Below are 108,660 nucleotides of genomic sequence, written 5' to 3'. Positions count from 1 at the left end.
ACCCTGACCAACGAGTTGATGTCAGTATCTCGCCTCACCAACTTAAAACAAGCCAAAGCAGAAGCATCGATTTTAATGTGTTCAGAGATGTATTTGACAATTTTCTCCTCTGTAACTGAAGGCTTGAATGAAGATAAATGAATCCACTTGTATGGTACAAAGACATCTAACTCTGCATTATTGTTATTGCCACTAACTACTGATGAATACCCTACAAAAAACGCTGATAGTTTTACTAATATACTCACACTTGTAATTGACAATGCTGATCCTGCGATGACGTAAACATTGATACTCAAATTTACATATGTTCCTTTGATCGCTCACGCATGTCCGCGTGTTCCCAACGACAGCCTATAATCATGAAAAAGGACTCAAACTGGGAAAGCTTCGGACACCTGGTACAGAACAAAAGAACATACAGCAGAACCAGTATGCATGTGAGACAGATACATAATTCTCAACGGAGTTTTATGTATGCGAGAACAGTTTATCCGATTTAATCATGTTGTCACTACTGACTGTCATATGACAATCAAATGATTATCACGGTTGTTTTGTTATTTTTTAAATTCCGCCATTTTCAACCGACGAAAACCATATAAAAAATAAGTTTAAAAAATGAAAAAGAGAGCATTTCAAAGCCCCATGCTAAAAGAAAAAAAATCGAAATAATATTAAAAAATACCAAAAGCTGTCGGAATGTATGGGGCTCACGCAAAAAATTGATACGCGAAAAATAATAGTGGTTAGTGGTGATTCATTTTTAAATGTGTTTCCGCATGAGAAACCCGCTATTCTGTTGTTTTGTTATTTTCTGAATTTAAATTGAACATTCTGAACTCGAATTCTTATAAAACTATTTATTTTAAACAAATAAGAAACGCGTATGCTTTTATCACGTACAAAATTAAAAACGTAGTAAAATAAAGTAAATAAAAAGCAAAAAGCATTGTTTAATTTTTGGCGGAATATAACAATTGTCATTTATGAGAGTATAACAGTCAAACCTGATATCTTCAGTAAACTATCATTTATGACACTTTTTGATAGTTAGAGTGTCAGCACTGATCCAGGAAAAGGAATGAGAGTGAGCAGTACGGCTATATACTTAATTAGTAGGCGATGTTGGTGTATAAGAAGGAGACAAAAACTCACACGTGCACAGTTGTTTACATCACATTTGCGCAAGTCCCCTTAAGTTAGTGATAGAAAGTTTGTATGAGGCACTGATCGTTAGGTTGACATTGCTGACAATCAGATGATAGTCATATGATAGTCAGTATTCTTGTAGGGTACACGACTTTTTCTTTTGGTGTATTTATGCTAGGCTTCACTGTAATGTGGGCATTTGTTGGCAGAGGTGATTTATTAAGAGCGCTGGCAGGAGCATTACGTATGATGCAGCGGAAGAAGAGGACAGAGTGCTAGTATTTGATAACTCACTGTTAGTGGCAGTCATCGGATTGCTCGAATTTTTCATATTTCTTCTCTGCTTGGAGTTGGCAGTAGACTTTACCTTAAGTGACAAATACACGACACAAACATTTCCGCAATCTTGTTCGCAGCTTTGGCCATACACCATACGAACTTTTGGCCGAACATTAGTTCTCTTTCAGACAGCGATGAATACGGACAACAATTGTGCTGCAGCAATATTGCTCGCTGTGGCAATTAAGCGTAAAAAAAGAGAGGAGATCGAAAAAAAAGAATTTGGTGCAAAGAATGGTTTAAAAAACGAGCAGTTCTTGGACAAAGTGAGCTTATTAAAGAACTGAAATCCACGTCACAAAATGATTTTAAAAATTACGTTCGTATGAGCAAGGCAACATTTGACCAACTTTAAAAAAAATTTTGCCACTCATAACGAAACGGGATACAATAATGAGATACTACTTGTTTTTTTTATAACTGTATCCTTTGTGGCATCAGGATCTACTTCTTTTAATTTTTCGATTAAAGTCGCATAATCATTATTCTTTTTAATTCTATTACAATAATCTTTGCTTTTTACTTCCCACAATGAAGGCAAAGATTTATACATTTCAATAAAGTCACTCATACATTTTTTATTGTCCATTTTACTTTTCCGCGCACGTCTGTTCCGTTCAGAAATTACTACGATTATGAGCTATTTCGCCATACACGCACGATCAGTTTGCGCAAATATTCGCCAAAAATTAAAATATTTTAATTTTTGGCGAACATTTGCGCGAACTGGCAAACACCACCATACACGACAGCGGGTTAGGGGGGGTCAGAATATACCCGCGGTAGGTATGCCTGTCGTAAGAGGCGACTAAAATACCAGATTCAAGATGCTGTGTAGCGCAACCCTGCAGGTTGCCAGCGCAACATATAGCTTCTCCAAACCCAATTGTCAACCTCACCTATCCGCGGCGAATCCTGTTTCACTAACAGACGAGGCTCTGGCGACCCCAAGCTCCTTATGGAACTTGGGGTTGGGGAGGGAGGGGATGGCCTGAAGGTTTAATGTGGCCACATAAATCGTTCCCGAGATGGTGGGGCCAGCACCTTAATGGTGCTGTGGTACCGGAGCGTGCCGGATCTGTATCCGGCAAAGGACTATCACATCGATAACACTCCCCAAAGCCTTCGGGGAGCAACCTTATCGCTACAACAACAACAACAACAGAAAAGGTCGCAGAAACATGACATAACGGGAATGTTCGCGGAAATGTTCGTATCGTGTATTTGGCGCTTTAGTTGCTGCTGATGTATTTGTAGGAGTATTATCGTTATAAACAGTGAGAGTATTTGACACGAGTGGTTGCGTATTAAATGCAAGTGTAGAAGTAGAAATTGTAGAAGCCAATGTACAGGTAGAAGTAGAAATGTTATTAGTGAGAGACTTTGATGATTGTGTTTGTTCGTTTGTATGTGTAGGAGTGGATGGATGTTGAGAGATTAAAGCTGGAGTCATTGGTGCCGTATGTCGTATCGCTGTATCCGTATCCCTAACGTAATCAGCTGTTTATCGTTACGACGGTAAACCAAACCCCAATTGGTTGGCTACGATACGGTTACCACCTAAGCGGCACCAATAATCGATTGCATTGATTCTCATAAGGTTGGTCGAATCAGCTGTTAAAAGGTTACCGATACGGTTACCGATAAAGCACCAATGTCTCCAGCTTAAAACAGTAGATTGATTATTTGAGAAAGTGTTTAGCATATCTGATTCGTTAGAATAAGTAGATGTAGACGAAGAAGAAAATGTAAGCAGAGCACGACCATTGTTGGAAGAAAGACCGTTTGGTATTTGCAGAGGATTTGATTGCAAACTGGCGACACATGAGTTGTTGTTGTGTATGATAGGACTAGACGGGGAGGTTGACGCATTGTTTTTGTTGTTGACATTCGGAGAACTTTCAGCAACATTCAGATTGTTGTTGCATGATTGCAACGAGTTCATTAACAATTCTTTGAGATAATCAAATTGTTTTGAAAAATTAAAAAATTTGTTATCAATAGCACTTGAGATTAGCAAGCGACCCCGGCTATAAATTATTACCCCGCTGTGTTGTGATTTACAAATTATGTAGATCTCTCGGGCCGCTTGCTATAGGAATCCATCCCTCGGTCGTGCCGCTGTCGCATCATGTCGCGCGCCTTCAAATATGCATGTACCTTTAATGGAAATGACAATTTGTGAGTATAAATCATTGTAAATTTTACCAAGTAGCGCAACAAACAGCTGATTGGTGACAATTCGCACATTCACACGCACAGTTCTCGACTAAGTTTCAAAATAAACTTTAGATTATTTAAATCAAATTTTAAAGTGAGATATTCCTTACAAATTTATGCATACAGAATATACATGGCATTTTTGTTGTTATTAAAACAATAGTTTTATTTATATTAAAGCTTTTAAAATTTTTTTTTTTAACTTTGAAAAATCACCGAACACCATTCCTTCATTATATGACATTCGACTGCCTAGTCCACTGCCTTCCACCCTATTCGCTACATAACCTCTACTTAAGCTGCCAAACTATATAGTAAACAATGGTATAAATTAATCTATTTTGTCAAATAATCATATTTCATTTTTTGTTTTCCTTGAATTGGTATTGCAATTTTTCGGCATAAAAACGATTCCTTTAATTTATAGAAGTGGACGAGACAAAGATATTAGTTAGGCTGCTAAAATGGATATAAGTAAGCAATATTTTGATTGCATGTGCCGCACTTGCATGATTAAGGTTGAAGGGACCTCCTCCGGTGGTTACACTGAACCACTACAACAATGGCAATCTATTTTCAACAAAATTGAAGAATGTGACTCTTTGCGAATCGCTGAACTGATAACCAATGCTGTACCGCAAGTAGAAATACAGCTTAGTGACGGGTTGCCAACAAAAATTTGCTGTAAATGCCTGCAGCAATTGGTGAGTGTATATCGGTTCCAACAAATGTGCGTACAATCCGATGAACAAATGCGCGAACTGTTATCTAAAGAACATACGGATTTAAATATGACTATAAAGCCAGCGATCAAACACCAAGCAGGAGCAAACGGTGAAGGTTCTCTCTCGTTGGCAAGTTTTCGCATCAACCGCAATGTTCAAAATGTACACCTTTCCACACAAGAAGCACTTATAAAAACCACAGAGCAGGTTGTTAAGCAAAAGGAAGCACAATCACGAGTTGCTGAACATTTACAAACCTTAGATCATATACTGGATCACTGTAAAGATACACAAGGCGATTTTTGCGAATATATTAAAAGTGAACCTCTGGAAGATGATATGAAAGACAAAAAAACGAAGGAGCAACAACTAAATGTGAGGTAAGTACGATGTTGGCAATAACACCTACTAGACATGTAGCCACATATTCAACACGAATTATAATGTTAATAGCCTAGCCAGTAGTTATGGTGGTAGTACTTCAGCAGCTCGAAGCTTATCATCGACTACAGCCAACAAACCGATTGTACAGTCAGTTTACAGCCAAAGTGGCACACCCCTACAACTGCCTGTACATGCTTCAGGAAGTGGATCTAGTAATAATTCTTCAGGTAATACAGGTTCACATGGAAGTGGGGGTGGAAATAATGGAGGCGTCGGGGTTGTTAATAGCTCGAGTCTTGTTAACACAATCAACGAAAACGGTGGCAATCAGGTAGCAAAACGTAAACGTTCTACAAACCCTCAAGGTAGTGAAAATTTCATAAACGCTTTAGAGGCCGTACGCTCTGGTGGTATTGGCTTTTGCAAGGCTGCACGGATATATGGTGTTAATAATCGTACTTTATGGTTAGAGTACAAAAAGCGTGGCTATCCAGTTTCTCGCCGCAGCATTAAAGAACAACTTGTTCAGCAAGAGCCAAATATGTCATCATCACCAACAACATCAAATGCAGTTAACGCTGATACGACTGATGACAAGTCTGAACTTATAACAGGAGCTGTGACAACTCCAGTAGAAAGCCAGTCTGCATTAAATGTGCAAATCCAAGCTACCGCGAATACATCTGTTATGTGTGCACCACATCATGTAACCACAGCTGTTGGTGCAGTTGGAGCAAATTCAGCTTTGGGGGCTATGAACTTTTCCGATGCTCGAAATATGGATTTTTCACAGGCTGGTCTGCACACATTCTCTGCACAGCGCTATATAGATGCGACTGGTATTGGGACAACGGCTAGTGCTGGAACGACTAATGTTAGTGAAGCAGCTGCAATGAATTTACAAAGTATTAACTTTAATTCAATGTAGAAGTCACCTTTGAGCTCAAGCAGTACGTCGACAATTTGGATGCATATTGCTCAACTGCATCATTAACAACCACCGCATTAAAATACAGCTGCATTAGCGACTACCACTTACACACATCCATAACACAAACAACAAAACAGGCCAAGCATCAAACAATTGGTCATTTGAAACCACTGGCCCTTACCTAAGATTATGCGCCGGATGATACAGAGTTAATTATAACACGAACCTAAAGTAGATATGAGATACACAAATTGGCCAAGAAACTTTAACGCATTCACATAGACAATGAAATGGATATGCAAGACATCTAATTCAACTGATTCAAATAGTAATAAAAATCATAAATATGGACGTACGTAGGTGGGGTCTAAGTATGCAATAGGAGCATGGATACAATAAAAAAACACAATACATTCAATACGAGTATTCGAACTTTTTTGCAGCAATAAAACGCTTCCACATTAAAATATGTACAACATACAATGCGTATTTATTAGTACTTAATTAAAAATACACAATGTACATTTTGACACAGCGGTAAATCAGGGACCGTATTACGTGTTACGATCCGTGATCCAAACTAATTTTTTAAATCACAATAGCTCTGAAATCGCGGATCCGATTAATGGCATATGCGAACTAGCGACAAATAGTACTTGTTAGATCCATAACTTATAATAATTTTTAGATATAGTTTGACAGTTGAATAGTTGTCGCTTGATTGAAAATGGTTTTCAGTCACTGATCGTAACACGTAATACAGGCCCAGGAGTCGGTTGGTAACATCCGTGATGGTAAAACTACCCCATGAAACATAGTTTTCGGATTAAAAGATACGTAATCGTACTACTTGCATCGACATGATGGTATACGTGAACAAGTAACTGAACGCAAGCATTGGGTTAACCAATTATAATAGATATTTTTACTTTCATTTGTACTGTGACTAACACATGATTCAAATTATTTATGAACCTAAAAACTATTATCGATTAAAAATAAATCGCGTTTTGTTCGCTCTGTTGTTTTTGTAGCGATAAGGTTGCTCCTCGAAGGCTTTGGGGAGTGTTATCGATGTGATGGCCCTTTGCCGGATACAAATCCGGTACGCTCCGGTACCATAGCACCATTAAGGTGCTAGCCCGACCATCTTGGGAACGATTTATGTGGCCACATTAAATCTTCAGGCCATTCCCTCCCTCCCTACCCCCAAGTTCCATGAGGAGCTTGGGGTCGCCAGAGCCTCGTCTGTTAGTGAAACAGGATTCGCCGCGGATAGGTGAGGTTGACAATTGGGTTTGGAGAAGGTATATATTGCGCTGGCAACCTGAAAGGTTGCGCTACACAGCCCCTTGAATCTGGTATTTTAGTCGCCTCTTACGACAGGCATACCTACCGCGGGTATATTCTGATCCTCTAACCCGCTGTTCGCTCTCGTATATTATAATTCTCATCGTTTATTAGGTTTCGACTCCAATAATAATTATATTAATAACTTGGCGCGATATACCTTCGATGACATTTAGGTGAGCTTCTTTTCTAATTTGACTTAAGCAACTTTTTAATTATTTCCTATGCTGATTTCGAACGGCAGCAGCAAATTTACTTTGTTTTACAACCTTCATCTGTAGCATTTTCTGATAAAATGTAGAAGTGTTTCGTTCATCCAAATTGTCGTCAATAACTTCCAATGGAAGTCCAAGGAAACTTGCAGGCTGAGTAGGGTTGGACCAAAGAGACATGGGTTCCACATTACAATTGAAAAGATGGTTGGTGTCACGAGGGGAAACTTTGCATTGATTATGTCGGGATTGATTTTGGGTAAGCAGGAGTGTATCCTATTACCGTATTAAGTCCGCTTTCCTCTACTATGGGTAGTTATCCGGTATTGGACTCTGAGAGCAGGGTTCGGCGGGCATTCACCGACTTTGCATAATCTTTGTGGTGAACCTCAGAGGCTGTTTATGCCCGTTTCGTTCAAACGGCTGATTTCTCCTACGCTGCCTCAATATGAATGCCATAGCATTTTGGTAGAAATATAGTATCGGTATTATTAAATCAGTACTTATCCACGTCGGGTACCTCATCTCTCCACCAACATCAGTATTTGGTGACACAGTTTGTTTTCTGACATAAAACCAACACCAAGACTGTATTTCGATTTTCTTTCTGCTGCCTATATAGCAGAAGTCCCATGGCTCAATTGTCTGCATGATCTGCCCCGTTCATTTCATTTCCCCTGCAGTCTAAGTACATTACAAACCAAAACCAAACGTCACAAAAAAGGGAGTTAACATCCGGAGCTCGTAGCACCTAGTTATTTTTCATTGCATGTGGTTTTTACGTGGTGGGTTTCAAGCTCAGCGCACAAGTCCACGAGACTAATATCGAACTACACCTTTTCCTATTTAAGTTCAGAAATTTACAATTCAAGTTCAGAAATTTACAATTCAAGTTCAGAACTTTCAATTCAAGTTCAGAAAATTACAATTCAAGTTCAGAAATTGCAATTTAAATTCACAAATTTCCAATTCAAGTTCAGAAAATTTGTCGGGTATTTTTTTTTTCATCCAATGGAAATAAATGTATGTAAGATGGTATCTATGTGTTAAGAAAGCATTGGTCATCTTAACTCGTTTAAATCAATTTTGCGAGATAGCGAAGAAAAAAACTCTCGCTCATAAGTAGCAATTGCAATGCCATCCAGCTATATTCTTAGCCCTACAAGCATTGATCTGCACTGAGTATGACAGCAGTGATGACGCAGATATGACCACTTAAACAGTCAACGGAACGTCCACACTCCCGGAAGTAACGTATATGTACTGTCTGCATAGACCTTGGCGCCATATGTCAAAATATCTCAACTTATCCGCCATCATCGTCATTCATCATGAATTGGCTCTTAATCGCGATTTTGGCAGTTTTGTAACAAACCATGCCAGCTTTCCCTATTTCGCGTTAGCTGACGGCGATTGGGAGCACAATATCAACGAAGCATCAACACTTCCGCAAGTAACTTATAAGTATAAAATTAATTAAATAAAATAACTTTTGAAAATTAACACCCTACTTATAAATTTCTGAGTTCGAACTGTAATTTTCTGAACTTGAAATGTAATTTTCTGAACTTGAATTGTAATTTTCTGAACTTGAAATGAAAATTCTGAACTTGAATTGTAATTTTCTGAACTTGAATTGTAGTTTTCTGAATTTAAATTGGAATTTTTGAACTTGAATTGTAAATTTCTGAACTTGAATTGTAAATTTCTGAACTTGAATTGTAAATTTCTGAATTTAAATTGGAAATTCTGAACTTCAATTTAATTTTCTGAACTTGAATTGTAAATTTCTGAACTTCAACTCGAAAAGGTGTAGACAGAGCCAGTGTGCCCACAATACGAGTTATCCCTGAGGCTACTATATTAGTATTGTTCTAACTGCGAAAATAGCCCGAAGATTTAAATACATGGTAGCATGTGGCCAGGCCCTTGTGGGATACAGATTAGGTACGATGATCCCCAAAACCTTTGGGGAGTGTCCATCATTTTAGCAACATCATTTCGGAGCTGTTCGGAAGTAAAAGAAAGTTTTCGATCATGGATCAGTTTTTCTGTGGCTATCGACACTCGATGACAAAGTAAGATTGAATGGTTGTGATTTTAGATGGCAGCAGATAATGAAACCACACTATAACACAGTCGAGCGAGACATATTTCTTTTGTAGTTAAAAATTTTATTAAAAACCTTTGAAACTTTACTTTCAATAAAGACGTTTTACTTATAGCCTAACTACTACTTTAAAGATACAATTTTTATAATAATGAAAGCAATATCTTAAACTTTATTTAGAAATTGGCGGGACAAATTCATATTACATTTAAATAGTGTATGTATGCATAAACCGGTGGTTTGTGTTTAATAATACAACGTATGTATGTACTTAAAAATATTGACAAATATGTAGCCTATTGTTAAAAACTCTCTTATCTATAAACATTGTCATTTAACGTGATGAGTTAGGGAATTAAAATAAATAAACACAAAATAAGCTTACAAATAAAAATAAGTATAAGCAAAATCTACCACTTGCACTACTTAACCACGTATTGTTTGTTTTTGTTGCTGTAGAACCTCAAAAAATATCTATTTTGAGTTTGTTCTAATATTGCATTACTACAAAGTCGGACAAAACCCACGACACCTCTTAAGATTTTTCATATAAAATAGTTAATACAAAATATTTTTCAAAATTTTTTTTACAATATATTGCTTTTTCATTGGTCGTGGTATTTATTTTGTAGTATTCTTTTAAGGAAATACACATCTCTTATTTCTTTTATTAATTCCTTAATTGAACATATTTTGTGGATTATCCAAATCTTCGTCGTTGTCGTATGGATGCTCTGCTTTGCCAACTTTTACATCCTGAGAAGCTGAAGCTGTTTGTTTTGCTTTAATATACTCATCTCTATTGAATGAATTTTCTTCGCCAATGCGTAAACGTTGATAAACGAGTATATTTTTGCCTATTCTATTATTTACATTCTTCATCAGCGTGTGCACATCAACTTCTTTTTCTTTAAGAATTCTTGACCATTCCTGCATCAGCAATTGGGGTGAAACATTTTCGTTAACGTTTGCATTGACAACTCGATGTATAACTTTATAATTAACTAAAAATTCATTTATTACTGGAGCCAAAGGTTCAAACAGTACAATATGCGAGGGCATTGCAGAGCGTGGATGTGAAGGAATATGTGAGCGTAACCAATGTACTGGCGACTTATAAAACTGATCGGCCTCATCAACATAATCGGGTACGTTTTGTAAATTAGGCTCGCATCTGAGGAAGCGCATTGTCACATTTTCATGAACGTGGCTGTAATAAAACAAGATTTTATAGAAATTAAGGAAGCAACTCTTATACAGCAGTAAAATTACATTGTGCAGCAATTTAATGACAACTATAGATACGTAGGCGGAATAATAAAACATTCATAAATACAAGTAAGGAAGTCTAAGTTCGGGTGAAACCGAACATTACATACCCAGCTGTACACTTGAAATGCTGTTGTTGTTTGTTTTGTGTGCTTAACAGTGTTACAAGGCTGCGCAATAATACATATACATATGGTTCTATTCTGAACAAATTTTTCTTCGAGTTATGGCTCCCGAAGCATAGAAAATTGCTTAGTCATAAAAGGGGCGTGACCACCTGAAGGTTTAATGTGGCCATATAAATCGTTCCCGAGATGGTCGGGCCACCACCTTAATGGTGCTGTGTTACCGGAGCGTATCGGATCTGTATCCGACAAAGGACCATCACATCGATAACACTCCCCAAAGCCTTCGGGGAGTAACCTAATCGCTACAACAACAACAAAAACATGCAAGGATATAGCTTATTTTATTCGTCCACGACCCTTTTAAAAATCTTTTATATAAAAGTGGGCGTGGTTCGTAACCGATTTCTTACATTTTTCTTCAAAGCATTCCTTATAGTAAAGGCACACTCTCTGCCGAATTTTGTTACGATAGGTTTAACTGTTTTTGATTTATGATTAATAATATTTGTAAAATTGATTTTATCACAAGTGGGCCGTGCCACGCCCATTTTAAAAAAATATTTTCAAATTTTTCTCAAGAGTCAATATCAGTCCACACGTCAGATTTCAACATTCTAGGTGTATTATTTACTAAATAATCAGGTTTTTTGTTTTCCAAAACGTTATATATGTAAAAAGTGGGCGTGGTTATCATCCGATTTCGCTCATTTTCAATACCAATCTATTCTGTGTCCAGATAAGCTCGTGTACCAAATTTGGTGAAGATATCTCAATATTTACTCAAGTTATCGTGTTAACGGACAGACGGACGGATGGACATGGCTCTGTTTTGGATACTGATGATTTTGATATATGGAAGTCTATATCTATCTCATTTCCTTTATACCTATACAACCAGCCGTTATCCAATCAAAGTTACAGGCACTGAACGTCATGCTGAACATATATCCAGTAGATATTGCGGGAAAGGCGGCCGCGGCAAGGTCGTTGGTCAGGTTTCGTGATATGGGCTATGGGCTTTCTGACTTCCGACACTCTAGCCTTCTTACTAGTTTCGGCTTTATCCCGGACAGAACGGACTATTGTATGCCGATAACTGCTCCCTATACAACCTTTACCCCAGTCATTCCACCAAGAGAGGAGTGGGGAAGGGGAAATATCTGGGGTATGGGACCGGTTAACTTCTTCACGGATGGGTCGAAGCTGGACGGAAAGGTTGGTGAGGGGATCTTTTGTCAAGAGCTAAATGTAAGCCGCAAGTTTAAGTTGGCTGATCACTGCAGTGTATTCCAAGCGGAAGTTGCTGCGATTAAGGATGCGGTGGATGAAATGCTATCCAGTGCTACTACGGTTAGGGAATTTAACATCTACTCTGATAACCAAACGGCTATCAAGGCCTTGAGCTCAACTACAGTGCGATCGAGGGTGGTCTGGGAGTGCTTGACCTCGCTTGCGATTGCAACGGATTATTTTACAATTAAGATTATCTGGGTCCCCGGCCATAGTGATATCCCGGTTAACTGTCAAGTGGATCGCTTAGCCCGCATCGGTACAACTGAACCGGATGAAGATGGCTGTAGGGATTTCGGGATTCCGCTGGCCACCTGTGGATTGCTTCTCCATAGCTGGGCCTCGAGTCAGTTCAGCAAACGTTGGGTGGGCACCACGTCTTGCAGGGTAGCAAGATCTTTCTGGCCGAAAGTGGATGGCAGGAGGTCTGCTGAAATAATTGGGTTCACTAAGGCTCACCTATCAATGGTCATTGGGGTTTTGACAGGGCACTGTCCCATGGGTATCCATGCGGTACGTCTCAATATACTGGAAACTCCATTCTGCTGCAGCTGTATGGAGGATGAGGAGGTGGAATCACGAAATCACTTTATGCTTGATTGCCCAGCTTTTGCCAGAACTAGGCGAAAGTACTTCGGCCGCGACTCACTTAGATCTCCCGAGGATTTATCTAAAGTTGAGATCGGTATCATTCGGAGCTTCATCGTTGCTACCCAACAATTCTCTAAGTAGCTAGATCTAAGTTACCGTTACCTAACTTGCAGTGTACAAGTACAGCTAGGTGTAACAAGCATATTAGACAAATTTGAAGTTAAGAACGCAATATGTTAACTTTTTACTTCGCATTACGTTCCACAAACTCTCTGTAGGAAGACTGCAACTGAATCATACATTGAAGTCTTGCGTCAAAGTGAGGTGCATCCGGTCTTTAAAAATATCAACAGTAGCCTATTAAGAAGTTAAGGCAAAATCTTTTCTTTCATGCTTGACTCCTAAAGCTAGACTCAGTAAGTGTGAGGTTTAAAAATTTACACTTTTCTTACTACACTGGACTAGAATTAACTAACATCGAAAAGGATTGCTGCTCTGTATTTTACTAAAAAACAAACCTGTAATATGGTGTTGAATGGCAAGGCATTAAAAAATGTATACTAGCGCGATGTTCATTTTCATCACGATAATCTCGGGCAATCTGTTGTATATGATTCATTACATCTAGTGGTCCTCTCTGATGAACTGTACTTAAATACCATGCGGGCGTTATATTTCCAAAGAATATTACTAGAGAAGTAAACCAAAGTAAAGACCTAAAAGATAAAAATTTAAAAACATGTAAATTAGTTATTTTTCATTTAATAGTAAAATGTATGAATACTAATTTACTTGGAAGCATTATAACTCCAACGAGCTAATGTATCTGCGGTAATGTAAAGACATAACGGTAACAACGATGTTACGAAGCGAAATTCTTTGTGCTCTATAGTGCTTAGTACAACTAATGACAGCAAAATCAGGATCAGTAATTGTTTGCGTACAGGATAATTTCTCTTAGAACGCACAGTGTCAATTATACCGAAAATAAACGGTAACGTATTGATTCCTAAAACGGTTGGTAACCCAACTGTGAAGTACCAATGCCTAAAACAATATAATAATAGTAAAAGTAATATATTGGAATAATTTAATTTAATTCAATATTATATAATACCATGGATGGGAGCCATAAAAACTACCAATATTATGTAGAATGTTGTATTTGAAGAACTCGTAAGATGTAACGATTAATCTACCATATAAGTATGAATCAATACATACACCAATTCCGCCAACTAAGAATCTATTAAAAATGAAAATAAGTAAATAATTCCGTGCATTATTCATTGCATTGGCCATCATTTCAACTAACCCAATTAATAAAATCTGTTTGAAAATAAGTTCATTTGCAGGCAAACGACTTTTACGTAAATGATAAATACATAATGGTATCCAAATAACTGCCGCTGTTGGCCTCAAAAAACAACAAACAGCTGCAAACCATAAATAAGTTGACCCCTCTCCAACCCAAGGAAAGTAACTCAAGGCAATTGTATTCAAAGATGTTTCAAGGGTGTTCGATAAAGTACGCGAGCCCGTATAGAACCAAAACCACGGTACAAGTATAAGAAAGACTGCCCATTTCCTTTTGCCAGACCACACAAAAAATCGATAGTCGGAATATGTTGTTAATGTGGCTTGCAATATGCGCGGTAAAATTATCTGCAATATACAAATCAAAAAGTAACATTTTTTTTAATTTCTTCAAATTTCTCACCAATAACTGCACATTATCCAAATTCAGTAAAGCGAGTGCTTTATAAAACACTGCAATAATTAATGGATAGATATAACTTCGAATTCCTTGTCTCCATTCCCATGTCAAGTAGCCGTAGCTGTAGAAAAGAGAAAAGGAGTATAAAGTTTAAATTTATAAAATATAAAAATTTGAATATATAAAAGTAAATATTTTAAGCCTGAGACTTAATATTATTTATCAACGAAAAGAGAGCAAAAGGAATCATTGAAATACGGGTTTCAAGTGGTTACCAGCGGTATTCAAGCGGTTGATAAGCGCAATTCACAGCTTTCGCAACCCAATTGTTAATCTCACCTACCCGAGGCGAATCCTGTTACAAATATGAATGTATTTTACACATATTTAGCGGGCGAGGTTCTGGCGACCCTGGGTTTCTCATTGAATTAGAAGTTTCAATGTGGTGATATTAAATCATTCCCGAGATGGTTGGGATTGTTCCTTAATGGTGGATCGAACGTACCGGATCTATATCCGGCAAAGGACCCTAAACATCGATAACACTCCCCAAAACCAACGGGGAGTGTCTTTATCACTGCAACAAGAACAGTGGTTACCAGCATAACTTAAGCTTCTCCAACTCAATTGACAATCGCACCTATCCGTTGCGAATCTTCTTTATTTAGCAGGCGAGGCTCTGGAAAGGAAGTTTAGCACGAAAAGCGCAAATAGTCAAGGCACGATATATCCAAGGGGAGATCTAGCATCGTGCTATTTTTGGTTGTCTCCTTATGAATTTTCGTTGATAGGCTTTTCATAGCAGTAGCACACTTGGAGTGTTTGCCAAATCACTGTCGAGGAGCGACCTTAGCTTGGAGAAATGTTTTTAAATTGAAACAACTTTTTTCTAAAAATTTTGTTTGTTGCTTTTCCCGGTTGTTTAACCGATGCGGAAGAAAACGTTGGAGACATTAGTTACTTAATTGGCGCTTAACCGTTTAAACGGTTATGGCCTTCCAACAAGGCGCGCCAGTCGCTTCTTCTCTCTGCCAACCGGAGCCAATTGGTCACACCAAGTGAGTTTAAATAATTTTCCACCTCATCCTTACAGCGGAGCTGGGGCCGCCTTCTACCTCTTTTTCCATAGGCGGATTCCGATAGAAACACTTTCTTGGCCGGAGCGTCATCTTTCATTCGCATAACATGACCTAGCCAGCGCAGCCACTGCGTTTTAATTAGCTGTACTATGTTTATGTCTGCGTAAAGCTCGTACAGCTTATGGTTAAATCTTCTTCGGTACTCGCCATCGCCAACGCGTAGAGGTCCTTAAATCTTTCGAAGAACTTTTCTCTCGAAGACTCCCAAAGCAGCTTCATCTGATGTTGTTGTTGTTGTGGCGATAAGGAGACTCCCGGAAGGCCTTGGGGAGTGTTATCTATGTTGATGGTCCTTTGCCAGATGCAGATCCGGTACGTTCCGGTACCAAGCCCTAGCATCTCGGGAACGATTTGTTATGACCACATGCGTCCTTCTAGGCCATCCCGCTATCCCACCTTCTAGATCCATGAGAAGGGGTCCCCATAGCCTCGGCTGTTAATGAAACAGGATTCGCCACGGATAGGTGAGGTTGACAATTGGGTTTGGAGAAGCTATATATTTCTATGGCAACCTGAAAGGGCTGCGCTACACAACCCCTTGAATCTGGTATTTTAGTCGCCTCTTACGATAGGCATACCTACCGCGGATATATTCTAACCCCCAAACCATCTGATGTGGTCATGGTCCATGCTTCAGCACCATATACCAGGATTTCGTGTGCCGAGAGGACTTTACTTTTCAATTGCCTACATAGTCCAAAGTAGAATTTATTTATTAGGCCTACAATAAAATAACGCCTGCCTGAAATGAGGAGAATCGTTTCCTAATGTCGGTAAATTTTTAATAAATTAAATTGTTTTACCTCTTATGAGCCATAGTTAGTGCGAACAACGAAAAATAAAATTTAGGTTCTATACATAATGCATGGTGCAACTACTTTTATCTGATCTGCGTCCTGCGAAGGACCATTAACATCGATAACAATGCCCAAGGCTTTCGGGGAGTGTCCTTATCGCTACAACAACAATCGAGAGCACCAAGATACATAAAGCCGCTTCCGACATGTCACTGCGCTATGCTCGTATCTGCGTAATCTTCGTACAACTCATCATTAAAATTTATATACAGGCCGATTGTATCACCACCGTGGTGTGATGGTAGCGTGCTCCGCCTACCACGCCGAAGATTCTGGATTCACGCCCCGGGAAATGCAACCTCAAAATTTTAGAAACAAGGTTTTTCGATTGGAAGAAAATTTTTCTAAGCGGGGTCGCCCCTCGGCAGTGTTTGGCAAGCACTCCGAGTGTATTTCTGCCAATGTTGTTGTTGTTGTAGCAATGCTCGCCCCACCTAATAGCCGCGACCGATCACAAATTGTCATCAATATCCTCTAACGGGAGTCTAAGGAAACTTGCCGTTTCAACAGGGGTGGACCATAAGGAAAGGGGATTTAGAGGCGTTGGTTCCACATTACAATTAAAGAGATGGTTGGTGTCATGTGGGACACATTGCAAGCGGGGCATACATTTTGTATGTCGCGGTTGATTCTGGATAGGTAAGAGTTTAACCTGTTACAGTATCCAGAACGAAGTTGAGCAAGAGTGACACGCGTTTCCCTGGGGAGTATGCGTTCCTCTTCAATATTCTCTAACGGGAGTCTAAGGATTCTGGATAGGTAAGAGTTTAACCTGTTACAGTATCCAGAACGAAGTTGAGCAAGAGTGACACGCGTTTCCCTGGGGAGTATGCGTTCCTCTTCCGCGAGTTCTGGATATTTTTCTTCAAGTACTGGATTCACCGGGCAATTCCCGACATAAAGGTCCGACGCCTGTCTATGGAGTTCACCAAGGACCTGCTTGTGTTTTTTCGCTTCATACGGCTGGGTTCTCAGGTGTCGTATGTCCTCAAAATGTTTACGGAGATGACTCCTTAGGCCCCTAGGCGGTGCTGGTTCGTCAATCAGATGTCTGTTGGGATGCCCAGGTTTCTGGGTATTCAACAGAAACTGTTTGGTCAGCATCTCATTTCTCTCCCTGATGGGGAGTATTCTCGCCTCATTATGCAGATGGTGTTCTGGGGACATAAGAAGACAGCCCGTGGCGATTCTAAGAGCAGTATTTTGGCAGGCCTGTAGTTTCTTCCAGTGGGTAGTTTTTAGGCTTGGCGACCATATGGGTGACGCGTAGCACGTAATCGGCTGGCTAATTGCTTTGTATGTGGTCATGAGCGTTTCTTTATCTTTTCCCCAGGTACTACCAGCAAGGGATTTGAGGATTTTATTACGGCTCTGAATTCTCGGAACAATTGCGGTTGCGTGCGCACCAAAATGTAGATCCTGATCAAACGACACACCCAAGATTTTGGGGTGTAGGACAGTCGGTAGCGTAGTGCCATCGACGTGGATGTTCAATACGGTCGACATTTGGGGCGTCCATGTTGTAAATAAGGTCGCGGAAGATTTAGTCGGTGACAATGCCAGGTTTCGCGAGGCGAAAAAACTGGAGAGATCAGGGAGATAGCCGTTTATTTTATTGCATAGCTCATCGATCTCTGGGCCTGGGCCTGTGGCCTATTGTGCAGTCATCGGCGTAGGAAACGATTGTGACTCCTTCCGGTGGTGAAGGTAGCTTAGATATGTAGAAATTAAACAAAAGTGGGGGTAGGACACCACCCTGTGGCACCCCTTGATTAATTCTCCTTGGTTTTGATGTTTCGTTTCTGAATTGCACCGATGCCTGCCGACCACCCAGATAATTTGCGGTCCACCTTTTAAGACATGGGGGAAGGGTAGACCCTTCCAGGTCTTGCAGTAACGAGCCATGGTTGACCGTATCAAAGGCTTTTGATAGGACTAGCGCTACGAGTACTGTTCTATGGTGGGGGTATTGATTCAAACCGCAATTTATCTGGGTGCTAATGACATTTAGCGCGGAGGTAGTGCTATGGAGTTTTCTGAAGCCATGCTGATGAGGGGCTAGCTGCAAATGAGCTTGGAAATAAGGGAGCAAAATGGCTTCCAGCGTCTTTGCCACTGGCGATAGGAGAGATATCAGACGATATGACTCACCTATGTTAGCTGGTTTCCCAGGCTTTAGTAGCGGGACCACCTTGGCCATTTTCCATTTCTCGGGTATGACAAAGGTGGAAAGAGACAGGTTGAAGACATGCGCTAAATATTTGAAACCCTCTTTCCCTAGGTTTTTAAGCATCGGCATGGCTATGCCGTCTGGGCCCACTGCTTTGGATGGTTTAGCGCGACCAATGGCGTCCTCAACCTCTCTAGCGGTGATGGTGATTGGTGACGCGCTGAATTTGTGTTTATGTGCGTGTCTATTGGCTCTCCGTCTATCTTTGTCGACCGTAGGATGCATTATATATTGTCGGCAGAAAGCGCTCGCGCATTTTTTCGCATCCGACAGCACCTTATCGCCAAAGGCGATGGAAACTTTGTCTTTGTGCTTAGTTGGATTCGATAGGGACTTTACGGTGGACCAAAGTTTACCTACACCGGTAGAGAGGTTGCAACCTCTTAGGTGCTCTTCCCATTTCGCCCGCTTGTGTTCGTCCACAAGCAATCTGATGCGTTGGTTTATATCCCTTATTTGGGGGTCGCCTGGATCAAGCTGTCTTATAAGGTCGCGTTCCCTCGCTAAGCTCGCGGCCTCCGCCGGGAAGTGGGGCCGGATTTCGGGAATTCTCCCGGCGGGAATGAAATGTGCCGAGGCGGATTCAATGACCTTACGGAAGGCACGCTACCCTTGGCGGGCATCAGTCGGGATAGGGAGGGCAGCAAAGCTGCTGTCTGTTGCAGATTTATATTCTTCCCACTTTCCTTTTTTAAAGTTTATGAAAGTGCGTTTTTCGGTGACGATGAAGTCGGCGGTACGCTCGAACGAAATAAATATGGGCAGGTGGTCGGATGCCAATGTTACCATCGGCTGCCAGTTGACGCAGTTTACGAGTTCTGCGCTCACGATTGAGATATCTGGCGAGCTGTGACAGCTTCCTACCATACGTGTGGGGGCGTCTCCGTTTATTGTGCAGAACGTCGTTTCTTCTATTTGATCCGCCAACATCTCACCCCTACCGTCCGCCCGCAAGTTTGAATGCCATAGGTCGTGATGGGCATTGAAATCGCCTAAGATAATGCGATTGTTGCCAGTGAGTAAGGCCTCGATATTGGGGCGGTATCCACTGGGGCAACAGGTGACAGGAGGGATGTAGATGTTGATGATTTCTAGATTTGCATCGCCTGACCGGACAGATAGGCCTTGACGTTCTAAGAGATTGTCCCTGCGGTCGATGCCAGGATCAAATATATAATATTGCACAGAGTGGTGTATAATAAACGCGAGGCCGCCTCCATTTCCGCTCTCGCGGTCTTTCCTGTGGACATTATACCCAGAGCAGGTCTGCAATGCAGATCTTGCTGAGTTTAGTCTCTTGAATCGCAGCAATGCGGATGTTGTGTCGCTTCATGAAATCGACTATCTCCGTAATCTTCCCAGTTGGTCCATTACAGTTTAACTGCAGAATTCTGAAGTGCATGAGGGGTGACGCCGCCACTCTAGGGGTAAGTGACGGGTGACTTGGGTGTGGCCTTGGGACTGGGCGCTCTTGGGCAAGCATTGGGGTACCCGGATGATTTGGGTTTGCGACCTGGCAACATGGCGCGATAAAACCCGTCGAGGGGTTGCCGTCGCGGAGACCAGAACACCTAGGAAAGTGGCACCACCCAAGGCAGGAGCTGCATTGAGCGGATGTCGCAAACCTATATATTCTGTGCAGGCAGACGGTGCAAACGGAGGTAGGGACTAAGAGTCTGTTTCCCTGACCTGCACGATTGCTGCCAGAAAAGAGCGGGGGAGAAGAAGACGGGGGCAGGGGCTGATGCTCAGCATTGCTACCAGCTCTACTACGAAGGTAGTAGTTATGAGTGGTATCAGCTGTTTGAGTTGTTGGCGCCGTGGGGCGCGAGCAGCAGCGGGTACTTGTTGTGGCTTGCTGAGCAGCGAGGCTGCTGGAAAGTAGTGGGGGGACACTTAGGCGTAGACTACGGGACGCCCTTGGGCGTGAGCAGCAAGGAGCCACAAAAGATTTATAAAAGTTACGTGGACGTCGGGTTTTGGGATCAAGCCCAGAACAACCTGTCCGATGCAACCATCCCTTGCACGAGACACACTGAACAGAGTATGACCGTCCTAAAAAGATTACTTTCTGGCAAATGCAGCAAAACCATTTCTCAGGACCGCGGTCAGGAGACGGACCCGGATTGGGTTCGATACCTTCCCGGAGTAAGAGAATATGTAGCAGTCCTGCTGCAAGGAGCTGCTGGGAGGATGACAATTTGTGGAAGGGACGAAACAAATTAAATGGGGTCACACTGAAATGACAGTCCTTGGTCGGGAAAAATCCCGAGTCGCTCCGGTACATAGAATCGACTGCCTTTTTTCTGCCAATAAAAGCTCTCAGTGAAAACTAATCTGCCTTGCAGATGCCGTTCGGAGTCGGCATGAAATGAGTAGGTCCCGTCCCTCCAATTTGTAGGAAAAATTAATAAGGAGCACGATGCAAATTGGAAGAGCTCAGCCTAAAATCTTTTCGGAGGTTATCGCGCCTTACATTTATTTATTTATTTATGGCATCACGAACTAAGCCAAAAACTTCCGGATTACTTATATCTTTTACTTCCATCCTCTATCTACTGTTCCCTGATTCTAAGTCCTATATCAGGAAAGGTAAGATGAGAGGCTTAAAATGCGAGATTTTCCAGCGAGGGTGAACTTCACTTGTCCAATTCCTTTCTCAGTTCAAAATACGACTTGCTGCCAAAAGGGATTGAGAAGTGTGACCATTTGAAATCTTCATTTTCACAAACTCCGAAGTAAAAATGAGAACATGTAAGTACATACATACATAAATAGGTACTTACCCAAACGTTAGCTTATGTGCAACTTCCAAACTCTGCCAGTATTCATCGGGTACATAGTATGTTTGTACAATAAATACTGATAAAATCCTCACCGCAAAAATTAACAAAACTACGAATAGCAGATTCATTTCAATTCAAAGAGGCAGTAATATTTATTAGGCATTAACTTGCAGCCTGTGAATAGTACTGAAATTTTACAAAATAACAAATATTTAACACAAGAAATATATCAGTAGTTTATTATAAAATGGTAATCTATATATATAAAAATGAATCGTGGTGAGTGTTGTAGGGTTATATTTATATTCAACTTTAAATGTACCTACTTTAAATAAATTGAATTTTTTTGTTCTTGTTAATTTTTATTTTTCAATTGTAAAATATTGTCTTTCAAAAATTTTCATTCGGTTGAAATATTTAAAAACGTTTTGTAACATACTTTTAGGAGCGGTTAAATAAAAATATTTTATAAAAATAAATAGTGCTTATTATTAAATAGTGATTTATATATTAAATACCACATTGGCGATCTAGCCAGCCAAACATTAAAACCGTCCTTCAAAAACAACGAATCAAATTTTAATTCTTGTATGCTGTATGAAATAATAACGCCACCAGTTGATGTTCAGCAAAAATCGATTTATTCTCTTCCTAGTTATATATTATGCGAGTGGAAACCATATTGACTTCCGAAAACGATACCATAGTTCTGTTTACTATATCCAACTTATTACGTTTTTATCAGCAAATTCTTAAAAAAATTTTTAAAGGTGGTGCACTTGAACAAACTTTAATTGATTTACAAAAGACCAGCGAAGAGATTTATTTAAATTCATTTTCAAATAAAGTGCGTAACATCTTGCAACGTCCAGCTCTAACTCGTTAAAAGTTTTGTAATTCGTACCTTTAAACTAGTGTGAAGTGTCCTCACTACTCGAAGAATTATCTGAAAAACAAGTTGAAAATATATACCAAATATATCGTGAACATCACAAGAGCCCTCTCTAACGCGTATTTGACGTAGACGTGGTGGTCCAAAAACTAGATTCACTTCTATAAAATTAGTTTATTTTCAACTGCACGACGTCGTCTTCGTCGTATTTTTGGATTGTCATTATTTCAGGCGTTACCGCTGCATCATTAACATCAACCTTTCAATCAAACATTGCAAGAGCAACAACAACAAAAGCTACAAATACAAAACAATTAAAGCCATTGCACAATACATTGTCCAATTTCATCAATCAATTTTAAAGTCATTGCACAATACATTGTCTAAATTCATCAATCAATTTTAAAACCATTGCGACAAATATTTGGTGAGCTGTATCTAGTATTAATATTATTTATATGTATCTGTATATGTATCAAAATAGATTAATAATTTGGGTTTTGCAAACGCTCCTTTCCGGACATTTTTATTTCTTCCTATAATATAATTTTTGTAGTTATTTCTATTAACAATGTTTCATTCACCATCAAATAATATACGTATATCTACACCACGAAATCAAGTAAACGATTCACTTATTGATTTGGATAATGAAAATTATCAAAATGATTTACCAAATCCATATGTGAATCAAAATAATGAAATTTTTGCTAAATCGGTAAAACTTCCCCAATTTTGGACTAATTGCCCTGAAGCATGGTTCATCCATGCTGAAATGCAATTTAGTCGAAAGAACATTACTCAGGAAGGGACAAAATATGAATATGTCATAACTGCACTTCCACAGGATGTAATTATGACAATTCTTGATTTTATTCAAAATCCTCCTGAAAATGACAAATTTTCTGCATTAAAGAAAATTTTAATTGAACGGCACTCATTAAGTGAGAATGCCAAATTAGATCGAGTGTTATCTGATTCAGAAATGGGAGATCGTAAACCTTCTGAGTTTTATCGGTCTCTAGTGCTACTCTCTGGAAACAATTTTAGCAAAGAAATTCTTAAAAACTTTGGATAAGGAAGTTGCCCAAAAATTTAAGTATTATTCTTACTAGTTCGAATTTGAGTGAAATAAGTGAGTTAGTTAAATTAGCCGATAATATTTGGGAAGTTTATAATAAAAATGAAATAGCCTCAGTTAGTAATTTTCCAAATTCTAAAAGCGAAAATGCAATTATTTCAAATTTGGTTCAAACAACTAACATGATGTGCAAAAATTTTGAAAAATTGTCATTAGAGATCAGTGAAATTAAAAATCAGATGACTCAAAATTATTCAAGGTCCCGATCTTTTAGTAGGAATCGTTTTAGAAGTCCTTCTAGATATCGATCAAAGTCTCGTGACAACCCAAATTGGCTCTGTAGGTATCATTATAAGTTTGGTAATCAGGCTTTGAAGTGCGAACAACCATGCGCTTTTAAAAATAATAGTTCGTCAAACTAAAGTTATCCGTTGTTACGGCGACAAACAACGGACATTTAGACACCTTTACACGTCGCTTATTTATTTTTGATAAAACAAACAAACTTAATTTTTTAATAGATAGTGGAGCAGAAATTTCAGTACTTCCGGTTTCAAAATCTTCAAGTTCGAAAAAGTCATCAGATATTATTTTAACTGCAGCTAATGGTTCAACGATTTCGACATACGGTAAAAAACTTTTAAATATTAATTTAGGACTGCGTCGCGAATTTCCGTTCACGTTTTTAATAGCGGATATAGCTAAACCAATTATCGGTGCTGATTTTTTGTGTAAATATGGTCTCTTAGTTGATGTTAAACGCAAATGCTTAGTAGATCCGATAACAAGTCTTTCAGTTAACACAATTTCATGTGTTTGTAATGTTTCGCTACCAAAAGTTTTCGCTGTTGATAACAAATTTACAAAGTTACTAAAATAATTTCCTTCTTTATTTTCTGAACCAGATTATTCACAACCAGTTAGACATACAACAGTTCACAGATTAGTCACTGAAGGAAATTTGCCATTTTCTAAACCAAGACGTTTAGACCCCATTAAATTCAATGTAGCTAAAACTGAATTCGATTTTTTAGTAAAGACAGGGATATGTAGACCTTCTAATTCAGCAGTAGCATCTCCTTTACATCTTGTACCCAAGAAGGAGTTAAATGACTGGCGTCCTTGTGGAGATTTTAGAAGATTAAATGTCGTAACAGTTCCTGATCGTTATCCTTTGCCCCATGTTCATGACTTCAACATGAATCTAAGAAATAAGAAAATATTTTCAAAATTAGATTTGGTAAGAGCTTATCACCAAATTCCAATGGCAGAAGAGGATATCTATAAAACTGCAATCACTACGCCTTTTGGCATGTTTGAATTTGTACGAATGCCTTTCGGGCTTAGGAATTCCGCGCAAACTTTTCAACGATTTATTAATGAAGTAGTTAATGATTTAGACTTTGTTTTTACATATATTGATGATCTCTTAGTGGCAAGCGAAAATGAGGAACAACATTTCAAAGATCTTCGCGTACTATTTCAGCGCCTAACGGAGTACGGTTTAAATATAAAACCAAGTAAATGTACTTTTGGCGTAACAAATGTTGACTTTTTAGGACATAATATTTCTGAAACGGGAATTAGACCCTCAGAAGAAAAAGTTTTAGTCATTCGAAATTTTGATCGTCCAAAATCTATTAAGCAGGCACAAAAATTTATTGGTATGGTTAATTATTACCATCGATATATACCAAAATTAGCAGAGTTTACGACAGTTATCTATGATTTAATTAATAGAACAAATAAGAAGCGAGACAATATTTTAATTTGGGACGATACATCTAATAAAGCTTTCGAATGCATTAAAGAAAAGTTTGCATCTGCGATATTGTTAAATCATTTTAACAAAGATGCAAAACTTTCTTTAAATGTAGATGCATCCAATACGGCAATAGGTGGTGTCATACATCAAACGTTTAATAATAAGTCAGAACCACTTGCATTCTTTTCAAAGAAATTGTCTCCATCCGAAATTAAATATAGTGCATTTGATAGGGAACTATTAGCTATTTATTTGAAAATTAAACATTTTCGTTACCTTCTAGAAGGACGTGAATTTACAGTTTTCACAGATCACACGCCTCTTGTATTTGCTTTAAATTCGAAAACAGAATGCGGTCTAAGACAGACTAGGCATATGGAATACATTGCTCAGTTTACGAATGACATTAGGTATATTAAAGGACAAAAAAATTTTGTAGCTGATACATTATCTCGTGCGTTTGAAGTAGAAGCGATTAATAATTCGGACATTAATTTAAATATTTTACAAAGTGAACAACAACAAGACAGTGAATTAAGCAAACTTACCTCAGAGCAAACATTTTTAAATTTCAAACTAATAAAAATTCTCGTTCTTAACTTTAATATATGGTGCGAAGTGTCAGGAGAAAATCCTAGGCCTTTCATTCCAAACAATTTGAGAAAAATAATATTTGATATGTTACATGGGATTTCACATCCTGGTAGTAGAGCTACACGTCGTTTGATAGTTAATAAATATTTTTGGCCTAAAATGAATAAAGATATTAATACTTGGTCTAAAGAATGTATAAGTTGTCAAAAATCGAAAGTACATCGTCATACAAAATCTCCAGTTATGAAAATTCCAATTCCAAAATCTAGATTTGAACACATTCACTTAGATATTGTTGGACCCTTACCTGTTTCAAAAGGATATCGTTACATATTAACTATAATTGATAAATTTACACGTTGGCCAGAGGCATTCGCACTAAGAGATATTTCTGCAATTACGGTTGTAAATAAATTTTTTAAAGAATATATTTCACGTTTTGGAGTTCCATTAGAAATAAAAACAGATCAGGGATCTCAATTTACTTCAAACTTGTTTTCAGAATTAACGAAACTTCTTGGAAGTCATCAATAAACAACTTGGACCCGGGTACCACTAGAATGTGTTTATACAATATGGATATCAAATGAAAGCTGTTGATAAGGGCATTCGTAAAGAGTATTTTTTAAACCCTGGGTGACTAACAAGAAGGTTCAAAACATGCTATCAAGCAATATTTCATGCCATTACTTCGCGGGATTAACCATGCTATTTTATATGAGAAAAATTTCTTTCCACATGGTGAATCCCATGCTCGCGTATTACGCACAGTGTTGAATAGCAGCAACTCTCGATTACAGATGTCGCCCGCTCATGCTATAATATTCGTAGGTGGCATTATATGACTAGCAAGAACTTTCGACTACCGAATGACAGATGTCGCCCGCTCATAACGCTTTTTATTACCAGTCATAGGTGGCGTCACAGCAGTGTTATTGGCGGCATTGGGGTGAAGTTTTGACTAACAGCAAATTCCGATTACCGAATTACAGATCTTGCCTGATCATAATACAGGTACTAAGTACTAAGTAAATTGGCAGGAGAGTTATTGGCGTTACTGGCGGCATTGAGTTGAAGTGTTGAGAATTGATGTTATGTCGAAATTAAGTCTGTAGTGGTACTGCAGTTAGTGGCGTCATTGCGTCACGGTATAACGAAACAGTGTGTTAGCTTCAATGACATCAGCCCCCAGACTCCAACTTTCGCTAAGCTAAAATTCCATCGCCAAAAATCTTTAAAAGAAAATTAAGTGTGCAGAAAAGTGTGCAGCATTTAGTACAGCATATAGTAAAGGCAATAGTGCAGTTTACGGTACCCACCGAAATTTCCAGTGAGGTATCAAAAGACGCGTATTCACGTCTAGATCAAGAATCCGAAAGCGGAAGTTAATTTGTTTCATCCGTTCAAAAGATATAACCGAAAAAAGACCCGCGGGTCCCTCCGAAACCGGGGGTGGGATCCATAGTATTTTTGCGCAGAACACCTTTCTGCGTTGGCGGCCTTCGGCCGCGCTTATAAAAAATAACCCTGGGCTACGCCATGCCAAGTCCGCCAACTTCAACTGCAAATATCTCCGGACAGCGATACATTTTTTCTTTTCCGCCTTCAGATTATTCTTCTCGAGATTAATACGCGACTTTTGATACCTCACTCGAAAATCTTGGCCCAACTTCAAGGTGGGTAGCGTAAACTGCACTACTACCCTTTTTCCAAACTATTCGCTTTTCTAAATTAATTCCGCAGACGCCATTCGTAACATTTCCGTTATTCTACATGTTAAATTTTTTATTTAATAGATGCATATTCCACTACCGCCAAAATCACATAACCTTAAAAAATATTTGAAGACCAATTAGTGTACAAATCTTACTTGTGTTTACGTGTATAAATCGATTAGTTCTTGAAACAGATTATTTGCTTCGGCTTCTTTTTATAATTTTAGTTGTTTTAATACATTCAGTTTAGTAAAATTGTTTAAAAAAACATCTTCATTTTGCTCATGTTAATAAACTTTGATCATCATATAACTAAAAATAACACAACAAACCCCGCAGCGAATTTGATACCAAAATAGAATGCAGCAAACGGTTGCTAAGCACGCTGTGACTTCATCAAATGTAGAGTTGCATTTGTCATTGAAAAATTGAAAATCACTAGTGCGCCGGTATCACTGTGTCGCTGTTCCAATGCTGTCATTTCTTCCTATCAATTTACTTATGGTAACGTTTCAATATAAAGGGCCAATTAATGGTGCTTATCCATAACGCGATAAAACAGCTGATCGAACCTACCTTATGGAAATCAATGTAATCGATTAACCTTCTTATACTCGCGCCAATTATTGTAACATCTATACTCGCGCACGGTCTCACAGTCCGATAGTTCATACAATATAGTTTTTTACATACTTTTGTTTTTAATATTATTTTAAAATTTAGGGCATTATAAAACAAAATATTGTGCATAGTACTTCACTTATTAATTATTTTAGGCAAGGTGCACACGAGGCTACGCGTCATAGACGCGTACAAGATATTTCATATAGCTACAATTTCTCTACGCCTCAAGATCTGCACACGAAGCTACTTTCGAGCGTTGCTACAAGAAGCACACAATTATTGAAAAAAATAAAAAATTAAATTTCTTCAGCTATATCCGTCCCCGAAACCAAAGGAAAATAGGTATTAAATGTTTGCATCCCCGTGCCTTTGTAAATTATGAAGGGCAATATTAAACCACCGCGGACTAGAGAAAAGGGTGATTTCTAGTTTCCAACACTTTTTAGCCTTTTAAACGCTTCAACAATGTCTAACCAAGCTGTTGTGGTGTTTAATACTCTTTTTCGCTTTGGTAATAGACCTTTAACGCACTCTTATTAACTAAAGTAACATTTTTTAACTAATTACACAAATTTGCATACAAAAAAATGTAAACAAAAATCTTGTTCTTCCTTTTTTTCAAGCATACCTACGCTCAGCGACCAACATTGCTGTACGCTTAGCTACACGAAAATTTCATGCTTTGTCGCTTCCATGCAGCTGACGCCTCGTATCAGCTCTCCATTCAAATACATGTGTTCGGCGTACAAATTTCGCCTGCAGCGTCTATCACGCGTAGCCTCGTTTGCACCTTGCCTTACGGACTTTCAGTCTACCACAAATCAGTCTTCAAATTTGAGATATTTTTCTTATGTAATAGGAAAACAAAAATAAAATCTGAACTTCTTAGAAACAAAATAAATTTATTAATAGTAATAAAATACATATTAAAGAATATCGTTAGCTTAATGTGAAAATGTGCTAAGTGACTTTTTTTGAAAAATTGTATTTTAATGCAGTTTTAAATCTGAATTCAAAATACATCGATCGCAAAAAAAAAAAAAAAATTAAAATTTTTCATTTTTACGTGCTAAGTCGTCAGCTATTAAAAAAAATGTGCTAAGTCAACCTGTCAATAATATCAATCTGAATTACTAGTCATTTCTTTGTGTGCGCATTTTATTTATTTAATTCATTCAGTCTAAAAGTACATGCTTGTTTGTTGTTGCTGTATTAACGATAAAGACACTCCCCGAAGGCTTTGGGGAGTGTTACCGATGTTGATGGCCCTTTGCCGGATATAGATCCGGTACGTTCCGGTAACAAAGCACTATTAAGGTACTACTAGTTCGACCATCTCAGGAACGATTTATATGACCACATTAAACCTTCTAGGCCATCCCGCCCTCCTCACCCCCTAGTTCCATTCAGTGCCGGACTTGAAATTCATGCGATTTTCGTTGGGCGTGCCGATAATATACAACATCTCTAAAATGTAGCGTTTATTGTAATGTGATTCCTCTTGTAAAATTTTTACATCATCAAACTCTGGAGAGTGTCCCAAAGTTTTACAATGCTGGGAAAGAGCTGTTTGGTTGTCATTATAGTGATCGCGATTTTTAATATTGGATTTGTGCGCGGAAATCCTCGTTTTTAGTCTGGATTTAGTGGTCCCAATATATACCTTAGGGCAAGGTACCTGGGATCCGTCACCGTTGCATTTAATTTTGTATATAACGTCGGATTTGTCGTATTTCCCGATCTTACTCTCGTTTAAGATTGTTAAAATTATTTCAATTCAAAGGCCGAAAAAACAACTAAAACAATATCAGCAAAGCAATTTTGAAAAAAATTTTGGAACTTTCTCAATTTTATAGGAGTTAGATTCATAGAAAGGATTCCACATTTTTGAGCAATATTCAATACCACTTCTGACCAAGGATATATAAAGTGCCTTCAACGTCATAGGGTCCTTAAAGTCACTTGTGTTACGTCTACTGAACCCAAACATTGCAACAAATTTTGAAACAATGAAGTCAATTTGACTAGAAAAAGAGAGTTTGGAGTCAAAAATTACACCCAAGTCTTTACTCTCTTGACAACGATTAAGAGATTTAGCATTTAGTTTGTAGATAAAGTATGTGGCAGTAGTCTTTTTGGAAAAAGACTCAACACAGCCTTTGTTTGAATTTAAAAATATATTATTGTCTGCGCACCATCCGGCAAAGGAGTCCAGATCAGAACCGTTAGAAATAGTTTGACAAATAAATAGTATTTTTTGTGAAATATATAGTAGATGTATTTCGTTGCAAACTATTACAATTAAAACACTAGCTAGCTTACCGAATTGCATGGAAAGCAACAATAAAAAGTAATCGAGTTGAGTTGGCTAAGCGGTTTTATATGAGTTCCATCGACGCAGCCAATAACTCCTGGAAAGCCAGTTTTTTTTCGAAAAAATACTCCTTACATTCTGTGTATTCAGCCTCTGTCATATGAAATTTTATCCAAAGAGGACATATAACAGATTCCAAAACGTAGAGTGTTTCAGAAAGTACAGCACTAATGGAAGGCTGGGAAAGTCCAAGATGGAAATCATTTCCCACACTTAGTTGATAGGAACCTTGCCCCAAAAATCACCACGTTGCTGCCAATTTTATGGTTTTTGAAATCGCCGTTGTCCTGATTTCGTTTTTCATGTGCGGCTGAATCGTTTCCAGAACATATCTGAAGGCAGTTTTACTGAGACGAAAAGAGTCTTCAAATCTGAAATAAAGTAAAATATTTCCAGCTGAAACATTAATACATTCTAACACCCCCGAAAGTAGTTATACATACTTGTTGTCTGGCAAACGAAATACATCGGAGCTATTCCTTATTTTGGTTCTATATAGTCTAAGCTCCTCTTTAGTTGAAACCGCTTAGGTAATTGTCGACCTGATTGATAGTGTTGTATAGTATTGCATATTCAAAAACAGGGCACTATTGTGAACGAGCGAATGAAATGAACATATGAGTGTGCAGATAAACAAAAATAACAAAATAACAGCGTGGCGGCAGGGGTACATACATACAAACAAACACACGCATTTCATGTATTTTGTTTTTGTAATTCTCTCGTTGAGTGTCAAAAACATACTGCGCTAGAAGTAGAAATGTCATAGCAGCGAAAAAAAGTAACAATTAGCTGATAAACCTGCACCATCTGTGCGGTTTTGGCATAATGAAACTGTTTAGCTAGTTGAAGCGTTTTCTTCAAGTTCGCTTGCAAAAAAATACACCTAGCGTGGCGGCAGGGTGACATACATACAAACAAATACACGCATTTCATGTATTTTGCTTTTCTAATTCTCTGGTTGAGTGTCAAAAACATACTGCGCTAGAAGTAGAAATGTCATAGCAGCGAAAAAAAGTAACAATTAGCTGATAAACCTCCACCATCTGTATGGTTTTGGCATAATGAAACTGTTTAGCTAGTTGAAGCATTTTCTTCAAGCTCGCTTGAAAAAAAATACACCTAGTGTTGCATATTCAAAAATAGGGCACTATTGTGAACGAGCGAATGAAATGAACATATGAATGTGCAGATAAAAAAAATAACAAAATAACAGCGTGGCGGCAGGGTGACATACATACAAACAAACACACGCATTTCATGTATTTTGTTTTTGTAATTCTCTGGTTGAGTGTCAAAAACATACTGCGCTAGAAGTAGAAATGTCAAAGCAGCTAAAAAAAGTAACCATCTGTATGGTTTTGCCATAATGAAACTGTTTAGCTAGTTGAAGCGTTTTTTAAAGCTCGCTTGAAAAAAAAACACCTAGTTTTAGTGTTATCTTTCAATCATTAAAGGGGAGGAGTGATGGGGAAACATATTGAGTAAAAAGTGCTAAGTCAGGAGAAAACATTTTTTTTGAGTGAAGAAATTGTGCTAAGTCATAAAATAGCTGCTGGGTTAGCATACATGATTTTTATTTATCTTTTTCAAAGCTTCTGCACTCAAAAGTATTGCAACTAAGGTATCCTCATTCACAGTTTTGAAAAAAAGGGTTATTTCAAAAATTATTCAGTTTTTTTCGTCTCCTATAAAATTCGTAAAAAGTGACTTAGCATATTTTCACATTAAGCTAACGATATATTTATCTATGTTTGGCTTAGTTTTGAGCCTCACCATAACAATCAGGGCCTACTCGCGTCGGTCTTACGGACCAATTGGCGCCAAATGCTACAACACATACGCTTCGCACGAACGGACAGCGTGCACTATAACGAAGTAAAGCCGGAGTCATTGGTGCCGTATGTCGTATCGCTGTATCCGTATCCCTAACGTAATCAGCTGTTTATCGTTACGACGGTCAACCAAATCCCAATTGGTTGGCTACGATACGGTTCGACCTTAGCGGCACCAATAATCGATTGCATTGATTCTCATAAGGTTGGTCGAATCAGCTGTTATAAGGTTACCGATACGGTTACCGATAAAGCACCAATGTCTCCAGCTTAAGCCACAAATCCGACACTTAGCATAGAGCTCGGCTTCTCCAGATGTTCGTGCATAAAAATAATTACGAAAATGTGTTTCGTCGGTCTCAGAGACCAATGCGCGAGTATAGGAAGGTTAACGGTGCCATACCATAACGCTAAACCCATAACCATATTATAGCCAACCAGTTGGTTTTTGGTTTTTCCGCCATATCCATAACCTAAAAATATTTGGTTGGTGAATTTATTAATTTTTTGTATATTTTATTTATTGTTTTGGATACGTTATAACTAACAGACATTTTTTGTGGAATATGTTTGTAATTTTTTGCGTTTTCCTGCTTTTTATGAAAATGTCAGCTATTTAAAGTTATAGCACCATTAATTGATCACAATGGAGATGGTTATGGATATGGGTGTGGTTACGACTATGGCGTTAGGGTTAAGGAAGTTTAACTGGCCCTTAAAATAGCCTTTGATATTTTAGCAGCCCTGCAAAAATTGTTGGATTACGTGTTCCATTTTCTTCATGTTGGAGTACTCTAACAATACTCCTTTGCAATGCGTTTGCGGACCACCATCAGCCGATCATTGCTCGTTTTTTAACGACAGTGAACGCGACACGATGACGATCGAACAGAGTTACCAAAAGAAAATATTGCATGCAAATAACTAATAATAAAATTTTACTTTGGCAACTCTGATAAAATGCAACAGCGCACTGGTTTTATGTATACATATTATATTAGTTTCTTTATTCACGTACATTGTAAAGGTCTACAAGTAGGATATGTAGAAGCACGCACATACACAGCCACGCTCACCTGATAAAATGCTTGTTCTTATTCGTTTTTTGTGTGGATGCTATTTTGCACTGTTGTACTTCTTAGGTCCAAGAAAAGTGTAGTAGCTGCTAACGAAAACTGCGTAAAATTTTTATTGTAAAATTACAAAGAAATATCCTTATTTACTTTCGAACGAGCGCTTAATTACTTCTCTCTTTAAAATACATATGTTTTGGACAATTTTAATTAACAAATTGTGATACTTTATTACCGGGGACGATTGCCAAAATACGACCAAAACCGTCGGGGGAGGTATTAATAGACGCGTTTTTGCCTCGCCTCCAATAATTCGAATACTTTTCCGCTTTTGGACTATTGATAACAGGACAAAACGCGTCTTTTCATTTTTCTTTTCGCTTTTTTGGACGGGTTATTGCAGTCGACCTCGGTTTCAAACTGTTTTTCGCGGAGAACTTTTGAACTTCGTTCAGTGTCAAAACTCATGTTCCACGCAGGTTCCACTGGGTTCCACGCTAGTTTGACACTGACCGAAATGTCAAACTGCCGTGTGTTAGAAAGGGAAAGAAATTGTTTCCCTCTCATACATATCATACTTGTAAACCTGTACAATGTTCACGTATGCGTATGCGTATTATATTAGATTCTTTATTCACGCAAATGCTAAATAATATAAGAATATTCGCAGTATAAAATATAAAAGGTGTATTGCCCCTCTTCATTTACTTTCATTTTAAATTAAATTCACTTCGATAATTCTTTTCGACACAATTCCTCTTTAGTACTTTGGCATATGATCCTCTGTGGGTGCTCCATGGAGTACTACAGTGAAAGTACTCTAACGTATGTACTCTATGGATTACTCACAAACAAAGCGAGAGTGGGATCACCTACTCCTCTCCTAGGACATCACAATGTTAATTGGAGCACATTTTTTGTATGAATACAGATTAGATTTGGAGCAGTCCTATACTCCCAAAGGAGTATTCCTTACATTATTTATAGAGTACTCGCGTTTTTTGAAGGGAGTGCTTCGCCCCATCCAATAAGTGCGACCACTCACAAATTGTCATCAATACCCTCTAACGGGACTCGGCGGAAACTGATAAGAAATACGTTTCCATGTATGTAATGTTATATATACATATATATGCATGTGCACTTATCTACAATAAACCCTCAATTGTTAATCTACGCGTTTACATACATCCCATCCCTTGGAACTAAGGCATCCGGCCCGAAGATCTTTTGCAGTCCCGGGATTTCGAGATTTGAAAATGACAACCACGGGATACCGGGACCTTTCCGAATCACCCAGAGACTGTTACTTTTGAATTTTTGTTCAAAAATAACTATGTATTATAAAACAATAAACAATAAACTATAAAACAAATTATTTGTGATGTAGACTTTAACACATGTGTTACACATGAACGTTCAGCCAATACTACCATTTTTCACATAAAAAATATATACGTAGCTTTTCTTGAGTGTTTTCGTATGATGCCGCACATTTTATTGTACACTGATGCAAATCAGAATTTCGTTTCTGAAGTTGAGTTCCAATATATAGAATACTCCAAGAAAAAAAAATGAACGGGATAGCTGTCCTTTAATTTCTGTTTTAGAGTGGAGCTGTATCAAAAAATTAAACATTGTTTGCGTTTTACCAAAAAATTTGAATTTTTTATTATTCTGTGAATCCATACCAGGTGGTGGCAAAGCGATTTCAACCAATTCGCCGTGCAGAAGAATGTCAAGTCAAAAGAAAATTTCAACTGATTTCGGTTAACTGACATATTGTTGTACCAAGGCGAATTCAGTACCAGGTGTTGTTATCCAAACAGCTTATTGCTTCTTCTTGATAATTTGCCATACAAAGCCTTGTACAACAAAATTTCAGTTAATCGAAATCAATTGAAATTTTCTTTTGACTTGACATTCTTCTGCACGGCGAATTGGTTGAATTCGTTTTGCCACCACCGGGCAAGGCGAATCCATACCAGTTCAACCAATTCGCCGTGCATAAGAATGCCAAGTCAAAAGAAAATTTTCATTGATTTCGATTAATTGACATCTTGTTGTACAAGGCTTTGTATGGAAAATTATCAAGAAGAAGCAATCAACTGTTGGGATAACACCACCTCTACTGAATTCGCCTTGCCACCGGGTATGGATTCACCTTGTTGTTGTACAAGGCGTTGTATGGAAAATAATCAAGAATAAGCAATCAGCTGTTGGGATAACAGCACCTGCAAGGCGAATCTATAATAGGTGCTGGCAAAGCGAACTCAATCAATTCGCCGTGCAGAAGAATGTCAAATCAAAAGAAAATGTTCATTGATTTCGATTAACTGACATCTTGTTGTACAAGGCTATGTATGGAAAATTATCAAGAAGAAGCAATCAGCTGGTACTCAATTCGCCTTGGTTAAAGGTGAGTAAATTTGAAATTTTTAATTGAAAAAGAATAAATATTAGCTCAACTTAACTTCTAATTTTTATATCGTATAAAGCAAAGAAAAAGGGTTGGCTATCCTTGACCTCTGTGAGGAGCGGGTAGAGGAGCTTCAAGGTTTCAGCAAAAATGGGTGTATATGCGGAATTTCCGTAGAGCTGACTAAATTTGGCTTCCCCCGCAGCTCAGGACCAATCCTAGTGAATCTGAAAATTTTTAGGCAACGATACAGGTACTAATGTGCAATAAATCGAATTAAATAAAATGTGGTAATTCTTTACTTTAGGGTACAACTGCTAAAACTCGTCCAAAGTATTGGGAGAGGTGTCAAAAGACGCATTTGGAGAGTTCATATTTTATTTCTGTCAAAAGATATTTCCAAAAAAGCGCTCTGAAACCGGGGGTGGGATCCATAGTATTTTTGCGCAGAAAACCTTTCTGCATTGGCGGCCTTCGGCCGCGCTTATAAGAAATTACACTGGGTGGGTCCAACACCGGGTTGGCGACCAAATCTATATCTGCGCAAAACACTTTTACCGACAGTTTTTCTTGTGGGTACACTAAAATCATCAAAATTCCAACAACCACATGAAAATTTCCAAATTTGTTTGCAAATATCTCCGAAAAGAAATAAAATTTGGAATTTCCGCTTTTGGACTCGTGATCCTGGGTCCAAAGCGCGTCTTTTGACACCTCTCCCGATATTTTTGGACGAGTTTTAGCAGTTGTACCCTAAAGTAAAGAATTACCCGCCTTGCACATGGCCACACTATGAGAGAGTGCACCAGACAATTGGAGGGTTCAAAGCCATTATATATAAAGAGATATAATAAGATATTATTTATGGTGCGATTTGCTTGGTTAATAATTGGCTTTTAGGCTAGGATGAGCAAAAAAAAACAAATGCGCCTTGTTTTAATACGTTTCACCCTAGTGAGATAACGTATGTTGGTGAGACGTACGTCGTTTTAGTTTTGCTCTCAGTCTTCCACAATCGTAAAGAGAGAACATCCTCATTTTCAGTTTTCTCAGCACCCATTACCAGCTTGTCAGTGGGGGTGCTTTTCAGTAGTAACTTTTTTGTTTGCTGAAATATAAATATACGATTGTTTTTTAAAAAAACGTCTAAGAGACGTGTCGTTATCTTTTACGTGACTACAAGTTTTATATGAAATTTTTGCCTAAAATGGTAATTTTAGCTAATATTTTTTTAAGTATAGTTTAAAACAATTAATTCATTCAATTGAAGTACAAAAAATGTACTTTATTTAAATTTTTTTGTTATAAACTGAGTCCTTCGAAAAGGACTGATTTTTGTAAGGGCAAGCCCAAGACAAGTCAAACTTATTTCTTAATATATTAAAAAAACAATATTTTTCTTAAAAAAACATTTAAAAGAAGTGTATATATGTCACCCGTTCTATGAAAAGGTGGCTTATGACTAAAAAAAAAACATCTGTTAACAGCTGTTTCTCGCAATTTCTTTTTTGAGTCATAAGCCACCTTTTCATAGACCGGGTCACATATATAAAATAAATGATTAAAAAAAAAAAAACAAAAAAATGTAAGTTTTCTTATATCTTTAGGGTCCTTAAACTTGAACACGTCCCTCAGACGTTCTAGGGTAAAAAAATAACGTTATATTTCTAGGGTTAAATATGTGATTTGGAATCACGCATTTGGCCTTTGAGTACAAAAACAAATCTACAATGCATTAGGCATCAGTATAAATGTGATATAACTAAATTAAGAAGTAATTTCCTTAAAATTTGAGAATAGTTTTTTCTTCAGGAAGGACGCCGTTTACAAAACAAATTTTGTATCTCTGAACTGACGGAAAAATGTTGTTAACATACTGTGACGAATATTAGTGACACTAAGTGATACTCACATCACTAATCTGAAACTAAGTAAATAAAGCCACAACCACAATAAAGCAAGCTGCCACACTTGTATGTGCGTAATCAAATTAATCATTATGTCTACACATATGTCCATACAAGCAGCGGAGAGAAACGCACAAACACATGCATATATCTGAGATACAAAAACCAAGTCGTTGGCATATTTTATAAGCCGATTGAGAATTGCGGAAAACAGTAGTCCGAGAATATTTGATGGGAGTGGGACTTTATGTTTTGGTGTTTTTATGTACGGGTCCCTTTTTCGCTCTTATTTGGAATCCAAATCTATAAATACAGTTTTGGTTGTAAAGATGGAGATTCGGGCTATTAGCGAGCTTTGTGAAATTTTGGACATAGTGCTTTTGTTTCGCTATATTTTATGAAAATAATTTGTTAAAAAGAAAGGATTGTGAGCACACAAAGAAATCTATTTGTTCCATGGCACTGTAAGTTTTAATTGATCGATAGAACAGCTGATTTGTTGATATTTGATAAGAGACGTTTATATTGGTTGCGCAAGATGCGCACGGGTCCGGCTCGTTACATATTGTAACGAATTTACTTGCAAATCCTCTTATTTGCAATCCTCTGCTAAGTTCGAATCACTAAACTGTTGAATAAATAACTCCAATTTGTAATAATGCAAAATGGCCTTTATTAAAGTACTTCACAATACACTCAACTATGCAACGAATAGCTTGCTTAATAACCACACTGATTGATAGCTCAATGAAACTCTACTATTCAAAATAATACTGCTATTGCTCGCTAGATATCGTCTTAATCGCAACTGCTTGACAACTCAAATCAAACTGAATTACTTCTTACTCGCTGGCGCCGCTTTTATAGTTTACGCTGCATACTTCTAGGCTCTTCGATTTCCAGAACTTACTAGTTGTTTCGGCTACAAAATCGCCAGCCACAATTACGTGCACAAATTATTGCTCACTCTTGTGACAACTCAGATAAGATATATGCATGTGTTTGTGCATTGCCGCTCCGCTGCTCGTATACGTACATATGTGTAGACGCAATTATTTATTCGTTTATGTAGATACATAAAGATTGAATTATTGATGTGAATGTTTGTAGTTTGCAGTCTCTCGCGCGCACATAGGCATATAAGTAAATGCATCTGTGTGTGACATCTCTCTGGGCTGCCTTATATATGTGTATACTTGATTTGATTATTAACGTAAATACTGCTTGGCATGGCCTTAGCATCGCATTAGTGATGGGATAATTTAGTGATGCTAATATCCGTGACACTGCCCTCCACCTAAGTCTGATCGTCCCGATCAGACAAATCTCTCGATCTAAACGTTGCTAGCCTTTCCAAATGGACCACCTTCATTTTGGTTCGTGGTTTACCGATGGTTTGTATGCGGTACACTACATCGTTGATCCGTTTTACAACTTTGTATGGACCTTCCCAGTTACACTGCAATTTTGGGGACAAACCTTTTTTTTCGTTGTGGGTTGTATAGCAGCACCAAATCTCCTTCCTGAAACCCTTCCGAATTAATTGCTTTATCGTACCTTGCTTTCATCTTGTCACTCATAATCTTTGCTCGTTGCCTTACCAGATCGTGTATCTCTCTCAGCTCTTCTTCTAAGACATCAGTGGATTTCTTGACATTCCTCTCCGCATCGGCATCTATCCCATACTTCAAATCAGCTGGCAGTCGAAGGTCATTGCCAAAAATTACCTTTGCGGGAGTTTGGCCCGTTGTGTCATGTACTGCCGATCGGTAGGCCATCAAGAATAATGATATGTGTGTATCCCAGTCCTTATGGTACTTGTTGACTACTTTCCTTAAATGCTCCTCCAATGTTCTATTGAAACGTTCCACCATACCATCGGACTGAGGATGCAATGCAGTTGTCCGTGTTTTTCGAATGCCCAACTTCGTGCACAGTTCTTGGAACACAGCTGATTCAAAATTCCTGCCTTGGTCAGAATGTAACTCCATTGGTACACCATACCTTGCAACCCATTCGTTTTTTACCACTTCTGCTACTGTTTCTGCTTCTTGGTTTGGGATTGGGTATTCCTCTGGCCATTTACTGAAATAATCCATAACCACCAGTACGTATTTGTTTCCGCGGTTGCTAGTAGGAAATGGACCTGCGACATCCATGGCGATCCTTTCAAATGGTGCACCTGAAATATACTGCTTCATCTGGCCACGACTTCGGGTTTTGGGCCCTTTCGCTCTGTTGCATACCTCGCAATTGGCAATCCACTCGGTGACCGACTGACGGCAACCAACCCAATAGAATCTTTGCTTAATTTTCTCGAGTGTCTTCGTGATTCCAAGATGGCCTCCACTTGGACCATTGTGCAACTCGCTGAGCACGTCAGGAATCCTCTTTCTGGGAACAACTATAAGTTTCTTCTTGCATTGACCATCCTCACTCTCCCATACTCGATGCAAGCAACCGGATATCAATTCCAAACTGTTCCACTGTGCCCAATATGACTTCGCAATGGGACTCTCTGCTGACATATCCTCTCTGCTTGGTCTTTCGTTTCGTTCGAGCCCTTGCATAACATGTGACAGATCTGTATCTTCTAGCTGACACTTTCTTAGTTGTTCCTTGTCCCATTCATCCGTACACGTTATAGTCATTAGCCGAACATCTATAATGTCTTCTTTAGCCTCGGCCTTTGAACAGTGCTTGCATTCCAAACTACATGGCCTTCGTGACATTGCATCGGCATTTCCATGGGTACTACTTTTTCGATGCTCAATGGAAAAGTCATAGCTTTGAAGTCGCTCGATCCACCGTGCCAATTGTCCTTCCGGATTACGGAACTGCAGAAGCCATTTCAATGCTGCGTGATCTGTCCTGACATGGAATCGCTGGCCGTAGAGGTATTTGTGAAAATGTTTAATGCACTCTACCAATGCCAACAGCTCTCTCCGCGTAACACAGTAGTTCCTCTCTGGTTTTCCAATCGAACGGCTGTAATATGCAACTACCTTCTCCTGTCCATCGACCAGTTGTGATAAAACGCCTCCTATAGCATATCCACTTGCATCTGTATCTAGAATAAATGTTGCTCCTGGAATCGGATATGCTAACATTGGGGCAGTGCACAAACGCTCCTTCAATGTTTGGAAAGCCACTTCTTGCTCCTTCTTCCATTCAAAAGCTTTGTTTTTTCTTGTAAGCTCATGGAGGCTATGGGCTACGCTGGAAAAATTTGGTACAAATCGGCGGTAATATGTGCACAGCCCAAGAAAACTTCTCAATTCATGTAGGTTCTGTGGTCTTGGCCAATCCTGTACAGCCTCTATTTTTTCGTTCGCAGTGCAGATGCCCTCTGTCGTTACCTTGTGACCCAAATAATTGACTTCCTTTTTAAACAGCGCACACTTTTTGGGACTTAACTTCAGACCAGCGCCAGCTATTCTCTGGAAAACTTCCTCCAAGTTCTTAAGATGTTCATCAAAGTTCTTGCCCAATACGATGATGTCGTCCAGGTACACCAAGCATGTTTTCCAATGTAGTCCTTTCAGTACCTGGTCCATGAGTCTCTCAAAAGTAGCTGGTGCATTACAAAGTCCAAAAGGCATCACTGTAAATTGCCAAAGACCATCACCGACACTGAAGGCTGTTTTCTCTTTATCTTCCTCCTTCACCTCCACTTGCCAGTAGCCGCTTTTCAAGTCCAGCGTGGAAAACCATTTCGTACCAGATAGCGAGTCCAGAGTGTCGTCAATTCTTGGCAATGGGTAGCTATCCTTTTTCGTTACGTCATTCAACTTCCGGTAGTCCACGCAAAACCTCATTTTTCCATCCTTCTTTTTTACAAGTACTACCGGTGAGCTCCATGGACTAGCTGATGGTTCGATGACGCCGCTGTCGTTCATTTCTTGAATGATTTGACTCACAACTTCCCGCTTCGCCAGTGGAACACTACGTGGAGCTTGACGGATCGGTCTCGCATCTCCAGTGTCAATTTGATGTTTCACAACGTTGGTGCGGCTTGGTTTAGAATCATCCTGGTCAAATATGTTCGCGTACTTTAGGAGCAGTTGTTTTGCCTTACTCTGATATGCTTCCTCTAGCCCCTGCATCCATGCCGTGATGTCATTTGAAAGATCAGTATTACTAGCTGAAACGTGTTCCTGGAGCTGTTCACAGTTAATAACCACTTCAGCCTCTTGGCATCTTCCCAAAATAGCTCCTTTAGTCAGTTTGAGTGGTGACTTGAACTCATTGAGTACTCTTACCGGAATACGTCCATCTTGTTTTGTCATAGCCAGGGTTTTTCCTACAAGTATGTTTAGTGCTGATTTGTTTGCTGCTTCGACAACCCACAATTTGTTTGTCCCACAATCTCCATCAACCTTTGCCCAGATGACTGCTTCGGATTTTGGTGGTATTTGCTGACTCTCTTCCACCAGCACTCGTTTACTGCTGTAGCCTCTCTCGTAGCCGAAATTAAGTGGTACATCCATGTTTTTATATCGCATCGTCTTGCTTTGCATGTCGATCTTGATGCCTTGGTCGATTAAGAAGTCCACTCCAATTATGATTTCATCAACAATTTCTGCCACTATAAAATTGTGTACTACCATGACGTTCCCAATTGCGACTTCACATTCTACTTCTCCAATTACCTGCGTGTCCTCTCCCGTGGCTGTACGTAATCTTGCTCCAAGCAATGGTCTTATCTTTTTGTTGACTAAATCCGCTCGAATGATGGAATGAGATGCACCCGTATCTACAGTCAATAACCGTTCCTTTCCGTCCACATGTCCTTCAACAGTAAGGTTGCTCGATCTTCTTCCAATCTGCGAGATAGAGATTATGGGGCATTCAATTGCGGGAGCCAGCTGTCGCCCCTTGCGGCTGACTCGATTTAGTTTAACGATTGAGTGGTCTTGGATATTTGCTCATCACCTTCTGCTCTGCGTTTACGACCACCCACATTGTTGGAGCTATTGGGACCGCTGCTGCAATGTCGTGCAATATGACCTGGGTTGCCGCACTTGAAACATTTAATAACTCCGGCATTTTTCTGTTGTGATCCCTTCAGTGCTTCCAAAATAGTGTCTACCCAATCTGGTCTTTCCACTTCTACACGATGAGCTTTGTATGCTGGTTTACTCAATAGTGAGGCCGTTTCCTGAGTCAATGCATGTGATACCGTTTCAGAAAATGTCAGCTTTGGGTTTGCGTATGTAGCTCGCTTCGTTTCCACGTCCCATATGCCATTTATGAAACTCTGGATTTTTACCCTTTCAGTGTATTCCACGGGTGCGTCCGCATTTGCAAGATGAGCCAATCTTTCAATATCTGAAGCAAACTCCTGCAATGTCTCATTTGCTTTTTGGTAGCGGTTTTGCAACTCAATTTGGAATATCTGTTTCCTATGCTCGCTTCCATAACGTCGTTCTACAGCAGCCATCAATGCTTCATAATTGTTCCGCTCTCCTTCGGGAATCGTCTGTAGAATTTCCGCTGCTGGCCCCTTCAATGCCACGAATAGTGCAGCAACTTTATCTTCCACATTCCAGTTGTTCACTGCTGCGGTCTTCTCAAACTGTAGCTTGAAAACCTGGAAAGGAACAGAACCGTCAAAGGATGGTGTTTTTACCTTTGGATTACTCGCTGAAACTGCTGGGCGATTCATTTGCAACTCCTGTATACGACCTCTCAAAGCTTCTATCTCGGCATCAATTTTGTCCTCGAGCTGCACAATTTTTGTATCCTGTGCTTCCAGCTTTGATGTTACCCTTATCTCCTGTGCCTCCAGCTGCGAGGATATGCGGGCCTCCTGTGCTTTCAACTGCTCAGCGAACTGAGATGTCATATATGTCTTTTGCTCTTCCAGTTGAGTTTCCATCTTGGATGTAATCTGTGTCGACATTTCTGACATGCGTGCCTCCTGTGCTTCCATCTTGGATGTTACTGTCGATGTTTGAGCAGTTATTGCAGCCAATATCATGTTCAAGTCTGTGCTCGTAACTGTCTGGGATGTTTCGTTTTTCTCTTCAATTTTTGTTGTTGTCTCGTCCCCATCAGAATAAAAGACAAACTCGTCCACATCAATTCCTTGCGATTCCATTACCTCTCGTAGCCGTGCTTGAAGTTCGATCTTATTGCCAGTTGTATTTAATCCACGGTTCTCCAACTCCTTTTTCAGTTGCTGGATCTTCAATTCACTGAAATTTGCCATGTCCTTGTTGTCTGCTGGAATTTATTCAACAATTCCTCTTCTGACACCAATTGTAACGAATTTACTTGCAAATCCTCTTATTTGCAATCCTCTGCTAAGTTCGAATCACTAAACTGTTGAATAAATAACTCCAATTTGTAATAATGCAAAATGGCCTTTATTAAAGTACTTCACAATACACTCAACTATGCAACGAATAGCTTGCTTAATAACCACACTGATTGATAGCTCAATGAAACTCTACTATTCAAAATAATACTGCTATTGCTCGCTAGATATCGTCTTAATCGCAACTGCTTGACAACTCAAATCAAACTGAATTACTTCTTACTCGCTGGCGCCGCTTTTATAGTTTACGCTGCATACTTCTAGGCTCTTCGATTTCCAGAACTTACTAGTTGTTTCGGCTACAAAATCGCCAGCCACAACTACGTGCACAAATTATTGCTCACTCTTGTGACAACTCAGATAAGATATATGCATGCGTTTGTGCATTGCCGCTCCGCTGCTCGTATACGTACATATGTGTAGACGCAATTATTTATTCGTTTATGTAGATACATAAAGATTGAATTATTGATGTGAATGTTTGTAGTTTGCAGTCTCTCGCGCGCACATAGGCATATAAGTAAATGCATCTGTGTGTGACATCTCTCTGGGCTGCCTTATATATGTGTATACTTGATTTTTTATTTTTTTTTTTTTTTTTTTTATTTATTTATTTAAAGTCGACGCAAACACAAAGCGGTCGACTAATTATTGTAATAGACAGATATATATGTAAAATACAGAGCCATTCTTAAAATTAAAAAATTCAAAAAAGGTAAATAGAAAATTTGTATGTTATAGACATTTGACATCGCATTGTATAAGAAAAAATAAAATTAAAATATCAGGCTAAACATAAGAGTATAGCAGTATGTAAAGCAGCAAACGAACATTCAAAGCCAATGCAGTTATACAAATCATTGTACCGCGAGCACCAATGGCGCAGGGGACTGTTTCTAGCAAAATTTTGCCGGCATAGAGGTAAATGAAAAGGCACAAAATGCCTGGACGCCCTAGCAGGAACCGCAAAATTTAGTTGACTGATTAGGTCAGGGGAGTCAATCACACCAATGATGAGCTTGTGAATGAACATAACGCCAAGTAATACTCTACGATTCTCTAGAGATGGCAAATTAATTAGAAGAAGTCTATTCCTGTATGGTGGAAGATGAGTACTTGATTCCCAGTTGAGACCTCGTAATGCAAAAATTAAAAACCGTCGCTGGACCGACTCAATCCGATCAACATGGATTTGATAGATCGGAGACCAGACACATGAACAGTACTCGATAATAGGACGTACCAGCGAGGTATAAAGGATCTTTGTGAAATAAGGGTCATCAAACTCTTTAGCCCAACGTTTGATAAAACCTAATACACCAGTTGCTTTGATTATTAACGTAAATACGGCTTGGCATGGCCTTAGCATCGCATTAGTGATGGGATAATTTAGTGATGCTAATATCCGTGACAATATATTTATATAATAATTAAGTATGTAACAGAACTTCGATTCCAATTCCGGAACATCGGAATTGCCGCCTATTCAGTTTGGTAGGGCGGATATATTTCATTTCATTGAACTCAACCGTCAGGTGCAGCAACGCAACAAAGCGTTTTATTAATTCGGCTATCGAAAGTTATAATAGCAGTCTTAAGGGCTGATTCAAGTTTTTCAATTATTTTTATAATTTAGCGACTTATCCGCTTTGACTTTTGTTTTTATGCTGGCTAATTTTTAAAATCTGGCCGCCACCGTGGTGTGATGGTAGCGTACTCCGCCTACCACACCGTATGCCCTGGGTTCACACCACGGGCAAAGCAACATCAAAATTTTAGAAATAAGGGTTTTCAATTAGAAGAAAATTTTTCATGAAAAGCCCTCAGTGAAAACTCATATGCCTTGCAGATGCCGTTAGGAGTCGGCATAAAACATGTAGGTCCCGTCCGGCCAATTTGTAGGGAAAATCAAGAGAATACGACGCAAATTGGAAGAGTAGCTCGGCCTAAAATCTCTTCGGAGGTTATCGCGCCTTACATTTATTTATTTTTAGTTTTTAAAATCTATTTTATGTAACATTTTACAAGACGGTGCACCACCAAATTTTTATCAAAAATTATCAAAGGTGGTATCAAAAGACGCGTCTCGACCTCCGGTTTTAGAATCCGAAACCGAAAATTTAAATTTTTATTTCTGTCAAAAGATATAAGCAAAAAATCGGTTCAAATTTTCAAGTGGTTGTTGTTTTTGTTTTGTGGGTGACACACACTAATGCAGAAAGGTGTTCTGCGCGCATTTAGTTTTGATCCCGGGTGTCGGACCCAGCCAGGGTCATTTTTTATAAGAGCGGCCGAAGGCCGCCAACGCAAGAAGGTGAACTATGCAAAACAACTATGGATCGGGCCTCATACTTCGGACCCTGTCGGGGTCAATTTACGGTTTTTTGTAAATAACTTTCGACAAAAATAAAATTTGTACTTTCCGCTTTCGGATTCTTAAAACGGAGGTCTAGACGCGTCTTTTGACACCACGTTTGATAATTCTTGATACAAATTAGGTGGTGCACCGTCTTGTAAAACGTTACCCTATTTTATTGTCCCTGTTCATAAAAAAATTCATAGTCTTCTGATTACTTTGCTTGGTCGCCCTCTCGTCTTGCAATCGGCAAAAAACCAAGTTGTTGCCGAGATTGAGTTTTCTTGTATGGACACTGTTTTTAATTTAAAAGCCGTTATTATTTCTTTGTTTTATTTTATTAATCTTCCTCTTGAATTTACGACAAATGCATCCCTTAAAATGCACAAAAAAAATCGCACACAAGATTGATGGTATTTTTCATTGATTTCGTTTCCAATAATGCAAACTCGCATGTTCCGATTCCTATTCCTATTCCGGTTCCGGTAAACTCAATTTCATTACATCCCTTATACAAATACTTAGATGTATTACTTTTGTGTATAATATATAAATTAATTGATATTTAAAATTTATTTCTAATTAATCGCAGCTCGTAGATTCACATGCTTCTTGTGTTGTTGCAAATATTCAAAAACAAAAGCACGAAATATTTTGTTGAAGTTCCGAATAGATGGCCAATGCAAATTTGCTGCATTATCATTCGAAGTGTGCCACTGTGGTGGAAATGGTGTGGGTATAAGATGTAATATCGGCACATCTGTTTGACCAAAAGTAAATATTAAAATTAATTATTAGTAAATTATATCGATCTGTCCTAATAGAAAGGTTCATTTCTTAAAAGTTTTGTTAAGAAGGAAGTATCCCAGACATTCTGTAATAAGGCCGTGTATAAGCAAAAAAACTACTATTTTTTGTCAAAAAAGCTTCGAATTTAACGTAACAAATTTCCTATTCACAATTCGCTAGATATAAATTGGTAAACCAGAATATAGATTCATTTATAGTATGCTTTAGCATTTTAAATGGTTAACGAATTCTGAAAAGAAATTAAACTAAATTTAGTTCAATGTCTTCTGTCTTTTTATTTCAACTTCAACCTTTTTAACCACCCTCCGGGGATACGAGTTTAATATCCACTTAGTTGAAATCAGGGATGCACCTTAACGTTAAGCTAATCGTTTATCAAAAAATTTCCACCGTTTCCGTTGAAACACTTCGAAATATTATCGATAAAGAAATTATCAAGATAAATTGTATCTCGTTTTTTACCGAAACGAAAAGCTTTCGTTAACGTTAAAAACGTTAACGAAAACGTGATACTTTATGTTTGAATTATGCTGGCAATGCTATAGCCATGGTGAAGCCGTAAGGTGGCAACAACGAGCGCACATACACACACAAACTCTATGTAATTTGTTTGTGTAATTCGTTGGTGGTAATGTCAAAAATACTCTGAGAAATGTTCGTACTGTCAAAATTCATGAGAAAAGTTGCAATCGGCTTGGATAATGCTTTCACCTTTAATGACTCCGCCATCAATCAGCTTTGCCAGCATAGTTTGAAATTAATAATCAACATAAACGATTTGATTTCGTTTTGATATGGCAGAAAACGAAACGAAATCATTTCGTTAATTTGACGATCTTAACGTTAATAAACGAAACGAAATGACTTCGTTTCGTTTATTAACGTTGATTATCGTAACGAAATGATATCGTTTCGTTGGTTAAGCATGCCTGGTTGAAATACGGCGTTATTAACAGAATGACTGAATGGCCAATTAAAGGGCGAATTAATTAATGATGACTTATAACCATAAAGCCATAACCAGATAAAACATCTGATCGAACCTACCTTATGGAAATCAATGTAATCGATTAAAGGTGCCATACCATAACGCTAACTCGATTACATTGATTTCCAAAAGGTAGGTGTGATCAGCTGTTTTATCTGGTTATGGCTTTATGGTAATAAGACACCATTAATTCGCCCTTAAACTTCCTTAACTCTACCGCCATAGTCGTAACCATATTTTTACTTATCCATATCAAATTGGCATAAGTTATTGGTGCCTTAACCTAAAAATCGTGAAAATTTCATAAAAATGAAGAAAACGCAAAAAATTACAAACATATTCCACAAAAAATAAGTCTCTTAGTCATAACGGATCTAAAACAGGCATGCTTAACCAACGAAACGATATCATTTCGTTACGATAATCAACGTTAATAAACGAAACGAAGTCATTTCGTTTCGTTTATTAACGTTAAGATCGTCAAATTAACGAAATGATTTCGTTTCGTTTTCTGCTATATCAAAACGAAATCAAATCGTTTATGTTGATTATTAATTTCAAACTATGCTGGCAAAGCTGATTGATGGCGGAGTCATTAAAGGTGAAAGCAATAGCCAAGCTGATTGCAACTTTTCTCATGAATTTTGACAGTACGAACATTTCTCAGAGTATTTTTGACATTACCACCAACGAATTACACAAACAAATTACATAGAGTTTGTGTGTGTATGTGCGCTCGTTGTTGCCACCTTACGGCTTCACCATGGCTATAGCATTGCCAGCATAATTCAAACATAAAGTATCACGTTTTCGTTAACGTTTTTAACGTTAACGAAAGCTTTTCGTTTCGGTAAAAAACGAGATACAATTTATCTTGATAATTTCTTTATCGATAATATTTCGAAGTGTTTCAACGGAAACGGTGGAAATTTTTTGATAAACGATTAGCTTAACGTTAAGGTGCATCCCTGATCTAAAACAATGAATAAAATCTACAAAAAGTTATTAAATTCACCAACTCAAATATTTTTAGGTTATGGATATGGCGAGAAGCCAGAAACCAATTGGTTGGCTATGGTATGGTTATGGCGTTAGCGTTTTGGTATGGCACCATTAATCGATTACATTGATTTCCATAAGGTAAGTTCGACCAGCTGTTTTATTTGGTTATGGTTTTATTTTTATAAGTCAACATTAATTGGCCCTTAAGATGCGTCTGTTTAACGAAACTTTTAAGTTACGACCTTTAGTCGACGATAAGTCGATGGATTTTAGAAGTAATAGAGATTTAGAAATAATCACGAAAAAAGTTTGTTTCGAAAAGTTATTTTAGCTCAGGTTGAACTGTCGAGTCGATAAAGACCTCACATAGACTGAATGTATCCATAGTTTTACCAGAATTTGTTGGAAGACCAAACGGGAAACACCCCAATTAGGCACCAGGACTTATGTTAAACGCGGTATCCAGATCACAAGAAAACGCTCAAAATTTTGTTTTAATTATCCTCTTGTAAGCCAAACTTGAAAATTTTCTTGGACCTTTGAAGAAATGCTCAAAAAAAGCCCAAGAAATCCTTGTATGTTTCAATTAATCAGGGTTGCGCGGTGATTTTTATTTGAATGAATCACGAATCCAAAAATAAAATGTATTTGAAAATTTTTTCAAATCAAAGACACTTTTTATTTTTTATTTGATTCCGCATTCAAATAAATGCTACTTTTCATTTGTGATTTGATTCTTCAGCCAAATCAAAGATACTTTTTATTTTTTATTTGATTCGACATCTAAATAAAAAATACTTTTTACCTGTTATTTGTTTTTTTTTAGGGAAATCAAAAACAATTTTTATTTCCGATTTGTCCATCCTTAAAGGATTAACGGATTTCGATCAAATTTTGTAATGATGGAACTGTATTATATATTCCTGTAGCTTTTTTGGACTACTTCGGCACCGTTTCGATACCACATCAGAACCAATTCGGAACAACTTTAAGATCGCTTCTGGATTATTTTAGGAATTATTTATTAGGGACGATTAGGGACCACTTCAGAATCATTTGGTATCCTTACTTACTTACTTAATTGGCGCTTAACGGGTCTAAACGTTTATGGCCGTCCAACAAGGCGCGGCAGTCGCTCCTTCGCTCCGCCAACCGGCGCCAATTGGCACACCAAGTGAGTTTAAATCGTTTTCCACCTGGTCCTTCCAACGGAGTGGGGGCCGCCCTCTACCTCTGCTTCCATAGGCGGGTTCCGATAGAAACACTTTCTTGGCCGGAGTATCATCTTTCATTCGCATAACATGGCCTAGCCAGCGCAGCCGCTGCATTTTAATTCGCTGGACTATGTGGATGTCTGCGTATAGCTCGTACAGCTCATCATTAAATCTTCTTCGATACTCGCCATCGCAAAGCCGCTTCATCTGCTGTTGTCATGGTCCATGCTTCAGCCCCATATAGCAGGACGGGTACGATAAGTGACTTGTAGAGTATGATTTTCGTTCGGCGAGAGAGGACTTTACTTTTCAATTGCCTACCATTTATTGGCAAGATTGATTCTTCGCTGGATTTCAGTGCTGATGTTGTTGCAAGTGTTGATGCTGGTTCCCAAATAAAGGAAGTCTTTTACTATTTCAAAATTATGGCTGCCAACAGTAGCGTGGTTGCCAAGGCGCGTATGCGCTGACTCTTTGCTCGATGACAGCAGGTACTTCGTTTTGTCCTCATTCACCATCAAATCCATCTTTACCGCTTCTTTTTCCAATTTGGAGTAAGCAGAACTAACAGCGCGGGTGTTTAGGCCGATGATATCAATGTCATCAGCATATGCCAGTAATTGCACGCTTTTATAGAATATTGTTCCAGTGCGGTTAAGTTCTGCAGCTAGAATAATTTTCTCCAGCATATAGGCAGCTCCTTTTCGTGCTGTCGAAGGTGGCTTTAAAATCGACGAAGAGGTGATGTGTGTCGATTCTCTTTTCACGGGTTTTTTTCCAAGATTTGGCGCATTGTGAAAATCTGGTCGATGGTAGATTTACCAGGTCTGAAGCCGCACTGATAAGGTCCAATCAGCCGGTTCACGGTGGGCTTCAGTCTTTCGCATAATACACTTGAAAGGACCTTATATGCGATATTAAGAAGGCTGATTCCACGATAGTTGGTGCATTTTGCAGTATCCCCCTACTTGTGGACTGGGCAAAGAACAATTAGATTCCAATCGTCGGGCATGCACTCGTCCGCCCATATTTTGCGAAGAAGCTGCTGCATGCGCCTTAACAGCTCCTCGCCTCCGTACTTGAATAGGTCCGCAGGCAATCCATCAGCGCCCACGGCCTTGTTTTTCAATCTGGTTATTGCTATTCTAACTTCGGCATAATCGGGCGGGGGGCATATATTCCATCATCATTGATTGCGGGATCGAGTTCGTCATCTCTGAGCGGTGAATCGCTGCCTCCATTTAGGAGAGCAGAGAAGTGTTCCTTCCATAATATAAGCACTCTCTGGACATCAGTTACAAGGTCGCCGTTTTCGTTCCTACAGGAGTTTGGTATCCTCTTAGTAGAAATGAGGGCACTTCAACTGGGTATACGAACAAAATTTTGTTCCTTTCGGCAGTCCCCTACTGCGCCATATGACGTATATGAATTGAAAATTTTGTTCTATAGAGTACGTGTAAAATGGGAAGTTTTCAGTTTATGTTGCTTTTCCATCAGAAAGAGTTCTACGTAACCTGCTGGAGGCAGATTGAGGTAAAGAATCAAGAGTTTACAACTCAATCCCAGGCTATGTATAGCAAACATCCAGTCTGCCAATTTTTGGAAAATGAACAACTTCAGTCTTGATTTCTTTTAAGCTCCATATAAAAGCAGGAGATTTTTTGCGTTGTGCAAAAATTGCGTATTCTTGTATTTTGAAGGCCGATAACCTCGCAAAATCTCAGGCCCAATAGAATTTTTCTGATTTTTATCTAGGCCTGATCAGCCTAGCCAAGCTGTAGAGCATAATCGGCTCGTGAGCGCCTAAAGCTTCTTTTGACTAGGGGGATCAGAGGCCAAAGAACCCGTTCATGGTTAAATACATTGCGATCATTATCATGATAATTTCCGTATGTTTATCGGTGGGTCTATCTCTTCTCTTTTAAGGACTTTCTATTTTGAGAGTCGGACCAAACTTAATGTACCACGCCATTCGAATGAAAGGTGTAAAAAGTATCTTTGATTTGGCTGAGAAACCAAATCACAAATAAAAATAATCTTTGATTCGCCTGAAGAATCAAATAACAAATAAAAAATATCTTTGATTTGAAGTTGGATTTTAAATCAAAAAGGATTTAGAATCACGCAATCCTGCAATTAATGCATAAAGACCCGAAGCGCCTGATCCATCAGAGAGCTGATTGAAACAAATATTTTGATATATGTAGATATGCCTTTATATAGATTTTATCTTAAGCTTCGTTTATATAGGCTCTTTCCAATACTGAGATAAAATATTGTATAACAAAAGTTAGTAAACCTAAGTCCAGCAGTGGTGATATTCTCTAACGTTTTCAGTGCAATATAATCCTTAGATCTAGGCGAAAAATTTTTTCCTCTCAAACTTTCTCAAAACCTTGGGCCTCATGCTCATTGCATAAAAAGCGAGGATTTACCCATACTGGATTTTTTGAGTATAGTAAAAATTCCCTGCAGGGAAGATTGGGTGGAGCCGGGAAGGTTTCTGGATACCACAGGCAGCATTTCCATATTCACCGACGGTTCTATGCTGGACGGTAGGGTTGGAGGGGGCGTCTTTTCAAAGGACCAGATCTCCAAATTTCTTTCAGACTACCTGATCATTGCAGCGTCTTCAAAGCAGAAGTAGCAGCTATCATGGAAGCCGCGACTCAAATAGGCACAGAAAATACCGGCAAGGAAATTTTTATTTTCAGCAATAGCCAAGCGGCAATAAAATCCCTTGGTTCCTATTCATTCAACTCCGAATTGACACTAAACTGTCGCCGATCTCTTCAGGCGATGGCCCAACAGAACCGTGTATACCTCACATGGGTCGCGGGACACAGGGATATATAGGTAAACTGCGCTGCAGACGAACTTGCTAGGCAGGGTACGACCAGACAGATTCTTCCTGACAAAGAACGCCTAGGTATTCCTTTTGCCACTTGTAAGCTAATGCTAAAAGAGTATACATACAGTCAAGCCAACGAAAGATGGCTACTAACCCCTAACACCCTAAGCAGGGACAAAATCTCCTCACTTGTATGAGTTCTGACTGGGCACTGCCTCATCGGACGGCATGTGGAAAGGCTAGGAGCGCCCTTTCGACGATGCTGCAGAAGTTGTAAAGAAGACGAGGAAGAGGAAACGATGATGCATCTCTCCCGCAACTGCTCGGCGTTAAGTGGCCCCAGACAACGCTGTCTGGGAGCTCCCTTCCTGAGCAATCTCCGCCCGGTCTGGGAGCATGATATAAGGGACTTGGTAGCTTTTATCAGGTCCTCGAAATGGTTCGAAGAGGAGGGCTAATGGTGTCTTTCTGTGGTAACACAACGGGCCAACTGATACTGGCCTATGTGTGCCCAACCTAACCTAACCTTTTGAGTAAGAGAGTGGTATTTTGTAGGTATAGCAAACAAAAATCCGTAACCAAGATTGCTAGTATTTCTCGTTGGAAGTACTTCTTTCATGTGACAGGTTCGAAACCCAGTGCACGATATTTGAACATTTCTATAATGAGCCGCTTGATCCATGGCTTGTCGCTTGCTATGGCAGCTCTTAGTTAACACACGCTGTATAAATTAGTGAGCCCTTGAGCCGATTGCCAAGCCGAGGCTACTGGTTGGCTACTGCATCTAGCTCGCATTGCACCAAATTTAACTTTCAGAAATCGAAGTTTTCACTAGAGCAGAGCCTTCTTTCCTTTTATCTGCTTAAACACTTGACGATGTAGTCCATATATAGAATTCGCAGAAATATACATAGACGGACGGGCATAGATAGCTTAGTAGATTAATATCTACCCCGTACAAGTTTATTGCTTTTTACACACCACCATTTATTGGCACAGGTATAATGTAAAAAACTAGTGTAACATTGTTAATACTCACTCAGTTGCAAAAACGGTTTGTGATCGTCATCCACAAATCCGGACGATGGTCTTCTCATAAACATTAAGTTACGACCTTCAAGTTTACCAGATGCTGAGAGAGACATTTCGATATCGGATAAACTACGGTGTAGACCATGGGTATTCGGATAAAAACTATAGAATTTAGGATTTGAAGCCCCAATTAAATCGAGTAGTACTAACACCTCCTGAAATAAGAACAAACATGTTTTTTATTAGGTATAGAACTTCACAATTACATTTCGATGCATCCTAAAAAAGGTGATAACTTGAAAGATTTGTTGAAAATTACATATCTCAGACATTCTGTTAAAATTAGCGTCTCTCAGCTAAAGACCAGGCTTTCGTTAGTTGGTTAAGCCAAGCTTAAACTAAGTTTGATTAAACTTTAGTAAAATGTATCTAGATAATTTGTCTGTATCTAGATAATTTGTAGAAAACGTAGCAGCTTATAAAGGGCCTGGCAAAGTTGACATAGTCATAACGCCATTATCGTAACCATATTTATACTCAGCTGAGCAGAGCCCACAGAGTATATTAACTTTGTTCCCATAACGGTACCCCGTAACGGCATAAACTAATCGAGATAGATATAGACTTCTATATATCAAAATGATCTGGGCGAAAAAGGAAATTCATTTAGCCATGCCCGTCCGTCCGTCCGTCCGCCGACCGTCTGCCCGTAAACACGATAACTTGAGTAAAGTTTGAGGTATCTTAATGAAATTTGGTATGTAAGTTCCTGGGCACTCATCTCAGATCGCTATTTAAAATGGACGAAATCGGACTATAACCACGCCCACTTTTTCGATATCGAAAATTTCGAAAAACCGAAAAAGTGCGATAAATCAGTACCAAAGATGGATAAAGCGGTGAAACTTGGTAGGCGGGTTTACCTTATAACGCAGAATAGAAAATTTGTAAGAGTTTGGACAATGGGCGTGGCACCGCCCACTTTTAAAAGAAGGTAATTTAAAAGTTTTGCAAGCTGTAATTTGGCAGTCGTTGAGGATATCATGATGAAATTTGGCAGGAACGTTACTCCTATTACTATATGTGCGCTAAATAAAAATTTCTAAAATCGGATGACGAACACGCCCACTTTTTAAAAAAAAAGGTTTTAAAAGTCAAATATTAACAAAAAAATTGAATATCTTTACAGTATATAAGTAGATTATGTCAACATTCATCTCCAGTAATGGTATGGTGCAACAAAATACAAAAATAAAAGAAAATTTCAAAATTGGCGTGGCTCCGCCCTCCGCGGCGTTTAACGCCATAAGTCGAACAAACATTTAACCATCCTTGTGAACTTTGGTAAGGGCAAAGCTTTTATGACAACAACTGTTTTCTGTGAAAATGGGTGAAATCGGTTGAAGCCACGCCCAGTTTTTATACACAGTCGACCGTCTGTCCTTCCGCTCGGCCGTTAACACGATAACTTGAGCAAAAATCGATATATCTTTACTAAACTTAGTTGACGTACTTAACTGTACTCACATTATCTTGGTAATAAAAGTAGGCGAAATCCGAATATGACCACGCCCACTTTTTCGATATCGAAAATTTCGAAAAATGGAAAATTGCCATAATTCTATACCAAATAGGAAAAAAGGGATGAAAAATGGTGATTGGATAGGTTTTTTGACGCAAAATATAACTTTAGAAAAAAACTTAGTAAAATGGGTGCGACACCTACTATATTAAGTAGAAGAAAATGAAAAAGTTCTGCAGGGCGAAATCAAAAGCCCTTGGAATCATGGCAGGAATACTGTTCGTGGTATTATATAAAATAAATTAGCGGTACCCGACAGATGATGTTCTGGGTCACCCTGGTCCACATTTTGGAGGATACCTCGAAAACGCCTTCACATATACAACTAAGGGCCACTCCCTTTTAAAACCCTCATTAGTACCTTTAATTTGTTAACCATATCGTACAAACACATTCTAGAGTCACCCCTGGTCCACCTTTATGGCGATATCTCGAACTAAGGCCCACTCCCTTTTAAAATACTCATTAACACCTTTCGTTTGATACACATATCGTACAAACACATTCTAGAGTCACCCCTGGTCCACCTTTATGGCGATTTCTCGAAAAAGCGTCCACCTATATAACTAAGACCCACTCCCTTTTAAAATGCTCATTAACACCTTTCATTTGATACCCATATCGTACAAACACATTCTAGAGTCACCCCTGGTCCACCTTTATGGCGATATCTCGAAAGGGCGTCCACCTATATAACTAGGGCCCACTCCCTTTTAAAATACTCATTAACACCTTTCATTTGATACCCATATCGTACAAACACATTCTAGAGTCACCCCTGGCCACCTTTATGGCGATATAGCATTTTCAGGTCAAATGAAACTTTTCATTTCAAATGAACCTTTTTTCATTTTAAATGAAACTTTTTTCATTTCAAATGAAACCATACTACTAAGGTAATTGTCAATATATTTATATCGTACTTTATAACTCTAAGTATTTATCAAATCTTTCTTTAAGACATCTATTTCTAATTAGCCACATTTAAGGCAAAATTTTTGCATAAATTTTCTTTCTGAATTTAAGCTTCAGTTAAGGTCGGCTTAGTTTAGCCTTGCCTTTTGATCGTTTCAATTTTTAATAGATAAAGTAGCAGGGTTATACGCTAGGCAACTTATATACCACAGTTTAAACACCCACTTAAAATAAGCACCTATATTTTTTACTTGTATCTACTCCTCTTATATATAAAGCACATTCTTCTTCTACATATACTTCGTTAATAACGTAGGAATAAAGCAACGTAGAGAACAAATAGAAGGAACCAAAGAGCATGATGTGAACGTATTTCCTATTCACTGTCTGACACCAACTAACACATCGGTTGAATCCTCTGTATTATGCTTTTCTCCTTGAACAACGTCTTACCAAACAACATAGAACGATATCAAGGTATTGAGAGAAATATTAATTTTACCAACTATATAATAGAGCATGTGGACTGTGGAGAAATCTTTTTTAACTATGCTGAAAAATATAACGGTAAAAAGTGATTTTTTCTACTCTATGGCGTAGTTACATTGCACTTCACTCGTTTGGGCCTTTGAAAACATATATATTTGTTTTTATTCCATTATTTTTCATTGTATATTGTATTCAAATGTAATACTTATAATATATATATTAGAATGGGTCGATTTATTAACCGATATCCCGCCATCGATTTTTCGATAGGATTTGGGTCAGGAAAAAAAGTTTCACTACGCATACCCAAACAAATAATTTTCGAGCCTGCGAAATTTCATTTTTTTTACTTTGATTTTTAAGGGTTTTTTCATGACCTACTAAAAAAAAGTTCATACGTCCGACCCAAAAGCGTCCGCTAAAAACGTTGGTATACATAAAAATTTTACAATCAAATGAAAATTTTATAGTGTTCATAGTGTTTAATGTGACAAAGTGTACCACAAATTGATGGTACCGATTTTCTATGTAATTAATGGTGTATTTTTGTAAATTTTATTTATTTTTCATTTGTAATTTTCTCAACCGCCACATCTAAAAATATTACGGCCCTGATGATGCCAAGGAAATTTGGCGAAACGTTGGGCCGTAAGGTGGAATAAACTTTGTTTTTACTCGCACTACAACGAAATAGATCAGAATAGTTTAAAGGAAACTTAATCTCTGAAAATTGTTTTAGTAGGTCATGAAAAAACCCTTAAAAATCAAAGTAAAAAAAAAAAAATGAAATTTCGCAGGCTCGAAAATTATTTGTTTGGGTATGCGTAGTGAAACTTTTTTTCCTGACCCCAAATCCTATCGAAAAATCGATGGCGGGATATCGGTTAATAAATCGACCCATTCTAATATATATATTCTAAGTATTACATTTAAATACAATGTACAATGAAAAATAATGGAATAAAAACAAATATATATGTTTTCAAAGGCCCAAACGAGTGAAGTGCAATGTAACTACGCGGTAGAGTAGAAAAGATCACTTTTTACCGTTATGTTTTTCAGAATAGTTAAAAAAGATCTCTCCATAGTCCACATGCTCTATTATATAGTTGGTAAAATTAATGTTTCTCTCAATACCTTGCTATCGTTCTATGTTGTTTGGTAAGACGTTGGTCAAAGAGAAAAGCATAATACAGAGGATTCAACCGATGTGTCAGTTGGTGTCAGACAGTGAATAGGAAATACGTTCACATCATGCTCTTTGGTTCCTTCTATTTGTTCTCTACGTTGCTTTATTCCTACGTTATTAACGAAGTATATGTAGAAGAAGAATGTGCTTTATATATAAGAGGAGTAGATACCAGTAAAAAATATAGGTGCTTATTTTAAGTGGGTGTTTAAACTGTGGTATATAAGTTGCCTAGCGTATAACCCTGCTACTTTATCTATTAAAAATTGAAACGATCAAAAGGCAAGGCTAAACTAAGCCGACCTTAACTGAAGCTTAAATTCAGAAAGAAAATTTATGCAAATATTTTGCCTTAAATGTGGCTAATTAGAAATAGATGTCTTAAAGAAAGATTTGATAAATACTTAGAGTTATAAAGTACGATATAAATATATTGACAATTACCTTAGTAGTATGGTTTCATTTGACTTGAAAAAAGTTTCATTTGAAATGAAAAAAGTTTCATTTAAAATGAAAAAAGTTTCATGTAAAATGAAAAAAGGTTCATTTGAAATGAAAAAAGTTTCATTTGACTTGAAAAAAGTTTCATTTGACCTGAAAATGCTATATGTCGAAAGGGCGTCCACAAATAAATAACTAAGGCCCACTTCCTTTTAAAATACTCATTAACACCTTTCATTTGATACCCATATCGTACAAACACATGCTAGAGTCACCCTTGGTCCGCCTTTATGGCGATATCTCCAAAAGGCGTCCACCTATAGAACTAAGACCCACTCCCTTCTAAAATACTCATTAACACCTTTCATTTGATACCCATATCGTCCAAACACATGCTAGAGTCACCCTTGGTCCACCTTTATTACGATATCTCGAAAGGGCGTCCACCTATAGAACTCCCTTTTAAAATACTCATTAACATCTTTCAGTTGATACCCATATCGTACAAACACATTCTAGAGTCACCCTAGGTTAATTTTCCTACATGACGATTTTCCTTATTTTGTCTCCAAAGCACTCAGCTGAGTATGTAATGTTCGGGTACACCCGAACTTAGCCTTCCTTTCTTGTTTTACTTAATCGTATCTATTGGCATCAGTTAATACTGCCTTAACCTTAAATCCGTGACATGTTTACAAAAAAGAAGAAAACGTAAAAAATTTCAAGCAGATTACACAAATAATAAGTCTCTTAGTCAAAACGAACTCTTCTACGGTATAGTTTACCAATTTAAATCCTCATCATATCAGTATTTTTTAAGTTACAATCTTTAGCCTTACAACTGATACGAAGAGATACGGCCATTTTAACAGAATGTATGAGAACCCCCTTGTTCACATAACAAAACAAAAAGTTGAGATCTTTCTATGAGGATGTGCCGATTTGAATTTATATGGTAGATTCAAATTTGTTTTTACTTCACTTACTATTTGATCAATGCCACGTCCCAAACCAATTGAAGATCGTGTACTTGATAACTTAGCTGCCAAGTGACGAGCGCCATATAAAGAATCGTTATCTGTCCAGTCCTTAATTGCTTCTTCTCCATCGAAAAATATATACTAAAATGTATGTGAATTATTATTTTGTTGTATTATAAGTAACGATCAATTGCAATCTTTTAACATTACCATCAATCCAAGATCTTGGCGGCCTTTAAAGTTTCCCTGAAGATACACCGATAAAGTCTTAGCTGTATTTAGCATAATAGCGCATGGTACCGCTGAATCGGTGGCTGCTACAAAGCCAGGATCATCTTTGAAATATTTGCTGTCATAATGACAGGCTAGCGCCAAGAAATCATGAGCGTTGGGGTTCAATATGCCGATAATATTGCTAAATGTAATGTTGCCCAATATGGGAACTGTTTGAGCGAATTGATCAACATCCGTGCTAAATCCTAACGTGCTGAGTTCTCTTTAAAAGAAAATATGCAATTATAAATTAGTTTTAAAAACTTGCCTAATATGAGAAAATGAGTATGGAGTAATTGACAAAACTGTTCAAGACCTCAAGGGTAGTGTCCCGACTTGTTTCAAGGTTTAGAATATTCTTACGGTAAGGTACGCCTACCGTAAAAGGTAATTAAAATCCACCACAAAAAATATGACCGGCAAGGATTTCTTTTATCCGTTACAGTGCCCTAAACTTCGGGGCCCTTTCTCAAGGGTCGCAAAATAAATTCAACGTTATATGAAACACATATACAGATATACATGTTTAGTAGGTATTCCAAATATAAACTGTTCTATGAGAAAGATAAATTTAACTTCCATGTGTGAAAGTTGTTTGCGCGAGAGAGTTTAGGATAAATGTTGTTGTTACTGTGGTAGTATTACGCTCATAAAGCCGTACAATGAAGATAATGCTTAAAACAGTATTTGAGTGAACTCGATGGCACAGCGAGAAAGTTCTTGTCAACGAACTACCTCCGACCTGATTTCACTATCTCACGGCCCCATGCAAAGCCATCGGTCCCCCGGCGACTTTAAATCCCGTTCGTTTGACAATCCTAAATGCATGTCTGTATTGTACATAGTTCTCAGCCAGCATTTTTTGAAACTTTTGATCAAAAAATATTTAAATATCATACCCCAAGATGATTAAAAACGTTGAAATTTAAAAGCATTTTCTGTTCGAAAATTAATGTATCGTCGGGAGAAAAATGTACCTTAAATGTGATTATTCTTGAATAATCATTTATTATTCCTATTTCGAAAAGCTTTTTATTCATATTTGATATCATTGTAAAATTGAGCTTTAATTGTTTTAGAGTAATATTTGACTGTTTTTCACAGTCGTTTTCTGATCATATTCGTGATCATATTTCAATCGTTTTGGTTGAGATTTTTCAATCATTTTTGAATGCGATTATGATGCATTTATTCTTCATATCTCATTCAAAATAAGATACTACATAGTAATCTTATTTCATCAGGGGAAGAAAGCATGCGGAAGTGAGCTATTTGAACTACAGGTCACTCGCAAACAAACTTGACCGATATACACCTGCGACTACAACATCCAACATCAGTTATGATCGTCAATATCTTAAAAAACGATACGGTACGGGATGTTGAAGACATATCCAGGTACATACATACATATGTCAAGAGAGTTTCACTTACCTGGGGTTCAAATAGCTCACAACCTTTCCGTGAAGCCGACTGTGGAGAAATAGTTGGGGAAATCTTCGGTCGAGCAGCATTAGCACTATATTGCCTTGAAGAATAACTTAATAATACGACTTTTATATATGTACATATTTTTTCTGAACTTCATGATTGAAAAAATGTGTGTATGTGAAAAAATAAGGTTTTCAATGAAAAGTAGAATTTTAACAAGTATACAATTTATTGTTCAATCAGCAAAGACAGTCGGAAAAGATTCAGAAGGCTAAATTAAAAATGATTATAAATTTTTGATCACTTAAAATAAACACATATGATTCCCAAATGTGATTGAAAAACTATATTCAGGTTTTGATCATCAAAGGTAAGCATATTTAAATATTCTTTTTGTTGGTTTTTATGAAATATTAAAATTTAATCATCAAATCACTTCAAAAATGATTCCAAATAGTGATCGAAAAATGCTTTTCAGTTTTTGATCATCAAAAGTATTCATATTTGATTATTTCTTTTGTTCATTTGTATGATAACTCATTATTTAGTCAGAAAGAGTAATCAAATTTATATGTAGGGAAATTCAAAACTGAATCATCTAAATGCTGAGTGGGTTATCTCCATTCCCCCTCGATAGGCTCACTAATTACACACTTTTTCCGCTCTTTGATAAACGAAAATGATTCGACTCGTGTTTTATACCAGCCAGAATGTCTTGAAAATTTTGATCAAAAAATATTTAAATATCATACCCCAAGATGATTAAAAACGTTCAAATTTAAAAGCATTTTCTGTTCGAAAATTAATGTATCGTCGGGACAAAAATGTACCTTAAATGTGATTATTCTTGAATAATCATTTATGATTCCTATTGCGAAACGCTTTGTATTCATATTTGATATCATTGTAAAATTGAGCTTTAATTGTTTTAGCCTAATATTTGACTGCTTTTCACTGCATTTCACATCATATTCGTGAACATATTTCAATCGTTTTGGTTGAGATTTTTGAATAATTTTTGAATGCGATTATGATGCATTTATTCTTCATATCTCATTCAAAATAAGATACTACTACATAATAATATATTATAATATATAATAATAATTTATTTCATCAGGGAAAGAAAGCATGCGGAAGTGAGCTATTTGAACCACAGGTCACTCGCAAACAAACTTGACCGATATACACCTGCGACTACAATATCCAGCATCAGAGCATCCAGCTTTGATCGTCAATATCTTAAAATACAATACGGTACGGGATGTTGAAGACATATCCAGGTACATATGTCAAGAGAGTTTCACTTACCTGGGGTTCAAATGGCTCACAACCTTTGTATTGTCCAAAGTATTTTCTGGGAAGCCGAAGGTGGAGAAATGGTTGGGGAAATCTTTGATCACGAGCAGCATTTGCATTATATTGTCTTGGATAATATTTTAATAATAAAATTTTTATATACATATTTTTTCTGAACTTCATGATTGAACAAATGTGTGTATGTGAAAAAAAAAAGATTTTCAATGAAAAGTAAAATTTTAACAAGTATAAAATTCATTATTCAGTCAACAGATATAGTTAGAAAAGATTCAGAAAGCTGAATTAAAATTGATTATAAATTTTTGATCACCTAAAGTAACACATTTGATTCAAATATGATTCCAAAATGTGATTGAAAAACTATATTCAGTTTTTAATCATCAAAGGTAAGCATATTTGATTATTCTTTTTGTTGGTTTTTATGAAATATTAAAAATCAATCATCAAAGGAATTCAAAAATGATGCCAAAAAGTGATCGAAAAATGCTTTTGAGCTTTTCATCATAAAAAGTATTCATATTTGATTATTTCTTTTGTTCAATTGTATGATAACTCATTATTTAGTCAGAAATAGTAATCAAATTGTATTTATATGTAAGGAAATTCAAAATTTAATAATCTAAATGCTGATACCGGTAATTTGAAGACAATCACACTCAAATACATATCTACTGGTTAGAATGAAAATGTCTAATTGTCACTTAATCACCTTTTTATAAAATTTTCCACTTCTGTATGGCCAGGTGTACCAACAACCCTGGGACGCATTATGCCGGCCAATGTACGATTGAAATGGTCATTGTCATCTGGAAACTGCACAAAACATTTATACATTTAACCTTTACGATATGGATATTAATTAAAGTGGTCCTTATAAATCAAATAAACGATTCTAATCATTTAGTCCAAATTCCTTCAAACGGTAACAGCATAATCAAAAATTTAACATGTAAATTTTGGTTGAAGCTGCAGACGATTACCACAGTAGCTAAATTTTTTGTTTTTTTGTATCCTATACTTAAATCGATTATGCTATAATAGATGCTATCACTGATAATTTTTTTATTCAGATCATCTCATGAAGATTCAATATAGTAAAATCTTAACTCTAATCACTTGTTGCTGTTGTAGCAGTCCTTCGCCCCATCCAATAGGTGTGACCGATCACAAATTGTCATCAATATCGTCTAACGGGAGTCCAATGAAACTTGCTGTTTCAACAGTGGTGGACCATAATGAGAGGGGTGTTAGAGGCGTTAGTTCCACATTACAATTGAAGAGATGGTTGGTGTTATGTAGGGACACATTGCAAGCAGGGCATACATTTTGTATGTCGGGGTTGATTCTGGATAGGTAAGAGTTTAACCTGTTACCTGTTGAGTGACACGCGTTACCCTAGGCAGTGTGCGTTCCTCCTCTGCAAGTTTGGGGTATTGTTCTTTGAGTACAGGATTCACCGAGCAATTCCTGGCATAGAGGTCCGACGCCTGTTTGTGGAGTTCACTGAGGACCTGCTTGTGATTTTTGGCTTCATACGGCTATGTTTCCAGGTGCCGTATTTCCTCATAATGTTTACGGAGATGACTCCTTAAGCCTCTGGACGGTGTTGTCTCATCAATCAGATGTCTGTTGGGATGCCCAGGTTTCTGCGTATTCAACAGGAACTGTTTGGATAGCATTTCATTTCCCTCCCTGATGGGGAGTATTCTCGTCTCATTATGTAGATGGTGTTCTGGGGGCATAAGAAGACAACCCGTGGCGGTTCTGAGGGCAGTATTTTGGCAGGCCTGTAGCTTCTTCCAGTGTGGGGCACCGCTTCCGATCGGGACAAAAATTTATATGCGATATCATGACATTAAATCAAAGGTGCACATCGTCAGCGGAACTTGGAATACAAACAATTTTTTTCCATAGTAGTATGTGTGTACAAGGAGATTACTTGAGCATAGAATCGACGCTTGAGATGTTTACAGCTTGAAACATATATGAATAGATTAGTTCTCTCTCAATTAAAAAATCAAATAAATAAATATTTGCGATAACCTCCGAAAAGATTTAAGGCCGAGCTTTTTTTCCAATTTGCGTCGTGCTCCTTTAAATTTTCCTACAAATTGGCGGGACGGGATCTACATGTTTTACGCCGACTCCAAATGACCCCTGTAACGCACGGTGGGGTATTTGATCAATCTAGCTGGCCAAAATTAAAACAGCAATTATTTCTTTTCAAAAAGTGGTTGTCTCACCTCATTGTTATAAAAGGAAATATTTTACTATAATTTAAATATTTTACTGTAAATTCACGGTATTCCGCGCAGAATTTTACTCCGCATTCCTATTAACATTTTTAAGAAGGGTTGCCACTTAGGGTTGCCACCTCACTTTCTTTTTTATATTCTTTTGTACATCCACTATCATCTCGGAAATGGCTTAACCGATTTGAATCAAATTTGGTACATCGATATAGTATTAAATTTTAAGACTTTTCACCTTGGTGTTGCCACTGAGGATGTTTTCACAAGGTTGCTACCTTTAGCCAATAGGGGTATCAGACTCTTACAAAATTGATCACCACTCAAAAAATCGCAGGTATGCGCAGCCGGTTTTGTTATTAAACTGTGAAACAAACCCAAGCTTATGTATTGCCAAAAAATTACTGAAATGATATGCCATGAAAAAAAGATATATATTTTTGTTTGCAAGGTTTTTGAAAAATTTAATATTGAAAAGAAATAGCAATACAAGTAGAATAACTCAGTTAAAGCATACGGTGTAAAAAATGTAACATATGAATTAATAAAACAATTAAACAATTTTTTTTTACATTAAACGGTTTTATTGAAAACAATACTTAAATGAAATAATAATAATATTAAAAGCTACAAAATATTTATGTAGGTCCTAGGTACTAGTCATCACACTCCTCATTAATCTAGGGCATTGATCAGACGATTAAATAAAAGCGTTGGACGCGTCAAATTTCTGTTGATAGTCATAAGTAAGACCAACTGAATCTTAATCAGGTTATGCTACGCGTCAAATTTTTAAAAATTTCACGCGCCCAATGCTTTTATTTAATTGTCTGATCAACGCCCTAGATTGATGAGGCGTGTGATGACTAGTACCTAGGACCTACCTAATTATTTTCTAGCTTTTAATATTATTATTATTTCATTTAAGTATTGTTTTCAATAAAACCGTTTAACTCAAAACTTTTTATAATTATTTTATATTGCTGATTTTTGATAGCCTTGTAAGTACTTATTATTGTTAGTTAAATAAAACACAATATTTAAAGTTGTGTTTTAGTTTTACTTCGTCGATATTTCGATTTCAGTCTGAAATCATCTTCAGGACTGTCAAACACAAATAGAAAAAAGGGACTATTAGAATAATATTCTATTTTGCATATAGGTATGTATATAATAAAGGAACTTACACATATGACTATGTTTGATCGACTGATCAGATGTTCAAAAATTAAGTATAATAAAGCATAAAGGCTCCATTAGTGATACTTAGCATAGACTTGACTTGGCTTGCGAACTGTCACTTACAGTTCTGTTAAATGAACATTGCATGTTACTGATTACTCAAAACTTAACTTGACTTAGAAGTCTGTTGAATTTTGATGTTCTATGTAAGTTCTAAGTGACGTTTACATTTTGAGATGCCATTTGTTTGTTTCCATTTCATTTTGACATTTTGTCATACAAATTGACATTTATTTAAAAATAAATTTCAACGCTGATTATGATGCCAGATTTTATGCGCCAAGTGGAGTATAATCGTGGCTAAGTTGCCAAGTTTACGCCAAGTCAAGTCAAGTCTATGCTAAGTATCAGTAATGGGGGCTTAAGAACGAAAGTAATAACAATAATACATAGGGCAAAGAACAATAAGACAGAAAAAATGCATGAGCCATAACTATGGTGTTTAGTTGTTGTCATTGGATAGATTTTTAGCGGTATGTTGGCTGGACGCTGTTAGAATTTGCTGAGCACCGTGAAGCTTGCACTGCATGTTGTTGTTGTTTCAGCAGTAGATGTCGATATGCATATGCACATTGGTCGGTGTCGCTTTTAAAATTCATTCTCTTATCATTAGGTGTGCTCATAATATGGAGCATTTCCAAAGTAATACGCTTATTATAATGTTTCTCAATATCCAAAATAGAAACATTTTTGAAGTCAGGATAGTGACCAGTTTCCTTACAATGCGCTGTCAAGGCCGTCTTATTGTCCGAAGCATTGTTTCTAAGCTTTATATTGGACTTATGACCGGAAATCCTTGTCTTTAGCTTTAATTTGGTTGTCCCCACATATACCTTATCGCATAAGTGGGACCCGTCACCGTTGCATGGAATTTTATAAATGATGTTGGATTTCTCATCTTTCGAGATTCTATCCTTAGTATTGCTGTAAACCTGTCGTAACGTATTGTTATATGTGAACGCTAGTGTAATTTTCTCTTTATCATATAATTGCGATGTCTTTATTCTCTCCGATATTCCTGGAACATATAATATAGACTTGTATATTTTACTTTTCGTTTCACATGTTACCTCATCATTAGAAGTTCTTATTTTGAAATTTCGTATGAGTTTGCTGATGAGATTACTGGGGAATTCATTTTCTTCTAGATTTTTCTTTATAATCGCAATATTCTTTCCGTGGTATATTCTGTCGCTAATAGTGAGTACCCTACTGATGAAGTTTTTGGCTGTATTTAAAATTGTTTTCCTTTCATGGTGTGAGTTGTAGTTGATTAATCTTCCCGAAGCTGTGGGTTTTTTGTACCAGTCAAAATATATTTTATTGTTGTGCGTGTTTATTAGCGTGTCAAGGTATGGTAGTTGACCGTCTTTTTCGACCTCCACTGTAAATCTGATGTTCTTGTTGTAGCTGTTGAGTTCCTTCAGCATATTCCCTACTTCATCCGTTTTGACAATCGCAAATAAATCATCTACATATTTAGTTAGTAGGCGTGGTTTACATTTGGCTTCCATCTCAAATCTTGTTAGCAGCTCTTCCATGACGATGTCTGCTATGACCGGGGAGGCTGGGGAACCCATGGGCATTCCTGTCCGTTGTTCATATATCTTTTCATTGTATTTGAAATATCTATTCTCCTTTATACAAAATTTGACAATCGTTAAAAAAGTTCCCTTGTTAACGTTGTGTACTCTTTTATTTCATCCCACTTTGAAGAAATGATTTCCAAGGCCACATCAACTGGAATGCTTGGGAACAGCGAGACTACGTCGAAGGACACCTAGCATTCATCATCATATATGTACGTGCCCCCCACTTTGTTTTTAAATTCTGCCGAGTCCTTAACATTATACTTGGACGACATAGTAGCTTTTTTGGTAATCCGTAAATTCTCGGTGTGTTTGCGTTTTTACATAGTAGAAATTTCTTTTCTTGGGCATCTATATTGCCATTGTTGAACATTCGTTGTACTAATTCATTGTTTTTCTCCTGTAATTTGTTAGTCGGATCGCGTTTTAAAACCCTGTAGGTAGAGATGTCGTTGACTACCGTCTGTATTTTTGAGTCGTATTCTTTTTTGTCCATGACAACCGTAACATTGCCCTTGTCGGCATTAAGTATGATAAACTGTTTGTTTTGTTTGAGGAACCGTTTTGTGTCTTCTAAGGTTTGGCATATAAATTTGTCTCGGAATGAAGTCGTATTTTTCTTTAAGTGATCCTGTATTAGTGTCGTGAAATTATTTCTGGCTATTTCTTGCATATCTCTATCTTGTACAGTTTGTATGATGTTCTCCCCGTCTGCTATAAACTTAAACAATGGAAACTTCCTCGATTGACTCCCCGTCATACAATTTATGTAAATATGTCGTGAAAATTCTTGAAAAAGTTACTATGTCGTCCAAGTATAATGTTAAGGACTCGGCAGAATTTAAAAACAAAGTGGGGGGCACGTACATATATGATGATGAATGCTTGGTGTCCTTCGACGTAGTCTCGCTGTTCCCAAGCATTCCAGTTGATGTGGCCTTGGAAATCATTTCTTCAAAGTGGGATGAAATAAAAGAGTACACAACGTTAACAAGGGAACTTTTTTTAACGATTGTCAAATTTTGTATAAAGGAGAATAGATATTTTAAATACAATGAAAAGATATATGAATAACGGACAGGAATGCCCATGGGTTCCCCAGCCTCCCCGGTCATAGCAGACATCGTCATGGAAGAGCTGCTAACAAGATTTGAGATGGAAGCCAAATGTAAACCACGCCTACCAACTAAATATGTAGATGATTTATTTGCGATTGTCAAAACGGATGAAGTAGGGAATATGCTGAAGGAACTCAACAGCTACAACAAGAACATCAGATTTACAGTGGAGGTCGAAAAAGTCGGTCAACTACCATACCTTGACACGCTAATAAGCACGCACAACAATAAAATATATTTTGACTGGTACAAAAAACCCACAGCTTCGGGAAGATTAATCAACTACAACTCACACCATGAAAGGAAAACAATTTTAAATACAGCCAAAAACTTCATCAGTAGGGTACTCACTATTAGCGACAGAATATACCACGGAAAGAATATTGCGATTATAAACAAAACTCTAGAAGAAAATGAATTCCCCAGTAATCTCATCAGCAAACTCATATGAAATTTCAAAATTAGAACCTCTAATGATGAGGTAACATGTGAAACGAAAAGTAAACTATACAAGTCTATAGTATATGTTCCAGGAATATCGGAGAGAATAAAGACATCGCAATTATATGATAAAGAGAAAATTACACTAGCGTTCACATATAACAATACGTTACGACAGGTTTACAGCAATAATAAGGACAGAATATCGAAAGATGAGAAATCCAACATCATTTATAAAATTCCATGCAACGGTGACGGGTCCCACTTATGCGATAAGGTATATGTGGGGACAACCAAATTAAAGCTAAAGACAAGGATTTCCGGTCATAAGTCCAATATAAAGCTTAGAAACAATGCTTCGGACAATAAGACGGCCTTGACAGCGCATTGTAAGGATACTGGTCACTATCCTGACTTCAAAAATGTTTCTATTTTGGATATTGAGAAACATTATAATAAGCGTTTTACTTTGGAAATGCTCCATATTATGAGCACACCTAATGATAAGAGAATGAATTTATTGCAAAAATTTGTTTACACTTGCGGTATTTTCTATTGTTTACTTTCGTTCTTATGCTTTATTATACTTAATTTTTGAACATCTGATCAGTCGATGAAACATAGTCATATGTGTAAGTTCCTTTATTATATACCTATATGCAAAATAGAATATTATTCTAATAGTCCCTTTTTTTCTATTTGTGTTTGACAGTCCTGAAGATGATTTCAGACTGAAATCGAAATATCGACGAAGTAAAACTAAAACACAACTTTAAATATTGTGTTTTATTTAACTAAGGCCTATCAGCTCATTAAATTTTTTACAATAATAATTATTTTATTTTAAAGTTTTTAGTCTTTATTTAATTGCCTCTTATTTCTAATTCCATTTAGTTCATTTAGTGACTCATTATTACAAGAACTCTTTCCTGACAATTTGTTACAATATAAGTCCTCAATACATAATCCTTCCAAAGACTTTACTCAACTCTGCGCCACGTATGCTTGTCGCTCCTCAAACCACAAAATATTTTGATGTCACTTCTAAAAATTAAATGAACATCCACGTCGATGGCACTACGCTGCCGACTGTCCCACACCTCAAAATCTTGGGTGTGACGTTTGATCAGGATTTACATTTTGGTGAGCATTCAGCCGCAATTGTACCGAAAATTCAGAGCCGTAACAAAATCCTCAAATCTATTGCTGGCAGTACTTGGGGAAAAGACAAAGAAACGCTCATTATCACTTACAAAGCAATTGGCCAGCCGATTGCATGCTACGCGTCCTCTATATGGTCGACAAGCCTAAAAATTACACACTGGAAGAAGCTACAGGCCTGCCAAAATACTGCTCTCAGGTCCGCCACGGGCTGTCTTCTTATGTCCCCAGAACACCATCTACATAATGAAGCGAGAATACTCCCCATCAGGGAGAGAAATGAGATGCTAACCAAACAGTTTCTGTTGAATACCCAGAAACCTGGGCATCCCAACAGCCATCTGATTGATGAGCCAACACCGCCCAGGGGCTTAAGAAGTCATCTCCGTAAGCATTATGAGGAAATACGGCACCTGAGAACTCAGCCGTATGAAGCAAAAAAACACAAGCAGGTCCTCAGTGAACTCCACAAACAGGCGTCGGACCTTTATGCCAGGAATTGCCCGGTGAATCCAGTACTCAAAGAACAGTACCCAAAACTTGCGGAAGAAGAACGCACACTCCCCAGGGAAACGCGAGTCACTCTAGCTCAACTTCGATCTGGATATTGTAACAGGTTAAACTCTTACCTATCCAGAATCAACCCCGACATACAAAATGTATGCCCTGCTTGTAATGTGTCACCACATGACAACAACCATCTCTTTAATTGAAATGTGGAACCAACGCCTCTAACACCCCTCACATTATGGGCCACCCCTGTTGAAACAGCAAGTTTCCTTGGACTGCCGTTAGAGGATATTGATGACAATTTGTGATCGGTTGCACCTATTGAGTGGGGCGAAGCACTGCTACAACAACAACAACAACATGTCACTTCTACCGGACTGTATGTAATATATGTTCATTGTATCATTTATCATTGTTCATGTATCATTGGTCGCTTTCTATTCATGTATGTATTATGTGTTCCAAATATGTTCCAAATCGGACCACAAATACAATTTTTGTGAATATCTCGATCCTTGCGCCACCTAGCGGCGATCTTTTTTTCTTTTTATTGCATTGTCATCGGGTTCTGAACTATATTCCAAGTTTCAAGCATGTAGCTTATCGGGAAGTTACTTAAATTTCAATTACAAAAAAAGTGCTGTCCAGCCTGTCCAGTCAACCTAAAAAAAAAACCGTTTAAAAACACATTTACCTGTCCTAAATGAAAATGTAACTAGATTTAATTAAGGCTAAACAAGTGAACACTGCAGATGGGTTTTGGGGCACGGCGACCGCCCACAAAATGGTATCGAATTACAGCTGATTGTTTATGCCATTGTTAACAATGGTTTATTTGTTTCGGGGAAACGGCCCTGAACTACATCTGTTGTTTACTGTTGCCGCTGGGGCATAACAAATCCGCCAAAATTGTTGTAAGAGGTGGGCACTTTTTTCTTTGGGTGGGTTCGTTTTGGCTGTTTCGTAACAAGTCATGCCGGCTTTCCCTGTTTCGCGATAGCTGACGCCAATTGGGAGTACCAAGGGAGGTCAAGTCTTCCTCCACCTGCTTCTCCTTTCTCAGTGAAGGTCTCCCCCTTTCTCTGCTTCCAATATGCGGTGTCGACTGATTTACATAATTTCTTGGCCAGAGTGTCTTCGTCCATTCGCATAACATGACCTGCATGGCGAAGCCTTCGTTACTCGTCGTCGACATCACTGACATGACCATAAATCTTCCGGACAACTTTTTCTCGAAGACTCAAAGGGCCATATCATCTTCTATCGACATCGTCAATACTTCCGAGCCATACATCAGGACATTTATAATGAGCGACTTGTAGAGCGTGATTTTTGGTCGTCGGGAGTGGACTCTACTTTTCAATTGCTTACTTAGACCAAAGTAGCACTTCTTGGCAAGAGTTATTCTCCGTTTGATATCTGAGTTGACATTATTTTCGCTGTTAATGCTGGTGCCCAAATTTACGAAATCTTTCACAGTCTCGAATGCCAAAGCACGAATGCGCCCTTTATTTTTTGGATGACAGCAAGTACTTCGTCTTGTCTTCGTTAACCACAAGACCCACTTTTTTTTGCTTCTTTATCTAGTCCAGACAAGGCAGAAGTCACAATCAATAATATCAATATCATCAGCAGTCGCCAGTAATTGTACGCTCTTATAATAGATTGTGCCATCACGGTTTAGTTGTGCTGCTAGAATTGTCTTCTCCAGGACTATGTTAAAAGATCGCATCGTTTGGTTTCGAATGACTCGGAGAGGAATGATCAAAGCCTACTTTTTTTGTTGAATTGTCTGCTTTTTCTGAAAAAGTTAATTGCAAATTCTTCATTGCAAAATATGTTTCGTTTCGGGAAACAAAGAGGAAAAGACATATCGAGCCCGCTATTAGATCAATTAGCTCTTTCTGTGCATGCTTGTTCCCAACTTTTACTGAAAATTCGATTTTATACTGCGAGTGAAACACTCGATGTCAAGAAGTATCAGCATAAAAGTATCGAGTATAAAGTATCTGTATCGAATGCCAAAGTATCGATATGGTAAAGTATCGTGTGGAAATTCGCGTCCCTAGTACTCATGCACAAATGCGAGTTGATTTTGCCTATAATAAATATTTTTTAAATTAATATAAAGCAGATTTTTCCAAAAAATTAGCAGTATTTAAAATTTGGCAATATTGAGAACATGAATAGAGATGGGAAAGGGTAAATATGATGAAAATTGGTAAATATCCAAATACTTACCCAAAAGAAGGATAAAAATAATCTTTTGGAAAATATGGGAAACAAACACACAAATTCAATCCAAAATGTACCCAATTTGTCCTATATTGGTGGGTAGTTATCCATTAGGCTATCGGTTGAATTAGTTTTAATCTGTAATGCAGCAACTTTCAAAAATATTTAGCCAACATGCCGTTGCAAAAATTTGAGTTTACCCAGTAAACATTTTAAGTCAAAAAAGAGTTGGAAAAATATCTAAATAGGAGCGTTTACAGTCGGTATGTGCTCATTTGGGAGGCCGAAACCAATGTATTTCCCTTCTTACAATGGTCGTCCTATATGAGCTTATTAACGTATATCATTTGAGCCTAAATAATAGTCCGACATAAGTCTTAAAAGGCTTTTAAACAGCTCATATTATACTCTACTGGAACCCTCCGGCATTATTTTTTTTAACCTCTGATTATCTGACACATACATGGCCCATTTATAAGGCATCGTCAGCGCTTATTGGGGGCATATATAGTTCGACACACCAGGACAGAGCGTGTCAGCTTTGCGGTCACTTTCAAAATGCCGAGAAGTCTCCAGAGCGGAAAAACGTCGACTCTTATACAAAAAAAGAATAGCAAGGGTAACAATAATGTACAAATGTAATTCATTTTATATTAAAATTAAAAATTTTCGTAACAAAGTTTCAATATTTGTTCCAAACTCGCTTTGACGAACATAATTATTTGATAAATGATAATTTTTGCATGCTAGGTTAGGAGCTTTTAGGACTTTAAATAAAAGGTAAAAATTTAATTTTCTTCTACCCTCTAAGCATGTTTGAGGGGTAGCTTTGTTTGCGTAAATATGTGTACGCTATAAACATTATCTTACAGTTCTGGAGTTCAATATGGGTCCGAAAAATATCAGCTTCAAAAATGCTATCACCTTAGGGCCTTTTATGACTCAAATTTGATGAAATTATGAAAAACCGAAAAATATTAAAACAGTAAACTAGGCAGCTGACGAATAAAAATTCAGAAATTTTTCTGCGACAATTTATTCTAAATAAATAATTAATTCTACTAATACTTATTTCAATTCTATCTTATCCTCATGGGAGTTTTATCACAACAATTTTCTCCCTTATGTTTTCCGCTTCGGATATGTATGTCAAAAATTACCGACGATATAGTAACCTGGGGCGATTTGTATGGACGAAAGTTAACCGATATAGCGCCATCGATTTTTCGATAGGATTTGGGCTCTGGAAAAAAAGTTCCATTAAGCATACCCAAAAAACTAATTTTCGAGACTGCGAAATTTTTTTTTTGGTTTTTGATTTTTAAGGTTTTTTTCATGACCTACTAAAAAAATTTTCATGTATACCCTGTCCGACCCAAAAATGTCCGCTAAAAACGTTGTCGATAACGGTTTTTTGAAAAAAAAAAATATTTTTCGTTTCGTGAAACAAATTAAATTCCTCATCTTTAAAACACCTGAAACATTTAAAAAAAATATGTTTTTTTCAAAAAACTGTTATCGACAACATTTTTAGTGGACATTCTTGGGTCGGACAGGGTATACATGAACATGTTTTTAGTATGTCATGAAAAAAACCTTAAAAATAAAAAAAAGAGAAAAAAAATTCACAGGCTCGAAAATTATTTTTTTGGGCATACGTAGTGGAACGTTGGTTTTAGCTGGCGCGGTTGTAATTGTTTGCCTCATATACAAGAGAAGAAATCTAGTATTTTATTCATGCCTAAAAACGCATTTGTCTTAATCTCGGCTTATTTTAACATAAGGTAAGTCATTTGCTTCGGCTTTGGTTCAAAAACCCACCTTCGTTCCGACTGTGATTGATAATCGAAGAAGTTCGTGTGTGAAGTCTTTCGTTAACATACCTACATATGTACACATGTGTAACCATGGTATAAATATTACCAGGTAAAACCATTTACTCTTCTTGGCGGCCATAATGGTTTTTTGATATTTAAAAAAATTTTTAAATCACTCTCTTAAACTTTGTGGAAATGTCAAGCCAAAGTAAATAAAAAAAAATTGTTGGTTTGACATTTTTCACTTTTTAAATCCAAAAAAAATAAAATGCTTATGAAATAAGTGAAAAAATATTTCGAAAAGTTTTGAGATCGGTTTTTATGTATATGGAAAAAAATGAGTTACCAATATAATGGATGCCTCAACACGTCCTATTTTTGCAAAGGGGCAAAAGAAAAGACCTTACTTCTTAAACTCTTCTAATTAAGAAGCGAATGTTGGAGTCCACCCCTATTGATTTTTCATTCATCCTTCTTCACTTGGTTGGTACGTCTTTAACCCTTAAATATGCTGAAACTTCACTTTATAAGAGATCAGCGGTCTAAAGTGTCTTCGCTACTGTGGAAAAAAAAATGATTTTGGATGAATTCTTTGGTTTGTTTTGGCCTTTTTCCTCGCTGTTGGAAGATATATTTTTAAATTGGCGCTTAACCGTTTAGGAGATGCTGGTCGTTGCGTAACAAGTCACTCCAGCTAACCCTCTTTCGCGATATCTGACGCCAACAGGGGGCACCAAGAGAGATCAAAGTCTTCCCCCACCTGCTTCTCCGAACCCAGTGGATATCTTCCCATAACTTGCCCACGCCAGCAAAAACGCTGTAGCTCTTCGCAGCTTAGCTAAACATCATCGTTCAGTTCGAGTATGATAGTTCGTGGAGGCTGAATTTACCGGATGAACGGTCAAAGTCTGCCGCCGTGGTGTAGAGCTAGTGTGTTGGCCTATCCATCAAAAATATTTAAGAAAATTTGTATAAATGGTATTGATTGTCCCTCGGCATTACCTTGGCCTCGGCATTAGTTCGTCCGCCTTAGCAGATACATTTTTGGGTCGGCACAAAACATGTATTTAGGTGAGCCAGTTCGTAGAAAAACGAATACACGATACGTAGCCCTCGAATTGGATGGAAAGCTAGACCTTAATCTTCTCAGATATATATCACAACAAATTGTTATTATTAGTAGATATGTATCTCTCCCGTACACCTTGGCGGTAAGTCGGCTTTTTCTTCTCGTCGCGCAGACGCAGATAAATTTCTAAACAATTTGTTGAAGAAAATTCCTCAGAAGAGGATTGTGGCCTGATGCTTCTTTTGCGGGAAACCACAATACAACTCTTGAATTGAAAATTCTGGAATGCGGTTGAACGTTGAGATTTCTTTCCCACCAAAAAAGAGTTATTTCCACTAATAAAAAAATCGGTTTTGGATAAAATATCATGATATTAATGTTAGAACTCAAAAATATTTGGTAATTCTATACGACAGCATGACACTGGTAATACGCGTCCAAAAATACCGAGAGAGATGTCAAAAGACTCGTATTGATCTCAACAATAATATTCCGAAGGCGGAAAATAAAAAATTTAGATCATTCAAAAGATATTAACGAAAAACCGAAAAATGACCCCGAAATGCTCCGAAACCGAGGGTGGGATCTGTAGTATTTTTGCGCAGAACACCTTTCTGCATTGGCTGCCTTTGACCTTGGGTGGGTCCAACACCGGTTTGGAGACCAAAACTATATCCGCGCAAAACACTTATGTTCACAAATTTTTTTGTGGGTACGACATAATCATAAAAATAACAACAACCGCATGAAAATTTTCAAAACTTCTTTTGCAAATATCTCTTGACAGACCAAAAATTTTTTACCTTCGCTTTCGGATTTGCGATCCTGGATCCAAAACGCGCCTTTCGATACCCCTCTTGATATTTTTGGACGTGTATTAAGCATGAACCAATAAACAGATCTCGCATTAAAAAATGAGAGAGCAAAACAATCATAGTCAGCTGGGAAATAAATTTTATCGGCGTGACGTCACGCTTTTGACAACATGTTTCATTGCTAACGCAGTGTTCAGACTTTATTCCAATCGGAGTATTTTGCTTCGCTCATACCTCCTACTACATTTTTTATCTCAAAGGTTTATTTGGGTCGAGTTGAAAACGAAATAGTATCACTACCTAAATAGTATACTACTAATACGTAGGAAAAGCTGATTGTTTATAAGTGACGATTGGATGAAATGCCGTGAATTTATTGTTCGTGTCTTAAGACATGTTTGTTCACATTTTACTCACAGTTTTTGTACTTTTTTCGTACGGAATGATAATAGAAGGAGTAAAATGTAATCAAAAAATGTGTCCGGAAGCGATCTGTAAATCCTGCGAAAATTCAACATACAGCACTTGAAGTTTTACATAAAATTGATATACGTTGAGTCAGTCAGGTCAGCTAACCCTGTTTTGCGATAACAATTGGGAGCACCAAGCGAGGTCAAATCTTCCTCCAACTGTCTCTCCTAAGTCAGTAAAGATCTTCCCTTTCCTCTATTTACAAACTACCGGAGCGTATTAGTTCATCCGCATAACATGATCTAGCTAGCGAAACTTTCTGTTTTTATTCGCTGCACTATCGTCATATCTGCGAAAAGCTCATATAGCTCATCATTATACCTCCTTCGATACCCGCCGTCGACATCGCGGATAGGATTATAAATCTTCCGGAGAACCTTTCTCTCCAATACTCCAAGAGCCGTCTCATCTTCTCTCGACACCTTTCATGATTCCGGGCCATACATCAGGACAGGTATCATGGGTGACTTGTAGAGCACGAATTTTGTTCGTCGAGAAAGGACTTTATTTTTCAATTGCCTAAAGAAGCACTTGTTGGCAGGAGTTATTCTCCATTCGGTTTCTAGGCCGACATTGTTTTTGCAGGGAAGCAGCATTCCCGAATAGACGAAATCCTTCACAGTCTCGAATTTATATTCGTCAACAGTGTCGTGCTTCTTTATTTTATACCAACTCTTCGCATCCATGTTTGAACAGCCCGGCGGGTATCCCGTCATTACTTGGCACCTTGTGATTTTTTAGCCGTGATATTGCTATTTTCACTTCACCATTGTCGGATGTCGGAGCGCATTTTTCATCACCGGCGTTCGGGGTATCGGGTTCGTCAGTTGTCATGTCACCATTATCGTTCCTACAGAAATCTTCCCCGGTCTTGAAACCGACTCCATGTGCACCTGATAAGGCAGATAACTTTTTTACTGAGAAACATTTCATGGTAAAAACACAATCGAAGGATTTGCCAAGCCAACAAATCAATTTGATGCTAGTTGTTCGCCCGCTTTCAAAAAGGAAAAAAATATACTCCGAAAATTAAATTTTTACTCCGGCGTAGTCGTTTACTCAGGTAACAGTTTCAAATACTTTGAACACTGGTAGCGAAATATCAGAGAAATGTAATAAAATGAAAAACTTCAAAAACGCTACGTCACCAAACTTTTTTTTCCAAATTCGATTACAAATACAACAATTCCGAATGCGGGATCTTGGCTCATTTGTTTATGGTGTATTAAGAGTGTCATGCCGTCGTATAGAATTACCAAAAATAGTTCAGTTTGTTATATTTTTGTTATGAAAACAAAATAAAAAAAAATGTGAGAGCAGTGAGAATTTTAAAATTTTTTTAAACGTCATTTCGGCTCTCACCGGTTTTACCTTGTAATATTTATACCGTGTGTGTAACGTACAATTTAAGTTGGAAAAAGTTTTCTGACTAATGCCCCATAAAATTTTTTAATATTTTCACGTTTTCCGGTTGACGTAACTCGTATTGAGAGACAGATTTAAGAGTTTTAGTAAAATTTGTTTCTTTTAAAAATTTTATTCTTAAAAAAATGTCCGAAAAGTCATTACGGTAACACGTCTGAAACCCATAAAATGAGTTTCAATGTAAGTCCTCATAAAAAAGATTAAATTAATGTTACTACTACAGTACAGTACAGTTTTCTACATGAAAGCCCTTATTGAACTCAATCTTCCATACAAAATACAAATTCTTAATTATCTCATTATTGATTATTTAATGCTTAATGGAGTGAAAAATCTAGTCGGTTTTTGCTTTGACCACCCCGAATATTCGGTGCTGTAGGCGGAGAACGCTACAACCATACCATGGCGGCTTCCTTGAACTACTCGGAAGTAAATAAAGAAAGTTTAGAAAAAATAAAATATATTGCCAGCGGTTGACGCTGTAGGCACACGTGGACTGTGATAGCGCTGGAATGTATTTGTACGATATGGGTATAAAACGAAAGAGATTTTACCATAAAGTAAGTTTCATTATTGGCGGCCACCGTGTTGTGATGGTAGCGTGCTCCGCCTATCACACCGAATGCCCTGGGTTCACACCCCGGGGAAAGCAACATACAAATTTTAGAAATAAGGTTTTTCAACTAGAAGAACATTTTTCTAAGCGGGGTCGCCCCTCGGCAGTGTTTGGCAAGGCAAGCATTCCGAAGCTCTCAGTGAAAACTCATCTGCCTCGCAGATGCCGCTCGGAGTCGGCATAAAACAAGTAGGTCCCGTCCCGCCAATTTTGTAGGAAGAATTAAAAAGGAGCACGATGCAAATTGGAAGAGAAGCTCGGCGGAGGTTATCGCACCTTACGTTTATTTTTATACTCAGAGTGCTTTGCACACAGAGTATATTAACTTTGATTGGGTAACGGTTGGTTGTACACGTATAAAAGAATCGAGATAGATATAGACTTCCATATATCAAAATCATCATTATCGAAAAAAAAATTTGATTGAGCCATGTCCGTCCGTCCGTCCATCCGTCTGTCCGTTAACACGATAACTTGAGTAAATATGATACACGTGCTTATCAGAATAGATTGGTATTGAAAATGAGCGAAATCAGATGATAACCACTCCCACTTTTATATATAACATTTTGGAAAACACAAAAACCCTGATTATTTAGTAAATAATACACCTAGAATGTTGAAATTTGACGTGTGGACTGATATTGAGACTCTTGATAAAAATTTGAAATTTTTTTTTAAATGAGCGTGGCACCGCCCACTTGTGATAAAATCAATTTTACAAATATTATTAATCAAAAATCGTTAAACCTATCGTAACAAGATTCGGCAGAGAGTGTGCCTTTACTATAAGGAATGCATTGGAGAAAAATGAACGAAATTGGTTAGGGACCACGCCCACTTTTATATAAAAGATTTTTGAAAGGGTCGTGGACGAACAAAATAAGCTATATCTTTGCAAAAAAGAGCTTTATATCAATGGTATTTCATTTCATAGAATTTTACCTGCTAAATTGAATTATAACATTAAATTGGAAAACACTAAAATTTTTTAAAATAGGTGTGGCACCGCCCCTTTTATTACTAAGCCATTTACCTTGGGATATAGATTGCTGCGATTTGAGTCCGTTAAATTCCTCATCTTTAAAACACCAGAAACATTTAACGCGTCTTTCTTCTTTGGATAACTCATGACGTACAGCACAAATTTCTTAAAACCTCCAAGCAAATGCTCATAATAGTATACTTCATAGACCTATCGACTTTTCCGGTCTACCTTTTCTTGGCTTAAAGACTTCATGGTTTTACAAACGCTCAGTTTGAAATTTTCAATATTTGCTTTGTACTGCATATGCTTAATTCACCTCCGTCCTTTCTAATATTACAAACTAGAGTCCTTGCAACGAAAAAAAGCAGTAAAACAAAAGCAAAAAGCTAGTTTTCATCGCCATAAGCTGATAGAACTAGTTTAAAAGTGCTACTTTTTGTGATTGCTTTTGTATGGCATAGCGTTTAAAAAAAATTACCACTTGCAGACTGGTAAGTTAACTTTTTAACTCAGAGTTAATTTGACATGAGGGGTTAAACTCATACAATTTTCACAATATTTCAGGAAGTTTGTCAAGAATTTTATTTTTCATGCAATGGAAATAAAAGTATGTAAGATGGTAAATGTTAGCGCTAATAATTTCATACAAGGATATGAAGGCCTACTATCTGTCAAGGAAGCATTTGACTTTTTAACTCACTTAAATAAATTTTGCTCACATGAAGGAGATAGCAAAAAAAAATCGTTTCATCTCTTCTCTCTCCTTCTCTCATAAGAGGTCAGTTACAAGGACATCCAGCTATATTCTAAAGGTCAAAAGCATCATCTGCATTGAGTATGACAGCAGTGATGACAACGGAGCGTCCACAATCCCTCAAGAAACGTATAAACACTCCGTGCACAGATCTAGTCTTCCTCCACCTGGCTCTCGCAACTATGTGGAGGTCTCCCTCTTCCATTGCTTCCCAACTGCGGTGTCAACTGAAGTACTTTCGTGGCGGGAGCGTCCTCATGCACTTGTTGCAAAGAGTTATCCTCCGTTTGATTTCTTAGCTAGGGATGTACCCGCCTTGGAGACAACTTGGCGTACAATATATTCAGCCACCATTGTCAACAAAGGATCAATACTTCCGCAAATAACATATAAGTATTACATTACGTAGTATGAATTGGAATAACTTTTGAAAAATAAAACCCTACTTATAATTTTTTGAATTTGAATTGTAATTTTCCGAACTTGAATTTTAATTTTCTGAACTTGAAATGAAAATTCTGAACTTGAGTTGTAATTTCCTGAGCTTGAATTGTAATTTTATGAATTTAAATGGGAATTTCTGAACTTGAATTGTTATTTTCTGAACTTAAATTGGAATTTCTGAACTTGAATTGTAAATTTCTGAACTTGAACTGTAAATTTCTGAATTTAAATTGCAAATTCTGAACTCGAGTTGTAAATTTCTGAACTTAAACTGGAAAAGGTGTAGAAGCTTTCTAGGACCAATGCTCTTTGCTGCTTCCAGATTCGAGAGCTATGCAACTCTCTCACTATATCTGACATGGCCTAATTTAAAAGCATGTGGCCTGCACGTGATCTTCGACACTTCAGTTTTTTGAAAAAAAAAAAAATATATATATATATATTTTTTATTGTTATCGACAACGTTTTTTTCGACATTTTTGGGTCGGACAGGACAAACGAAATTTCGTAGGCTCGAAAATTATTTTTTTGGGTATGCGTAGTGGAACTTTTTTTCCTGAGCCCAAATCCTATTGAAAAATCGATAGCGCGATATCGATTAATAAATCGACCAAGTCTAATGTACATATATTAAAAAGATATAAAAGTCAAACTAAAAACACACATCGCTTTTTCTGATCACTCTAATGTATTTATATATACAAAAGTACTAACTTCCGTGAAACCAACAGCAATAGCAGTCAAGACCATTTGCGCGCACAGACATGAAATAAACAAAGCCCTAAATAGCATTGTAAATATTCGCTTGAGCTTAACACCAGCGTAACAAAATAATAAAATTAACGCGGCTCAACTTATTCACAACTCTGTAATGCTTAATATTCCGCTCACAACTTACTCGTTCACAGACAAAGAGATAACTGAATGCAATAAGGCCAGATTTTGTTAGTAATTAATTCACGCTTCAAAGTGGAGCTTTTAATGAAAAAAAAAATATGATAAACAGAAAAACATAAATAAATAGAAACAGAAAAAAACTAGATTTGCGAGCCTCATTAAATTAATTTTAACGTTTTTGAGATTTACAAAATAAAGCTCACACTTTTTACCATCACACGCATGTAGTGTCGGATTAAGCCGTGCCGACACCTGTTGAAAACGTTACCAAGGGAGTTATATGTTTCTTTGTTGTTGTTGTAGCGATAAAACACTCCCCGAAAGTTTTGGGGAGTGTTATCGATGTTAATGGTACGTTACGGCCACCCCCACCCCCTAGTTCCATGAGGATTTGGGATCGCCTGAGCCTCGCCTGCTAAATATGTGAATGATACATTCATATTTGTAACAGGATTCCCTCACGTAGTTGAGGTTGACAATTGGGTTAAGGAAGCTCTGAAGCTATAAAGCTTTGTATTGCGCTTATCAACCCCAATTGGATACCAATTGGGTATTTTAGTCACCTCTTACGACAGGCATACCTGACGGGGGTATATTCTAAGCCACCTAGCCAGATTCAAGAATGATTAAAATATTGGGGCAAATTAAATTCATATTAGAATCATATTAGAGAAATACAGTAAAGTCCGATTGGTGAACTAGAATTTTCTCGATTTGAGAACTAGGTCCCATTTTGTTGAAAAAAGCTTTGTTTCTCCAATGCTTTTCGAGTGTTCTTCAATACTAGATAATGAGAGTAGTTACATATCTAATGCTGATGTTGTTGTAGCTTCCCCATCCAATTGGTGCCATCACTCACAAATTGTCATCAATATACCCTAATGGGATTCCGAGAAAATTAACTGTTTCAACACGGTTGCACCAAAGAGTGTTAGAGCCGTTTTTTTCACATTACAATTGAAGAGATAGTTGGTGTCCTGTGTGTACACGTTACGAGAAGGAAATACATTGCGCATGTCGGGGTTGATTCTGGATAAGTAGGAGTTTAACCTATAAAAGTATCCAGATCAAAGGTAAAAGTTAGAGTGACAGGCGTCTTTCTGGGAAGGTTACTTTCCTCAACTGCGACTTTAGGCTATCGGTTTTTGAGAACTGGGTTAATCGGGCAATCGTTGGCATAATAATTTAACGACTTTTTCTCGACGTCTCTGAGCGGCTCTTTATACTAATTTTCTTCCTACGGCTGACTTCTTGAATGAAAAATTTCTTCATAGTGCCTACGGAGATGACTTCTTAAGTTCCTGGAAGGCGGGGCCTCTTTAATCAGATGTCTGTTGGGATGCCTGGGTATTCAACAAAAATTGTTTGTTCAGCATTTGGTTTCTCTCCGTTATGGGGCATATTTGCACCCTACTGTGTAGATTATGTTCTCGAGATATAAGTAGATATCCCCTGGAAGTTATGAGCGCGGTGTTTTGACAGGTATGCAGTTTGCTCAAGTGCGTTTCTTTTAGGCTCGGCAACTATATTGGAGGCGCGCAGCATACAAGCGGCCGGCGAATCGCTTTATAAATGGCTTTGAGCGACTTGAATATTGCCGACATTTCTCGATCCTCGTTCTAAATAAGGTCGGAAAGGATTTTCTCGCGAGGTAAAAAACCTTTGAAACACTGACCTGTTGGCAGCCATCGGCATAGGACACAACGGCAGCTCCTTCTGGTGGGAGAGGGAGCTTTGATATGTAAAAGTTAAACAAAAATGTGGGACAGCACCCTCCGGTACCCCAATAGCAGTTATCAAATCGTCCTCTAATATACATACATCTAATATACCTCCAGTGCTTTTTGATGTTATAGACGTTTTTGGTGGACCACAAGATAGAGCTGACATTATCTGACATGACATCTCTCTGCTGTATCACATATAAATTGTTCGTCTCGATTGGAACGGTGAAGGGTTGTCTCACAGTGGTCAAATTGTAATATATTAAGTCCTCGTCCTCACATTCGTGAGCCACCTATCCTTCATCAGATACTTTTTACTGTAGTAATTCGTGGCAATTCCCAGAACCAAGGGCTTGCATTTTAATGTAACACGGCTTAATTTTTTCGCGCATAGTTGAAAAATTAGCATCCAAGGAGAAGCTCTTTGCCGAGGGACTGTTCCTCATTCACTTACTCGAGGAAGTCATCGAATCTAATGCGGGTATAGAGAACACTGCTACATCTACCAAAAATATACATAAACTTAAATGGTCACAGTCTTGTCTGTATGTCCCGTCGTCGACTCGATTTCCTAGAACTTATGTGGCTCCTTGCAGTTCACGTCCAATGCCACTTACACAGCATCTCCTCTCTTTTAACGTCTGCTAATAGGCATGACCAGACAGCCAAACCAAATTCAAGTTGTTGCCAAATGGCGTTCCCAGTTTTTGCAGCTACAACCACCGAAGTTTGACTCGCCTCTTCCCTTTTTTCCGGCAGAATCAGTCGTGTGAGGCAGGATCTTAAGCTCATGACTTCTGAAACCCTGTACGTCGACGTCACTTTCCCAGGTTTTCTGGGTGTCGCTACGAAGACTCCCTGGCGTATGTGTATGACTATGAATGTAGGCCAATATTAAATTGAATGATGGTTATTTTTGTATGTTCAGTCCAAAATATTTTTCCCGTTATTGTAGTCATGAGTTCAATATGGATGACCGCGTAACTTCAGTTTCCCAACTATTCCGACTCCCCACTACGTTAGGGTAGTAGCACACTCGGTCACTTGCTCAACTCTCTTGGAAAACCTTAGGTTTTACAACTTTGAGTCTTCTTTGAGGTAGCTGACCAGGTAAATATATGTGCTTACATATTCACATTTGTAACAGAAGTCGCAACGTAAAGGTGATGTATACACTTGGCTAAGGTAGGCTATAACCATGGGTACTCACTCCTAGGGATTAGTTGGAAGTAGGGCTGACTTTAAAAAATGCCAAACTTTTAACTGACTTATTTTGTTTTGTTGATTTTCCGACCGGGTGGAAAAATGATGTATATTGGAACGATTTTCCGTCATCCCTTGTCAAATTTGGTTTCGAGATAAACCGGTTTCGGCATTGTGCCATCATCAGTGTCGATTTTCGTTCTGATCTGTTGTTGTCGGTTGTCTTATATTTATAGTTCGTAGGTACATGAGCAGCTATTGTCAAAATTGATGCTTGTGTATATTTATGTGTATGTGCTGTGTGTTCATTCCGACAAGAGGATAGTTTTTACTGATCGAGTTGTGTTGCAGACTGAGGCAGGTAAAAGTCAGTAATTCTAGGCGTTTGAACTTCTTTGTGTGTTTGTTGGTTTGGTGCATTTATTGTTTTGTGTTTAGTTGTTATTGTGTGTTTGTCTGTTGTACCTGGGTGTGATTTCTTTGTTTCTTGTAAACAAGTTTTAAAAGCTCAAATATTCTGTCAGAAATTGTGTTTATCTGTTCGTTTATTATTCCACCGTCGAATGTTTTCTGTTTGCAGATTTCCATGTTTTCGAGTACGTTAGACGTCGTTTTTTGCTTGTATGTAAAGGACGCTAACTATTTTATTGATGTTTGCTGGGGAACATTCATTTTCGACCATGTGATTTGGGAAGTTAGACTCTGGTATAATTTTTGCATTCCGTGTTTTTTTGTTGTAATCTCTAATGTCTTCTCTGAAGCTCGTTCCTATTTTCCGCCCGTTTGTCCTATATAACTGTGTTGGCATCCGCAGGTAAGCTTGTATACGCCGTGGCTGCTAAACGGATTCTCTGAGTTAGTGTTAGGTCTTAGTTTTCGCCCTAGCTCGTAATATAAAGGTATTTTTGATATGGTGTTTTACTGATTACATAGTGTTACAAAAAAGACAATAGTGAAAATGCGTGGGAAGTAATACCATTTTTCTACTAGATCTTGGAGATCTAAGAAAGACTGCAGACAAGATTTTCCCACTCACGCCAATATGAAATAGTACAATGCCGTCCATAAATATTTTTCTTATACAAATAACAAGTAAAGGTGTCTAAGTTCGGGTGTAACCGAACATTATATACTAAGCGTGAGCTTCAATTGCACATTTCATTTCAGATAAATTACTTTTCTACATAACACGTGGCACCGCCCGCTAAAAAAAATTCTCCCAATTTCCTCTTACAATAAAACTTGATAAGTGAAATATCATTGATTAAAAGCTCTTTTTCGCTAAGATATAGCTTATTATTTTCGTCTACGACCGTTTTGTAAATCCTTTATATAAAAGTGGGCGTGGTCTTTAACCGATCTCATCCATTTTTTCTAGAAATATTTCCTGCTATAGGGAAAATCTGTGTACTCAATTTTATTACAATCGGTTAATTTTTCTTGGAGTTATGGCTCCCGAAACATAGAAAATTGCTTAGTCATAAAAGGGGCGGTGCCACGCCTGTGGAGATTGAAACCACTTTTTAATTTTATATATAAAGAAACTTTTATTCAATAAAGAATACGCCTAAATGTATGCGTCAATATCTTTTATTTTTCACCACAATGAAAATTTTTGAAAATTGAAAAATCAATATTGAAAATTAAAATATTGATAAAACATTTTAAAATTACAAAGTTCAAAGTAACTTAAATACAAAGTTAAATAAAAATATTAAGAACCCTACAACGCCCATTTTTTAAAATTTAAAGTTTTTCCTATTTATTGTTATAAATCCACTTGGGGAAATGAAATACCATTGATATAAAGCTCTTTTTGGAAAGAAGCTTATTTTATTCGTCCACGGTCATTTTAAAAATCTTTTATATAAAAGTGTGCGTGGGCCTTAACCGATTTCGTTAATTTTTCTTCAAAGCATTCCTTATAGTAAAGGCAACCTCTCTGCCGAATTTTGGTACGATAGGTTTAACGAATTTTGATTTATGATTAATAATATTTGTAAAATTGATTTTATCACAAGTGGGCGGTGCCGAGCCCATTTTAAAAAAATTTTTGAAAATTTTATGAAGAGTCTCAATATCAGTCCACACGTCAAATTTCAACATTCTAGGTATATTATTTACTAAATTATCAGGTTTTTTGTGTTTTCCAAAATGTTATATATATAAAAAGTGGGTGTGGTTATCATCCGATTTCGCTCATTTTCAATACCAATCTATTCTAGATTCGGATAAGCTCGTGTACTAAATTTGGTGAAGATATCTCAATATTTACTCAAGTTATCGTGTTAACGGACAGAAAGACGGACGGATGGACGGACATGGCTCAATAAAATTTTTTTTCCACACTGATGAGTTTTGATATATGGAAGTCTATATCTATCTCGATTCCTTTATACCTGTACAGCAAAGCACGCTGAGTATAAAAAAAAACGTGAAGGTGTTATGGCTGTTACAGCAGAGAGTCGTGAAAAACAACCACGAATGGAGAGCAAAAAAGATTTTAAAAAATAATAACATTGCTTTTATTTTGAAAACTACGTTAAAATGGTCAATTCTAAGTAAAAAATATTTTTTTTTAAATAAATTACATTACAATGATAAAAAATTTTTTTTTTTTGCTTATTACTTGAAAATATAGGTCTTTTTTTAATTTTTTTCTACTAAAACGAATTCGAAAAAAGAAAAACTGGCTGAATGAAAGTTGTTGGAAATATTCTTACCTCTTAAAGTTCATTTTAGGCTAATTTCTCATAATTTAAGCCTGATATCTCTACTAAAATTCAAAAACATTATTGATATTAATACAGATTCTGAAATGTACGTAAAATACCTTTAAAGTAAGCTCAATATGATATTTTTCTTATAATTCTATCAGAAGCTATGAAGATTTTTTGGCCAAACCCTTCATATGGCAAAATATCTATTTTGCAAAAGGCGGGGACTCGAAATCGGATTTAGAGCTATGTTGTCTTCAGCAATTTTTCTTAGAATCATCTGTAGATAACTTTTTTTCTATACTTCTGATGAAAAAAAATCCATTCATACAATTTGACCCGCTCTAATATATATACATACATATATTACCTAAGAAAACATAACACAACTGCGAACAATTTTTTCAATGAACCGATTTGTTTCTTCTTCTGTTGCTTTGCTTTCAACAAAAGTTGAAAATTGGCAACTTTTGCATGTCAAATGACGCTGATGATGTGCTATTTGTTGCTCCCCATGCAAATACATACAATATAATCAACTCACCATGCTGCCCAGAAAACCGTGTGTGATTTCATGTATCAATGCATACTTAACGGAAATCCCTGGTATCAAAAAAGCTTTAGAAAAACAACGTAATTTGAGTTTTTAGTTTTATGTATTTGTTTACTGTATTTGACATTTGTCATATACATACTTGTTCTTAAGTAGTGTTACAAATGATTTTTAAACGTTATATAATCAGGTACTTTAAGATTAAAGTAGCTGACCAAATAAACAAAAATTTTAGAAATATTTACATATGAAACCACAATCAAGTATTTTGTTGTGCCAGTTTGTGTTTCATTTGCCAAGTCGATTGCTGAGTTGAAAATCTATCTTTGCTGCCGGTTCGAAAACGCCACAAATAGCTGATAAGCGCCCAATTTTAGAACTTTCTTGATTCAAGGTAAATTCAATACGTTTTCAATTGATATAGCACGTTTTTAAACATATTCTGAGAAAGACTGTTTTCGAAACGGTAACTGAGATAGGGTGATATTCAACACCTTTGTTCAAATATTCATAGATACTAGCCTGGGTCGATTTATTAACCGATATCGCGCCATCGATTTTTCGATAGGATTTGGGCTCAGGAAAAAAAGTTCCAGTACGCATACCCAAAATAATAATTTTCGAGCTTGCGAAATTTCATTTGATTGTAAAATTTTCATGTATACTGTTATCGCCAACGTTTTTAGCGGACATTTTTGGGTCGGACAGGGTATACATAAGAACATTTTTTTAGTAGGTCATGAAAAAAGCGTTAAAAATCAAAGTCGAAAAAAAGTCAAAAAATGAAATTTCGCAGGCTCGAAAATTATTTTTTGGGTATGCATAGTGTAACTTTTTTTCCTGAGCCCAAATCCTATCGAAAAATCGATGGCGCGATATCGGTTAACTTTCGTTCATACAAATCGACCCACCCTAATAGATACAACTAATTTAATACTATTACAAGTTGTAGTAAAAAATAAAAAGTTTCGGTTTTAATATTTTGTTTAGGTATAACTTAAACATATGTATATATATTTTTGTTTTTTGTGTATAAAATAAACTATATATATATGACTGTTAAACAATTATAAACATTTGGTTTATTGTTTTGAGTTTCGACAAATTACATAAACTCTGTGGTCATGCTGGCTTTAATGATATTGTTATCTTTGACATAACTATTTAAATACGAGGGCATTCAATACTAAGATCAAATACACTTCTTCATGTTCGAAAATACTGGGACAACCACTCAAGATTTTACAAAACTTCTTCAAATTTTTTTTAGGGCTAAAGAGGTTTTCTTCTTACGATACTATTCTTTACATACCGATATTTTGGACATTTGATAGCGATATTTTATACTCGTTACTTTTTGTATTTGGACCGTAGTATCGTACTCATTCAGTCTATATGAGGGCTTCATGAACCGGCCGGTTCAACCTAGTACCATATGGTCACAAGGAATAACAGCCTAAGTCCTATACTACTTCGGCGGTGAATCCTTTTCCATACTTTTCTGCGCATTTGATACCTTTTTTATAGTTACGAGCCGGACCCGTGCTCGTCTTGCGCAACCAATATAAACATCTCTTATCAAATATCAACAGAAATTAGCTTGCGCTGCCATTTAGCGTATGATAGCAACTGCCGGTAATGCAGTGCAAATATTCACAATAGTGTCATAGTACAAATAGATTTCTTTGTATGCTCACAATCGTTTATTTTAAACAAATTATTTTAATAAAATTTAGCTAAACAAAAGCACTAAGACCAAAATTGCCCAAAGCTCGCTAATAGCCCAAATCTCCATGTTTACAAGCAACAATTTTTATTTGTAGAATTGTATTCCAAATAAGAGCGAAAAAGGGACACGTACATAAAAACAGCAATTAGAAATAATTTACATATATGATTTTTGGCGATGGAGTTCTAGCTTTAGCCAAAGCTGCAATTTGGGGGCTGATTAAATTCTGTATCCATTTAAATGTTCACTCCTCGTTAGCTCGTATTCAAATGAATATTGCTGTCGGGAGTCGTGGCGTTTTAAGTTGTGGCGCACTAGAAATAAGCGCTTATCATCACTTTGGAGCACCCCTCGTAAGTACAATGTGCTATGTAATAACCGATTTATTTATAATTGTATTTGGGTAAGCGACTGCATTTAGCTATTTTTCATTGACATACTTAACTTGTGCTAACTTTTCCGCATGAAAAAATGTTGATTAAACAAGCAACGTGCCATGAGAAGTAGGTAAATAAAAAATTGTCAAAAAATTCTTTATGTTGTTGTTATGATAGCCGCAAAGCAGTGTACTGGAAAATAGTTCAAGTTCCGACTTTCATTGGAGCGGCCATGATTTCACCAAGTCTAACCTTCTATGTATTTTCAACTTGCTTATTTGACCAAAATGCTCTATGAAGAAACCAAAGCTGGATTTGCATGGACGATTTCTTAACTTACAATAATCTGACCATTTCAAATCAGACACTATTTCCGATATTAATCGCAAAGTTTGCGAGAGCAAAACTTACGCCACTATATCTAGAGGTAATTTTAAACTTATACCATATTATGTTTTACGATCAGTGACTGAATACCATATTCACTCGAACTATAGCTATGCAACTGTCAAACTATTTATAAAAAATATAATTCTGCAATTCACTAGAGTGTCGCATTCATGTAAAATTTTAAGATTTGAGTTGTTTCCATGGTTTCCCATATGTGTTTAATTCGAACTACCATTTCAGTGCTATTGTGATTTAAAAAATGGGTTTTAATTATGGATCGTAAAATGTAATACGGGCCCTGATTTTGTAGGTAATGATACGCCTTTTCTTATAAATTGAGAAATATTTTTTGAAAGGAATATACAAACTTACGAGAAGCTGACAAGAAGCAAAAGGGCGAGATTATTTTACGCGTCCCCGATATGGTCGCCAAGCCTAAAGACTACTCACTGGAAGAAGCTACAGGCCTGCCAAAATACCGCCTTCTTATGTCCCCAGAACACCATCTACATAATGAGGTGAGAATACTCCCAATTTGGGAGAGAAATGAAATACTAACCAAACAGTTGGTGTTGAATACCCAGAAACCTGGACATCCCAACAGACATTTGATTGATGAGCCTATACCGCCCAGGGCCTTAAGGATTCATCTCCGTAAGCATTATGAGGAAATACGGCAACTGAGAACACAGCCGTACGAAGCTAAAAAACACAAGCAGGCCCTAAGTGAACTCCACAAACAAGTGCGGACCTCTATGCTAGGAATTGCCCGGTGAATCCTGTACTCAAAGAACAATACCCAAAACTAGCAGAGGAGGATCGCACTCTCCCTAGGGGAAACGCGAGTCATTCTAGCTCAACTTCGATCTGGATACTGTAAAAGGTTAAACTCTTACCTATCCAGAACCAACCACGACATACAAAACATATGTCCTGCTTGTAATGTGTCCCCACATGACACCAACCATCTCTTTAACTGTATTGTGGAACCAACGCCGCTAACACCCCTCTCATTATGGTCCACCACTGTTGAAACAGCAAGCTTCCTTGGACTCCCGTTAGAGGATATTGATGATCGGTCGCACCTTTTGGATGGGGCGAAGCACTGTTACAACAACAACAACAACAACAACATTATTTTCAGAAAAGAAAACGCTATAACTTAACCATTGAATGTTTTTCATTATATTAAAGTGCAGAGTGCCGAGTATAAAAGGAAACCACACTTAAATGTTAAAATAAGGTGAAAGAGAAAAAATGTTTGGATTTTTGGAGATGAGTAATTCCGGCATCGTCAAATGCGACGTATTGAATGCCCTAATATGTTAAAATGGTACGCTCAAAAAGTTTATCTTATAAATAGTATCTACTAGGAAATAACTAAATAAAAATATATACATGCACATTTGTTAAATTAGATTAATTGGTAATCAATAAAAAAAAAATAAAACAATTAGGCCCACTTGCACACGACAAGTTAAATTTTTAACTTAGAGCTGTCAGGTTAGCTCTAAGTTAAAAATTTAACTTGTCGTGTGCAAGTGGGCCTAATTGTTGGTATGTTAAACTCATATATTTTTGACAAATTTTTATACCCAGCTGAGCAGAGCTCACAGAGTATATTAATTTTGTTCGCATAACGGTACCCCGTAACGGCATAAACTAATCGAGATAGATATAGATTTCTATATATCAGAATGATCTGGGCGAAAAAATAAATTCATTTAGCTATGTCCGTCCGTCCATCTGTCCGTAAACACGATAACTTGAGTAAATTTTGAGGTATCTTAATGAAATTTGGTATGTAAGTTCCTGGGCACTCATCTCAGATCGCTATTTATGAACGAAATCGTACTATAACCCCACCCAATTTTTCGATATCGAAAATTTCGAAAAACCGAAAAAGTGCGATAATTCATTACCAAAGACGGATAAAGCGATGCAACTTGGTAGGTGGGTTGACCTTTTGAGGCAGAATAGAAAATTAGTAAAATTTTGAACGATGGCCGTGGCACCGCCCACTTTTAAAAGAAGGTAATTTAAAAGTTTTGCAAGCTGTCATTTGGCAGCTGAGTATGTAATATTCGGTTACACCCGAACTTAGCCTTCCTTACTTGTTTAAATTAACTCTGAGCTAAAAAAAAATAACCTGCCTTTCTGCAAGTGGGCCTTAGAGTAATGTATAACAATTTCAAAAGTTTCAATTTAATTTGTCATATATGTATGTACAGTGGAGAATTCTATAGAATATCTTTCAAAATAAAATTAAGCGCCAACAAGAAACGGTATATACGAATATACACATGTTGTAAAAAAAAGCCGAGGAAACTGTTATTGTGGTTAATATCGATAATTCCTTAACTCATTATGTGGTATTTTAAGGCGAGAAAATTAGAAAGTCCCTAGCAGTTTTCGTAAAATCAACTGTATTTTAGTAATAATTTTATCCTTGAAGAAAAAAATAATATAATAGTCTAAAATGAACGGACACATAAGATTTTAGATCCAACATCATGCGTTGACAGCTGAGTAGTTTGCATGCGTTTGTATGGAGAGCGACAAATAGCCTATAGCCATATAAACACATGCAATCTACTTATCTGTTAGCGCACGATGCTGTATTAAAAATCTTATGTGTTCCGGCTTTAAGATTCCAATTTAAGAGCAATTAACATATGTTGCTGACTGATTCTGTTAGGGAACGCAACTCTTATCCTGAACTCAGCTAACAATATGGCACTGAGACGGGTATATTTTATACAAGCCGGACCCGTGCGCATCTTGCGCAACCAATATAAAAATCTCTTATAAAAAATCAACAGAAATCAGCTGTTCTATAAATCAATTAAAACTTATTACAGCTTACAGCTTGCGCTGCCATCTAGCGTATAATAGCAACTGCCGGTAATGCAGTGCAAATATTCACAATAGTGCCATAGTACAAATATATTTCTTTGTATGCTCACAATCGTTTATTTTTAACAAATTATTTTAATAAAATTTAGCTAAACAAAAGCACTACGACCAAAATTGCCCAAAGTTCGCTAATAATAGCCCGAATCTCCATCTTTACAACCAAAACTTTATTTATAGCTTTGGATTCCAAATAAGAGCGAAAAAGGGACGCGTACATAAAAACAGCAACTAGAAATAATATATATAATTTTTTAGGCCCGCCATATGAAAGCCGTACCCAACATTATAATTAATATCATGACGCAATAAAACCAGACAGGTGAAGAATATAATAAAATGGAGTCGCATTTGACAATATTTGGCCTCATAAATTTAAATGTTGCTTCTTGACTTAACTGCAGCATTGATTTTGTCAGTATCATAAAAGAATACTACATTATAGCCTTTCTAAAATATGAGGTAACGTGCAGGAAAATAACGCCTCAGGTCTTTATTTCCTAGGAGGTTTGTAATTGACGGTATACGCTCGCAAAAGTTAACATTTATCTATATAAACCAAGTGTTGAAGTAGGCTAATTGAGCTGAAAGGGGTGGCTGGTGTAAAAATATTTAGCGGCAGAGGTTTTACATCAACGATGCTTCAACAAATTGGAGCTTGTCGATTTAACTGATGGCAAAAAAGAACTTGGCTTGTCAGAATTTTATTTTAATTGACTCTAGCTATCCCTCAAACCGTTAAGACAAACATGAAATACTTCCAGTCGTATGATCAAAGCCGACTGACATTATTCCGATTTTCTCTATCTATCCACCTGCCTCTTCTCTGTCTAACCCTTTTCCCTCCCTACTACTTTCAAATTGATGGCCGGATTATGACGGATTATGCAAATTTTAAGCCGAATTTCAAAAGCAACGAAAATTGATGATTTTTTGCCTGGGCCTGAGGGGACAATAAAAACATCAAACAAAAATGTGTTTCTCAGGGGGCCCGCGATTTAGAGGTACTAAGACTTTTTTTTTCATTCAGGAGAGTCTTTAGTTGTTCCATGTGCAAATTTTAAGCCGAATTTCAAAAGCAACGTCCATTGATAATGATTTTTTGCCTGGGCCTGAAGAAACAATAAAAACATCAAACAAAAATGTATGTTTACATGAATCCGAAATCGTAAAGTTTTCGTGGCGACACTGATCATCTTCGAAAAGTCTTCCAATACCACCAACTCTGTATCAAAGTTCAGAATATTTAAACGACTTCGATATTGGTACCGTGAATAATGAGTTTTTGCGATCTGAAGAAGTCAACGAAATAATTCGTCGAGGTCATCAAAAGTGTCCTGTTATTTTTCCACGTGATTGTCATGACGAGGCATTTCCTACCGCGTTGTTAAACAGAATCTTGCCAAATGCAGAGAAAGTGGAGCGTAACTGGTTAGTGTGGAGTGCCAGTAGCAATGCTTTTTATTGCCTACCATGTCGTCTGTTAAGCACCAATACTTTAAATCGACCTACAATTTGTTGGGCGGGTATTCGAAATTCCAGGTATGGAAGAAGTTATACGATAAACTGCCATCACACGAAAATACTCAAGATCACATTAAATGTTATATTCAATTGCGATTTTTACAAAATCTAATTCAAAAGGAGGCTACAATTGATACACTTATCAATGAACAGCTAATCACTGAAGCTCAAAAGTGGAAAGAAATTTTATATAGAATTTTGGACACTATTTTATTTTTGGCCTAGCTTTCAAAGGCGAACAATGGACATTTTTTGGGCATCTAAGATGTCATAAGCCATTATGACCCGATACTTAGAGATCATTTGGAGAATGTTAGGATTTCACAACAGCAGCAGAAACGTTTATAAGTTCACTATCTTTCCCCAGACATTCAGAACAAGTTTATAGAAATTTGTACAAAGCACGTGAGGGAAACTACATTAGATCAAGGCAAGAAAGCCAAGTATTTTGCTATTATCGTTGATGATATGCCTGATGCTAGTCACGTTGAGTACGTTCATTTTGCGCTAACTCCATTCCAATTCAAAAGGAACAAATTTTACAATTCAAGAATGGTTTTTCGCTTTCGTGAAATGTAACCAAAAAACTGGTCAGAAAATCGCTGATCTAATTTGCCATACTTGATTGAAGATTGTCGTGCACAAGGGTATGATAACGGCGCCAATATGAAAGGAGCTTACAAAGGAGCACTACGTCACATTCTCGACAAAAACTCGAATGCTGATTACTCGCCTTGTGCAACCCACAGTCTCATTTTTTGTGGTGTTGATGCTGCAGAATGTTGTACGGCTGCAATTACTTTCTTCGGAGTTGTACAAAAATATTTTACTATTTTCAGCAGCACCCCACAACGATGGGACATCCTCAAAAATAATGTACCGAGCTATCTTAATAGTCTTTCAGCCAAAAGCCAAATTTGCCTGCTCAAGCATACGGAGATGTTACCGGCATTCTCAAGTACATCAACAAGTTCGAATGTATCTTGCTGTCCTCAATTTGGTTCGAACGTGGTCATCCAAGCTAGAGACGCCACCATAGATGTTGACGTCCGACATCTAGATGCCTTATTAGCTGATTTGAAGTTGATCAGGAACCAATGGAAAACAATTTTAAACGAATACAAAACAGCTGCTATTCAATTGAACATTTCGCCAAAGTTTCCGGACATTCGAAAGAGAAAAGCCAAAAGACGTTCTGAAGATAATTTAAATGAGATGATTACGGATGATTCAGAGTCTGATTTTAAAAACAATACATTCCTGGTGATCGTTGATTCGGTAATCACTGGCATTACTGAATGATTTGCAACTACGAGAAATTTGAGCGAGACGTTTTCCTTTTTGTGGCAATTTGAAGAGATGGATGAAACAACGGTTCGGGCGAGCGCAGCAAAATTTGTCGAAAAATACAAGTCGGACATTTCTTAAGGCTTAGAATACGATATAATTCACTTGAAACACATTTACGATAAAGGTCTGTCACCATTGGAATTGCTAAATGCCATCTATGTTCAAAATCTGTATACAATTTTCCCCAAGATTTGTGTTGATTTACGTATCTTTTGCACTATGCCTGTCACTGTAGCTAGTTCAGAACGTTCCTTCAGCGTCCTTCATCCTTCAGAATCAAAAACTTTCATAGATCGTGTTCATCTCAAGAGCGAGTTTCAGAACTTGCCACGCTTTGCGTTGAATCCGTTTTGGCAAGACAGTTAAATTTTGATATTATTATAATAATTTTGCAGCGAAAAAAGCAAGAAAAGCCACTCTTCAATATCCGAATCTTCTATATTGAATAATTAAAATTTATAATCATCATTAAATTTATCAGAAATGTATTAAAATATTACCAAATAACTAGAAAGGATTATTTGAAACAATATGTGGCTGTTAAAAGAGAATTTTATTTCTACGTTACAATAAAATAGTATAAATAGTAAATATTCTGTGTTAATTTTATTGTCAGCTCTTAGTCCAAAAATCATTTAGTTAATGTGGCAAATTTTTTTTTATGTAATTCATCAATAATGATTCATGAATGAGACGTCATTAATTCAAGTTAATCAAATGTATTAGTGGATTTTTTATAGGGAGCCCGTAAATTGTTTAGTCCCTGGCCGGATTTTCTCTCTACGGCCCTGCTAATGGCTTCACCCGTCAGGTTCTATTGCGTCAGGATCAATATTAATTTTGGAGAGTTTGTTATTTCACAACAGTTAACAATTTTTTTTACTTGTTTATAGATACACACTAGGGTGGAACGAAATTAAATGCTATGTGCATCCATTAATTTACCTGAGCCTGGTATCATGTTACCTGGTTATATTTTAAACTAATTTCATACAAATAAAACTCACAGTACAGTAAGTTTCTTTTTGAATGGTAGCGTAATGCTTGCAATAAAAAAGCCATAAAAAAAAAACAAAAGAAAGCGAAATTAATAAATACAGGACAAACGCCAACAACAGATCAGAACGAAAATCGATACTGATGATGGCACAACGCCGAAACCGGTTTGTTTCCAAACCAAATTTGACAAGGGATGACGGAAAATCGTTCCAATATACATCATTTATCCACCCTGTCGGAAAATCAACAAAACGAAATAAATTAATTAAAAACGATGCAAAACAAGTAAGGAAGGCTAAGTTCGGGTGTAACCGAACATTACATACTCAGCTGAGAGCTTTGGAGACAAAATAAGGGAAAATCACCATGTAGGAAAATGAACCTAGGGTAACCCTGGAATGTGTTTGTATGACATGGGTATCAAATGGAAGGTATTAAAGAGTATTTTAAAAGGGAGTGGGCCATAGTTCTATAAGTGGACGCCATTTCGGGATATCGCCATAAAGGTGGACCAGGGGTGATTCTAGAATGTGTTTGTACGATATGGGTATCAAATGAAAAGTGTTGATGAGTATTTTAAAAGGGAGTGGGCCTTAGTTCTATAGGTGGACGCCTTTTCGAGATATCGCCATAAAGGTGGACCAGGGGTGACTCTAGAATTTGTTTGTACGATATGGGTATCAAATGAAAAGTGTTGATGAGTATTTTAAAAGGGAGTGGGCCTTAGTTCTATACGTGGACGCCTTTTCGAGATATCACCGTAAAGGTGGACCAGGGGTGACTCTAGAATGTGTTTGTACGATATGGGTATGAAATGAATGGTGTTAATGAGTATTTTAAAAGGGAGTGGGCCTTAGTTCTATATATCGACGCCTTCTCCAGATATCGCCATAAAGGTGGACCAGGGGTGACTCTAGAATGCGTTTGTACGATATATGTATCAAATGAAAGGTGTTAAAAGGGAGAGGGCCTTAGTTCTATAGGTGGGCACCTTTTGTGGACCAGGCTGACCCAGAACATCATCTGTCGGTTACCGATAATTTATTTATATATGTAATACCACGAACAGTATTCCTGCCAAGATTCCAAGGAATTTTGATTTCGCCCTGCATAACTTTTTCATTTTCTTCCACCTAATATGGTAGTTGTCACACCCATTTTACAAAGTTTTTTCTAAAGTAATATATTGCGTTAACAAACCTATCCAATTACCATGTTTCATCCCTGTTTTCGTATTTGGTATAGAATTATGGCATTTTTCCATTTTTCGTAATTTTCGATATCGAAAAAGTGGGCGTGGTTATAGTCGGATTTCGGCCATTTTATACCAAGATAAAGTGAGTTCAGATAAGTACGTGGACTAAGTTTAGTAAAGATATATCGGTTTTTGCTCAAGTTATCGTGTCAACGGCCGAGTGGAAGGACAGACGGTCGACTGTGTATAAAAACTGGGCGTGGCTTTAACCGATTTCGACCATTTTCACAGAAAACAGTTACCGTCATAGAAGCTATGCCCCTACCAAATTTCAGAAGGATTGGTAAATTTTTGTTCGACTTATGGAATTAAAAGTATCATAGCCAAATTAAATGAAAAAGCGCAAAGCCACGCCCATTTTGAAATTTTCTTTTATTTTTGTATTTTGTAGAATGTTGACATAATTTACTTATATACTGTAAAGATATTAACTTTTTTTTAATTTTACATTAAAAAAATTTTTTTTTTAATTGGGCGTGGTCGTTCTCCGATTTTGCTAATTTTTATTAAGCATACATATTGTAACGAATTTGCTGCAAATCCTCTTATTTGCCCCTTTTGCTAGGTTCGTATCGCTAAACTGTTGAATAAATAACTCCAATATTGAATAATGGAAAAAATGGCCTTTATTAAAATGCTTCACAATAACACTCAAACTGTGCAACGAATAGCTTAATAACCAACTGATAGCTCAAATGAAACTCCACTAATCAAAATAATACTGGTATTGCTCGCTAGATATCTTCTTAGTCGTAACTGCTGATCAACTCAAATCAAACTGAATCACTTCTTACTCGCCTGCACCGCTTTTATAGTTTACGCTGCATACTTCTAGGCTCTTCGATTTCCAGAAGTTACTAGTTGTTTCGGCTACAAAATCGCCAGCCACAACTACGTGCACAAATTATTGCCCTCTCTTGTGACCACTGAGATAAGATATATGCATGTGTTTGTGCATTGCCGCTCCGCTGCTCGTATACGTACATATGTGTAGACGCAATTATTTATTCGTTTATGTAAACACATAAAGATTGAATTATTGATGTGAATGTTTGTAGTTTACAGTCTCTCGCGCGCACATAGCCGTATAAGTAAATGCATATGTGTGTGACATCTCTCTGGGCTGCCTTATATATGTGTATACTTGATTTAATTATTAACGTAAATACTGCTTGGCATGGCCTTAGCATCGCCTTAGTGATGGGATAATTTAGTGATGCTAATATCCGTGACACTGCCCTTCACCTAAGTCTGATCGTCCCGATCAGACAAATCTCTCGATCTAAACGCTGCTAGCATCGCCAAATGTACCACTCTTCTACTCCGTGGTTCCTCAATGCTTTGTATGCGGTAGATGGTATCACTGATCTTCTTCACAACCTTGTACGGGCCTTCCCAACTGCACCGAAATTTGGATGGAACACCTTTCCGCCGGTGAGGTTTGTATAACAGTACCAAATCTCCCGCCAAGAAACCTTTCGAATTATTGTTCTCATGGTACCTGTGTTTCATCGTACCACTCAATACCCTGGTTCGTTCCTTCACACTCTGTTGTTTGGCCAATGAACCACTTCGTAGAGCTTGCGCTGTACGAATTTTCTTTGCATAATCGGTATCGTTCCCACATTTTACAACAGTAGTGCGCTCCGACTTGAAACTGCCCTCGCATTCTTTCTCGGAAATTCGTTGCTTCGTTTTCCTGCGTCTTTTAGGTTTTGTCAATGCCAGTGTTTCTCTCGCAGGTACTTTTGATTTTGATTTATTTGGCCCATTCGTTTCATCAACCTTTACCTTTGACTTTCGTGGCCTTTGTCGACTTTTCTCCACCAGTACTCTATTACTGCTGAAACCTTTTTCCAAACTGAAGTTAATTGGCACATCTTGGTTCTTATAATGCATCGCCCTTCTCCGCATATCGATCTTGATGTCATGGTCAACCAAGAAATCCACTCCCAATATAACTTCATCGACAATCTCCGCCACAACGAATTTGTGTAAAACCACGACCTTCCCAATTAAGACTTCACATATTACTTCTCCCTGGACTTGATTATACTCGCCAGTGACCGTACGCAACCTTGCTCCAGGTAACCGCTTTACTTTCCTGTTAACCAAATCAGATCGGATCAAGGAATGAGATGCGCCCGTATCTACAGTCAGTACACGCTCCTTGCCATCCACATTCCCTCTGATGGTAAGACTGCTTGATTTCCTTCCAATTTGCGACACAGATATCACAGGACATTCAATAGCCCGGTCTAGCTCTCTACCTCTTACTCGCTCTTGCTCATCTCCTCCAGCTTTGCGTTTATGGCCACCCACATTGTTGGAACTATTAGGACCAAGATCGCAATGACGTGCAATGTGACCTGGGTTGCCGCACTTGAGACATTTAATAACTCCGGCATTCTTCTGTTGAGATCCCTTCAGTGCTTCCAAAATTGTTTCTACCCACTCTGGCCTTTCTACTTCCACACGGCGTGCTTTGAAAACTGGCTTACACAGAAGCGACGCTGTTTCCTGAATCAGAGCTTGTGACACCGTTTCTGCGAATGTTGGCTTTGGGTTTGCGTATGTAGCTCGCTTTGTTTCGACGTCCCGTATGCCATTTATAAAGCTCTGAATCTTTACCCTTTCAGTGTATTCCACGGGTGCATCCGCATTTGCAAGATGAGCCAATCTTTCAATGTCCGAAGCAAACTCCTGCAAAGTCTCGTTAGCTTTTTGGTAGCGGTTTTGCAACTCAATTTGGAATATCTGTTTTCTATGCTCGCTTCCATAACGTCGTTCTACAGCAGCCATCAATGCGTCATAACTGTTCCGTTCGTACTCTGGAATAGTCTGTAAGATTTCGGCAGCTGGTCCTTTCAATGCTACGAAGAGCGCGGCAACTTTATCTTCCACATTCCAGTTGTTCACTGCTGCGGTCTTCTCAAACTGTAGCTTAAAGACCTGAAAAGGAACAGAACCGTCAAAGGATGGTGTTTTTACCTTTGGATTACTCGCTGAAACTGCTGGACGATTTAATTGTAACTGCTCCATACGACCCTTCAAATCATCGACTTCTGCCTGAAATTGAGCGATTTTTGCATCCTGCGCTTCCAGCTTTGATGTTACCCTTGCTTCCTGTGCTTCTAACTGTGAAGACATTTGTGTCACCTGTAATGATAAGCGCTCTTCTTGTTCTTCCATCTTTGATGTTATGCGTGTCTCCTGCGATTCCAGTTGGGATGCCATATATGTCTTCTGTTCTTCCAATTGCGTTTCCATCTTGGATGTTATACGGTTCTCCTGGGATTCTAGTTGAGATGCCAGTTGAGATGTTATATCTGTCTTTTGCGATTCCAGTTGAGAAGCCACTATCGATGTTTGAGCAGATATTGCAGCCAAAATCATGTTCAAGTCTGTGCTCGTAACTGTCTGCGATGTTTCGTTTTTCTCTTCAATTTTTGTTACTTCCTCGCCATCAAGATGAAAGTCATACTCTTCCACATCAATTCCTTCCGCTTCCATTGCCTCTCGTAGCCGTGCCTGAAGTTCAAGTTTAACGCCGCTTGTATTCAATCCACGGCTCTCCAACTCCTTCTTTAGTTGCTGGATCTTCAATTCACTGAACTTTGCCATGCCCTTGTTGTCCTCCGGAATTTATTCAACAATTCCTCTTCTGACACCAATTGTAACGAATTTGCTGCAAATCCTCTTATTTGCCCCTTTTGCTAGGTTCGTATCGCTAAACTGTTGAATAAATAACTCCAATATTGAATAATGGAAAAAATGGCCTTTATTAAAATGCTTCACAATAACACTCAAACTGTGCAACGAATAGCTTAATAACCAACTGATAGCTCAAATGAAACTCCACTAATCAAAATAATACTGGTATTGCTCGCTAGATATCTTCTTAGTCGTAACTGCTGATCAACTCAAATCAAACTGAATCACTTCTTACTCGCCTGCACCGCTTTTATAGTTTACGCTGCATACTTCTAGGCTCTTCGATTTCCAGAAGTTACTAGTTGTTTCGGCTACAAAATCGCCAGCCACAACTACGTGCACAAATTATTGCCCTCTCTTGTGACCACTGAGATAAGATATATGCATGTGTTTGTGCATTGCCGCTCCGCTGCTCGTATACGTACATATGTGTAGACGCAATTATTTATTCGTTTATGTAAACACATAAAGATTGAATTATTGATGTGAATGTTTGTAGTTTACAGTCTCTCGCGCGCACATAGCCGTATAAGTAAATGCATCTGTGTGTGACATCTCTCTGGGCTGCCTTATATATGTGTATACTTGATTTAAGGGCGAATTAATGGTGACTTATAATCATAAAGTCATAACCAGATAAATCAGCTGATCGAACCTACCGTATGGAAAGGAATGTAATCGATTAATGGTGCCATACCATAACGCTAACGCCATAGCCAATCGATTGGTTTTTGGTTTCTCGCCATATCCATAACCTAAAAATATTTGAGTTGGTGAATTTAATAACTTTTTTTAGATTTTCTTCATTGTCTTGGATACGTTATGACTAAGATACTTATTTTTTGTGGAATATGTTTGTAATTTTTTGCGTTTTCATCATTTTTATGAAATTCTCACAATTTTTAGGTTAAGGCACCATTAATCGATCATATTGAGATGGTTATGGATATGGGTATGGTTACGACTATGGCGTTAGGGTTAAGGAAGTTTAATTTGGCTTTTAATTATTAACGTAAATACTGCTTGGCATGGCCTTAGCATCGCCTTAGTGATGGGATAATTTAGTGATGCTAATATCCGTGACAATATAGTAATAGGACGACTGCTAAATTACAGCTTGCAAAACTTCTAAATTACCTTCTTTTAAAAGTGGGCGGCGCCACGCCCATTGTCCAAAATTTTACTAATTTTCTATTCTGCGTCATAAGTTCAACTCACCTAGTTTCATCGCTTTATCCGTCTTTGGTAATGAATTATCGCACTTTTTCGATTTTTCGAAATTTTCGATATCGAAAAAGTGGGCGTGGTTATTGTCCGATATCGTTCATTTTAAAAAGCGATCAGAAATGAGTGCCCAGGAACCTACATACCAAATTTCATCAAGATAACTCAAAATTTACTCAAGTTATCGTGTTAACGGACGGACGGACGGACGGACGGACATGGCTCAATCAAATTTTTGTTCGATACTGATGATTTTGATATATGGAAGTCTATATCTATCTCGATTCCTTTATACCTGTACAACCAACCGTTATCCAATCAAAGTTAATATACTCTGTGAGCTCTGCTCAACTGAGTATAAACAATTGTTCTAAGGAATTATGCTGTTCAATACTTTTAGGGTATTTGTAAACTGACTGCTACTACTAATATTTTTCAAAAAATCGCAAAGAATCAACATAGTAAATGGATGTCAACTCGATTTGGGAGCAAAATAACTGGAATTGTTAAAAAATGTGTCAGCAGAGCAAACCTCTTGTGATTTAATCATGCTTATAGGCATGGTATAAAAATGAAGGTAGTTCCACTCAAAATTTTTTGACGTATTTGAGGATTTTTGAAGTTTCATAATGTTTGTTGTTTTGCTAAAAGCGTTGCCATGCCGTTACTGTTTAAGGCGAAATTGTGGGTTTTCGGGATTGAAATTTCCTTTCGGATAAAAACGCAATGGTCATCTGAGACATTAATAATATAATTTAGCACGATTTATGTGCATACATATCTATTCAGAAAACAGTAAAACATGCAATTTTATTGAAAGATAGAGGATAATGACTCATACATTGGTTAGTGACTCATATCTTTATGGATCCCTACACAGAAAAAAATACACGAAAAATCCTGTTGTTCTAGCATGGCCCTATTATCATGCCTCTACAGTGGATATTTCTCAAGGCATGTTGAGAAAAAGTCTATTATTTATCAAATCCCGTGTAACGGAAACGACAAAGAATTATGCAACAAAGTATATGTTGGAACAACTAAATCTAAATTAAAGACTCGATTAGCACAACATAAATCAGATTTTAAATATTGTAACGATTTAAATATAAATAACCAAAAAACCGCGCTTATGACCCATTGTGCAACGAGAAAGCACTGCCCGAATTTCGAAAAAACAATAGTACTTCAACAAGAACAGCAATATGGAAAGAGATTCACACTGGAAATGCTACATATACTAAACACACCAACTAACACAAGAATTAACTACAAAACATATGTAGCAAACACCGCGCTCTCCTATAGGCATCTAATAAAAAAAACCAAAATAGTTAACAACTCCACGTACAAAGGGAAAGACGTGTCAAAAATGTATGTTTTCAATGTTTAAGAAGTTTTGTTAATAATTGTTAATTGTTGTTTGATGTAAATTATATGTTATTTTGTGTTCTGTTTGTTTATAGCAGGCATGCTTAACGAACGAAACGATATCATTTCGTTACGATAATCAACGTTAATAAACGAAACGAAGTCATTTCGTTTCGTTTATTAACGTTAAGAACGTCAAATTAACGTCTGCCGAATTTTGTTACGATAGGTTGAACGATTTGTGATTTATTATTATCTAGGCGATAAATTCAATGATTTGCTGAAAGAGAATAAAATTAAGATGAAACAAAGCAAATTCTTTGATACAATTTCATTCGAACTTTATTGTAACACTTTTTGGTAGACAACGTTTTTGGTTTTTCCATCTTTCGCGTAAATGAATAATGACGATGGTTTGCCTACTCTTGAGCAAGCTACATACAATTGTCCATGAGAAAAAAATTGGGTATTTTAAATTAATACCGCACATTTGTAGATACTGTCCTTGCGCCTTATTAATTGTCATAGCGAAGGCAAGGCAAATAGGGTATTGCAAACGTTTGAAACCTCGGTAAATCCGTCGGAATCAGTAGAATTTTAGGTATAAAAACGTCTTCTCCTTTGTACTTCCCTTTCAAAATTGTTGCTTCGATAACGTTACCTATTAGCTTCTTCACAGCGAGTCTGGTACCGTTGAAAAGTGGCGGCACATTAATGTTGCGCAGCATAATAATCGGTGTTAAAATTTTTAATCGTAAATTATGAGGTGGTAGGCCTGGCATATCGAGTGAGTTTAGTTGGATAATTTACGACATCATCTTGATCAGTAATAGTGTCCATTGACTATGTCACCAGGTATTTGATCCATAATAGCTGCATTTATATCATTGACGTCCTTATTTTTCACAGCTAAAATTGCTCTTTCGCTGAGCCAATCATAATTTTTATAATGATGAACTATGTTTGGAAATACACTCTGTATCAATGCCTCTTTAGACTGAGCAAAAGTGCAGAAATTGTTAGGCAATGTAATCATTCCTGTTCGATCGATAGACATTTGGCCAATTCCGATTTTCAGTAATTGCTGTGAAAATTCAGCTGCTGACGGATCGTTTTGTAGTGAACACGTACGTTTGTAGTAAGTGTAAGCGTGTTTACATGTCTCCATAAACACGATGATTTTAAACATGCATTGATTTCATCTGCAGCCGTGGATTTTGGGATCACAGGTAATGTTTGCCTGAAATCTCCAGCCAATAAAATCATGGCACCTCCAAAGACTGTTTGGGTTCCTCGTATCTTTCAAAGTTCTATCAAGTGCTTCCAATGATTTGTTGTGTGCCATAGTACACTCGTCCCATACGATGAGCTTACATACTTTAAGAACTTTTGCCATTCCAGATGTTTTCGATATATTACATGTTGGTGTTTCATTTACCTGCATATTCAAAGGCAACTTTAATGCAGAATGTGCTGTGCAACCGCCTTCCAGTTATGTAGCCGCAATTCCGGAAGAAGCGAGTGCCAATGCAACGTTATTATCTAATCGAATTTTTGCTAATATCAATAAAATCAAAAAGGTCTTGCCTGTTCCCCCAGGAGCATCCAAGAAAAACAATCCACCAGTCCCATGGCTAATATTAGCTGTGTTTTTTTTACTTCTATATACGTTTACGCTTAAACTTTATATGGACTGCTAAGCGAGAAACTTTAAATACACCTCTGAAATTGCTGCGCATAAAATTTGTCCTACTAAATTTCAATACGTATTATACTCAGATGTAACTGAAATGTGTGTTTTTGTTTCACCCTCTACACTAATTCTATGTATTCTATAAGTGTCCACAATTCATCGCAACTGATTCAGCTATATGTTATACCCTATGGCTATCAGAGGGTTGTTTCCCCGCTTTTCGATACACCCTATGCTGTTATGTTAGTTATTTAACCACTGCCGCTAGATGGGTCTCCTAAGCATTATCTAAGCGAGGATAGGCGTTCACGCGCAAATGAAACGTATACGCGTGTAAAAAAAAACACGGCTATTATTCATGATTGCATCATAAACATGTTGCTGCTGGTCATTCAATTTCGTTAAATTTGATGTTACAAATGTGTTTAGTTCATTACAATCATAATGGTGTTCACGCTCCAGTTCTCGATTGAACATATCATGCATTGGACAATTTGCTGCTGGCATACCCAATTGTACTAACGATTTGTTTGACATCGGCAAACAAATGTCGTTAATCCTTATCAATGCTTCATTGTGAATTCCAACTCATAATTTGCAGTATTTCGACGGAATTGGTTTAAAATATCATTTGCCATATAATCTTTGAAATTATTCCATAATTCCAATGGATTAGATTGGGAGCACATTGCAATTATTATCGAAAATAATGTTCGTACTTGATGTGGACTGGCTATTACAGCTGAAACGTCAAGCGCATCTTCCCAATGCTTATCATCCTCCAACAAATTTAATTGTTGACATGCTTCACGATATGTAGCGGACAATTCACCATTAATTGTTCTTAAAGCTTGGAATGATGTTGGGCCACGAACATTAGTTAACAACAATCGCAAGAAAACACACTCAGCATTATTTGGATGAACTGCATAAATGCGTCCTAATGCATCTGTTGAGAGCACATTAGGATGACCTTGAACTGGTTTTGCTTGTTTTCCTGGATTTATCCCATGTGAAATATTGTGGCACTTCTGCATATAACAATGTTCTTGCAAAATCGTCCGATTGACATAAATGAAAAAAGGCAGTCAAAGTTATAGACGGTGTACTTGTTGCTCAAAGCGCTGCATTTTCGAGATTAAAATAAACGCGTTGGCCATTTTCAAGGTGAACCGCTAA

At 37.4% G+C, this 108,660-nt stretch overlaps 3 protein-coding genes across 6 annotated transcripts; 1 reads left to right on the top strand and 2 right to left on the bottom strand.

The window, feature by feature from the left end:
* The first annotated feature begins 4,029 nt into the window (after positions 1-4,029).
* On the top strand, positions 4,030-9,978 carry LOC137252652 (uncharacterized). The gene is made up of 2 exons (XM_067788686.1): positions 4,030-4,816; positions 4,890-9,978. Exons 1-2 carry the CDS (start codon positions 4,176-4,178, stop codon positions 5,746-5,748), a joined length of 1,500 nt encoding a protein of 499 aa, XP_067644787.1. The 5' UTR covers positions 4,030-4,175; the 3' UTR covers positions 5,749-9,978.
* Positions 9,482-54,431, bottom strand: LOC137252649 (GPI mannosyltransferase 3-like). Of its 3 annotated transcripts, none has more exons than XM_067788683.1 (8): positions 54,292-54,431; positions 21,431-21,616; positions 14,422-14,539; positions 14,017-14,366; positions 13,819-13,947; positions 13,494-13,748; positions 13,220-13,417; positions 9,482-10,633 (listed from the first exon to the last, which is right to left on the bottom strand). In XM_067788683.1, exons 2-8 carry the CDS (start codon positions 21,556-21,558, stop codon positions 10,102-10,104), a joined length of 1,710 nt encoding a protein of 569 aa, XP_067644784.1. In that variant the 5' UTR covers positions 21,559-21,616; positions 54,292-54,431; the 3' UTR covers positions 9,482-10,101. The 3 variants fall into 3 exon arrangements, with proteins under 3 accessions (XP_067644784.1, XP_067644785.1, XP_067644783.1); XM_067788684.1 differs by lacking the exon at positions 54,292-54,431 and adding an exon at positions 22,335-22,358; XM_067788682.1 differs by lacking the exon at positions 54,292-54,431 and adding an exon at positions 27,633-27,858 and having other exon boundaries at positions 9,483-10,633.
* On the bottom strand, positions 44,609-82,772 carry LOC137252653 (glutaminyl-peptide cyclotransferase-like). 2 transcript variants are annotated; one of them, XM_067788688.1, is made up of 6 exons: positions 82,563-82,772; positions 63,614-63,717; positions 60,091-60,376; positions 59,887-60,021; positions 54,292-54,499; positions 44,609-47,147 (listed from the first exon to the last, which is right to left on the bottom strand). In XM_067788688.1, exons 1-6 carry the CDS (start codon positions 82,638-82,640, stop codon positions 46,966-46,968), a joined length of 993 nt encoding a protein of 330 aa, XP_067644789.1. In that variant the 5' UTR covers positions 82,641-82,772; the 3' UTR covers positions 44,609-46,965. The 2 variants fall into 2 exon arrangements, with proteins under 2 accessions (XP_067644789.1, XP_067644788.1); XM_067788687.1 differs by lacking the exon at positions 82,563-82,772 and adding an exon at positions 80,699-80,987.
* Positions 82,773-108,660: the final 25,888 nt, after the last annotated feature.

The sequence above is a fragment of the Eurosta solidaginis genome, chromosome 5 (assembly GCF_040869045.1).
Source record: "Eurosta solidaginis isolate ZX-2024a chromosome 5, ASM4086904v1, whole genome shotgun sequence".
In the NCBI taxonomy this organism is placed as follows: Eukaryota; Metazoa; Arthropoda; class Insecta; order Diptera; family Tephritidae; genus Eurosta; species Eurosta solidaginis.
Note: the sequence above shows the minus strand (reverse complement) of the source record. Positions and strands in the feature narration are given on the sequence as shown.

Excerpts from the sequence above, each read along its gene's own strand:
- LOC137252649 (XM_067788683.1), bottom strand. The coding sequence starts at position 21,558 with ATGAATCTGCTATTCGTAGTTTTGTTAATTTTTGCGGTGAGGATTTTA. Across the intron at positions 14,540-21,430 it reads GCACATAAGCTAACGTTTGG|CTACGGCTACTTGACATGGG; the intron begins GTAAGTACCTAT and ends TCTTTTCTACAG. Across the intron at positions 13,418-13,493 it reads TGGAGTTATAATGCTTCCAA|GTCTTTACTTTGGTTTACTT; the intron begins GTAAATTAGTAT and ends TTTATCTTTTAG.
- LOC137252653 (XM_067788687.1), bottom strand. The coding sequence starts at position 80,794 with ATGAGTTATCCAAAGAAGAAAGACGCGTTAAATGTTTCTGGTGTTTTA. Across the intron at positions 60,377-63,613 it reads GTGGAAAATTTTATAAAAAG|AGAACTCAGCACGTTAGGAT; the intron begins GTGATTAAGTGA and ends TTTCTTTTAAAG. Across the intron at positions 60,022-60,090 it reads GCCAAGATCTTGGATTGATG|TATATATTTTTCGATGGAGA; the intron begins GTAATGTTAAAA and ends CATACATTTTAG.
- LOC137252652 (XM_067788686.1), top strand. The coding sequence starts at position 4,176 with ATGGATATAAGTAAGCAATATTTTGATTGCATGTGCCGCACTTGCATG. Across the intron at positions 4,817-4,889 it reads GAGCAACAACTAAATGTGAG|CCTAGCCAGTAGTTATGGTG; the intron begins GTAAGTACGATG and ends TAATGTTAATAG.